At 37.9% G+C, this 144,179-nt stretch overlaps 5 protein-coding genes and 3 pseudogenes across 6 annotated transcripts; 3 read left to right on the plus strand and 5 right to left on the minus strand.

Annotated features, from left to right (window-relative positions):
* Positions 1-36,384: 36,384 nt before the first annotated feature.
* Positions 36,385-39,959, minus strand: LOC145073986 (embryogenesis-associated protein EMB8-like). The gene is made up of 14 exons (XM_079020434.1): positions 39,632-39,959; positions 39,403-39,492; positions 39,250-39,311; positions 38,842-38,942; positions 38,600-38,689; positions 38,368-38,490; positions 38,106-38,183; positions 37,945-38,030; positions 37,730-37,778; positions 37,570-37,626; positions 37,348-37,478; positions 37,159-37,242; positions 36,876-36,945; positions 36,385-36,789 (listed from the first exon to the last, which is right to left on the minus strand). Exons 1-14 carry the CDS (start codon positions 39,880-39,882, stop codon positions 36,550-36,552), a joined length of 1,512 nt encoding a protein of 503 aa, XP_078876560.1. The 5' UTR covers positions 39,883-39,959; the 3' UTR covers positions 36,385-36,549.
* A 25,753-nt stretch (positions 39,960-65,712) lies between these two features.
* Positions 65,713-69,462, minus strand: LOC145073088 (embryogenesis-associated protein EMB8-like). The gene is made up of 14 exons (XM_079019639.1): positions 69,069-69,462; positions 68,893-68,982; positions 68,748-68,809; positions 68,525-68,622; positions 68,188-68,277; positions 67,950-68,072; positions 67,796-67,873; positions 67,537-67,622; positions 67,384-67,432; positions 67,075-67,131; positions 66,813-66,943; positions 66,622-66,705; positions 66,433-66,499; positions 65,713-66,028 (listed from the first exon to the last, which is right to left on the minus strand). Exons 1-14 carry the CDS (start codon positions 69,341-69,343, stop codon positions 65,969-65,971), a joined length of 1,350 nt encoding a protein of 449 aa, XP_078875765.1. The 5' UTR covers positions 69,344-69,462; the 3' UTR covers positions 65,713-65,968.
* Positions 69,463-71,307: 1,845 nt separating this feature from the next.
* LOC145074804 (embryogenesis-associated protein EMB8-like) lies at positions 71,308-75,425 on the minus strand. Of its 2 annotated transcripts, XM_079021128.1 has the most exons (14): positions 75,091-75,424; positions 74,634-74,723; positions 74,358-74,419; positions 74,139-74,236; positions 73,968-74,057; positions 73,698-73,820; positions 73,403-73,480; positions 73,186-73,271; positions 73,027-73,075; positions 72,755-72,811; positions 72,536-72,666; positions 72,161-72,244; positions 71,961-72,027; positions 71,308-71,620 (listed from the first exon to the last, which is right to left on the minus strand). In XM_079021128.1, the coding sequence occupies exons 1-13, from the start codon at positions 75,339-75,341 to the stop codon at positions 71,961-71,963; spliced, it is 1,266 nt and encodes a 421-aa protein (XP_078877254.1). In that variant the 5' UTR covers positions 75,342-75,424; the 3' UTR covers positions 71,308-71,620. The 2 variants fall into 2 exon arrangements, with proteins under 2 accessions (XP_078877254.1, XP_078877255.1); XM_079021129.1 differs by lacking the exon at positions 71,308-71,620 and having other exon boundaries at positions 71,629-72,027; positions 75,091-75,425.
* Positions 75,426-75,688: 263 nt separating this feature from the next.
* Positions 75,689-78,828, minus strand: LOC145075187 (putative sodium/metabolite cotransporter BASS1, chloroplastic). Its single transcript, XM_079021489.1, has 7 exons — positions 78,310-78,828; positions 77,566-77,706; positions 77,322-77,477; positions 77,083-77,204; positions 76,826-76,987; positions 76,540-76,600; positions 75,689-76,176 (listed from the first exon to the last, which is right to left on the minus strand). The coding sequence occupies exons 1-7, from the start codon at positions 78,751-78,753 to the stop codon at positions 75,991-75,993; spliced, it is 1,272 nt and encodes a 423-aa protein (XP_078877615.1). The 5' UTR covers positions 78,754-78,828; the 3' UTR covers positions 75,689-75,990.
* Positions 78,829-81,749: 2,921 nt separating this feature from the next.
* LOC145073755 (zinc finger CCCH domain-containing protein 40-like) lies at positions 81,750-84,923 on the plus strand. Its single transcript, XM_079020253.1, has 5 exons — positions 81,750-81,888; positions 82,415-82,524; positions 82,611-82,880; positions 83,585-83,808; positions 83,992-84,923. The coding sequence occupies exons 2-5, from the start codon at positions 82,420-82,422 to the stop codon at positions 84,812-84,814; spliced, it is 1,422 nt and encodes a 473-aa protein (XP_078876379.1). The 5' UTR covers positions 81,750-81,888; positions 82,415-82,419; the 3' UTR covers positions 84,815-84,923.
* Positions 84,924-85,065: 142 nt separating this feature from the next.
* On the plus strand, positions 85,066-86,436 carry LOC145076546 (uncharacterized; annotated as a pseudogene).
* A 10,651-nt stretch (positions 86,437-97,087) lies between these two features.
* On the plus strand, positions 97,088-98,029 carry LOC145076957 (protein DMP5 pseudogene; annotated as a pseudogene).
* Positions 98,030-102,040: 4,011 nt separating this feature from the next.
* Positions 102,041-103,125, minus strand: LOC145073666 (protein DMP5 pseudogene; annotated as a pseudogene).
* Positions 103,126-144,179: the final 41,054 nt, after the last annotated feature.

Here is a 144,179-nt window from a genome sequence, read left to right on the forward strand (position 1 = left end):
TCTGACTTCGTATAAGGAAGTTATGATTTTTCGAAGTTTCAGCGTAGCAGTAGACAGCTAAAAACTCAAATTTTAGATCGAGCGATTTTTAGCCGACACAACCTAAACGAGAATTGAAGGTCACATCATTAGGTGCACAACGGTAAAAAGTCTGACAAAAACGGACGTCGGATGAAGAAGTTATGAATTTTTAACGGATTTCCTGTCCCGGTCTGTTAAAAATAATAATATAAAATTTAAATTCAAAATTAGCCGACGAAGTCTAAACGGAAGTTGTAGATCGTAATTTTAGCTACACGTGCATATAAAGAACGTCAAAAACGGAGCTCGTATGCGAAATTTATGGATTTTAGAAGTTTTGGCGCGAAAACCGAGAAATTTCGCATAGTCACAATTGCCACGTCACCCTCGCTTAGAAAGTGACACGTGTCCTGATGAGTCACCTGGCTGTTGAGTCATTAGGCTGCTGAGTCACCGAGGCTGCTGAGTCATGCGAGCCACGTGTCCTCTTCTGATTCGACCGAGGAGGAGGCCCAATCCGAAGCAGCCAGCTCCCCAGCCGAAGCTTCGCCCAGCTGCCGCGTGTGTCCGAGCCTCGCAGGTGTGCCAGCAAGCCGTGGTCCACTTAGAAGCCGCCAGCGAGCCCTCGCAGGTGCGAGCCATGTGCGAGACACCCCTGCGAGCCGTCGGATCTCCGAAGCGTGCCATCTTCTCAGCCGTTGGATCAACTTCGGACCCTATAAATAGAAGGGTACCTGCGAGGGTTTCCGGTTACTTTTGGAATTTAGCCATTTTTAGCCCCTCTCTCCATATTTTCTTCATCTTAACATCCCGCAAAGCCCCGATATCAATTGTAAAGCCCGGAATACCCCACGAAGTGCCCGAGAAGCCCGAAAAATTGATCTTTTCGGTTTCGAAGCCCGACCTTTCGCAGAGCCCGGTTTCTCAATAAAACTCCCGGTTTTATTAGAAACGATCGTTTTAGGAAACGAATTGTTGCCCGATTTTCACCAAAATATGTGAGTGTGTAGTTACTTTCAATTTACACATAGATATGAAGTATTTACCTTGAAATACGTGTTATGTGTAAATATGCTAATTATTTATTCGAGGTGACTGTTAAATTGATGTTTTATACAAGTTTTAAACTGTATATGCTTTTTATCTACTAAATATGTTGGGTAGAACACGGGTAGATGAAATATTTGATGTGTGTTAAAATGGTGAGAGGCCTCGATGTCGATGTTGTTGTTGTTGTTGTTGTTGTAGTCATCTAGCGAAGTATAGATGACGAGCACGGACTTTCTAGATAGTCCAGTGGAACACTAGCAGGTTCGCAACTTGTAGGTGTTGATGAATTAAATGTTCATTGGCGTACTTCATCCCCCTCATGGTTGCCTTAAGGACATGTATGGCTGAGGAAACCCCTTAGCAGTAGTGTCCATCCCGATGATATTCCTTAGGCTAGGTCCCTTGTGATAGGTGTTTAGGGACGTAAAGTGAGGACAACGGGAATGGGTAATCAGGGTTATTGTTGATTGGTGAACTTAATAAGTATATTATTATTGTGGGTTGAAAACCCTATATGCTCACCAGGCTCCCAAGCCTGACCCACTCAGTTTTATGATTACAGGTAGTGGACCCCGAGCATAGTCGGAGGATGACAAGAGATTTTTGGATTATAGGCCAGTAGTTGTAAATAACTGTTGAAAGGCTTATAATGTCTTGTTTATGCTTTTGATCTGTATCGGAACATGACATCCTGAGGTTTTGATATATATATGGAAAATATATACCTTTTTAATGAAGGATTTTGATAAACTTTTATCATATATTGTTTGGGGACCAATTCCGCAATATCTTATAAAAAGATTTTTCTGATTTTATTTTAAAAAGCATAAATTAAATCGGTCTTTTCTGGCCGAGAAATATGGGGATGTCACACTCTAAGTCCACCTGTGTTGCCCAACAATCGTAATTCTTTTGTACTGTCCTAGTGACACTGATTTTAGTATGAATGCAGGCACGTATACTTAATTAAATATTTCATTTTTTAAAGTACACACTCTTGGTCAGAGTATTTTAATCCCATTGTATTTATATTATGTATATCTTTTATGGGTTGATATACTTAATTCACTATAAACAATGCTTTGATACCAATCTGTCACACCCCAAAACCATGAACGGCGGAAACGTTTTGGGGCGGAGGACGTTATGTACAGTATCACAACAATGAAAAGTAGTAAACAAGCAACAACATCGTCCATTGCATTTATAATATAATTTTAATACAAGTGTGTTCTGTCAAATTATAATAATGAGTTTATGGTCATAAACTCATGAGTTTGCGGCCGTAAGCTCATACTTACTTGGTCATTTGATGTTTTGAGGCTTTACAAGACCCTAAGAAGCATTTCTACTTAATGGCCAAGTCTTTGGAAGAGTTTAGGGCATCCTATAACTCCTTTGAGGAGTTCACAGCCCTAGGACCAAACCCCTTGGAGATTACGGCCGTAATCTCCCATGGAAAGGGTGTTTTTGGTGTTTTTAAGCTCCTAACTTAACTAGGAATGAATCTAGGCTAGTGTCCAAGGCTTAAGGAGAGTTTAAGCACACTTTGGCCCTATTGTTTGGAGTTCACAGTCCAAGAACTCCTTGGGCCGTGAAAACCTTACTATTGGTGGTCTAGGGGTGTTTTCTAGTCCTAAATACCTTAGGATAGGAGTCTAAGCTAGTTTCACTGCAAGAGGAAGGGACTAGGGCACTTTTTGTCCCTTAAAGAAGGGTTTACAGTCCAAGAACTTCTTGGGCCGTAAACTCTTTAATCTAGATGTTTCCTTGTGATTTCTTGATGCTAAGACACATAACAATCCCTATAACACTCTTAGATAGAAGGACTTACAATTTGGAATGAAAAGCTAAAGATCCTTGAGAGAGAAATTGGCTTTTCTCTAGTTGGAAATGTAACAAATGAATAATTATGGCTCAGAATCATATATATATATATATATATATATATATATATATATATATATATATATATATATACTCCTGGGGTTTTTGGCAGAAAATATTTTATTCAGACATTGAATTCTGATATCAACGAGTTTTGGAATAACAGAGTTGCACAATACCCTAGTGCATCCTCTTTCCTGATATCTCTTCAAGTGTAAATCCTGAAATACTCAAACTTATACCAAAAGTCTAGAAATTTACTGCAACTGTTCTAACTTCTATTGACTTGATATGTTATACAGAATAGAAATTTCGGGTTGTCACATGGTCGCCATGTCACTCCTGAACGCCCTAAGGCGATCCTCCATCAGCTCAACAATCTCTTCCTTAATCGACCCAAAGATGACTGGGGTCGCATCAAGGATGCCTCTAGTGATCTCAAACGCGATGAACTCGTGTAGCCCCTCATCCACTGGTTCGGAGCCTGAACCCGAACCCGATCCCTCTTCGAACGACCAACTGCTGGCCTAGAACGTAGTACCACCATTCTGTAATACATCATGACAACCATTAGTGATACTAGTACATCTAGAGGGATCACACCTATCACAAGTTCCTTGGTCTTGCCTCAGCCTTCCTTAATTCCAGTATGGATCCTCTGCTTTTAGTACTACGTGTTGGATTAGTGTCTAAGTCCATAACTATTTTGGTATGTACTTGACCCGATGGTGCATGGTCCTTTTGGGTTGCCTTCACCAAAGCAACTTGATAGGATGAATTATGGAGAGAAATGATTAAATATGATTTATTAATATATTATGGGAATAATATATTAAAGGAGAAATCATATTGTTTAATTAATATTAGTCAATAATTAATTGGTAATTAGTTTTGTGACTAAAAGAGATTAATTAAACTTAAGGGACTGGAATTGTAATTATAGGATAATTGCAATTTGGGCCATGGATTGCCTTGAATCAAGAGGTGGACGATTTCTATGGGGAAACCCATAAGGAAATCGTCCATGGGCTTGATTAAAGGAGTCTATGGGTTGCTTAGGGCTTAAGCAACCAAATTAGGGTTTCCTTGTTAGATAACCTTAATAGCCTTACTATATATAAGACCCTTATGACTAAAAAACGTGGGGAACTTCTTTTCTAGGGTTAGAACACGTTTTGGGCAGCCTCCATCCTCTCTCCTCTTCATCCTCTTGCTTATGGTGTTTGTGAACCATTAGAGGAGTGACACTTGTGACTCTAAGCCTTCCAAAGTCAACTCAAGGAGGAATTGGGATTGTTATTGCTACATAACAATCAAGGTAACATTATAAACTTATTCTAATATCTAATATGATTACTTGTATGCTAGAATTAGGGTTTATAGTCTTGGATTCAAAGCATGTACAATAGAGAAACCTAGATCCAAGCATTAGGGTTTGTATGAGCACATAGGATGTCTTATGACCAAAACCCATCAGTGGTATCAGAGCCTTGATTGGTTTCTATTGTATTGATGCATATTTGATCGAAATAAGCACTGAAAATCGATTTTTTGAGTTTCTGAATGTTTGACTCGCCGAGTCACTTGGTGAACTCGCCGAGTCAGCTGTACTCGACGAGTCCAGGTCCAGACTCGACGAGTCAAAGGGTCTGACAGCTCAGATTCGCGATTTTCTTCCTGTTTTGCCTTTGGATAATTACCATAAACATGTTTTTGTGATAAATTCCGAATTTTTTCATTATTATGTGATTATCCTTACCTAAATAGAAGATAATTGTTAAAATTTAGATAATCACTTGTTTTATTAGATAAAGTTTGATTATTTATAATTTAGATTTGAATTATCTTGTGAAATAGTTTCAATTTTTCCCTTTAGGTTTTATAGTTTAAATTTGAACCCAAAAGTTTTGTTGTTTTGAAATTTAAATAGTTAAAACCCTAATCTTTTGAAAAAGGTTTAAAAACTTGCCCTCAAGTTTTGGAATTTAAATTTTGATTAAAAAGTTTAATTTTGATGTATATTTAAATTCTAAACCCTAATGTGTTGAAATGTTTCATAACTTGCCCTCAAGTTTTAGAATTTAAAAGTTGATTAAAAGTTTAATTAGGAATGTTAAATTCTAAAACTAGTATAGTTTTGAAAAAGTTCAAATCACACCCTTATGTTTTATTAATTAATTAAGATGTATAATTAAAAGAGGTTTAATAAATCCATAAAAGTTTAGGTTTACAATTTAATTGAATTAAAAGTATAATTGTTAAATTAGACCACCTAATATTTTAAAAGTATAAAATACACCCTATACTCTATATATAACATTAAAAGTCTAACATTATATATATGTATAACTAAAAGTCAGTCTTACCGTTAGTAGGCCTCATTCACAAAGCTGGTCTATAAGGGGTGTTTAAGAAAATTGCCTATAAAATGGCGATTGAATGGGTATCCACTCTTACCCACCGCACTCTTGACTAGTGGAGGGTCGTTAGCCGAACGGGTACGATAGGACGAAACCTTCCATTATAAGTATAATGAAGTACAAAAGTAACTAAATGTTTTTCAAATTCCCAATCTTAGTTACTTAGGCAAATTGAGTTGATGCAATTCCATGAAATTACACTTTGTGCCCTTGCGAAGACGTTAGTGGAGCGTGTGTGGTTAACCGGCACACTAAATGGGTCTAAGCAAATGTAACGTCCCAAAATTCAAGACCAAAAATTTCTTTTCAAATAAACATTACTTTAAACAAATCATTATTCCAAAACATAATCTGAGTAATAGTTTTCAAAACACATGTTTATTATCAGAGTAAACATTCCCAGGCTGACTACTCTATGGTGTGTGCCATGCGATCACCCCGAGCTCCTCCCTCTGCTACTGGAAGTACCTGAAAGCAAAACCAAAAACCGTAAGCACAAAGCTTAGTGAGTTCCCCACCTTACCACATACCATGCAAAATCACATACTGCACATACGGGGCCACGCCCGCTATCCTGGGCCTCGCCCTCTACTTCGGGCCTCGCCCGCTATAACGACCCCGCCGCTCCAGGCCCCGCCTGGCTTCGAGCCCCGCTCGGATACAGATCTGTTTCACTTAGGCCTCGCCTGTCACAGGGCCTCGCCTGTCACAGGGCCTCGCCCACTAACATATAATAGCACATAAACATATCACATAACATTACATAAGCTAAACATATACTAACAACTCTTGCTCTAACGCCTCGCCTATCTCTGGGCCCCGCCCGAATCCTGCTACTGATGAGTCATGGAACCCCGTCCATACTCCTGCTGATAATGAGGTACGGGCCCAGCCCACCCTCACTCCTTTCCTAACTTGGGCCTCGCCCCTGCTCTGCTGCTACTGAGATGTGGAACACCATCCACACTCTGCTATTGGTGAGATACGGGACCTCTCCCTCACTCACCTCCCTACCAGGCACATACAAGTATCACACAGACAACAAGTATAAACTATCACAAAAACTGCTCCTTGGGCACCCGCCCTCTGTTATTGGACCTCGTCCAAATATCATACTAGCATACTGTGCCTAGGGCTAACCCCCAGGTCTTCTACTCATAACTACATGGGCCGGCATTGTGGCCGTAGACCCATTCATACAAAGGGAAACTCACCTGATACTGCTGAACTGCTGCTGCTAACCCCTTTGACCGCTACCTGACCACTGACTCTGAACTGCTGCTCCGCTAGCTCCCTGAGCTTCCAATAACAACCTAACACTTAGTCTAACTGGCCTCCAAAGGTCAACCAAGTCAACTCTGGTCAAGGTCAATGTCCTGGTCAAAGTCAACCTTCCAGGTCAACCCTACTCGCCGAGTCACCCTACTGACTCGCCGAGTTCATAAGTCCAGAGTCCTTCCACTCGCGACTCTACTCGCCGAGTCAGCCCCTGACTCGCCGAGTCTACTGATTCCCGACTCCTATCATGTCTAACTCACCGAGTCCTGGCTCGACTCGCTAACTCGAGTCTTAACTCGAAGGGTTTGGGACCACTCTACCTGACTCGCCGATTCTAAGAACAGACTCACCAAGCACACGGCAAACTTCATCCAACTCGCTGAGTTGTTCATCCAACTCGCCGAGTTGTTCATCCAACTCGCCGAGTTCATGCCTATCTTCATCCGACTCGACGAGCTGTTCATCCCACTCGTCGAGTTCTTCCTCATCTTCATGGTACTCGCCGAGTCCACTCAAAGGACTCGCCGAGTCCATTCAGATCTCCCAACATGCAGAGGGCTTTTGAGTATAACTAAAGAGATCTAGGCTCAAAACACATTAGGGTTTGGTTTAAGGACACAAGGGCTTCACCAACTACTCATCTCCTGATGCTTTATGACATAATAGACCATCCCAACAATAGATCTGAAGTGGCAACAACATATCTAAGCCCTTAACCCGATTTGGGTCTCAAACAACCATAAAACCCCCAAATCTTATGACAAAATAGATCTAGATGCAAAGAAGGGAAAATGACAGCTTAATACCTTCAAAATGAACACAACTGAGGTAGATCTCGAGCACACACTTCTCCCTTGAAGCAACCTTCTTGATCTTTAAGTTTCTCTCCAAAGTTTCCTTCCTCCCCAAAGCTATTCTCTCAATAATGGAAGCTCACACTGATTATAAGGTTTACAGGTCTTCTGGAGTGATACGGGGGCTGAGGGAGGGACATAACACCCTTTATATATGATACAACTCCCGGAATTAGGGTTTTCCTCGCACAGACCAGACTCGCCGAGTCACCTTGGCCGACTCGCCGAGTCGGTCACTTACTCCCCGACCCGGATCCCGTTCCGACTCGCCAAGTCCTTCCTTGGACTCGCCGAGTCCCTCCTAAATTTAGGGTTTCCATTACGTTCTTGGCTTTCAAAATATCGGGTGTTACAACTCTCCCCCACTTAAACTGAACTTCGTCCTCGAAGTTTACCATGGCCCATCAACTGCAAACTGCCTCCATTACCCAACACCAGCCGCCTACCTGCGTTGGACTTCCGTCTGGTCATTCTGACTATCATCAACCTCGCGAGTAAACCTCGGGTCAAACCTGACCCTGAACAACTTAGAAACAGAATTTACTCCACCGATAATCCTTCTGGTACTCACCGAGTACTGGACTGAACCTGCAGAGATTCTCCACTACTTTCCTTGCGCAATTTCCTTGCCTTCCCAAGGCAAAGCCTCATAATCAACCCTTCCTCTGACACTGTGAAGGTCCTATCCTTCACTAACTCCATCACCTCCCTGCTATTCCCAGAACGCGTCATCACCGTCAGCACTCACTGACACTCCTTCCTGCCAACACTTGGTGTCGAGCACCCCTCGACTCAACTAACTGAATTCCACCATACGCTGCATACTCGCACTGCCACCAACTGGCAATTCAGCTATTCCTCGACTAACTTCCTGATAAACTGGGACCGCCCTGGTCCCTACCAACCTATCAATGACTGGATTACCGGTTCCCACCGGTAGCTAGTCCCAACACCATCACTGGTCGCTCTCAGCGACTTCCAAAGAAACCTCGACCACCTATAACTGCTCAAACAATCCTGCCATCCAGGCACCACAAACCTGGGATCCCTGATCCCCTATCTTGACACTAGAGTCCCTACCAGGTCCCACCTGCGCTGCTAGAACTCACAGGCCTCGCCCTCGGGTCTCACCCAACCATACTACTGAGCAACCCTGCTCTCAGGTCTCATCTACACTGCTAATCTCATACGGGCCTCGCCCACGGGTCTCACCCAACTATATCCTGGAGTGGCCTCTCTCAAAGTCTCACTTCTCTAGAGCTATATAGGCAACTCCCTATCATTCTCATCCACTTACCCAATCTTGATCCCTACCAGGTCACTAGGAGATAAGGGCCTCGCCCCGACTCCGCTAACGAAACTACTAAGGAATGCTACGGCTTACCCGTAGTCTTACATCACCAACCATTACCATCCCACGCGCTAGCCGATATGGAGTTTCTCAAACTCCCAACCCTGAAATCCTCAATCCATCAAACGTTGAACTACTTCTCTTCCCTCTCGAAGGTCACGTACTCGTTCTAGGTCTGCGTGCTCCTCTCTGGGCACACCCGGAGGATTCTCCCCCACTTCGATCCTGCTTACCCCTTGCTGCCCAATACTCAAAGGGATCCCGATCTCTGCTACCATACCATAACCCATCTACTGAGGAACCCAAGCCCGCCATAGCTAGGGTTTTAGCCAATCCATCACAATCACTGTACCACTCCGAACTAGCGAAACGTACCAAATCCCTCCCAAGCATGCTACAGTTACTGCATCCTTCGAAACCTTCTTCAATAGAGCACATCCCCTAACTACCATACAAATATCCAAGGTATGCAGATGGCATATAACTCGATCACAATCAACCAATCAAAATAAAATACTCATACCGATAATGATGCAGAACCATAACAATGAAATCATGCACGAAATAAAAGAACTGAGAATGGAAATTGCATACCTGCAACGTCCGGCGATGCTCGCGTCTCCAAGGTCGTCATCTGAAAAGCCCTGCTCCCTGCTGCAGGTGCCTCTACCCGGCCCTGACGGCCATCCGCAATCCTCAAGGTTGCAGGGGCGGGTGCCACCACCCGTCCTGCCGAAGACAAACTGGGGCACTGAGCCTTCTTGTGACCCCGCTGGTTGCAATGAAAACATATCATGTCAAATCCCTGCGCGGCGGTAACAGTACAATCCCTGCTAAAATGACCAGTCCGACCGCACTTGAAGCAGCCAGACTCACCACCGCTACCACTCCTGCACGCACCCCCGTGCACCCTGCCACACTTTCCACACTGACTGCGGTTCTGATGATCCCTCGATCTCGAATCCGATCCCTTGGGCCTTTTGCCCGAACCCGCTGATACCTGAACCTCATCCGGCTTCCTCTTCCGGATCTGCTCCAAATCAATTTCCCTTTCCCCAGCCCGAGAAATCATATCTTCCAGCGTCTTACAGCTGGACCTGCTCACGAACTCCCTGATATCATCCCTCAACATCTCATGGTACCGAGCCTTCTTTATCTCCTCATCCGCTACATACTGCGGTACAAGAAGAGCCCTCTCCCTGAACTTGGCGCTGATCTCCGCCACAGTCTCAGTAGTCTGCGTCAAATCCTGAAACTCTCATGCCAGCTGCTGCACCTCAATAATCGGTGAAAACTCCGCCCTGAACCTGGCCGAGAAATCGACCCAAGTCATCGCGTCCAACGCGGCATCATCCCCCAAAGCATGACCAATCTCCTCCCACCAATCCCTCGCTCTGTCCTTCAGAAGACAGGAGGCGAGTCTAACCTTGTCCCCCTCGGGACACTTGCTCGTACGAAAAGCGATGGCAACATCAGCCAACCATCTGCTGCTAGCAATGGGGTCCCTAGCTCCATGATAATCTGGTGCCCCGCAGGCTCTAAACTCTTGAAACGTCAAGGTACGCGCTCCCATCAATGTCATCATCTCAGTACGGAAGGCTCCCAGCCTCTCCTCCAAGATCTCCAGTATGCCCTCCTTGACCGTGCCAAAGATCACAGGAGTCTGAGCTAGAATACTGCGCGTAACTGTTGGGTTTTGAGCATTCTAACACTCCTAAGTGTACATGCAACCCTAAATACCTTGGATCTATGTTTTCTCTATTATACATGCAAATAAGAACTTCCAAGGTATTATCCTAATCTAGCATACAAAACAATAACTATAGCAAGATAGAATACATACCTCTTTGATGTAGAAAGTCTTCATGAAGCTTGAGTGCCTAGTGCCCCAAGTGTGACACCTCAAATGGAATCACAATCATCAAAACACTTGGAATGACTTGAGAGAATTCTACACTCAACAAAATCGGCTAGCCCTTTCATATCACACACTAGTGGCCGATTTTGGTCAAGAATAAGATGCTTATATAGTTAGGGTTACACCATGTAAACCCTAATTGACATGGCCTTTCATTTCCATGATCCATGGGTACAAATACACCATGGAGCATCCATGGACCATCCTATGGGTTTTAGCCCAACTTGATTATCCATGGAGCATTAGCCCACTATACAAGTATGGATGATTTACACAATCAACCCATATATTTAATTAGTCTTCTTTTGATCACTTAATTAATCCTAGATTAATTCTTGATCAATACTAATTAAATAATCTTATTATTCTTATTATTAATATACTAGAACTTATAATATATTAATAACCATAAGTGTCTTATTTCTCTCATTATAGTCTATCCAAGTGCATGATGGTATGCAACCCAAATGGACCATGCCGGGTCGGGTCAAGTCTTACCAATTATAGTTATGGACTTAGACATTAATCCAACAGTCTCCCACTTGGATAAGTCTAAAACTATTATTGCGTATGACTTCAGGAACCAACTGGCAATCGTAGCTCTCAAAAGCTTCTGTCGAACTCTGACCTTGTAGATGAACTCTCACCTTTGTCAATGACTTGTCCATTAGATAAGGGATCATATATTCCTCCATTCTAGATATCATATGGACTGAGACATGGATTATAATCATTCTCTCTGTCCATTTGTTGTTTCCCGATTTCCGATTTATGACGACTGACTAATTGAACAAATCAAATCAGTCCTGGCCCGACCGAGCACTTCCATTTGTCATCATCAAATCATCGAGGGGCCCACAGATATCGCTTCTATCCCGAAGGTAAAAGGAACGGATAAACTTCGACTCATATGGCTTGTTCTACTACTTGTTGAATCATACACAAAGGCACGTTTTATAGCACCGAGTTACCAAATGCATTTTCGTGCAATCAATGTACAACCAATTCATAGTAACAACTCATATCTCTAGGTTTGAAGAATATAAGATATTATCGTCTCATGATCACTCGTGATAAAATCCATGAAGTGATTCCAATGAGCGCGGGTTGAATCCAATACTCAGAACTTATGAGCACTCATGATTGTTGTAGCCCTTTGTCTAACACCTTAGACCTCTACAAGCCAACCCATGACAGTCTTAATTCATATCTACTTCCAACATATGACCGACTGTGGATGGTTTGAATAACTTAGTCATTCCGGAAGAATAACCCAGTTTATTCGGGAAGTCAAAACATGCAAAATGAAACACAATAATAATTGAATCCAATATGGTATCAACCCTTTGAACATAAATAAAACACCTTTTATTTATCACCATATGATTACACATTATTCATTGTATATTGTTTCAGCTATCAACTTTATTCTTGAATTTAAAACAATAGTTGTCCCATGCTCCAAGCATGTACACTATGTTTTCTAAACACTAGTCATGCCATACACCAAGTATGCATACTATGTTTGTCTATGACCTTTACTTTGTGAACTAGATCAATTGAACATAACTTCAATGATTCTCTTTTCACACTCCCAAATCCTTACTGCAAATGCAAGAATTCCAAATTCATGCCATTTACTGAAATTTGTTAGATTCTAAACTTATATGCATTGATCCTCTTGTAATGATTATGCACAAACTCACAAAGACTTGGCAACAATCATTACAGAGTATTCCAAAGGAGATCAACTCCTTGGAAATATCCTTCTTGCATTAAGTTTCCTTAATCTTACACAGATTGAAAATTCTAACTTTGAAACATTTCCAGATTCCATTTTGACTATCACTTCTGAACAAGAGTTGCCTCCTTACAAATTATGTCAATATGGTCCTTCCAGAATTATCACTATACTTCCAATTGTCCTTGAGTAACCAATCTTTGGTAAACCTTAGATTGTCCTCGACAATTGTTTAATCCTTTTAGTCATATCCAGTTCTAAACCTTTTCCCTTCTTAATGCCCCAGGCATTTGGAAAATTTTAGAACGGATGATTATAGCACATATAATCGATCCTATATCCGAAGCATATGGGACACGATTCATGATGTCTCACATAAAGACTAAACCAGTCTTTTGCTATAATATGTCCATTTCAATTTGCCAAGTTCTCATAATTCAGATTATGAAAAGGGATGCCGTAATCATAATCGAATTTTAGAATGCAAATAATGGACCCATATACAGAATTTCCTTATGTTGAACCATTCCAACATGAAATTCATATATATATCCATGACTAAATGATTAAAACCTCACGATCTAAGCTTATAGATTTGAGATGAAGTATAATTTCCTCTCCCTTAATTATAGCAAAACAACTCTTTCCCAATTGAAACTTTTGTTTTCTATAATTAACATTGCTAACTTGCAATACTTATCATAATTATCATGCTCCCACTAACATGATGATTATTAGCATATCACTTATGCTCCCACTAGCTTTGACATGTACTCAGAAATCAGCTGGACTTCTAGAAATCAATACTTCATTGACTTTCTTACCAAAGTTCAGATTTCTGATGCTAGATTGTTTTGATAAAACTTTATCAAAATCATACACCTTCCCTTAGATAGCACACTTGTGTGTCTAAACAATTATGAAGAGGTATGCCGTAATCATAATGGTTAAACCTTTTTGTCATTTCTCACAAGTCCAGGTTAGTGTGCCGGTAAACCACACACGCTCCACTAATGACTTTGAGAATGCAAATATCACAATTGCTATCTAGCTAAAATCTACTTAGTGAAAGTGTTTCCTCACCATCATTTTCATGAATCGGAGAGAAACCTTAGGACACTTAGATTTAATGGTGTATGTGTTCTTATCCATGTGAATTGTCAAAACCATAGTCACAAGACAAGGATAATGACAAATCCAAACTCATATGGATTGAACTCAATCTTAACTTCTCGCCACCTGGCAGCTCAAGGGCCTGCCATTGCTTCCAAGTTGTTATGCAACACATTGAGAACTCTAAGAACTCATATGCAAAGCCACCTTTAACTGGAATGGGCACAGAATATGTCAACACGATAGGTTATAAACCTTAAGTCGTGTGCTAGTGAAGAACTTCAGGTTTATTCTTGATTAGTTCTTGAGACTTTCAAGACCTTTAAGACTCCCACTGTCCTCTTGATCTATAAGACTCCCTTGTCAAACATCCAAGAGATAGTGCGGATTCTAATCAAGACAAACACTTCACACAATTGGCCTAAGTTGGTCTTTGTTTTATCCAAAACATCACAACTTACCAATTTCAAATGTACAAGAGTACAAAACTTTTACTCTTACATTTGAAAAGTGTTTTAAACCTTCTTTAAGACATGTCACTCAAATTACAATCTTGGAGTATGACTCTAAGACTTGTATTGGAACGAAGTATGACTCATCTTCTTGATTTAACCATTTCAACAATTCAAGATCCCTCTTCTTAGTCATAAGAATGCACTAAGATTTCCTTAGAGAACTAATTGTGATATGGTTTCTTAATCATTAAGATGATCACAAAACTGATACTAAAGTACTCTCCCATCTTTTCAGATTTGAGAGACTTTTATCCTTCTGCCTAATTTGATTCTTCTTATTCGCTCTGCCTTACATTGGAACCTTTTTTCCAATGTCTCAGAGTTACACTTAAGCATGTAAGTATAATCATATTTACTGAGCTTTAGTAAACTATGACGAATAGTCTTATCAAACTTTTGTGGTGGACTTAATCAGTGCACAAGAATGTGTACTCGATCCCTTAGTCCTTTACTTGACTCACACATCCATGTGAACAAGTAATTAGTCTTAATTTTCCAAAACTTGAAAGTTCTCATTCATCATGCTATACAACTTGCATGATTCCAAGTTCCGGTCCACTTGAAACTTAGGTGATGAGAATCTTTCCTTATTTGGTAAATTTAGACATTACCACAAATGAAAGAATCAATTTTATATTTCCACTCTTGCTCTTAATGGAATCATATAAGCAACAATTTTCCTCAAATGCCATTGTAAGGATATTTTAAAATAAATAAAATCAAAATTTTTTCTTTTATTTTAAAACTTTGCGGAAAAACTTATCCTTACAATCCATATGAAAACTTTTTGTTATCTATTCCTAAGCAATATCTCATAGCTCCTGAGAAGTAGCTTCAAGAATCCGATCTTAAAACTATGCGATAGAAATCCATCTATGCGATCAGATTCAGCATATTCTTTCATTAAGTTTCTTCACTTTTCTTTGATTCTTAAAACATTACCATGTGACCCAGTCACACATGTATCAAGAATCTCATAATAGAAACTTAACAGAGTTAGATAGTGGACTTTACCTGAAGTAGAGTCAAACTTATTGACTTTAACATCCTTAGGTAAATTTGGCAGCTTCGCAACCAATGCCCCTTCCTTTGGCAATATAAACATATGGACCCTTTGATAATGGTACACGAGACTATCATAGACTTAGCTTTTCTCTTTACCATTTGGTCAACCGAGTTGACTATGGTCGATCCCTTTCCATTGGGAAGAGAATGCTTTCCGGGATTTCCTGTGTCACTATTGTCAATGTCCATCAAGTTTTAAGGAAGTTGATCTTAACAAATAGATAAGATCATTAAGGGTCTTGTCATAGCCTGTTTCATAGGTGTCCCAAAGGAACTCACTATGTGACTTAGAAAGTGGTTGAACCACCAACTTTCTCAAGACTTTGACACCCACCTCTCCCGGCTTGTCAACATGTGAGTACATCTCCAAGATGTGACCACACCTAGACCTTGCCTTGCCAATAGGGCTTGAGTGACCTTAAACTTTTCAAGAACTTGTGGGTTAGGGAGAATAATTGGAGGAGGAGAAAGAAGTATGATATCCATGGGACATCATCTTCATTAGGAAAGCTTGTTTCAAGAGATTTGGGAAGATCATAGGTGTCTAAACCAGACATCTTTTGGGAGATATTCAAGATAGTTGATTTTAAATCCTTAATATGACACCCAATATGAAATATTAAGGCTAGGACCCAACAAACTATTTTATAACTTAGAAGAGGTATGCCGTAATCCAAGCTATAAAATATTTGAAGGTAGGTGAATGACGATTCACCAATTTCCACCATGAAAAACGAAATGTATTTTTAGGTTTTAATTGGTTTTGAAACTCCTAGATCTTTGAGATTCATTGAACTGTTCAAAGGCATGTTTCAATCTCGAGTGTGCCCTTCAGGTTTTGTGACTGGGATGCCGAGGATCACAAAACAAGGTGTGAAGTAACCATGCAAATCACTTGGTACCCTTAATAAATTACCCCTCAATCGATGTGCCGGTTAACCACACACGCTCCATCGATACTATGATAAATATTAAGTCACCCTTTACTTACCTTGTTAAGTCCAAGTTAGTGTGCCGGTTAACCACACACGCTCCACTAACGACTTAGACAAAGTGTAAAGTGTAATTTCATGGGTTAGCACCTTATTCACACTTTTCCTAAGTAACTAAGATTGGGTATTATTAAGAGTTTAGTTACTTAGTATTTATCATTAATACTTTTAATGAAGGGAGAATTCTAGTCCTGTCAAACCCGTTCGGCTAACGACCCTCCACCAGTCAAGCAAGCGGTGGGTGAGAGTGGACACCCATTAAGTTGCCATTTTATAGGCAACAACCCTATACCCACCTTATAGACCGGCTTCGTGAATGAGGCGTACTAGCGGTAAGACTGACTTTACTCTTATACATATATATATATTATTAACTTATAATATTATAAAGTATAAGGGTTGAATTTTAACTTTTAAAATTCTAAGGGCTAACTTGGAATTAAAGTATTCATAAGGAAAACTTTTCAAATTCCAAAACTTGAGGGCAAGTTTTGAAACTATTCAAAACTAATTAATTCCATAACTTATGTGTTTAAAGTAGTTTTAATCCAAAAACTCTTCAAGTTCCATAACTTGAGGACAAGTTATGGAAGACTTTAAACTAATAAAAGAACTAACTTTTCTTTATTTTATAACTTATGGATTTAATTATGGTTACATATTTTTCTTTAATGAAGTGACTCTTGAACTTCCATAACTTGAGGACAAGTTATGGAGTCATAATAAATTATTCAATGACACAAGACTCTTCATTTTGTAACCATTGCCAACTTTTATGAGTTTTATGAGTCTTTAATGTGACTCTTCATGTAACTTGAGGACAAGTTACACAAACACATTTTATACTCAACTCTTAGATTAAAATGGATTGAAAACAACTATTTCAATTAACTTTTCTATTAATCTAAGCAACTCATAAGTACAAGATAATTCAAATCAACCTTTTTCATGTAATTAGTCTAAACCTTAAACTAATACAAAACATGAATCTATTGACAATTATCTTTGAAAATGGATTAGCATGAACATTACCACATCAAAAAAAACAAGTTTATAAGTTCAAAAACAACTTAGGGTAATGTTCCTAGTCCATTTCTAGCCAAAAAACTCGAAAATATGTTGTCTGGGGGTCCAACTCGTCGAGTGCATGAACCAACTCGGCGAGTTGGATCGAATTGATCACATTTTAGGCATGGACTCGCCGAGTCTCCTGATGGACTCGCCGATTCTGATGATCAGACAGCACCAAATTCGTTTTTTCAGCTTCTATTGCAGGTATAACAAGAAAACAAGCCTAGGCTCTGATACCACTGTTGGGTTTTGAGCATTCTAACACTCCTAAGTGTACATGCAACCCTAAATACCTTGGATCTATGTTTTCTCTATTATACATGCAAATAAGAACTTCCAAGGTATTATCCTAATCTAGCATACAAAACAATAACTATAACAAGATAGAATACATACCTCTTTGATGTAGAAAGTCTTCATGAAGCTTGAGTGCCTAGTGCCCCAAGTGTGACACCTCAAATGGAATCACAATCATCAAAACACTTGGAATGACTTGAGAGAATTCTACACTCAACAAAATCGGCTAGCCCTTTCATATCACACACTAGTGGCCGATTTTGGTCAAGAATAAGATGCTTATATAGTTAGGGTTACACCATGTAAACCCTAATTGACATGGCCTTTCATTTCCATGATCCATGGGTACAAATACACCATGGAGCATCCATGGACCATCCTATGGGTTTTAGCCCAACTTGATTATCCATGGAGCATTAGCCCACTATACAAGTATGGATGATTTACACAATCAACCCATATATTTAATTAGTCTTCTTTTGATCACTTAATTAATCCTAGATTAATTCTTGATCAATACTAATTAAATAATCTTATTATTCTTATTATTAATATACTAGAACTTATAATATATTAATAACCATAAGTGTCTTATTTCTCTCATTATAGTCTATCCAAGTGCATGATGGTATGCAACCCAAATGGACCATGTCGGGTCGGGTCAAGTCTTACCAATTATAGTTATGGACTTAGACATTAATCCAACAGTAACCTCAGCTGATATCAACTCTCTCATCTGCTCCTCGAGCTGCTCGGTCCCTAAACCCGAGCCTGATCCCTCTCTGGCGCCTGATCCGCCCGCTGGTCTCTCTCGCAATGTCACCATGCTGAAAATATACCACAACCACTATCAGAATACTCATCACTGATACGAGACCAAACATGCCCTACCAGGTTCCCGGTCTTGTCTCTGCCCTTCCCGAATCGAGTGCGGATCCTCTGCTTTCAGTAGTACGGGCCCATACTACCTTCCACATTTATCCGTACTTTCCTCAGGAATTGCTTTGACTCCACCAGGTCCCTCATCCACTAATACTGCTCCCAGCACTATCTCATCCTAGGCTTACCCTAGGGAAACCTCTGACACTACTCAAACCAGTCCTCAGCTGCTGAAGGCTTCCTCGCGATGCCAATTAGCCACCACCTGGATACCATCACATGTGACGAGGCTCGGATAATCCTTCAAGTATAAGACTCGTTCCTACAACGGTTGGACTCAAACAAGAGCTGCGCAATAGGACCAAATCCAACACTCTGAGATTATTCAACCCTGATCACATGTGGCGTGTCGTATCCACCTAATGGCTAACTCCCATCACTCAGAATCCCACAATGCACAAAGCAAGCAACATTCGGTCAAGGGAAAATCTAACCATAACATACTCAAGCAATCATATCCACATAGCAAGAACCTGAACTAGCATGCAACACAAACTCATAAACTCAGGCATAACCTAAACAGGCTATCCTACTACTGTCTAATCAGCACTATCATGCAGCTCAAAAGCACAAATAACAGGCACATAATGCAGCTCAAAAACCATAACATACTCAAGCAATCATATCCACATAGCAAGAACCTGAACTAGCATGCAACACAAACTCATAAACTCAGGCATAACCTAAACAGGCTATCCTACTACTGTCTAATCAGCACTATCATGCAGCTCAAAAGCACAAATAACAGGCACATAAGGCATAAGCACAAACTGGGACTGCCCTGGTCCCTACCAACCTATCAATGACTGGATTACCGGTTCCCACCGGTAGCTAGTCCCAACACCATCACTGGTCGCTCTCAGCGACTTCCAAAGAAACCTCGACCACCTATAACTGCTCAAACAATCCTGCCATCCAGGCACCACAAACCTGGGATCCCTGATCCCCTATCTTGACACTAGAGTCCCTACCAGGTCCCACCTGCGCTGCTAGAACTCACAGGCCTCGCCCTCGGGTCTCACCCAACCATACTACTGAGCAACCCTGCTCTCAGGTCTCATCTACACTGCTAATCTCATACGGGCCTCGCCCACGGGTCTCACCCAACTATATCCTGGAGTGGCCTCTCTCAAAGTCTCACTTCTCTAGAGCTATATAGGCAACTCCCTATCATTCTCATCCACTTACCCAATCTTGATCCCTACCAGGTCACTAGGAGATAAGGGCCTCGCCTCGACTCCGCTAACGAAACTACTAAGGAATGCTACGGCTTACCCGTAGTCTTACATCACCAACCATTACCATCCCACGCGCTAGCCGATATGGAGTTTCTCAAACTCCCAACCCTGAAATCCTCAATCCATCAAACGTTGAACTACTTCTCTTCCCTCTCGAAGGTCACGTACTCGTTCTGGGTCTGCGTGCTCCTCTCTGGGCACACCCGGAGGATTCTCCCCTACTTCGATCCTGCTTACCCCTTGCTGCCCAATACTCAAAGGGATCCCGATCTCTGCTACCATACCATAACCCATCTACTGAGGAACCCAAGCCCGCCATAGCTAGGGTTTTAGCCAATCCATCACAATCACTGTACCACTCCGAACTAGCGAAACGTACCAAATCCCTCCCAAGCATGCTACAGTTACTGCATCCTTCGAAACCTTCTTCAATAGAGCACATCCCCTAACTACCATACAAATATCCAAGGTATGCAGATGGCATATAACTCGATCACAATCAACCAATCAAAATAAAATACTCATACCGATAATGATGCAGAACCATAACAATGAAATCATGCACGAAATAAAAGAACTGAGAATGGAAATTGCATACCTGCAACGTCCGGCGATGCTCGCGTCTCCAAGGTCGTCATCTGAAAAGCCCTGCTCCCTGCTGCAGGTGCCTCTACCCGGCCCTGACGGCCATCCGCGATCCTCAAGGTTGCAGGGGCGGGTGCCACCACCCGTCCTGCCGAAGACAAACTGGGGCACTGAGCCTTCTTGTGACCCCGCTGGTTGCAATGAAAACATATCATGTCAAATCCCTACGCGGCGGTAACAGTACAATCCCTGCTAAAATGACCAGTCCGACCGCACTTGAAGCAGCCAGACTCACCACCGCTACCACTCCTGCACGCACCCCCGTGCACCCTGCCACACTTTCCGCACTGACTGCGGTTCTGATGATCCCTCGATCTCGAATCCGATCCCTTGGGCCTTTTTCCCGAACCCGCTGATACCTAAACCTCATCCGGCTTCCTCTTCCGGATCTGCTCCAAATCAATTTCCCTTTCCCTAGCCCGAGAAATCATATCTTCCAGCATCTTACAGCTGGACCTGCTCACGAACTCCCTGATATCATCCCTCAACATCTCATGGTACCGAGCCTTCTTCATCTCCTCATCCGCTACATACTGCGGTACAAGAAGAGCCCTCTCCCTGAAATTGGCGGTGATCTCCGCCACAGTCTCAGTAGTCTGCGTCAAATCCTGAAACTCTCATGCCAGCTGCTGCACCTCAATAATCGGCGAAAACTCCACCCTGAACCTGGCCGAGAAATCGCCCCAAGTCATCGCGTCCAACGCAGCATCATCCCCCAAAGCATGACCAATCTCCTCCCACCAATCCCTCGCTCTGTCCTTCAGAAGACAGGAGGCGAGTCTAACCTTGTCCCCCTCGGGACACTTGCTCGTACGAAAAGCGATGGCAACATCAGCCAACCATCTGCTGCTAGCAATGGGGTCCCTAGCTCCATGATAATCTGGTGCCCCGCAGGCTCTAAACTCTCGAAACGTCAAGGTATGCGCTCCCATCAATGCCATCATCTCAGTACGGAAGGCTCCCAGCCTCTCCTCCAAGATCTCCAGTATGCCCTCCTTGACCGTGCCAAAGATCACAGGAGTCTGAGCTAGAATACTGCGCGTAACCTCAGCTGATATCAACTCTCTCATCCGCTTCTCGAGCTGCTCGGTCCCTGAACCCGAGCCTGATCCCTCTCCGGCGCCTGATCCTCCCGCTGGTCTCTCTCGCAATGTCACCATGCTGAAAATATACCACAACCACTATCAGAATACCCATCACTGATACGAGACCAAACATGCCCTACCAGGTTCTCGGTCTTGTCTCTACCCTTCCCGAATCAAGTACGGATCCTCTGCTTTCAGTAGTACGGGCCCATACTACCTTCCACATCTATCCGTACTTTCCTCAGGAATTGCTTTGACTCCACCAGGTCCCTCATCCACTAATACTGCTCCCAGCACTATCTCATCCTAGGCTTACCCTGGGGAAACCTCTGACACTACTCAAACCAGTCCTCAGCTGCTGAAGGCTTCCTCGCGATGCCAATTAGCCACCACCTGGATACCATCACATGTGACGAGGCTCGGATAATCCTTCAAGTATAAGACTCGTTCCTACAACGGTTGGACTCAAACAAGAGCTGCGCAATAGGACCAAATCCAACACTCTGAGATTATTCAACCCTGATCACATGTGGCGTGTCGTATCCACCTAATGGCTAACTCCCATCACTCATAATCCCACAATGCACAAAGCAAGCAACATTCGGTCAAGGGAAAATCTAACCATAACATACTCAAGCAATCATATCCACATAGCAAGAACCTGAACTAGCATGCAACACAAACTCATAAACTCAGGCATAACCTAAACAGGCTATCCTACTACTGTCTAATCAGCACTATCATGCAGCTCAAAAGCACAAATAACAGGCACATAAGGCATCATCCCTAGATCCTTAGTCCTATTCTAGCATGCTGTTCTACCAACTGATAATCATAACATAAACTTGTATGGGTATTTTGGGGTACTTACTTGAGCTCGGTTGATTGCATGCACCACACCTCTTTTCTCTTTTCAAAGTTCTTTTCTTTCTGAATTCTTTTTGCTTTTCTAAAACTGTTTTTCGTTCTCAAAATTCTTTTTACAAAACTGTCTTTTCACTTTTGAAAACTTTTTATCCGACCCCTCAGTTTGAGTTCAGGCACACCCGAGAGAATGCCCGAATCCCTCAAACCAAGGCTCTGATACCAACTTGTAACATCCCAAAATTCAAGACAAAAAATTTCTTTTCAAATAAACATTACTTTAAACAAATCATTATTCCAAAACATAATCTGAGTAATAGTTTTCAAAACACATGTTTATTATCAGAGTAAACATTCCCAGGCTGACTACTCTATGGTGTGTGCCATGCGATCACCCCGAGCTCCTCCCTCCGCTACCGGAAGTACCTGAAAGCAAAACCGAAAACCGTAAGCACAAAGCTTAGTGAGTTCCCCACCTTACCACATACCATGCAAAATCACATACTGCACATACGGGGCCACGCCCGCTATCCTGGGCCTCGCCCTCTACTTCGGGCCTCGCCCGCTATAACGACCCCGCCGCTCCAGGCCCCGCCTGGCTTCGAGCCCCGCTCGGATACAGATATGTTTCACTTAGGCCTCGCCTGTCACAGGGCCTCGCCCACTAACATATAATAGCACATAAACATATCACATAACATTACATAAGCTAAACATATACTAACAACTCTTGCTCTAAGGCCTCGCCTATCTCTGGGCCTCGCCCGAATCCTGCTACTGATGAGTCATGGAACCTCGTCCATACTCCTGTTGATAATGAGGTACAGGACCAGCCCACCCTCACTCCTTTCCTAACTTGGGCCTCGCCCCTGCTCTGCTGCTACTGAAATGTGGAACACCATCCACACTCTGCTATTGGTGAGATACGGGACCTCGCCCTCACTCACCTCCCTACCAGGCACATACAAGTATCACACAGACAACAAGTATAAACTATCACATAAACTGCTCCTTGGGCACCCGCCCTCTGTTATTGGAACTCGTCCAAATATCATACTAGCATACTGTGCCTAGGGCTAACCCCCGGGTCTTCTACTCATAACTACATGGGCCGGCATTGTGGCCGTAGACCCATTCATACAAAGGGAAACTCACCTGATACTGCTGAACTGCTGCTGCTAACCCCTTTGACCGCTACCTGACCACTGACTCTGAACTGCTGCTCCGCTAGCTCCCTGAGCTTCCAATAACAACCTAACACTTAGTCTAACTGGCCTCCAAAGGTCAACCAAGTCAACTCTGGTCAAGGTCAATGTCCTGGTCAAAGTCAACCTTCCAGGTCAACCCTACTCGCCGAGTCACCTTACTGACTCGCCGAGTTCATAAGTCCAGAGTCCTTCCACTCGCAACTCTACTCGCCGAGTCAGCCCCTGACTCGCCGAGTCTACTGATTCCCGACTCCTATCCTGTCTAACTCACTGAGTCCTGGCTCGACTCGCTGACTCGAGTCTTAACTCGAAGGGTTTGGGACCACTCTACCTGACTCGCCGATTCTAAGAACAGACTCGCCGAGCACACGGCAAACTTCATCCAACTCGCCGAGTTCATGTTTATCTTCATCCGACTCGACGAGCTGTTCATCCCACTCGTCGAGTTCTTCCTCATCTTCATGGTACTCGCCGAGTCCACTCAAAGGACTCGCCGAGTCCATTCAGATCTCCCAACATGCAGAGGGCTTTTGAGTCATGCAGGGACTCCAATCCATAGATCCATACTTCCAAAGCTCAATCCCTACATAAAGCTGCAAACTTTACGTATAACTAAAGAGATCTAGGCTCAAAACACATTAGGGTTTGGTTTAAGGACACAAGGGCTTCACCAACTACTCATCTCCTGATGCTTTATGACATAATAGACCATCCCAACAATAGATCTGAAGTGGCAACAACATATCTAAGCCCTTAACCCGATTTGGGTCTCAAACAACCATAAAACCCCCAAATCTTATGACAAAATAGATCTAGATGCAAAAAAGGGAAAATGACAGCTTAATACCTTCAAAATGAACACAACTGAGGTAGATCTCGAGCACACACTTCTCCCTTGAAGCAACCTTCTTGATCTTCAAGTTTCTCTCCAAAGTTTCCTTCCTCCCCAAAGCTATTCTCTCAATAATGGAAGCTCACACGGATTATAAGGTTTACAGGTCTTCTGGAGTGATATGGGGGCTGAGGGAGGGACATAACACCCTTTATATATGATACAACTCCCGGAATTAGGGTTTTCCTCGCACAGACCAGACTCGCCGAGTCACCTTGGCCGACTCGCCGAGTCGGTCACTTACTCCCCGACCCGGATCCCGTTCCGACTCGCCGAGTCCTTCCTTGGACTCGTCGAGTCCCTCCTAAATTTAGGGTTTCCATTACGTTCTTGGCTTTCAAAATCTCGGGTGTTACAAAGCAAAGGGTGACTCAATGTTTGTCATAGTTCGGTGGAGCGTGTGTGGTTTACCGGCACATCGAATAGACGACCGTAACATGTGAGGGCACCATGTAAGTTTGCATGGTTATTCACACCCGCTTTGTGATCCTCTGCATCCCAGTCACAAACAAGAGGGGCATATCGAGATTTAAACATTCCATTGAAAGTTCAATGAATCTCAAAGGATCTAGGAGTTTTCATAGATTTAAAACTTAAATTTCTTTTTTCGTTTTTCATGGTGGAAATTAGTGAATCGTCATTCACTTACCTTCAAATATTCTGCAACTAGATTACGGCATCCCTTTTCTAGGTTGTAGCGTATTGTGTTGGGTCCTAGCCTTAGTATCTCATTTGGGTGATTTACTAAGGACTCAATCGATCAATTAACTTGAATTCATTTTCTCCCGTTTTGCAGATGTCAAAGTTTGACAACTATGGTCTTCTCAAATCCCGTGGAACAACCATTCCACATGAAGATGATATTCCACGATTCGATCAAGGAACAAGAGATCATACTTCACTTCCTCCTCCTCCTCCAATTATTCTCCCTAACCCACAAGTTCAAAGGCTTGAAAAGTTCAAGATCACTCAAGCCCTTTTGGCAAGTAAGCATAAAGAAGGAAAGTCGGTGTGTGCACACGTCCTAGGGATGTAATCACACATTGATAAGTTAAGAATGTTAGGATCTGTTGTCTGTGAGGAAATGGCTGTTGATTGGGTTCTTCAGTCACTTCACAACTCATATAGTGAGTTCGTAAGAGAGTACTATATGATGAACTACGACGTGACCCTTATAGATCTCACCTATATGCTTATTGCTGCTGAATCAGCAATGATTTGGCGCAATAGGAAAGCAAAGTTGATTGGTGAATCTGCCTTCGAGACCTCTATGGATATAGACAATGGCAACGAAAGACATGCTATGATCGAAAAGTTTGATCACAAGAGAAAGACAATGTCTGAAGTAGTTCCATGTCATGTTCCAAAAGAGTCAATTTGCTTTTATTGCCAAGAGAAAGGGCATTGGAGACGAAGCTGCCCCATTTACCTAAGAGATCTAAGAGATGGGAGAGTCGAAACGTATGGCTCTAATTTAGGTAAAATCCATTGACTAACTCTTTTAAGCTCCTATTCTAGATTCTCAATACATAATGTGATAAGATTACAATTGATGTTTTGTAGGATCGAAGAAAAGAAAGGAAGCTTAAGGGAAGAAGTGAGCAGAATCTAACCGTGAAGGAATGGATTTCGATCGCAATTCTCGAAGATAAGATTCTTGAGCTACTACTTAGAGTTAGAATTAGATTGCTAAGAAAGATGTATTAGCATAAGTTTTTCAATGAGTTGCATTGTAAGGACAAATTTTTCCGCAATAAAATAAATTTTGACTTTAAATTTTATTTATTTATCCTTGCAATGGCGAGTATGAAAAATTGATGTTAAAATGTTTCTATTATTAGCAATAATGGATTTGGTTCTTATTATGTTATGGAAAGTCGAGAATTTACCAAATAGGGAGAGTTTCTCATCGCCCAAGTTTCAATTGGACATAAACTTGGAATCATGCAACGTGGATGCACGATGAATGAGAAATTTCATATTTGGAAATTAGACTAATTCATTGACAAAGTGTCAAGTGAAGGACTAGGAGATCGAGTACACAAAGTTGTGTGTTGATCAAAGTCCACCATAAGAGTAACGAGATATTCGTCATGATTTACTAAAGGTTTAGTAAATATGATTATACTTATAAGATTAAGTGTAATTCTGAATTGATTGAAAAAGGTTTAAATCAATAGTAGAACGAATAACAAGAATCAAGTAGGCAGAGAGATAAAAGTTTCTCCATTATAAGAAGAAGGGAGAGTACCTTTTATGCTTTATGATAGGTCTTAATGATTAAGAACCATATCTCAATTGATCCTCTAAGTGAGTCTTGGTACAATTGTATGTCCAAGAAGAGGAATCAAAGATTGAAGAAATGGTCAAATCAAGAAGTCAATCATAATTCGTTCCAAAACAAGTCTTAGAGTTAAGATTGTGACAATGAGTGAAAAGTATTAAGGTTTAAAACATTCATTAAATGTGGTAAGTTGTGATGTCTTAGTTAAGACAAAGATCAACTAGGACCAATTTATGAGGAGTTTTGATAAAAGCTACACTAACTCTTGAATATTTGTTTATCAAGAAATGGTTATTGACAAGAGAACCTTATATGTCAAGGAGTCAGTGGGAGTCTTAATGGTCTTGAAAAGTCTCAAGAACAAATCAAATAAACCTTATCGATCATCACTAGCACACGAGTTGAGGTTTACAACCTATCGTGATGACATTATTTTGTTTCTGTGCCAATCCAATCAAGTTAATTATGCATGTGAGTTCTATGAGTTCTCATTTTGAACACATAAAAGGCAAAGCACCTTAATCAATGAAAGGTATATTGATAGGAAAGGGTGAGCTTCTTAACTACTTGGAAGACATGGTGGGCAGTTGTGCTACCATAAGGCAAGAAATCAAGATTAAGAAAGTTCGGTCCATATGAGTTTGAATTTGTCGTAAACTTTGGTTTTAACAAATTCACATGGATAGGAACACATACACCGTTTAAATCTAAGTGTCATAAGATTTCCTCCTTCATGAAAATGATTGTGAGGAAATGCTTTCACTAAGAAAGATTTTAAGAAGATAGTGATTGTAAAATTGCATTCTCGAATTCAATTATGGTTACGGTATCCCTTTCCATGATTTGAATTGTAAGGTTTGGCAATTAGTCTTAATCGTTTAGACACACATATGAACTATCTAAGGCAAAGGTGTATAAGTTCAAAAAGCATTGATAAAAGATTATCAAAGCACTAAGTATTAGAAACATGAACTTAAGAAATTCAATAAGTATTGTTTTTCCTAGAAGTTAAGATATTTTGAATACAAGTCGAAGCTAGTGGGAGCATAAAAGTTATGTTTTATAATAATCATCAAGATAGTGGGAGCATAAAAGTTATGATTGTATGATTATTAAGGAAAGTATTGCAAGGTTAGCAATATTAATTATAGAAAACAAGAGTCATACTTTGCAAAGTCGCAATAGTTGAAGAATTGTTTTGCTATAATTAAGGGAGAGAATATTATGCTTCATTTCAAATCTAAAGGCTTAGGTTGTGGAATGTTAATAAAATTTAGTCAAAGGTACATAGTGTGTTCTTAAAATTTCGATTATGATTACGGCATCCCTCTTCACAATTCGAATTTTGAGAACATAGAAAATAAAACATTATGCGTCGTGTCCCATACGCTTCGGGTATAGGATCGATTGCAAATGCTTTAATGTTTGACCATTCTAAAATTTTCCAAATGTCGAGCGCATTTAGAGGGAAAAGGGACTAGAATTGGTTTTGACTAAAATAATTAAACAACTATCAAAGGACAATCCAAAGTTCGACGAGGATTGGTCGCTTGTGAGTAGTTGGAAGTATAGTATTGGAAAATATGGAAATGTTTCCATATTGGATGGACCATATCGACATCATTACGAATAGATAAGATACTATTAAGAATGAGTTGTCACATGGAAAATATGGAAGTGTGTCCATATTGGGAATTGAATATTGAAAATCTATGACTAGATTAGAAACTTCTATGCAAAAGGATGTTCGAAGAATGTACTTTGAGTGAGAGACATCACGTCTATGGAATTGTCTTGTAACAATAGAGGACTTTGTAATATCATCGGCAATGGTCTTTGTGACTTTGGTGCAGTGACATTACGAAAGGATAGTTGCATAGAATGTTAGAATCTAGCATATTCTATAAGTAGCAAGAATTTGATATTCTTTGACTTATGAAAAACAGATTTGGAGTTGTGAAATGAGAAGGATTGGAAATGTATTCAATGAGATCTATTTCACAAAGTAAGAACCATAGGTAAACATTGTGTGCATGCTAGGAGCATGGGACAAGTGTTGGAATTCAAGTAAGAAGTTGATTACCCGAAACGACAAATAATGAGTAATCAATATGGTGATAAATAAAAGGCGTTTTATTTATACTCAAAGGTTTGAGGCCATATGGGATTAGTATTATTCTTGTGTTTCACATTTGCATGTTTTGACTTCCAGAATAATTGAGTTTATTAAGAATAATCGAATTATTCAAACGGGCCACAGTCGTTCATATGTTGGAAGTAGATATGAATGAAGACTGTCGTGAATTGGTGTGTGGATTGTCTAAAGAGCATTAGACATAAGCAAATGTTTGCTGAAACGTTCATGAGTGCTTATGAATATGATTTGAGCATTAGATTAAACCCACGCTCACTTGGATCACTCCATGAATTGTATCACGAGTGATTGGTGAGATGATAACATCTTATATTCTTGAAACCGAGATGTGTGAGTTGTATCTTGCAAATCGGTTGCACATTGATAATATGTAAACGCACCATTAACTTGGTGTTATAAAACATATTGTTGTGTGTGATTCGGTGCGTGAGTACAAGCGAGCATTGTATCAAAGTTTATCCATTCCCTTTATTCAAAGTAGGATAAAAGCGATATCTTTGGGCCCCTCGATGGTTTAGTGATGACAAACGTAAATGCTCGGCCGGGCTAGGGCTAATTTGATTTGTTCAATTAGTCTGTCGTCATAAATCAGAAATCGAGAAGTAGTACAAAGAAAATGATTTGAAATCATATCTCATATGATATCTAGAATGGAGGAATATATGATCCCTTATCTAAGGACATGCGTATCTGATAGGATCAGAGTTGACAGCGGCTTTGGAAAGCTACGATTGCAGATCAGGATCTGAAGTCATACGCAGAATAGTTATTAGACGTATCCAAGTGGGAGACTGTTGGATTAGTGTCTAAGTCCATAACTATTTTGGTATGTACTTGACCCGATGGTGCATGGTCCTTTTGGGTTGCCTTCACCAAAGCAACTTGATATGATGAATTATGGAGAGAAAGGATTAAATATGATTTATTAATATATTATGGGAATAATATATTAAAAGGGAAATCATATTGTTTAATTAATATTAGTCAATAATTAATTGGTAATTATTTTTGTGACTAAAAGAGATTAATTAAACTTAAGGGACTGGAATTGTAATTATAGGATAATTGCAATTTGGGCCATGGATTGCCTTGAATCAAGAGGTGGACGATTTCTATGGGGAAACCCATAAGGAAATCGTCCATGGGCTTGATTAAAGGAGTCTATGGGTTGCTTAGGGCTTAAGCAACCAAATTAGGGTTTCCTTGTTAGATAACCTTAATAGCCTTACTATATATAAGACCCTTATGACTCAAAAACGTGGGGAACTTCTTTTCTAGGGTTAGAACACGTTTTGGGCAGCCTCCATCCTCTCTCTCCTCTTCATCCTCTTGCTTATGGTGTTTGTGAACCATTAGAGGAGTGACACTTGTGACTCTAAGCCTTCCAAAGTCAATTCAAGGAGGAATTGGGATTGTTATTGCTACATAACAATCAAGGTAACATTATAAACTTATTCTAATATCTAATATGATTACTTGTATGCTAGAATTAGGGTTTATAGTCTTGGATTCAAAGCATGTACAATAGAGAAACCTAGATCCAAGCATTAGGGTTTGTATGAGCACATAGGATGTCTTATGACCAAAACCCATCAGTACGGGCCCATACTACCTTCCACATCTATCTTTACTTTCCTCAAGGACTACCTTGACTCCTCCAAGTCCCTTTTTCCCTGCTGATCTCTGATATTCTCATCCTAGGCTTACCCTAGGGAAATCTCTGACTCCATCCAAACCTGTCCTCAGCTGCTGAAGGCCTCCTAGTAATGCTAATTAGCCATTACCTGAATACCATCACATGTAATGAGGCTTGGATAATCCTTTGAGTAAAAGACTCGTCCCCACAACAGTTACACTCAAGCGAGAGCTGCGTAATAGGGCCAAATCCAACACTCTGAGATTATTCAATCCTAATCACATATGACGCGATGTACTCACCTAATGGCTAACTCCCATCATTCAGAGCCCTACAAAGCACGAAGAAAGCAGCATTTGGACACAGGTAACTACTCTAGCAACTCTATTCTCCTAACGAGAAACTGTACCAGCATACAATGTTGTGCTCATACTACCAGGCATAACCTAAACATGTTATCCTATTACTGTCTACTCAATACTAGCATGCAATTCTCATAAGCTGAAGCACATAAATTAGGAAGATAAGGCATCATTCCTAGATCCTTAGTCCTATTCTAGCATGTTGTTCTACTAAAACTGACAAACATAATACAAACTTGTATGGGTACTTTGGGGAATACTTACTTGAGCTCGGCCGATTGCGCACATCACACACTTTGATCTTTCTTAAAACTCTTTTACTCAAAGTCATTTTCCTTGTAAAAAAATCTTTTAATCCCTTCGGTTGAGTCCAGACACCCCCGAAGGTGTGTCCGAATCCCTCAAACCACAGCTCTGATACCAACTTGTAACTACCCAATTTTCAAGTCCAAAAATTTCATTTTTAAGTAATTGACTTGTAAAAAAAAATATAAAAAAACACCATCTAATCATAACTTTTCATAAAACCTCAACTCATTTCTGAAAAACCATTCACCAAAAATAAGAATAATGTCAGAGTACAATCCCAAGAAACTCTAATGTAGAAAACCAACATATGTGTGTATGATGTGCTGCTACCGCGCCAGCTCCTTCCCCTTTGCTGAAGAGGTACCTGAAACCAAAACTGTAAACTATAAGCACGAAGCTTAGTGAGTTCCCCCATCGTACCACATACCATACAATCACATAGCATACATACTGCCAGGCAATTCTAGGGTGCCCGACCTACCCGGTACAGCTATTCTGGGGCGCCGAACTACCCGTACGACCATTCTAGGGTGCCGACCTACCCATGCGGCCATTCTGAGGTGCCATCCTACCTGTGTCAATCCATTCTGGGGTGCTGACCTACCCATGTCAAGCCATTCTGGGGTGCTGACCTACCCGTCGGTCCTAACAACCGAACTTGCGGACTATTCCCCTCCTACTACCACTATCACATATAACATATCATGCCAGCATATAAACATATCATCACATACTGTCAAACATATCTGGGGTGTCTGACCTACCCTTCGGTCCTAACAAGTGAACTCTACTACTATCATATATAACATATCATGCCAGCATATAACATATCAGATAGTAGCAAACCTAGATGATATCACAAAGACAATCATCTAACATACAACTCCTACTGGTGGGCCCGCATTATGGTCGTAGACCCACCGCTACTGGAAGGTAACTCACCTCGAACAAGTAGCTGTTGATAATCTGTGTGGGAAACCTCTGCCTACTGCTGCTCCGGAAGTCCTCCGGCTATAATCCCCTACAAAACAGTCAGTCAGAAACTGATATCTACTCTTGGGGTAAAATGACTATTTTACCCCCAACCAAGTCCAAGTCAAAGTCAACTTCCAGTTGACCCGGACTCGCCAAGTTGGACCGTCAACTCGTCGAGTCCTCTTCCTTTACTCTTCCTTATTCACAACTCAACTCATCGAGTTTGGCAACGACTTGACGAGTTCCCTTCTTTATGAACATCAACGAACCTTCATCCGACTCGGCGAGTCGGATGAACACTCGTCGAGTTCACCTTCAACTGATGAACAAGTCCTGATCCCGACTCGCCGAGTTGTATGAACAACTCATCGAGTTAATCTTCATCCATAAGAAGATTGCCTTGGACTCACCGAGTCTGTTCTAGCACTCATCGAGTCCCATGAACTCCAGGTCTAAAACTAAGTCCGATGTGTTGGGTCACTCTTTCGGTCCTGCTACAACCCTTCTAACACCCAACTGAGTCCTTCTGACCCTCAACAGGTATGGGACTCAAAGCCTTGGACTTGTCGAGTCCCAAGAATGGACTCGCCGAGTCGATAACATCCAAGCTCTATTTCCTCGATTTCTAATGTACAACTTTTGACCAAAAGATAGATCTAAGCCCCTAAGCTCAATCTAGCACGTAAAGTTTCGAACTTTACGTGCATGCATCGAACTTTTGAGCCAAAAAGGCTCTAAAATGACTCTTGTGGTGCATGGGACCTTCCTTGGGTGCAGAAGCAACCCAAATTTGCTTTGTGGCTCCTTCCAAGACTTTGACCCGAAGTCTTGACCCCCAACCATATTTGCAGTCATGGTTGGACACCTCATTTGGCTTAAAAAGCCCTAAATATTCCCCAAAAAGGGATCTAACGAATGAACAAGCAAGGTACAAACTTAATACCTTTCAAGGACTGGAAGTGATGCACCAAACTCGAATCCTTCAGTCTCCTCTTGATCCTTCTATGCTCTTCATTCTTCCTTGATGTCAAAACCCACAAAAATCACTCAAAAGCCTTAGATCTTGCACCAAAACACTTAGGGTTTACTAGGGAGAGTTTCTGGGAGCATTAGGGACAAGTGGTGGTTGATAGAGATGATTAAATAGGGTGCAAACCCTCAGATTAGGGTTTTGTCCAGTCAGGCCCAACTCGTTGAGTCCGGGACCCGACTCAACGAGCCCATAACTTAAATCGCGCGTCCCATCCCGCTTCTACTCGGCGAGTTGGTCCTTCAACTCGCCGAGTCCAAGGCTAAAAATGCTAGATACCTAAATAAATTACATACCCAGAACCAGGTGCAATATTTGTGGTGCAAGGTTACGAATCAACAAAATTTGGGTGGTCTTGGTGTTGGTATATCCTTTTTTTGCTTTTAATTGGGCACTTTTATTTAAATAGGTGTGGTGTTTTCGTACAAAACCTTGGAAAATAACTTATAAGTGCAACACATTTTTCAAACCGTTCAAAAACCTCAATCATGTTTTGTCTGTTCAAGAAAACCCAACGAATTTAACCTTTTGTCTAAAAAAGCCCTACGAAGTTTTCAAATCGTTCAAAAAACCTCAATCATGTTTTGTCTCTTCAAAAGGTTAAGTTCATTGGTTTTTTTAACAATAAAAACATGATTGAGGTTGTTTGACCGGTTTGGATACTTTGTTGGTCTAACAAGTCATTTTCCCGATATGATAATAAGTCGTGTGATTTATTTCTCTTCTTTGACTTCCATGGAATTGAACAAAAGTGTAACTTAGTTTGGCTGTTTTAGATAAAACGTTAAGTTCGTTTGGTTTTCTTGAACAGATAAAATATGATTGGGGTATTTTGGACGGTTCGGAAACTTCTTTGGGCTCGTAAGTTCTGTTGGAATAGTATCTAAGGCTGCAACTATATTAGGCAAGTATTTGACCCGATTGTGCATGGTCCTTTTGGGTTGCCTTCGCCATAGCAACTTGACAGGATGATTTATTATGAGAGAATAAATATTATTAATATATTATGAGAATAACATAAGGAATAATAATATTGTTATTTGATTAATATGAGTCATAAATTAATTGGAATTAATTTGGTGACTTAAAGAGATTAATTAAATAAGAGGGTATAAACTGTCAATTGTTTGATAGTTACACTTTGGGCTGTAAATCTTTCTTGGATAGGATTGGACGATTTCAAGGGCTTGGGATAAGCCACAAATCATCCAAGGGATTATCATGGAAAGGATTTGGATTGCTTTGAGTAAAGATTATCCAACTAGGGTTTAAGGGTGAAAACCTAGGAGCCTTACAAGTATAAATAGACCCCTAGGGCAAGGGAAATCGGCACCTCTGCTAAAGCAAAGAAACCCTGGCCGATTTCTTCCCTCTCCTCTCTCTCAAATCATCCTCTTGCTAGTTGGTGTTTGTAAGCCATTAGAGGAGTGACATTTGTGACTCTAGAGCTCCAAGAACAAGAAGATCAAACAAGTGTTTCAAGGTAAGCTTCTAACTCTTATTTTGTATTGTTCTTATACTCTATTAGCCATTAGAAGTCTTCAATGCATGTTTAATTAGAGAAACCTAGATCCAAGCATTAGGATTTGCATGTGCACATAGGAATGTTCATATGGCCAAAACCCATCAAGTTCCCTACAAAACCTCAATCATTATTGAAGAGAAAGTTGTACGGTTTTTGATTTGGATGTTTATGTTTATTTATATTCACTAGGTGAATGCCCGCGCTTTGCGCAGAAACACCTATATAGTTGAAGTCTTTACAAATATTTTTTTTTAAATATAATAATAATGTTGTTGTTAAATTTGATATAATAATTTGTATATTAAATTGGTATAATATATTGATTATTTTGAATTATATGATAATATATACATTTATTATAACTGCATAATTTCAATCGTTTGAATGACTTCTACCCGCGAGTTATACATGAATAAAATTAAATATAATATATTATTTAATTTCATTTATAGTTTTTTTTATTTTTACTTAAATTTTTTAAATTTATTTGCTTAATGTTTTAATTTCTATCATTATAATTATTTAAAACGTTAAACATTGTTTTTTTATTTTAAATGTAACAATATAATCATTTATATAGAGTTATTTTTAACTATTGTTGTTGTAAGTTATTTTAAGCTACTTATTTGAAAAAATTTAACGATTATAAAAATATCTTTAGGAAATATTTTAGTTAAATTGAGATTACAATTTAGTTTTTGCATTTATCACTACAATTTTTAACTTTTAACTATTTACAAAATATTCTTTGGTTTTTTAAGTAGAACAGAAATTTATATTTAAATTTCATTTTAATGTTATATTTAAATTAACAATTTAAGTATTTTGTCCAAACTGTTCAAAAGTTATAGCTTTAAACTGATAATGGTTTATATACAACAACATTTTAAATCTAACAAGTTAAGTATAATTTGTTAAAAGTTAAAAACATAATTTTACAAGTAGAAGTAAATATATTATTTTTAAATTGAAATTTAGTTTATTTATGATTACACTTTTGGTTTGATATTTATTTAGTTTTATTAACTAACTTATAGTCATTATTAGAAAGACACTACATTTTGTCATTTTTAACTACTTACAAAATATTATATGATTTTTTAAGTTAAACTAAAATTTATATTTAAGTTGACCATGTAATGTTATATTCTAATTAATAATTTAAGTATTTTATACATATTGTTCCAAAATTGTATCTTTAAAATGATAATGATTTACATCCAACAATATATTAAAACTAATAAATTAAATATAATATGTTAAAAGTTAAAAAACATAACTTTATAAGTGAATCAAAGATATCATTTTAATATTGAAATTTAGTTTATATATGATTACATTTTAGTTTTGATATTTTTTTTACCTTATTAACCAACTTATAATTATTATCATTAGAAAAAAAAATTAAAAAGTCATGAGAGTTTCAAATGAATGTGGTGAAAACAAAATAATGCATTTGAGTTTCAAATAAACGAAAGGAAAATGTTTCATTTAATTATAATATAGTATGATGATTATGTTTATTTATGTTAATATATGTTTTCTTATGCTTGTTCATTCATTACTGTTTATATTCATTTAGCATTTTAAGGAACATATAAACAAACACAAACTATGTAATTTTTAGTGAGGGATCATTTTGTTGTAGTGGGAGACACCATTAATTACGTACCAATCTGGACAGATCTTTGATTCTTATCGACTAATTTATTGTTTTTACAAATACATGCAATTCATATGATTTGATCATGTATTTATAAACTCCACCGAAAGAAATTCCTTTGACCTTCGTCTTTTCTGAAAATCTTTCTTAACAGAGAACAATCCTGTTAAAACTGATCCGTGAATCTTTTTAGAATGAATATGAAACTGTCAATACTTGAGGAATTAGCCTCAAACCCTTTTGCAGCATCTGATGAGACTATTTTCCTCTCCATAAAGATCTTGTTCGTTTGCAGTAATTTGTTGTCTACATGATGTATCTTATTCTCAGTTTTCTTGACCAAATGAATATACGGATCTTTGTCTGTTAGAGACTTTTGAGGACCAACAAGGAGAGAATCTGGCATCTGGAAAAGAAAAACAATACCTAATTAACAGCCATGCATATGCATGCGTGAGATGGAATGTACTTTTAGTTTATATATATTCTTACCATATTTTGTTTGTGGATTATGGTGCTAGAGCTTAGAACAGTGAGAAATTCATCAACAGCTCTTACCCACCTGAAGATTTTAAAAAAATGTGTAGACTGATGAGATACTATCTTGAGAAAGATATTGGGGTTGTTTTTCTCTTTGTAGCGATGGTTTTGGTTCTAACTTCTAACGTTGTTTCATGTTTGATATAATTTTCAAAGTTTCGATCATTATCATCAACTCATCATATGTTCTTCTATACATGCTTAAATTAGAATCGATGAAAAATGTTTTAATTACCAGACGCCCTTAGCATCCATCCCATCAAAGTATCCTAGATGTCCTCCGTGTTGTGTAGTAGCCAAAATAACATTCTTGTTCGCTCTATATATATATGTTAAAAGCACGATTATAAAACCATATCAGAAAACGATGGATGTGTTAGAATGAATGTGATATTCGTACAAACTAAAAGAACAACTAACATACCTGCATTCATCCCATATGACGGCCTCTTTTGTGCAAACGGGATCATCTAATGCACTGATGCAAAGTAAGGGCACCTTTATGCGTTCGACATAACCCACACAACTAGATTCCCTATAATATATATCAGCCGTCTGAGAAATAGTAACTAGATCATCAATTAATTAACAATGGATATTAAATAAAACAAAAAACAAACGATGAAAATGATTATATAAGTCTTACATCGAACTTTCCAATACGACAAGTACCACTTGTGTCAAACTCACGAACACGTCGCGCCTGCAAGATATGAGTATTACACATTCAAAGCCTTAATTTTCTTATATGAGAGTGTCTGAAACCAAATTATTGTTCGTAAAACCCCAAACATATCAATATTTACCTTTTCAATGCCATCCCAATCTGAAAGACGAGTGAAGAACTGCTGATGCCTGTGAAAAGAGACAAATTTTGATCTTAAAAAAGCACATTAACAAATGAGGAAATCGTGTGGACATACATTTAATTACTTTGGTAATTAAGATCAAGCCTCAAGTATTATAATTATAATCTAATAATGTTAGAAAGTGTTAGTTTTTTAGGATGATGCATTCGTACTTCTTTGCATAACGTTTTAAACCAGCACCCAAGGCTTTGTCGTAGAACCTTTGCACTGCATTTCGCCCGATAAACCTGTCACAGAGCTGCCATTGAAGGGATATATCAGAGTGAGTTATCAAATTTTTATAATGAAATTTTTATGTTTATGAAATACCAACCAGGAGATCCCAAGGACAACAAACTGCTGCAGCCCCATCTATAAGAATGTCATCACCATCTTCACCTAGATATTTTACCTGAAATTAGGATCGATTATAATGGGACTCAACTATTTAATATGTTCATGGATTGGTTAATTAATCTCATATATATGAACTGAGTGAATTGCGTGGGTTTGATAGTTACTAATGTAAACTACTCATTACAATCTCTATAGTACACAAATTCAATACAGTTTGGGAGATCTTAGAGATTAATTACCATCATATTTGCTCCAAGACTTGTTCCAACAACGAACAAAGGAACATCCATGGATTTGGAGCGAATATGTTTGACTACTTTGCGTAAATCTGCCGTCCATCCACCATTATAAAAGAAATCAGTCTGCTTAGACATATTGCAAAAAGAAGACAATCATGTTAATAATATATATTACATATAAGTTAATTATATCAAGCATGAACACAGAAATTAATTAAACACGTGTACATACGGTCAATGGTACTCCCCCGAGGCCTCGATGATTACTCACGACTACATTCCAGCCTCGCTTTGCCATGTAGAAAGTCAGATGTTTAATGTACTGTCATGTACGTACATTATACAAGTCAGAGGTGCGGTTTACCCTTTTTTTACATAACAGTCAAAGTTGAAAAGAAAATTTTACATTTCAATTTCGATAATGATTTGTTAATATAGTTTATTTCAGTTACAACTAGAGGATAGAAAACTCACAACAGAATCAGAATCACTTGTGAGTCCGGGGATCACAACCACAATGGGCATGTTAGAATCTTGATGAGCTTCACCATTTGCTATATTTTCCTTTTCCATGACTGTAAAAGAAATGAAATTGAAAATTATTTTACACATATGCCTTCGATTTTACCACAAATGGGTTTCTGCACCCTAGATTGGCCCACACCAATCCGTCTCAAAAGCAATATGTGAAATGTAAATGATGTACATAATGTTGTGCCAAGTGGATGACATAATAAAGATTGAAACTCATAGACTATGAACCCTCCCCTGTTTTGCAAAGATAGCATCCCAGAACCATACGTGCTATGCCAAGGGCCCACAACTGGTTGTTTGGTTGTAAAGATAATCTTACACTTAACGAGTTTAAAGAATGATCATTACCATCAAAACGTGTCAACCAATCCAGAGCTACTATTCCACCATCATCCAAGCTAAATACCTCCCTAAGGAAAATAAATAAATAAACGAAATATAAGCAGAAAAAAGCAGTAAGAGATATTAGTATGAGAAGAAAGGAATGGAAAGAAAACAGACCTTCTGTAGTCGAAAACAGGAGGCCTGCCAAAGAATCTCAAGAAAGTCGTTTGAAGATGAGGACTTGAAAGCCACGGAGTAGACATATACCTGCAAAAATCAAAACAACATCCAATTAATGATCCTTCATTCAATAACATAATTTCAGTTTTGTGTTTCGGAGATGCCATAAAACTAGATCATTTAACAACGTAGTGAAGATAACGAGTGGTTAAAGAAAATCTGGAACCTTCCATGAAGAAGTGTGCACTTGGAGACGACTTCATGGTAGAGTTGAGAACAAGAATTGAAGGTCAAATCCACTCGTTGTCCTCTAAACCCGCTAAACAGATCCTGAAAAATATGAAACTCAAGGAAATTGTACAACAATACCCACAAAACCAACACGAATCCGATTACATAGTGAGTGATGGGTATGAGAGTTAAAGCTTTCAATAATAGCTCGTATGGTGAATCACCAAACGAGCTAACAATTTCCATTGATATATGAGGCAGGGAGAAAGCGAGAGAGTTGAGTGATCGAGGAAGTTTGAATGAAAATGTTATTATTTGCCTTGAAATCATGAGTATTATATATATATGGACTTGGACCGGAGACTTGTTTCCATTTATCATGTATTCTATTACAATTGTTAAATTACAGTAACTAGTTGTGAGACCCGTATGTTATACGGGTCGGATAAAACAAAAAAAATTAAATATAAAGAATTAAACAAAAATTTATTTAAATCTAAAATTTAAAATTTGAATTTAAAAGGAAACATATTCAATCGTATATAAGTTGTAATATTGTAATTTAATGGTTATTTTCAATTAAGGCAACTATTAATTGAGGTGTAAATATGATTTGTTAATTAACAAAAGATAAACATTGAGAAAATGACAAATGGAAAAAACATTTATTCAAAATTACCAAAAAATAACATGTGTTCAAGTTAATGAGAGAGTTACATGTGGCAGAATTCTTTTCATTTATTAAGGAGGATATATATATAATATAATAATAATTATTAACACGAAACAAAAATATTATTATTAAGTGAAAGTTATAATGTATTGTTATATGATGTAAAATTGTTTAAAATTTACCTTAAATGAACAAAAATTTAGAAAATTATATGTATTTGACTTTTTTCAAAATAACAACACGTTTTTGTGACTTATGAAAACATATATTTTCCATTTTATATGCGAACAAGTGGGCTGCCTTTGTTATAAAAGTTAAATATTATAAAAAGCCATGATTATAACGAACTTTGTCGTATTAAATAGGTTCTAAATTTAATCAAATGTCATGCCAAACACAAAACCAGTAGGCTTATTCTAATTTATCATACCTAACAAATGGAACCATACGATTGAACCCATCATTTTTTTACTTAAAAAAGGATGAAATTATAAGAATGGTCTTGTGATAGACAACATTTAGTTACATATGCAATTCTTTCTATGGCATGTTATTGAACTTTTGGTATATGATCAATTTTAGATCTAATATGATTTTTTTCACATATGAGAGCCCACCACCTTCAGCTCTAGCATATGAGGGCTCACTACCTCCCGTCTTAAGGGTCTTGTAATGTCTCCTCCACCAACATTCTATTGATTCTTTCAAAAAAAAAAGCCATGCACTTCTTGTACTGCAAACTCAAACCAGCCCTACAATTACACTGTCACCACAATTATCAAAAATTTTGTCGTTGTCTACTTATGACAAACCATCAAGAGTAAATTTTTGTGGGCATTTAGTGTTATCTTTGCATATAAACACTTGAATTTTGATTTTATGTTTAAAATAAAAAAATTTAAGATCATACTTTAAACTTTTTGTTTTCTAGTTTTTTTCTTGAAAAACTAAGAAGTAACAAAAACTCTTAAAAGCTCGTTTTCAATATCTAGATTGTTGATATGAACAATGATTTAGGGTTCTTAAATTATGTTTTGTTTATTCGAAATTCTTATGTGAGCCTAGCTTGTTCCAATTGAGAAAATGGTTTGATGTCAAATCCCAAAGGATCCGGGTTTGTTGTTCTTTTATTATTATTTAAAGTTAACACAATCAAAAAAAGTTATCATTTTTTAAGATGGGGGTGTATTGCCTGGTAGGCTTGAGCGAGTATATATGATGGGGGACATGGGGTCATTCTCATTTAATATTTATATATGAATTATAAACAAACAAAAGGAACGAATAGATAAATTTAAAAAGACAAAAAAATGTTAGTTTAGATGGACTTACTACAATAAAATGAAAAAAATGTGAAAAGTGGCGAATATTTGTAATTTCCGGCATCCCTCTATCATTGGAACATTTTTGCAATTTATCTCAGCCATTTAAAATACGAAAGCTCTTCAAACCTCATGTTTGTCAGTTGTATTATTTGCCATTAAAATTATTTGCCATTAAACTCTAAAGTAACACTCTCAAGTCCCAATACGTTGGATACACAAAATAAAATAAAATATTAATAATAATAATAATAAACCACCTTGAAAGACACATGGGATTCAATGAGTCAATAATGGGGGGTAGATTATAGCATCTACATCGGCCACCCATTCTTCTTTCCAATCCTTTCAAATGATATGGCCATGTCATCAAAACTTTTATGTGTTTTTTGCAAGCAAAATGCATGGGAAGTAATTCGTACACAATAATTTTTTGTTATACACAACAATTTATGCATTATAAAGTTGTATATTATAACATTTTAAAGCACTAATTGTTATGTATGGAAAAAAATTATTGTGTACAAATCACATCCCAAAATGCAATCCCAACCCATCAATTTTGTCCTCCATATATATTAATTTATATTATTTATATTATAACATTAAGTTATTTTTCACTAAATATATTTATATGTATATCAAAAGTAGTTAAATAATTAAATAATTCATAGTTAATACAAAAATTACCAACTATAAATTCGATAATATATCTGGTGAACTTAAATAATCAAACCATAATTTAATATGTACTAGAAAAAAAAATTTTAAAAAATCGTTTTCGACAAAAATAGTCACTTAATTCAGAATGTATATTCTGAACTGAAAAAAAAAAACACTTTATATGATAAAAAAATACATGTCGGACCGATATTCTGGAATTATGGACCAACATTCAGGATTCTGGACATAAATTTTGGAGTTTGAAAAAACAAACTCTAAAATTTCAAAAATAAGTTTGAAATTCGATCAAAGCTCCTGAATTTAAAGAAAAAAAATTGTTTTTAATTAAATTTAACAGAAAGTTAAACAAATATAATAAAAGTAAACTATATACAATATTTTAAAATAAAATCAAATATTTGATTGAAAAATTGTGACATTAGAGACTTCAAAATGGACATTTCGGACATAAATAGATATATTTCATTGAGATTTTTTTTGTTTTTTGAAAAATAAACCAAAAATGAACTCCAAAATTTGAAAATCAAATTTAGAATGAAGCATTTAGGAGTAAATAGTCATTTCCAAAAACTAAAAAATGCTTACTTAAAAAAACCCTGTAGCATCTGGTTCTTGATACATATTCTTTTGTTAAATACTTTGCATTTTGGCCTTGGACTCGGCAAATTGAAGGTCCAACTCACCGAGTAGAAGCGAGAAGGGACACAGGACTTAAGTGGTGGACTCGGCGAGTCGGGTCCCAGACTCGGCGAGTAGACCCTATTTGGACAAAAACCATAATCCGAGGGTTTGCACCCTATTTAAACACCTTAACTTGGCCTCCTTAGTCTCATTTGCTCCCAGAAGACCCTCATAGCAAACCTTAGTCGTTATTGAAGCAATCTAAGGCATTTGGAGTGATTTGGTGCTTTTGTGATCCAAGGAAGGAAGGAAAAGCTTGAAGGATCAAGAGGAGGCTAGAAGGATTCGGTTTTGAGTAGGGGTGCAAACGAGCCAAGCTACTCACGAGCTACTCGAGATCTGATCGTTAAAAGCTCGAATCGAAACCAATTTTAAACGAGCCCGAGCCGAGCTCGAGCTTAATATTAAGCTTGTTTATTAAACGAGCTCGAGCTCAAGCCTATGTCACTAAGCTCGATTAGGCTAGCGAGCCTAAACGAGCCTTTATATAATATAATTTATTATTATTTATATATATTAAAATAAAAACATATTGCGGGAATTATGAATTTAGGGTAATAGTAAACGAGCTTTTTAACGAGCTCGAGCCGGGCTTAAGCTTATTTAGGCACGTCAGATAAAAAAGAGTCGAGCTCGAGCCCGAGCCGAGCTTGTATAATTCTTTACGAGCTCGAGCCGAGCTCAGTAAAAGAAAACTCGAATCGAGCCGAGCTCGAGCTCGAGCTCGAGCCTCATATAACTTAAACAAGCCCGAGCCGAGCCTAGCCAGGCTCGGGCTCGGCTCGACTCGTTTGCACCCCTAGTTTTGAGCATCATTTGCAGTCTTCAGAAGGTATAAAGTCTATACCTTGCTTGCTCTTTTGATAGATCCCATTTTGTGGAGTTTTAGGGCTTTTCTAAGCCATTTTGGTCACCAACCATGATTGCAAGCATGGTTTGAGGTGGATGTTTCGGATCTAGGTCCTTAGAGGGGTTACAAGGCAGAAAGGAGTGGCTTTTGCACTCAAGGAAGACCCCATGCATTGTGAGAGCTTGTTTTAGGACCTTTTAAGCTTAAAGTCCCATGCAAGCACGTAAAGGTTGTAACTTTACGTGCTAGATCGATTGTAGAAGCATAGATCTACCTTTTGATCAAGGTTTGTACATCAGTAATCGAAGATTCAGTGAGTGAATGTGACCGACTCGACGAGTCCGTTCTTGGACTCGGCGAGTCCAAGGTTCTGTCCTATATCAGTTGAGGGTCTTAAGGACCCAGTTGAGTGTGGAAAGGTTTCAGGAAGGTCCCGGGGAGTGACCCAACGTTCTGGACTAAGCCATTGTTCTGGAAGTTCATGGAACTCGGCGAGTGCATGAACGGACTCGGAGAGTCCAAGGCAATCTTCTTAGAACTCGACAAGTTGTTCATCAACTCGGCGAGTCGAGGACAGAACTTGTTCATTAGATGAAGGTGGAATCGACGAGTTGTTCATCAACTCGGCGAGTCGGATGAGTTTTCATGTGTCATTCATATGAAAGAAGAACTCGTCGAGTTGACGGCCCAACTCGACGAGTAGAAGCGGGTTTAAGGACAATTGGAAGGATAGGGACTCGGCGAGTTGGCAAGCCAACTCGGTGAGTCAGGTCAACTGGAAGTTGACTTTGTCTTTGACTTGACTTGATCAGGGGTAAAATGGTCATTTTACCCAAAGAGTAGATATCAGACTCTGATGGTGTGTTTTGTGGGATTTATAGCCAGAGGATTTCCGGAGCAGCAGCAGCAGCAGATAGAGAGTTACCGCACAGATCAACAGCTACTATGAGGTGGGTTACCTTTTAGTAGCGGTGGGTCTACGGCCACAATGTCGGCCCATCAGTAGGAGTTGTATGATTAAATGATTGTCTCTGTGATATTCATCTAGGTTTGCTACTACCTGATATGTTTATGTGCTAGTATGATATGATGCTATGTGCTAGTGACAGTAGGGGAGATAGTCCTCAAATCGTCGGTCGATAGGGCCGAAGGGTAGTCATGCCCAGCCATGTTAGATAGATGATGTGATATGTGTTATCTGGTAGTAGTAGGGAGTGAAATAGTCCTCAGTAGCTGGTCGAAAGGACTGAAGGGGAGGCCAGCACCCAGATATGTTAGGCAGTAGCCGGTTGAAAGGACCGAAAGGGAGGCCAGCACCCAGATATGCTAGGCAGTAGCCGGTCGAAAGGACCGAAGGGGAGGCCAGCACCCAGATATGTTAGGCATTTGATGATAAATAATAGTTGGTTGTTTATTTATGAGTAAAGTGTTACTATCTTTTGTCAATCGTTTACTATAATTTCTTTTGCATGTTTTGACTTCCAGAATATTATGTTGTGGTTCTACATATTATTCAAATCTTCACAGTCAGTCATATGTTGGAAGTAGATATGAATTAAGACTGTCATGAAGTTGGTTGTAGGTGTCAAGGTTAAGGACAACACTTCATGAGTACTCATAAGTTCTGAGTATTGGAATCAACCCACACTCACTGGAATCACTTCATGGAATTTATCTCGAGTGATCGTGAGACAGTAATATCATATAAGTCTTCAAACCTAGAGATATGATTTGTTATTTATGAGTTGGTTATGCATTGATTGTACGTAAACGCATTGGTAACTCGATGTTATAAAACGTGCTTTTGTGTATAATTCAATGAGTAGTAGAACAAACATATGAGTCGAAGTTTATCTGTTCCTTCTTGGATTAGAAGCTAATATCTGGTCCCCTCGATGATTTTGTTTTGACCTATGTATCGGGCCCGGTCAGAATAAATTGATGTGTTCAATTATGTTCTTTGTCAAACAAATCGGAAATCGGGAAACAAACTATTAGACAATAAGTAAGACATTGTTCCATGTATTTGTCCGGCTGATATCTAGAACAGAGGATTATGTGATCACTTATCTTAAATAGTGTATCAATATTTTCTAAGTTCCGAGAAACCTTGAAAGAGCTACGATTACTGATCGGTTCCTGAAGTATTGCAGTTATAGTTATTAGACTTATCCAACTGGGAGACTGTTGGATAAGGTGTCTAAGTCCATAACTATTTCTGGTATGTACTTGACCCGACCCGGCATGGTCCATTTGGGTTGCATGGCATCATGCAATTGAATAAACTAAATGAGAGAAATAACACTTATGGTTTATTAATATATTATAAGTTCTAATATATTAATAATATTATTTAATTAGTTTTGATCAAGAATTAATTAAGTGATCAAAAGATAACTAATTAAATATATGGGTAGATTATGTAAATCTTCCATATCTTATATAGTGGGCTAAGAGGCTCCATGGATTATCAAGTTGGGTTCCACCCATAGGATGGTCCATGGATGCTCTATGGAGTTAACCCATGGATCAAGAAATGAATAGTCATGTTACATTAGGGTTTACCTAATGCAACACACTATATAAGCAATGTGTTTCTCCCCAAAATCGGCTACACTAAAAAAGGAAGAGGGCTTGGCCGATTTTGCAAGTGTTAGAGTTTTCTCTCAAGTTTGTTCATTGCATTTGGTGTTGTGTGAAGCATTTGAGGCATCACACTTGAGGTTCTAGGCTCACAAGGTTTTAAGGAACACTTTCAACAACAAGGTGTGTAGTTCTATCTTTCATTCAAAGAAAAATTGTTCCCCATGTATGCTAGATAGGAACATTGATGGGTTTTAGCCATAAGAACTTTCCTATGTGCGCATGCAAAACCCTAATGCTTGGATCTAGGCTTTCTAATTAAACATGCTTTGAATCCAAGACTACTAATGACTATTTAGGAATAAGAACAATATTGAAACAAATCTAGAATCATACCTTTGAGTTCCTTGTTGATCTTGTTGTCTTGGAGCTTCTAGAGTCACAATTGTCACTCCTCTAATGGCTTACAAACACCAAATAGCAAGGAGGATGATTTGGGAGAGAGGAGAGGGGAGGAATTTGGCCAGGGCTTCTCTACTTTTGGTGAAGTACCGATTTCCTTATGCCATAGGGTCTATTTATACTTGTAGACTCCTTAAGGGTTACAACCTAAACCCTAACTGGATAATCTTCTCTTAAAGCTATCCAAATCCATTCCTTAGATAACTCTTGGACGATTTGAAGCAATCCTTAGCTTCTAGAATCCGTCCAATACATATCAATATGGATTTACAGTCTAAAGTCTAACTATCAAACAATTGACAATTTATACCCTTTTATTTAATTAATCTCTTTAAGTCACCAAATTAATTCCAATTAATTCTATGACTTATATTAATCAAATAACAATATATTATTCTTTATATTATTCTCATAATATACTAATAATATTTACTCTCTCTTAATAAATCATCTTATCAAGTTGCTATGGTGAAGGCAACCCAAAAGGACCATGCACAACCGGGTCAAATACTTGCCTAATATAGTTGCAGCCTTAGACACTATTCCAACAGTCTCCCACTTGGATAAGTCTAGTAACTATATGCACAAGTAAAATTCGGTTTGCAATCGTAGCTCTCAAAGACGCTATCAAACTCTGATCTAATCAATCTTGTCCTTTAGATAAGGGATCGTACAGTCCTCTGTTAGATATCATGCTGACAATCCTATGGAATGGTTAGTCAAGCATTTAGGTTTCTCGATCTCCGATTTATTTGACATAGAACTTAATCGAACACATCAATTAAGTTCTGACCGGACCCGGCACATAAGTCAAATCAAATCATCGAGCGGCCGAGATATCGCTTTTACCTTCTTAGATAAAAGTTACAGATAAACTTCGACTTATATGCATTTACTTATTCGTTAACCAACTATACACAACAATGCGTTTTATAACATCGAGTTACTGATGCGTTTTCGCATTATCAATGTACAATCAATTAACAAATAACAAACCATATATCTAGGTTTTAATACTATATGATATTATCGTCTTGCGATCACCCTTTTATATCATATTCCATAAGGTGATTCCAGCAAGCGCGGGTTAGTTCCAATGCTCAAAACTAGTTCATAAGCACTCATGAACGTTGCAGCAACCCTTTGCTATGTCTAACACCATTTAGACAATCTACACACCAATTCATGACAATCTTCATTCATATCTACTTCCAACATATGAACGATTGTGGACAATTCGAATAATTCTATTATTCCTAATAAACTCAATTATTCTGGAAGTCAAAACATGCAAAGTGAAACAATAGTTAAACAATTAACATAAGATAGTAACATTACTCATAAATAAAACTCCTTTATTTAATCATCAAATGTTAATTACATTTATCTATTACACGTTTCTAATACTATCTAATCTATGCTAATATCATCCTTCAGCCCAATACTCCTAGCATGCTGCAAGTGCTTAACCCTACTCAGTCCCTTCGTAAGCGGATCTGCTGGGTTATCTTCTGATGATATCCTCTTTACTACGAGTTGTCCTTCTTCTACACGATGTCTAATGAAGTGGTATTTTCTGTCGATATGTCTTGATCTACCATGATCCCTCGGTTCCTTGGTCAAGGCAACCGCTCCTTCGTTATCACAGAAAATCTCCATGGGCTCCTTTATGGCAGGTACAAATCCAAGATCACCGATGAAGTTCTTCAGCCATATTGCCTCCTTCGACGCTTAGCTCGCTGCAATGTACTCTGATTCGCACGTTGAATCAGCTACGGTTTCCTGCTTGGAACTCTTCCATGTCACTGCTCCTCCATTTAGGGTAAAGACCCAGCCCGACTGCGAACGGTAGTTGTCCCTGTCGGTCTGAAAGCTGGCGTCACTATACCCTCGCACCTTCAATTCATCACTCCCTCCAAGGACTAAGAACCATTCCTTCGTCCTCCGAAGGTACTTAAGGATATTCTTCACTGCAATCCAATGTGCTCTGCCAGGATTCCCTTGATATCTGCTAACCATGCTCAAAGCGAAGGCTACATCAGGGCGAGTACAAGTCATAGCGTACATGATTGAGCCAACTGCGGAAGCGTATGGTACTCGGCTCATTTCTGCTATTTCAGCTTCGGTACTCGGACTTTGAGTCTTACTCAACTTGGCATTACTTTGTATCGGTAATTCTCCCTTCTTCGAGTTTTCCATACTAAAACGTTTTAGTACCTTCTCCAAGTAAGTGTTCTGACTAAGTCCAGTTAGTCTCTTACTTCTTTCTCTTACTATCCTTATTCCCAAAATGTAAGAAGCCTCTCCGAGGTCCTTCATAGCAAAGCACTTCCCGAGCCAGGACTTAACCTCCTGCAGAGTCGGGATGTCGTTTCCTATGAGTAATATGTCATCGACATATAGAACGAGGAAGCTAACTATACTCCCACTGGCTTTAACATATACACATGATTCATCTTCGCTTCGTACAAATCCAAACTCTTTGACTTTCTCATCGAAGCAAAGATTCCATCTGCGAGACGCTTGCTTAAGTCCATAAATGGACTTCTCAAGCTTACACACTCTATTCGGATGCTTCGGATCCACAAACCCCTCTGGCTGAGCCATGTAAACATCCTCAGCCAACTTTCCGTTAAGGAAAGCGGTCTTGACATCCATTTGCCAAATCTCATAATCATGAAATGCGGCAATAACTAGCATCACTCTAATAGATTTAATCTTCGAAACTGGTGAGAAGGTCTCATCATAGTCAACTCCGGGAGTTTGAGTAAAGCCCTTCGCAACCAATCGCGCTTTATATGTGTGTACGTTTTCATCCACGTCGGTCTTCTTCTTGAAGATCCATTTGCACCCAACGGTCTTACGTCCGGGCACATAATCAACCAAATTCCAAACTTGGTTATCATACATGGATTGGATCTCGCTATCCATTGCCTCTTTCCATTTCGCAGACTTCAGGCCTGCCATGGCTTCCTTATAGCTATTAGGTTCATCAAGATTTATTAGTGTACCATCACTAATATACGTGTCCCCTTCGGTAGTAATATGAAAACCATAAAACTGGGGATGAACTCTAATTCTATCGGAATGTCTAAGAGGTAAGGATTCGTCAATCGGTTCAACCGGAGTTTCCTCCTCGGGTTGAGAGCCAGCGGTAGAGGTTCCTGTTGGGTTTTGAGCATTCTAACACTTCCTAAGTGTACATGCAACCCTAAATACCTTGGATCTATGTTTTCTCTATTATACATGCAAATAAGAACATCCAAGGTATTATCCTAATCTAGCATACAAAAACTATGAATGTAACAAGATAGAATACATACCTCTTGATGTAGCTTGATGTCTTCAAGCTTTAAGAGCTTAGCCCCAATAGTGTGGAAGCCTCAAGTGGAATCACAAATCACCAAGACACCTTGGAATACTTTAGAGAATATGATTACTTGGTTCTCTCTAGTGAAATTGGCTAGCCCTTCTTTAGTGTATCCACACTAGTGCCAATTTCGCCAACCAAAGACATCTTTATATAGTATGGAGGATTAGGGTTAAACCCTAATACCCATGACCTTTCATTTCCTAGGATCCATGGGTTAAACACTCCATGGACTATCCATGAAAGCTTAGCCCAACCTAAATGAACTTGGCCCATTCCATATATATAAGAGTCCATATTTAATTAGTTCCTTTTGATCACTTAATTAATTATGAATTAATTCTTGATCAATACTAATTAAATAATATGATTCCATATTAATATATTAGAACTTATAACATATTAATATTAATCATAAACATACTATTCTCAAAATATTATCCATATAAATTGTGTCGGTGAAGTGCAGCCCAAATGGACCATGTCGGGTCGGGTCAAGTACATACCAAATATAGTTATGGACTTAGACATTAATCCAACAGTCTCCCACTTGGATAAGTCTAAAACTATTATTGCGTATGACTTCAAATCTAACTGGCAATCGTAGCTCTTAAAGCTGCTGTCGAACTCTGATCTTGTCAACGAACTTGTCCATTAGATAAGGGATCATATATTCCTCCATTCTAGATATCATATGGACTGAGACATGGATTATAATCATTCTCTCTGTCCATTTGTTGTTTCCCGATTTCCGATTTATGACGACTGACTAATTGAACAAATCAAATCAGTCCTGGCCCGGCCGAGCACTTCCATTTGTCATCATCAAATCATCGAGGGGCCCACAGATATCGCTTTTATCCCGAAGGTAAAAGGAATGGATAAACTTCGACTCATATGGCTTGTTCTACTACTTGTTGAATCATACACAAAGGCACGTTTTATAGCACCGAGTTACTAAATGCGTTTTCGTGCAATCAATGTACAACCAACTCATAGTAACAACTCATATCTCTAGGTTTGAAGAATATAAGATATTATCGTCTCATGATCACTCGTGATAAAATCCATGAAGTGATTCCAATGAGCGCGGGTTGAATCCAATACTCAGAACTTATGAGCACTCATGAGTGTTGTAGCCCTTTGTCCAACACCTTAGACCTCTACAAGCCAACCCATAACAATCTTAATTCATATCTATTTCCAACATATGACCGACTGTGGATGGTTTAAATAACTTAGTCATTCCGGAAGAATAACCTATTTTATTCGGGAAGTCAAAACATGCAAAGTGAAACACAATAATAATTGAATCCAATATGGTATCAAATCTTTGAACATAAATAAAACACCTTTTATTTATCACCATATGATTACACATTATTCATTGTATACTGTTTCAGCTATTAACTTTATTCTTGAATTTAAAACAATAGTTGTCCCATGCTCCAAGCATGTACACTATGTTTTCTTAAACACTAGTCATGCCACACACCAAGTATGCATACTATGTTTGTCTATGATCCTTACTTTGTGAACTAGATCAATTGAACATAACTTCAATGATTCTCTTTTCACACTCCCAAATCCTTACCGCAAATGCAAGAATTCCAAATTCATGCCATTTACTGAAATCTGTTAGATTCTAAACTTATATGCATTGATCCTCTCGTAATGATTATGCACAAAGTCATAAAGACTTGGCAACAATCATTACAGAGTATTCCAAAGGAGATCAACTCCTTGGAAATATCCTTCTTGCATTAAGTTTCCTTAATCTTACACAGATTGAAAATTCTAACTTTGAAACATTTCCAGATTCCATTTTGACTATCACTTCTGAACAAGAGTTGCCTCCTTACAGATTATGTCAATATGGTCCTTCCAGAATTATCACTATACTTCCAATTGTCCTTGAGTAACCAATCTTTGGTAAACCTTAGATTGTCCTCGACAATTGTTTAATCCTTTTAGTCATATCCAGTTCTAAACCTTTTCCCTTCTTAATGCCCCAGGCATTTGGAAAATTTTAGAACGGATGAATATAGCACATGTAATCGATCCTATATCCGAAGCATATGGGACACGATTCATGATGTCTTACATAAAGACTAAACCAGTCTTTTGCTATAATATTTCCATTTCAATTTGCCAAGTTCTCATAATTCAGATTATGAAAAGGGATGCCGTAATCATAATCGAATTTTAGAACGCAAATAATGGACCCATATACAGAATTTCCTTATGTTGAGCCATTCCAACATGAAATTCATATATATCCTTGACTAAATGATTAAAACCTCACGATCTAAGCTTATAGATTTGAGATGAAGCATAATTTCCTCTCCCTTAATTATAGCAAAACAACTTTTTCCCAATTGAAACTTTTGTTTTCTATAATTAACATTGCTGACTTGCAATACTTATCATAATTATCATGCTCCCACTAACATGATAATTATTAGCATAACACTTATGCTCCCACTAGCTTTGACATGTACTCAGAAATCAGTTGGACAGTCTGAAATTTAGATTCATACACCCTTTCCGTAGATAGCTCACATGTGTGTCTAAGCAGTTTCAAGAACCATGAAAAGGGATACCGTAATCATGGTCTCAATTGCTTAGGCATTTGCCATTTCTCACAAGTCCATGTTAGTGTGCCGGTTAACCACACGCGCTCCACTAACGACTTTTGAAAATGCAAATAACACAATTGATATCTTCGTAAAATCTACTTAGTGAAAGCGTTTCCTCACCATCATTTTCATGAATCGGAGAGAAACCTTATGACACTTAGATTTATATGGTGTATGAGTTCCTACCCATATGAATTTGTCAAACCATAATCACAAGACAAAGATAATGACAAATCCAAAACCATATGGATTGAACTCAATCTTAACTTCTTGCCACCTGGCAGCTCAAGGGCCTGCCATTGCTTCCAAGTTGTTATGCAACAAACTGAGAACTCTAAGAACTCATATGCAAAGCCAACTTTAACTGGAATGGGCACAGATATGTCAACACGATAGGTTATAAACCTCAAGTCGTGTGCTAGTGAAGAACTTCAGGTGTTATTCTTGATTATTTCTTGAGACTTTCAAGACCTTTAAGACTCCCACTGTCCTCTTGACATATAAGACTCCCTTGTCAAACATCCAAGAGATAGTGCGGATTCTAATCAAGAAAAACACTTTACCCAATTGGCCTAAGTTGGTCTTTGTTTTATCCAAAACATCACAACTTACCAATTTCAAATGTACAAGAGTAGAAAACTTTTACTCTTACATTTGACAAGTGTTTTAAACCTTCTTTAAGACATGTCACTCAAATGACAATCTTGGAGTATGACTCTAAGACTTGTATTGGAACGAAGTATGACTCATCTTCTTGATTTAACCATTTCAACAATTCAAGTTCCTCTTCTTAGTCATAAGAATGCACTAAGATTTCCTTAGAGAACTAATTTTGATATGGTTTCTTAATCATTAAGATGATCACAAAACTGATACTAAAGTACTCTCCCATCTTTTCAGATATGAGAAACTTTTATCCTTCTGCCTAATTTGATTCTTCTTATTCGCCCTGCCATACATTGGAACCTTTTCCAATGTCTCAGAGTTACACTTAAGCTTGTAAGTATAATCATATTTACTGAGCTTTAGTAAACTATGACGAATAGTCTTATCAATCTTTTGTGGTGGACTTAATCAGTGCACAAGAATGTGTACTCGATCCCTTAGTCCTTTACTTGACTCACACATCCATGTGGCCGAGTAATTAGTCTTAATTTTCCAAAACTTGAAAGTTCTCATTCATCATGCTATACAACTTGCATGATTCCAAGTTCCGGTCCAATTGAAACTTGGGTGATGAGAATCTTTCCTTATTTGGTAAATCTAGACATTACCACAAATGAAAGAATCAATTTCATATTTCCACTCTTGCTTTTAATGGAATCATATAAGCAACAATTTTTCCTCAAAAGCCATTGTAAGGATATTTTAAAATAAATAAAATCAAAAAAAATTTCTTTTATTTTAAAACTTTGCGGAAAAACTTATCCTTACAATCCATATGAAAACTTGTTGTTATCTATTCCTAAGCAATATCTCATAACTCCTAAGAAGTTGCTCAAGAATCCGATCTTCAAACTATGCGATACAAATCCATCTAAGCCATCAGATTCAGCATATTCTTTCTTTAAGTTTCTTCACTTTTCTTTGATTCTTAAAACATCACCATGTGACCCAGTCACATCATGTATCAGGAATCTCAGAATAGAAACTTAACAGAGTTAGATAGTGGTCTTTACCTGAAGTAGAGTCAAACTTATTGACTTTAACATCCTTAGGTAAATTTGGCAGCTTCGCAATCAATGCCCCTTCCCTTGGCAATATAAACATATGGACCCTTTGATAATGGTACACGAGACTATCACAGACTTAGCTTTTCTCTTTACCATTTGGTCAACCGAGTTGACTATGGCCGATCCCTTTCCATTGGGAAGAGAATGCTTTACTGGATATCCAATGTCATCATTGTCAATGTCCATAAAGTTTTAGGAAGTTGATCTTAGCAAATAGATAAGATCGTTAAGGGTCTTGTCATAGTCTGTTTCATAGGTGTCCCAAAGGAACTCACTATGTGACTTAGAAAGTGATTGAACCACCAACTTTCTCAAGACTTTGACACCCAACTCTCCCGGCTTGTCAATATGTGACCACATCTCCAAGATGTGCTCACACCTAGACCTTGCCTTGCCAATAGGGCTTGAGTGACCTTAAACTTTTCAAGAACTTGTGGGTTGGGGAGAATAATTGGAGGAGGTGAAAGAAGTATGATTTCCAAAGGACATCATCTTCATTTAGGAAACCTTGTTTCACTAGATTTGGGAAGATCATAGGTGTCTATTACAGACATCTTTTGGGAGATATTCAAGATAGTTGATTTAAAGTCCTTAATATGACACCCAATATGAAATATTAAGGCTAGGACCCAACAAACTATTTTATAACTTAGAAGAGGTATGCCGTAATCCAAGCTATAAAATATTTGAAGGTAGGTGAATGACGATTCACCAATTTCCACCAAGATAAACGAAATGAATTATTAGGTTTTAATTGGTTTTGAAACTCCTAGATCTTTGAGATTCATTGAACTTTTCAAAGGCATGTTTCAATCTCGAGTGTGCCCTTCAGGTTTTGTGACTGGGATGCCGAGGATCACAAAACAAGGTGTGAAGTAACCATGCAAATTACTTGGTACCCTTAAGTGTTTACCCCTCAATCGATGTGCCGGTTAACCACACACGCTCCACCGATACTATGATAAACATTAAGTTACCCTTTGCCTACCTTGTTAAATACGAGTTAGTGTGCCGGTTAACCACACACGCTCCACTAACCGACTTAAACAAAGTGCAAAGTGTAATTTCATGGATTAGCACCTTATTCAGATTTTTCTAAGTAACTAAGATTGGGTATTATTAAGAGTTTAGTTACTTAGTATTTATCATTAATACTTTTAATGAAGGGTTAATTATAGTCTTGTCAAACCCGTTCGGCTAACGACCCTCCACCGGTCAAACAAGCGGTGGGTGAGAGTGGACACCCATTAAGTTGCCATTTTATAGGCAACAACCTTATACCCACCTTATAGACCGGCTTCGTGAATGAGGCGTACTAGCGGTAAGACTGACTTTACTCTTATACATACATATATATATATATATATATATATATATATATATATATATTATTAACTTATAATATTATAAAGTATAAGGGTTGAATTTTAACTTTTAAAATTCTAAGGGCTAACTTGGAATTAAAGTATTCATAAGATAAAACTTTACAAATTCCAAAACTTGAGGGCAAGTTTTGAAACTATTCAAAACTAATTAATTCCATAACTTATGTGTTTAAAGTAGTTTTAATCCAAAAACTCTTCAAGTTCCATAACTTGAGAACAAGTTATGGAAGACTTTAAACTAATAAAAGAATTAACTTTTTCTTTATTTTATAACTTATGGAATTAATTAAGGTTACACTTTTTTTTAATTTATTATTTAATGAAGAGACTTTTGGTCTTCCATAACTTGAGGACAAATTATGGAGTCATAACACCTTTTAATTAGAACTAGACTCTTCATTTTTGTAACCTTTGCCAACTTTTATGAGTTTTAAGATTCATAAATGTGACTTATAAGTTACATAAACACATTTTATGAACTTCTTTTAGATTAATTTGGATTAAAACCAACTATCACATAATTTTATTCATTAATCTAAATTCACTCATAAAACAAGGTAACACAAAAAACTTTTGGTGATCCATAACTTATTCTTAAGTTATGGAATCCTTTAAAACATTAACACCAAATTTTGTAACTCCATAAAAACCTTGAATCAATTTTTTTTAAAAACCTTTTCATATCCATAACTTATGGAGGTTTCAAAAAATAAAACTCTTTAGATCAAACTTTTAAAACTAATAAAATAATCATATCATTTTATCTTTTATTAAATTTGACCTAATTCAACTCATAAAGCAAATTATTCAAATTTTACAAATAATTAGTTTTTCACAAGAACAAGTAATTATCTTAAAATTTGACAAACTTCATGGTTTTTTCCTTTTTTTTCAACTTGGAAAATAAAATATTTGCATCAATATAACAGAAAACAACCCGTGGCTCTGATACCACTGTTGGGTTTTGAGCATTCTAACACTTCCTAAGTGTACATGCAACCCTAAATACCTTGGATCTATGTTTTCTCTATTATACATGCAAATAAGAACATCCAAGGTATTATCCTAATCTAGCATACAAAAACTATGAATGTAACAAGATAGAATACATACCTCTTGATGTAGCTTGATGTCTTCAAGCTTTAAGAGCTTAGCCCCAATAGTGTGGAAGCCTCAAGTGGAATCACAAATCACCAAGACACCTTGGAATACTTTAGAGAATATGATTACTTGGTTCTCTCTAGTGAAATTGGCTAGCCCTTCTTTAGTGTATCCACACTAGTGCCAATTTCACCAACCAAAGACATCTTTATATAGTATGGAGGATTAGGATTAAACCCTAATACCCATGACCTTTCATTTCCTAGGATCCATGGGTTAAACACTCCATGGACTATCCATGAAAGCTTAGCCCAACCTAAATGAACTTGGCCCATTCCATATATATAAGAGTCCATATTTAATTAGTTCCTTTTGATCACTTAATTAATTATGAATTAATTCTTGATCAATACTAATTAAATAATATGATTCCATATTAATATATTAGAACTTATAACATATTAATATTAATCATAAACATACTATTCTCAAAAGATTATCCATATAAATTGTGTCGGTGAAGTGCAACCCAAATGGACCATGCCGGGTCGGGTCAAGTACATACCAAATATAGTTATGGACTTAGACATTAATCCAACAGTTCCTTCATCTATCAACTCTTGAATCTCTTCAAGTTCGATTTGCCTCCCACTGTCTCCTTGGCCTATGAGTTCTCGCTCTCGAAAAACTCCTCTCCTCGCGACGAAGACAACATTCTCCTTCAGTCTATAGAAGAGATATCCAAAAGATGTCTGCGGGTAGCCGATGAAAATACATCGCTCACTTCGAGGTTCGAGCTTGTCGTGAGTATCTCGTCTTATGAAAGCCTCGCAACCCCAAACCTTGATATGTGCCAATGAGGGAGCTTTCCCTGTCCACATCTCGTGAGGTGTTTTGGCAACCTTCTTAGTAGGGACTCGGTTAAGGATATGGGCGGCAGTCTCTAAGGCATACCCCCAAAAAGAGATAGGTAGTGAAGCACGACTCATCATAGAGCGAACCATATCCAATAAGGTTCGATTACGCCTTTCTGCCACACCATTCAACTGTGGTGTCCTAGGAGGCGTCAATTGCGAAACTATTCCACACTCCTTGAGATAATCGTGGAATTCAAGACTTAGGTACTCTCCTCCTCGATTGGATCGAAGCATCTTGATTTTCCTGTCCAATTGATTCTCCACTTCATTCTTGAACTCTTTGAACTTTTCAAAGGTTTCTGACTTTTGCTTGATTAAATAGATATACCCATATCTACTATAATCGTCGGTAAAGGTCACGTAGAAGCGGTTCCCATCCTTTGTGGTTGATCTAAACGGTCCACATACATCGGTATGTATTAGGTCCAATAGACCCTCACCCCTTTCACACGTACTTGTGAATGGTGACTTAGTCATCTTTCCAAGTAAACAAGACTTGCACGTGTCATCTTCCCTAAGGTCGAATGACTCCAACACTCCATCCTTTTGGAGTTGGTCTATGCGTTTCTTGTTGACATGTCCAAGATGAAAATGCCACAAGGATGCTTTATCCATACTAGTGGAAGAATCTATGTTTAAAACATCATTTCCTAAGTTATCAACAATCATAACAGTTTCATAAATTCCATTACATGGTATAGCTTCAAAGTAAAAGACATCATTTAGATAAGCCAAAATAGAACCATTCTCATTATTAAAAGAAAATCTAAAACCTTGTCTATATAAACCATGAAATGAAATGATGTTTCTAGCCATTTCTGGCGAATAGCAACAATTGTTCAAATCTAAACATAAATTATTCCTAAGCACTAAAGAATAGACTCCAATCTTGGTCACAGGCGACGATCTTCTGTTCCCCATGATTAGATTGATCCTTCCTTGCTCCACATCCCTACTTCTTCTTAGTCCCTGCATATTAGAACAAATGTGGTAACCACAACCGGTATCAAGAACCCAAGAAATAGCATGATTAGAATCGTTAGATTTAATTGTGTATATACCTGCGAAAGATGGCTTGATCTTTCCTTCCTTGATGGCTTGCAGGTACTCTGGGCAGCTTCTCTTCCAATGACATATCTTGTGGCAGTGGTGGCACTCTGCCTCCTTAGGGTTAGGGCAGGGCTTAGCGGGATCAACTTTGGTCCCAATAGAAATGGCACCATCTCGGGCTTTAACCTTGCGATAGTTCTTAGACGAATCCTTCCTCTTCTTTCCCTTTCCTTGACCAATAGCCAAGACAGGAGCAGCAGGTGGATTGGGAGTTGGTGCAACAGACTTGTCTTTGAAGTTGCTCTCAGCGACCCTCAAGAGACCTTGGAGTTTGCTTAGGGTGACCTCCTATTTGTTCATGTGGTAGGTCATCCTAAATTGATTGTACAACGGAGGCAAAGAGTGAAGCACCATGTCGATCGCCAAGTCTTCTCCAAATTCAACATTTAACTTGCGAAGGCGGTCGACATACCTTTGCATCTTTTGCAGGTGCACGGTAAGAGATTCTCCATGACCCATCTTAGCGGAAATGATGTTAGTGAAAATCTCATAACGCTCTTGTCTCGCGTTCTGATGGTATCTCTCCAATAAGTCTTGATGCATCTCGTACGGGTACATGTCCTCATAGGACTTTTGGAATTCGGAGTTCATGGTGGCTATCATGATGCAATGTACCTTCGTTGCATCGCGCTCATGAGTTTCAAAAGCGGTAATTTCAGCCGGAGTGGCGATTTCAGGGTTGATCTTCTCGAGCTTCTCATCGAGGACATACTCCTTATCCTCATAGCGAGCAATAGTGCGAATGTATCTTATCCATTCGCTAAAGTTCGTTCCATCGAAGGTGACCTTTTGGCAAAGGCTCATCAACGTGAAAGAACTAGCAACAGCGTTGTTTGCGTTCGACATCTACAAAAAGAAAAGGACAAAGATAGATTAGAATAAGAATCCCTAATTATCACCCAATAAGAAAGATTAGGGCTAGGATCCAACAATAACATTTACATATTAGAAAAGGGATGTCGTAATCTAACATGCAAATAAATTGAAGGTAAGTGAATGACGATTCACTAATTCTCCACCATAAAAACTAACTATAAGTCCTAAATGTATTGAGAATTCCTAGGTTCGGATGAGATTCATTGAAACTATTCAATGGCATGTTTAAATCTCGATATGCCCCTCTTGTTTGTGACTGGGATACCGAGGATCACAAAGCGGGTGTGAATTACCATGCAAATTCACATGGTGCCTTTATTGTAACGATCACCTATTTGATGTGCCGGTAAACCACACACGCTCCATCGAACTATGATAAACAATGAATCACCCTTTGCCACCTTTGCTTAGAACCAATTAGTGTGCCGGTAAACCACACACGCTCCACTAACTTCTTAGCAAGGGTGCAAAGTGTAATTTCATGGGATTGCATCAATTCACTTTTCCTAAAGTAACTAAGATTGGGAAATTTTTTAAAATGTGTAGTTACTTTGTATTACTTATTATACTTTTAATGAGAGTGTACACCCATTAAGCGCCATTTTATAGGCCGCAACCTTATACCCACCTTATAGATCGGCTTCGTGAATGAGGCCTACTAACGGTAAGACTAGCATTTTAGTTATACATATATATATATATATATATATATATATATATATATATATATTATTCTTGTAATATTATATTAGTATAGGGTTGTATTTTAAACCTTTTAAAATCTAGGGTTTGAAATTTAAGTTGTCTAAATTAAAACTTTTAATCACAAAATATAAATTTCAAAACTTGAGGACAAGTTTTAAACATTTAAAACATAGAGGATCAAATAACAAATAATTTCAATTAACAATTAATTTCCTAATTATCTATATTTGATTTATTCAAGATTTCTTTCAAGATAATTACCAAAATAATCAAAATAATTAATTAATTATCATATAAGGAAATTAAATATTTTATTAGTTGATAAATATCTTTAATTAGATCAAGATTATAGTCATATATATCAAAAAATCGGATTAGGGTTGATCTAATATGATTAAGGTAAGTTTCCATAAGATAATCATGAAGAAATCCCGAATCTGGCCATTCCTGATGCTTGGACTCGCCGAGTGCACCAATGGACTCGCCGAGTCAGGCCAACTCACCGAGTCCACTATGGGACTCGCCGAGTCCATGACTCATAAACACAAAAATCGAATTTTGCAGTTTAGTTTCAGACAATTAAGCAACAATTTAATGAAAACCAAGCTAGTCTCCGATACCACTGATGGGTTTTAGCCATAAGAACTTTCCTATGTACGCATGCAAAACCATAATGCTTGGATCTAGGCTTTCTAATTAAACATGATTTGAATCCAAGACTTCTAATGACTATTTAGGAATAAGAACAATATTGAAGCAGATCTAGAATCATACCTTTGAGTTCCTTGTTGATCTTGTTGTCTTGGAGCTTCTAGAGTCACAATTGTCACTCCTCTAATGGCTTACAAACACCAAATAGCAAGGAGGATGATTTGGGAGAGAGGAGAGGGGAGGAATTCGGCCAGGGCTTCTCTACTTTTGGTGAAGTACCGATTTCCTTATGCCATAGGGTCTATTTATACTTGTAGACTCCTTAAGGGTTACAACCTAAACCCTAATTGGATAATCTTCTCTTAAAGCTATCCAAATCCATTCCTTAGATAACTCTTGGACGATTTGAAGCAATCCTTAGCTTCTAGAATCCGTCCAATACATATCAATATGGATTTACAGTCTAAATTTTAACTATCAAACAATTGACAGTTTATACTCTTTTATTTAATTAATCTCTTTAAGTCACCAAATTAATTCCAATTAATTCTATGACTTATATTAATCAAATAACAATATATTATTCTTTATATTATTCTCATAATATACTAATAATATTTACTCTCTCTTAATAAATCATCCTATCAAGTTGCTATGGTGAAGGCAACCCAAAAGGACCATGCACAACCGGGTCAAATACTTGCCTAATATAGTTGCAGCCTTAGACACTATTCCAACAAACATAACCTTGGAAATCAACTTTGCATGATAATTAGACAAACATAGATCCAAGGTTATTAGGGTTGCATGTACACTTAGGATGTGTTAGAATGCTCAAAACCCATCATAAACAAGCATTGCATCACATACAACAGAAATCAATCAAGGCTCTAATACCACTAATGGGTTTTATACAAAAGAACATCCTATGTGCTCATGCAAACCCTAATGCTTGGATCTAGGTTTCTCTATTGTACATGCAATTCATCCAAGACTCAAGAAACCTAATCTAGCATATGCATTTCGAAATTATCACATAAGAGCAGATTTAGATTATTACCTCTTCTTCAATGGCTTGAATCTTCTTGTCTTTGGAGCTTAGAGTCAAAAGTGTCACTCCTCTAATGGCTTACAAACACCACAAGCAAGAGAATGACTTATGAGAATGAGGAGGAGCACCAAAAACGACCTAGGGTTCTTCCAAGAGAGTTCACCATGTTTTTGGGGCCGTAAGGGTCTTTATATAGTGAGGTTGTTAGGGTTTTCAACTAGCAAACCCTAATTTGACTGCTTAGGCCCTAAGCAGCACCTGGAATCCCTTTAGAACACCCCTTGGACGAATTCCTTATGGGCTTCCCATAGAATTCATCCAACCTATGTTCTAAGGTGATCCATAGCTCAATTGTAATTATCTTATAATTATAATTCCAGTCCCCTAAGTTTAATCAATGTCTTTTAGTCACAAAACTAACTATCAATTAATTCTTGACTAATATTAACTAAACAATATGATTTCTCCTTTAATATATTATTCATATAATATATTAATAAATCATAATTAATCCTCATTCTCTATAAATCATCCTATCAAGTTGCTTTGGTGAAGGCAACCCAAAAGGACCATGCACAACTGGGTCAAGTACATACCAAATATAGTTACGGGCTTAGACGCTAATCCAACAACCACTTGCCAACCTATTAATTATTAATTTCAAATTTTAAATTTTAAATTTCCCATTTTAATTACATTAAATTACGAAGTGATTCTCAATTTTAAATTTCAAATTTTAAATTTTTTACTATGATTTTGTTTAATTAATAAAATTAGATTAAAAAATAAAATAAAATTAATACATATTATAAGGTGATATAACTTAACGTATTTGTTTAAATCAATGATTATAATTTATATAACTAAAAAAGTATCTCTTAAATAATAACTTATTTAAAATAACTGCAATAATTTGATTTTCTAATATGAAAGTTTAATTAATTTTATAACCGTGGTTCTTATATATATATATATATATATATATATATATATATATATATATATATATATATATATATATATATAGGTTTAGGTTATTCTATTCAAAGTAATTATTGTGTTATTGTATGCATAAATGTGGGCCAATCAAATTTACTTATTTTAAGAAAGTGATTAATATATATTATTGAATTAAATATAATTGAAAAATATCATTTTAATTAATTACAATGGTAATTTAGTCAATTAATATAGATTTAATAAAGGAAAATTGCATTTTTAAGGGATCATAATTAATTTTAAAAATCCGATTTTACGAATTATAATTCTTTTAATTCATACATTCTGATATAATATGTTTATGAGTATATTCAAAAAATAAAAATATTCTTGAACCATAAATAATAAAAATATTCTTGAACCTATTTCTTGATCATGAATTTAAAATTTTCTTGTGGAATAACAAATTCTTGAACAATCAATTGAAGTATAAAAACAAAAAATACATTATTTCTTATAGAATACGGGTAACAATTGTTAAGAATTACATTTATTGTTAAAGAATAAAACTAAAAAAACTTTCAAAACGCGAAAGAAAACATCAAAATCTAACAATGACTAATACATTCTAAAAGAATAATGTGGTTCGTTTCAATTTTGTGGTTCGTTCTTTAAGCATCAAATTATGTGATTCCAACAGAATTGGTCTCCCGTTTTGCATTCCAACAGAATTGGAATTCATGATTCCATTCCAATAGAATTTGAATCTCACCAATATCAACCATTGAATCATCTACAAAAACAAACTTGATACCTTTTCAGAATTCAACCTTGTCATGATCCTGCACTGTCCACATAAATGAAGTGTTAAATCAGAAAGAATGAATACCTTCTAATTTGCTCTGGATTGACCAGCACGAGAAGAAATAATGATGCCAACAGTGAGACCATATAAGGCAAGAGCTTCAGCAAAAATGAGGATGAGGATCATCCCAACAAATAGTTTTGGTTGTTGTGCATTGGCTCTGGAGAAACAAATTCAAGTTACCAAGAGTTCAAGAAACTAGAGATGAATGAAGGGTTGTAGTCTTGTTGCAGTTGCAATGTATGAAGACAAGAACTTGAACAAAAATCAAAATCTTGGAACTTCAACTGTATGTATGGTAAAGCTTTCAACTTATAAGAAATTGAATTAACCTTAATGGATTCGTGATAAAACGTTCATGTTATCTTACAGATTATCATGTGGATACTGATCTGAAATGTGGAAAATATAAGTTTGAAGTAATTAAAATAAAACAGTAACAGAGATGTATAGAATGAGATATTGAAGGAAATTACCTAACACCAGCATCACCGACGATTCTGATAGCTATACCAGCAGAAAGACCAGCAAGGCCACAAGCAAGACCGGAGGAAAGATGAGCATATCCATCGAAAAGGTAATAGGATTTAACCTTAGGGTTAATTCCAGTACTGATAATCACAACGATAATCAAACCATAAATACCCAACACTCCAACCATAACAATAGCCTACCCAGAAGACAGGGTGAGAGAAATTTCGTCATTTGCCCATTGCTGCCACATTGCAGGAGTTAGCGGGAAAAGCCCACTCATAGCCTCCCTTGCTAGCCGCAGTATGTAAATAAACAAAATCAGAGTCGCTGATTTGTAACCTAATTTTACACCGTACATGGGTTCTTAGGTGGGGCTGTTTGTGATCGGAATGGGTGTAGCCGAGATCGACATGGTGCAGGGGCTTCTTAGGCTTGCTTTTTTGTCAAGATAGGAGGGTCGGTGAGGCTTGATCGGAGGCAGCAACAGGTCGGCACTCGGCACTCGGCAGACAGAGACGAGGAAGACGACCGGAGATGGTGAAGACGACCAAAGACGGTGATTCGGTGAAGACGGACAGGCAATCGAGTATCGACGGACGACAAATGTCACGAAGCTGATGAGTGATGTGTTGATGTCGAGAAATCAGGATTTTGATCTTGGCTCTGGGTAGAAGTTAATTGGAAAATTGACACCATGAAATTATCATCTATAAATATACGTGATTAATATCAAGTTACCATAATTATAGGATATTATTTGTGGAAACTAATTATCAAATTACCTATTTACCCTTATTTATTAATTTAATTATTTATTTTTATTTTAAATTTTGATTGGTCCACATTTATGCATACAATAACACAATAATTACTTTAAATACCTGAACCTAGCTCTCTCTCTCTCTCTCTCTCTCTCTCTCTCTATATATATATATATATATATATATATATATATATATATATATATATATATATAGAGAGAGAGAGAGAGAGAGAGAGAGAGAATTTAGGAAACTTAGGTAAATTCCATATTGGAGATTATTCTCCTTCACTTCAAATGAAAGAGTACATGCGTATTTATAATATGGGCCATGAGCCAACCCTACACTACATACAAAAAATAATACATGGGCTAAGACAGATACAAATACATACAATACACATGCACATTAACAAATCGAATTTGTTGCGTACAGTGGAGCTGAATCACAATAAGCAGAACTCAGTGGAAGCTAAAATGATTACTTGTTCTCTAATTGTCTTAAGAAAGCGATTCGTGAAACTGTGGAGTCTCTAATGATGTCTCTGCAAACTGTTGCGCCTGTTACAACATAATAAATGAATCATGTATTGCAGTGGCTTAAATGTGATCGAGACATTTGTAAACATCTCTTGTGCGTTTACTTTGACACATTTTATCATGGTCCAAAAAGGTGGCGTTTGACTTGTCAAAGTGTTTAATGAAAATGTTTGACTATTGGTCCGATGTCTAATAAGGATAGAGTGAAGAAAACATGTGGACCAAAATAAAAGTTACACATGTCATTTACCAGTGGCTAATTGACAAAAAAGAACATGTTGCATTTTTGGACATTCAGTAATTAAAATGTTCTCTTTCTCTACCTATTTAGATGGATATGTAACATGTTTCTACCTATTTAGATGGATATGTAACATGTGGCATTTTCATTTTTTTTTTAATTTACTTTTTTAGTTTTATCGTACCTGCTTTTTGCTCATTAGCATGCTTGAGTGCAGATTAGAGAGGTATTCTTCAACAACTCTTATCCACCTGTCAATGAGAATGGAATTATTAGTGATTGTTGATAACATTATAAACTTATAGTATTTAACTATTTATGTATCAATGTTGATTTAATGTATAGATGTAATTGAAAGAATTAAAGTTTTTACCACAAGCTTTTTCCTGACATTCCTTCAAAAAATGCAATGTGCCCTCCATGATGTGTGGTAGCAAGAACAATATTTTTATTCTTCCTGTTAACAAACCAGACAAACATATAGACGAAAAAAGAATATATACATAAATTAATCTTTTCTTTGATCAAATTATCAGTCCAAAAAAAAAGTGTGCTTGTTCATACCGACACTCATCCCAAGGAATGGCTTCATCAGTGCAGACGGGATCATCTATCGCATTGAGGCATAGAAGCGGCACTGATACATTGCTAACCAAACGAGCACTGCTAGCCCATCTATGAAATGAATCAACTGCCTGCAACAATTAATCACACACTATCATTGGTAAATATATAGAGATACATAGATATATAGATATATAGATATAGATATAGATATAGATATAGATACAGATATAGACGAAGAAGGGGAGGGGAGTGACATTACATCAAATTTTCCAGCAATTCGAGCAGAGTAATTATTGAATTCTCGAATAGAACGTGCCTGCCAAGAGACATGAGTCATGAACTATTATGAGGTAGATTTTTCAAAGTACAATGTTGTAGTAGGAAGAAATAAAAGTAGAATGTTAGAAAATAACAAATAAATGGAAGTATATTTTTATTTCTTTCATTTAACCCTATTATGTTTTTATGATTGTTACATTAACTCATCTGTTGGAAATGCCTCATCTTTCTGTAATTTTTACCTTGTTTTGCCGATTATTTACTGTGCAAAAATGGAGACATGGATTACCTTTTCGATTCCTTCCCAATCGGAAAGGCGAGCATAGACTTCCTGATGCCTACAACAAATTCAAAAATTACTATATCCAGTTAAAAAAATAAATAAATAATAAATCATATGCATGAAAGTTTAAAGTTGAGGTTATGAAAAGAGAACACATACAACTTGGCAGCTCCTTTCAAGTTATTCCCCATAACTCTATTGTAAAACCTCTGCATAATCCCCCGAGTGAAGAATCTATCACCAATCTGCCAAAAAAATAATGGATTCAACTTGTTGAAATACTGATGGCAAAAAGTATTACAGACTTATGAATTATGATATGCAAGAACAAATTTTTATATTGTCATGTGTATGTAGAAATGCGAATTGTTTCCTCTACTTTCTTTGAAACATTAATTCATCAAAAAAAAACACTAACCAAAAGGTCCCAAGGATTACTGATGGATGCAGCCCCTGCAAGAGGTACATTATCCCCTTCTTCACCAAGATATTTTACCTGCAAGATCAATCATTCTTACTCCAGATTAATTAATTAACAACATTTTTTTGTACTAAAAGCTGAAAAGTTGTACCAAAATATTGGCACCAAGGCTAGTTCCAACAGCATATATGGGAGTATCAGGTTGTTTGTGATATAGATATTTCACTACTTCGCCTAAATCATCCGACTTTCCTGCAGTGTAGAAACAGTCAGACTGCACATGCAAACAACAAAATTGTTAGTTGTATGGACAATTGAAACATAAATTATTTGCATAAACACGGCCTATGACATTAGCTTTAGAATTATTTGATGTGGTAAAAACTTACAGTTAGTGGAACGCCTCCTAGGCCTCGATGGTTGCATACAACAATATTCCATCCATGTTTTGCCATCTTGTATGCAATCTCCTTCATATACTATCATAAAAAGTTGTGCCTTAGTCATGAAGTTTCACTAGATAATTGGTGAAACTAAAACTTTATATGGAAACAAGATACAAAAATCAAGCCTTTCTATAACAAGAGAAGAATACACTTATACACTTTTCAATTACAGCAATCATTATTGAATATACTTAGTTAGGGTTGCTATAATAATCATTCTATGTTCCAATTTGGTGAAGGAAATCATTGAAGAATTTCTTCATAAGATCAAGAAACTCACAGGGGAAGCAGAATCACTTGTTAAGCCAGGAATCAAGATCACAAGAGGAATATCAGCAACTGTATTGGTTCCATTGACTTGAGCGCTTGTCTCTATAACTATGAAGTCAAACAGAAAATATTCTTGTGAATTCTTTTGAAACATCGCATAGCATACAACGGTTAGTGGAATGATCGTAATAATATAAGTTTAATACATCAGCATCATAATATGATTATTTTACCATCAGAATTCATCAACCAATCCAATGCTACTGTTCCACCATCAGAAGTACGAAATATCTCTCTGGAAATAGAAAACCATTTAGTAATAAGTAAAACTATGAATACTAAATTTCAAAGTACAAGAAGATGAATGTAAGATGTTACCTTTTGTAGCTGAATTTAGGAGTCTTAATTAAAACATTGAGCAAAATAGTCTGAAGATGCGGACTAGAAAGCCATGGAGTGGAAAAATATCTACACCAGTGAACAATCAAGGATGGAAATGTTAAGAATCAAATAAGTCGGGCGGTTTATAATTAAGAAGAAGAGAAGGAATTAACCTTCCATGAAGCAGATGACACTTGGATACGACTTCTCTGTACAAATCAGATGAAGAATGGAACGTAAGAGATACAGAATCACCTCCAAACCCACCGAAAAAGTCCTGAACGATATGAATCTCGAGTAGATTGTATACAAAAACAACGAAAACGAAAAACACTAATAGGAGGTAGTGAGAGATAGGTATGAGCGTTAGGGCTCTGAACAACAGCTTGTAAGGTGAAGTGGAGTCTCCGGCGATGGACTCCATTTTCCGATCGTCTGTAGGAATCATTGATAGACTGAATAAGTAAGATGGAGGGAAGGCGAAAAGCAAGTCAACTGGTCAAGAAAGGTAAGCTTGACTTACAACCTCTCTCCCAATCACGTTTTTTTGTAGATTCCATATAATAAGACATACAAATGTTTGTTGAAAAAAATAATATTATTAAAGAAAGGAATTTCCAGCTTGATAGCGTTTTTATAATCTAATGATATAAAAACTAATAAAAGTTGATAATGAATAATAATCTTTTATAAAATATTGGGTTGAACTGAATCAATAAATTAAGAAAAATGAAGTGTTCGGTTTGCATTTTACAACAAAAGTATTATTGAACTTGTTTAGATGATGGTTAAATTAAATATAGTCCAATATCAATTTAAAAAAAAATTGCAAATATTAACTATAGAGTAAATTACATGAAGGGTTATTGTTAGCCCAACAATATTTAATATATTGGTTTAAAAGGCTCATTGTTACCTTTTTTTGCCTCATAGGGGTACGAACTTTTGTTTTACCGTTTTAAAAGGTACATTTACCTACTTTAGAAGGCAACCATGTCTTGTCATTTGCCAACGAAATTGGTGAGTTAACACAGACTCGCTACCGACTCGACGCCACATGTGCAATGATTAATGACCTTCATTTATTTCCACCAACACCCACAAACAACATGTTCCATCACCATGATATCACTGCTTTTTATGATCAAATCAAGAATAAATTGAAGTTGGATTTCAATAAGAATCAATTGGTTGAGAAGCTACGGAGATTGAAGAAGAAGTACCAGAATGTTCTTAATAAGATCAATTCCGACAAAGAATATGTCTTCAAGAGCGCCCATGATCAGAATCACGTTTGAGATATCATGCAAGATATGGAGCTCCGAAGTTGCTCTTATATCTACCCCTGCAACTGCAGATGTTGCTAGATTCAAAGACAAATAACCCAATAACCTTAACCCTTACCCAAAACCCAACCTAAACCTTACTCTTAACATGAACGAGCAAAATGGTAACACCGTTGCACATCCACATCCACATCCCAACAGTTTAGAGAAGAAAATTCCTCGATCAAGAAAGCGATCAACGTCTAGTGGAGTCAAAATCAAGGAAAAAATCATTAAGATTTGTTGTTTGAGGTATCATGATCATTTGAGGTTGTTATTTCTGGAAGTGATGTCCAATGCTTATGATCTTCCAATATGAATGCTTAACTTCATAAGTAATCATGTTTTTATGATATTAAATGGGGCTTAAGTATGTCATAATCATATTATATGCGATATAAAACATTTGGTATGTTTAATGAAGTGTTGGGAACAAAAGCACTAAAGTACAAGACCTTTAGTGGGTAAAATCCATGTTTTTGGTTATTTGTACATTTACACGATCATGTAATTTGCAAGGCAATACTACATAGTTCGTTTAGCGGTATGTGCCAAAATTGAAAATGACATAACTTTTGCATATGGACTCCAAATCAGGTATGCTGTTTGCCATGTTCTTTTAATGATGTGAGGAATATTTCCAGAGGATATACTAAAAATTTCAATAATTAAATTTTATTAAGTACTCAATTTAGTAGTTAAGTGATGAATATAACATATTGTATGTTTTATGTACAAGTTGTCTGTTTCTCTCCACTTTCATTTGGCAAACCCTACTAAGATTACACGAACAATCTAATATTTGTATGATCCTATAAGGTAACATCAGGTTGTCCGTTTGTCACCACTTTCATTTGTTTGTCAAACTTCTAAATGTCGTGGCCTACTTTATGTCATTGTCACCACTTTCATTTGTTTGTCAAACTTCTAAATGTCGTGGCCTACTTTATATCATTGTTGATATGTGTGTGTTGCTAACATGTATAGCTTTCAATTTATAGTAGTCGTCACCATTAATTTAGAATTGATTTTCTCATGAACCCATATTAAACAAATTTATATCAAGAATTAACGATACACTTGATGGTGGAAATCAATATGGGTCATAGTTGCAATACGAAATACGAACTTTAGCACAAACAAGTGGGTGAATTACAACACAAGGATGTTTTAGTTGCTAGTGTAATTTGGGTGGTTCAATACAGATTTTATAGGGTTACTTTCTATACAAATTTAGCTTCCCGAATCCCGTCTATGTGGGACAACTCATTCCCCCCACTTTTAAGTTCCAACTTCTTTTCCAAATACATCGCTTTGAGAGTTGATATCTTATTCACATTAGCTCGGATTTTGACATATAATATATCATACGAAGCTCACATTAAGAAGAAAGTATTTCCCTGTAAAATTTCATAAGTTGACCACAAATATTTATATTTACACGTGTCGTGTCCAAAGTCAGTGAAAAATCATAATATTCTAAGGAAAAACATCATCTTTTTCCAATAGATTTCACTCATGTAACCAACAATGGAAGCCCGAAATTAGGCATATTGAATTTCTTGAACTAAATCCCAAAATTATTGATCAGTTGCAAACCAAAGGTAGCAAAAACAATCTGAACTTTATGAAACTAACCCATGCATCAAATGAAGTATTTAATCAAAACAAGCATTTTACTTTACTTTTGTTATGATTGTTTGAAAATTAAGAGAGGTTATTAAGAGGTATCATATGTACCTAGTGTTTGCTCATTGAGGAGGTTGCATGCAGATGAGAGAGGTATTCTTCAACAACCCTTATCCACCTGTAAAAGAAATGACCATCATCATAGCTCATAAGTGATTGTAGATAACATTTTTGTATCAATGTGAATGATTCATAAACGTATCCGCATACAAACCATTTTCAAAAAAAAAAAATGAGGAGAAAACTTTTACCACAAGCTTTTTCCCGGCATTCCTTCAAAAAATGCAATATGTCCTCCATGTTGTGTGGTAGCAAGAACAATATTTTTATTTCTCCTGATAAGAATAGACATCAATGACAAAAGCACCCAGTCCCATCCAGTTCAGTCCTGTCCCCATGTAGGACTATCTAATGAGGATGAGAAGGGCATTTATGTCTTTTTCATATACGGTAGATCAAGAGCAAGTCCTTTTCCCACCTTTTTGGGTACAACAAAAAACTGTAATTTTCTCTCATTGACATCAGTCCCAGTTGATGATAATGAAGGCTTTCATTTTATTTTTAAGTGTGAATATTTTGGATGTTGTAATTTTTTAGAATAAGAAAAAAAAATTATGTGTTCATACCGACACTCGTCCCAAGGAATGGCTTCATGACTACAGACAGGATCATCTATGGAATTGACACATAGAAGTGGAACCGATACTTTGCTAATCAAACGTGCACTGCTAGCCCATCTATAAAATTCATCAACAGCCTGAAAGAATTAATCACACATTATCATTGATTAATGAATGAGTGCAAAAAAAAAAAAGGTGCGGAATTTTATATTTATAAAATATCACCTCAAAATTCCCCGCAATTCGAGAAGAGTAATTACTGAACTCTCGAATTGAACGTGACTGCAAGAGAAGTCAGCAATTAATAGAATTTTTTCAAAGTACAATGTTGTATAGGAAGAAATGAAAGTAGAATGCTATAATAAACAAATAAATGGAAATTCATTGCTCAATTTAAACCTAAATATTTCATCTTTCTCTTACTTTTGTGTAGTTCCTCAATTTACTTTTTTTTTTTTTCACAAAATACAGTGTAAAGATATCAACAAACAGATTACCTTTTCAATTCCTTCCCAATCTGAAAGGCGAGCATAAACTTCTTGGTGTCTACAACAAACTCAAAATTACTTAATCAAGGAAGAAAGAAAATAGATGATCAAGACAAGAATTACATAGTCAAAGTTTAGGTTATGAAAAGAATCAAAGAGAACACATACAATTTGGCAGTGCTTTTCAAGGAATTTCCTAAAACTCTATTGTAGAACCTCTGCATAAATGCACGATTGAAGAATCTATCACCAATCTGCCAAAAAAAAAGGGAATTATACTTGTACGAAATAGTGATATCAAATGTGAATTTTTTTCCTCCAATACATACAACTGAAGTTGGATATTTCTTTAAAATGATATTCATCAAAAGTACAAAACACTAACCAAAAGATCCCAAGGATTACTGATAGATGCTGCCCCAGCAAGAGGTACATTAACCCCTTGTTCACCAAGATATTTTACCTACAAGATCAATCATTATTAATCAAAACCTTAAAGTGGTCATATGAAAAATTTAGAAAGCGTCTTTACATATTGAAAGCTTACAAAAAGATGTATAACATGGAGAAGAAATGTTTAACAGTTTGATACTTTAGGGAACTTGGCAATAATTTGTTCATTATACTTATTGACAAATCAAATTATGGATTATCTTTCTTATTCTAGATTAAAGTTGTACCAAAATATTGGCACCCATGCTAGTTCCAACAGCATATAGGAGAGTTTCAGGTTGTTTGGAATGAAGATGATTCACTACTTCGCCTAAATCATCTGACCTTCCTGCATGATGGAAGCATTCAGACTGCAGAAGTGAACAATTAACAAACTTGTTAGTTGTATGGACACTCATAAATCCCAAAACAATAAAAATAATACTGCTTATACATTGAGGACAAAAAACATGCTCTAGGACATGAAATTTAGATTACTTGATATAGTAAAAACTTACAGTGAGTGGAACACCTCCTAGCCCTCGATAGTTGCTTACAACAACATTCCATCCATATTTTGCCATGTTGTATGCAATCTCCTTAATATACTGAAATACAAGTTACAACATATTGACATGAAAAGATATAAAAAGCATTGAAGAACTTCTTCATAAGATCAAAAAGCTCACAGGAGAAGCAGAATCACTTGTTAAGCCAGGAATCACTATCACAAGAGGAATGACAGCATCTGTATTGGTTCCATGAACTTGAAGGCTCGTTTCTGAAACTATAGAGTCAAACAGAAATATAGATTCTTGTAAACTTTTTTGAACCATTGCATCCAACAATTAGCACCATGATCACTCAAAAAAGTTTATTACATCATCATCATAATCATATTATTTTACCATCAGAGTTCATCAACCAATCCAATGCTATTGTTCCACCATCAGAAGTGCGAAATATCTCTCTGGAAATGGAAAAACATTTATTAGGTTTAATAAGAGGAAATTGGTTGACCATATTTGCCACACAATATATCACTACCTAATTAAACTATTAGTGCTGTAAGGGGATGGTTTGTTATCATTGATATGTGTGGATTGAGAGCCATAGTACTAATTTCATGAATCATTTACTCCAATTGATCATCAAAGTATAAGAAGGTGAATAACGATTTCTACCTTTTGTAGCTGAAACTAGGAGTCTTGACCAAAACATTCAGCAAAATAGTCTGAAGATGCGGACTAGAAAGCCATGGAGTGGAAAAGTATCTGCACCAGCGAACAATCAATGGTGGAAGGTTAAGAATCAGTCATAAACGTGCATTTTACTTAGTCAGAGCACTGCCACTGTGTGATTAGCTACTGGTAAAAACTTTTCCCCTATTATCAAATTTTCCTTTCGTCTGAAAAAACCTCCGTTTTCCAAAATCAGAAACAATGGTAGGCTCTGTCAATCGAAATCAGTTAAATTCATAATCTATTGCTGAGTTCTGCTTTTTTCACGAGATGAATCAATCAGAAAAACATTGTATCATTCAGAAGCTTCTTTTTTGTAAACAAAAAAACACAAGTTAGTCAGAAAACTCTCAGGTCGAACTCGAACAGTTTATAATTAAAAAGAAGAGAAGGAATTAACCTTCCATGAAGCAGGTGACACTTAGATACGACTTCTCTGTACAACTCGGATGAAGAATGGAAGGTCAGAGATAAAGAATCACCTCCAAACCCTCCAATAATGTCCTGTACGATATGAATCTCGAGTAGATTGTATACCAAAACAACCAAAACAAAAAACGCTATTAAGAGGTAGTGAGAGATAGGTATGAGCGCTAGGCTTCTGAGCAACAGAGTGTAAGGTGATACGGAGTCTCCGGCGATTGTCTCCATTTCCGGTCGACCGTATGAACGTTGGTTGACCGGGAAATGGGAGGGAACTGGGAAGGTGGAAGCAAGTCAGTTAGGTGGTGTTTGGTTTCCTAACAAAGTTTATATAGTTATTGATTATTTTATTTTTAAAAAAAATAAATGAATAAAATATATTAAAGTTCATAAATGTTTGTATTTTTGTACTATATGTGATCAATATTTATATATCTTTTAAATTATTTATAATCTTAAAAAAAAATAGTTTGTTATGTTGTGAAAAGAAATTTAAATTTTCTTATAAAAGTTGTCATGTTTTGAAAAGAAATTGAAATATTTTCTTTAATAATATTAAATATAACAAAAGTTGATTATAAATAATAAACTTTATACCCATAACCTATCATCCTAGTTATAAAATTATATATTTTGACTTTGATTTATGAATAAAACATTATTCCATATTTCATAAATAATATGCGATCCTCCAAACAACTTGACCCCACCCCATGACTTCATCCCAATACATTCAAGCTCTGTACAAGCTCAACAAAACAAGAATGGAAGTCTTCGTACACAGTCTTTTACTTGCATTTCCAAAAAGAACTGTAATAATGACCCTTTTGATCACAAATGACTAACCCTACAAATTGCTAATAAGCATTCAAAAAAATCACAAGAACACATCTTTGGAGCTAGATTCTGAATCAGAAGGATCAACAAATCTCCAAAAGAAACCCAAGCTGCTACCCATTATATTCATTACCACAGCAGAAACTGCTGGTGGTAATGCAACCATAGGCGAGCTGAAATGTGATGCTGCTAACACCACACCCAATGATGAATTCTGCATTCCAACCTGCAACAAAAAAGTTGGCAAAAACAACATTATTTAGCGACTCATGGCACAAGGGTAGAATAGTCTTTTCACTTTCGCCTCTCTAGTCTCAACACATGTAATTCTTAAGGGTAGTTTCGGGAGATCACAGAAGGTTACATATCATATCATCACGGGAAAGAACAATATCCTAGATAGGCTAAAGGGCACATTTGAATGTCCGTTTTGCAAAGTAACTATAGCAACATGATGAATTAGAAGAAGATAAATTAAAGGATCGTTATGTAATTTTACATTTATTTTAATAATTAGTATTTTCCTAAAGTAATTTTACATGTATTTAGCATAACAAATATTTGACCTATTAAAACCTTCAAAAATTACCTCAATGGATACAGCACGTCTTTCTCTCTCTTTAAATCCCACTAGGGTTGCTGCTATATACCTACAAATAGACACATCCACAATTACCAAAACTACAAGCCAATTTCATACCAAAACAAAAAAAACAAAAAAAACAAAAAAAAAAAGAGTTAATAGAGAAAGTCAGGTAAGTCCAAACTTTTTACAAAATTTTCCTCATTTATATTCCCTTTCATTTTCTCAAATACTTTTTGCACATATCATATATTCAAACAAAAGTGATGGAAAAAGTGCAAGTCTTACTTACCCTACAAAGAAGCCTGCAAAATGAAGTAAGAGCACCGAAAGAACAACCATTCCCATTTCACTTGACAAAAAGGAACGAGCATAAAGAAGGGGAGAGGTTTCAGATGATAATGATGTCAGAACCATTGATGATTTCAGACGACCGATGTTTTCAGATAATACACTATGAGTGTGAAAAGAAAACAAAATATAATCATTACATTTATTAAATGTACGCATGTTGTAAGCAAAATAAAATAAATAAATAAATAAAGATACCTGCAAGCCAGTAGTGATGAGGTCAATACAGCTAGTAGTGGTGCAAAAGGCAGTGCAGTTTTCACTGCCTTTGGAAAGGTACTCTGCAAATAAGACCCCACAAGAACAGGTGCAACTACAACCTATAGAGTAAATCATGGAGATTGTTTTACTAAAATGGTGAAAGTACAAGTGTTTCTCTGTATTTCACCCTATAAATTTTGAGATCAACATGAATATACGAAGAATTGTAAGCTAACCTGCATTGTGCTGATTGAAAGTTTGACAGCATCAACATGAACATAAGTTCCAGCCAAAAACATTGTCAAAAGAGGAGTAAGAAACACTGCTCCAAGAGTGCTACATACTGTCATTACTATAGACAATGGTACGTCTCCTTGAGCAATCAAGGTCACCTGTAACACTATTACACATGAAGATAAATGAACGTGTTTTTTTATAAACAAAAATAATAATTGTAAAACTATTAATCCAAACATTTACCACATTAGAGGCAGTGCCTCCTGGACAACAAGAAAGCAATATTAGACCAACTGAAAGAGATGGTGAGAGCCCCAACAATCTGCTTATTATGAATCCAAAAGCTGGCATAATTGTGTACTGACAAGCACATCCAAAGAGTATCTACAAATTACCAAACTACCCATGTCACTTAATTGCTAGAACAAAGGATTAAAATGTTGTATAATATCATAAAAATCGACAAAACCGTGCAATTATGTATTGTAATCGTCCACATGGATTGAATCTTGAGACAAGTCTGAGCACCTTTTATATTTTTCAAGATAAACTTAAAAGTCTAAAAAGATGGCATACCCAATTACATAAATTGCCTTATAATCCGTTCATTCCATAAAAAGAAATGAACTTTGACTATTTAAGTTTATCCTCAAATGTTTCAAATCTAAAAATTGATACAAATGTGTCATGTATATATTCCAAATAACCTTACAGATTTCTAAGTCCAACTCAAAATGTGCAAAAAAAGCATGCGCAGCTATATAAATTCCAATATAATTCTTCCAATCCACAAAAGAGACGAACTTTGACTGTTAAATGTCATCATGTTGACTTTCCGATTCAAAACTTGTTATGAACTTTATTGCAAAATTAGCATCAATAGTCTCCTCGAATTACTAGAAGAACCCACATTAATTTTGAAATTAGAAAATAGTCAAAATGATCCAAGAAGCCTAATAAACATTTCAAGATTCCAAGAGAACTTACAGAAAGAGGCCTTTCCTTGAACAGATTGACCAAATCTTTGAACTCCAAAGTGAGACCCATAGCAAGCATAATAAACCCAAGTGAAAAGCTATAAGAATTTGGAGCTCTTTCTACAAACCATGAAAAAGTTGAAGGCTTTAAACACGCAACTACACCTCCTACCGTCACATATACAGGATACAAGCTTGCTAAATTCGACAACACAGTTTCCCATCTGTCGTTTGCTGGAGAAAGAGTCACAGGAGATGATTCTCCGGGATTTGTTTGACATGATCGGATCCTACGGATTCTTGATCTTGAAAGATGTTGTTTAGGGTTTTGAGAGATGGGAATTGTAGACTTAATTGCAATGTTGGACCTGAAAAGAGGGATTTTGATTCTAGAATGATGAAGTTGTTGGGTATGGAGTGTGAGAGGAGAGAAGCAAAGAGAAAGTGGCATCATTGTGTCTTTTCTTGGTGTAGATTTGTGACTTGTGATAGTAGAGGCCGTGGTGTTTGACTATGACTTGAATGCTCCAAAAACTTGTTGGTTGATAATAAGCTCCCACTTAAGCTAATTTATAACCATTTCACCGTTAAAGCCGATTTACGAGGGTTTGGGTCACTTTTAAAATTACTTTTGTTTTGTTTTGTTTTTTTTTTTAAATCAAAAAGTTTAATAAAATGTTTAGGAATTATATAAGTATTTTTAAGAAGAAAACATATCATTTTTAAAAGTCATAAAATATTGTTTTTTTTTTTATGACTTTTGGGTTTTTAAAAAAGTAAAAAGCTAAAAACTATTCCAAAAATATTTTAAAAACTTTTTTTTGGCAAAAATAATAAATCAACAAGGTCTTTTATGAAAAATACATTTGAAGTAAAAAGCTCACTTAAACACACCCTAATAGAGAATTAAATTGAAATAGAAAATTAAAGAACCTTTTTCTTATGTATTTTTTCAACAAGAACACATAGATGCTACACATATGGGTGTAACTCGACATGAAAAATAAATAGGTTTGGGTTGTGATTTTTTATCTGTCAACCAAATTATTTTATGGGCCGTGTTGGTTTATGTGCTTGGGTTTGTGGGTCAATTTGTCAACCCATGAATATATATTATATTTTAAAAAAATAATAATATTTATTTATGAATAATAACTTACGGATACGGCGTACCCTATTCAATCAAAAACTCAATTATTCACTCCTTGTTACTCAAAAAGACCACATACTAATCATCGTCTTTACCTTACTACCTCACCCACCAGTACCACCTCATGTCGTTCTTGTTCACGTTGGTGTCGAGTTTGTCCATACATGTTTCTAAATATAAAGTCTTCATTTTTTATCATCTAATTAGTTTTTAGCATTGATCATGTGTTATGCGATTATTATTTTAATTGTGCACCTATTTAATTTAAGGGTTGAAAATTTGATCCTACTATCTTAAAAAAGTTATTGATCTTAATAGAAATTTAATATATATATATATATATATATATATATATATATATATATTAATAATTTATTGAATTTGAATTAAGTCAACTAAACACGTATTGATTTGTATAATATCATCGAGATAGAATCGTTTATTAAATTATGTTCTCAATTTCAAGAGTTCGTCAATAGTCGCTTTCTTCGATGGTCAGTATATTAAATCATCACTTCTCGTTTAGAGATTTATTCAACTTTATGATTGATATAAACATAAATTAATTATGGTTTCTAGTTTTGAAAGCTTATTGAACTTGAATTTTTTTTTTTTACATACGTTGAATTTGTTATGATAATAGATCCGGAAAGAAACCCAAAATATAAAAAGGAGAGAACGCATCTATTGGAGATTACGATGGAAAGCAACTTAGGCACGAATGGGACGGTGAACCCCATTTTCATCCATATTCATAATCATTTTCTGACAAATTTGCAAAAATGGTCTCTGTGGTATGCATTTTTTTAGGGTTTTGGTTCAAACCACGAGTTTTTTTGATTGGTGGTCCTTTTGAGCTAGTTTGCTTGTAATTTTGGTCCCTCGGAAAACTGAAAAGACTAAAAATGCCCTTTCTGATATATTTTTTATATTTTTTCTATTTAATTTAAAGAAAAAAGAAAATAAATAACTAACTTGGGCCCACTTATCTCTCTCTCTCTCTCTCTCTCTCTCTCTCTCTCTCTCTCTCTCTCTCTCTCTCTCTCCCCCCCCCTTGATTCCCTCACCCAAACACCCCATTTTGCTGTTGTTGCTTCCCCTATATGGGTGTGCCACCGGAACAGAAAGAAGAACCACGAGGGAGTTGCTGGAGCAACCTCCCTTACCACATCAGACGACGAGATCACCTCCTCTTCCACTCTGTTGCAAATCGCCACCATAAGACAAACCGCCACCACCTCTGCAACTCCCTTCCTCCCTCATTTTCTTTCCTGTTGATTAATCACCCCCAAACACCCTACGATCACTTCGAGCACTACCCCACATCCATAGCTAACAAAAAAAGAGGAATGTATCAGAGAAGAGCACCGGAGCAGCCTTATTTCCACCATAATCTTCAGCCCCTCACCACCACCGTTGTCAGCCATCACCTTCGATTGTTCAACTAACCCACGAAGGTGAAGAACCCCCCTCCTTCATCGCTTGTGTTACAAGACAAAAACAACCCCTCTCACCATTAATGACGGCGAAAGCGATCGCCGTTTCTGCTATTCCTCTTCCCTGCATATGAAGTCGCCAGTGATGAGTTGAATGAGACTAAGAAGATCACCGACCTTGAAAGTTCTTCCTTAAACAACTGCCTAGTTACCTCACTGAAACTGCTTTGCTCCTTTGATCTGTGGCTGCCGATTGGAGATTAAACCATAGGGGTGGCCGGAGATCGGCTTCCCTCCTAGCGATCTGTAAAGCCTTTAGCGAACCACCCGCTCCCACCTTGGTCGCTGCCATTGTGAGGACTCCAACCATCGCCAGCCACTGATTTCGATCACCACCAACTCCTCCTTCTTCCCCTATGTCATTCCTGTCGAGTGTAAGTCGAAAACGCAGCAGCAAAAAGGGTCGGTATTTTAAGAGATGAGTATAAAGGTAGAGAGAGGGGGAGAGAGAGAGAGAGAGAGAGAGAGAGAGAAGTGGGCCCACTTTTATATTTATTGATAATAACAATTTTAAAAAGTAAAAGAGAAATGAAAACTAAATTCATTAAGGGTATAACAGTCATTTTAGTTTGGACAGGGACTAAAACTACAAACAAACTAGTTCAAAAGGACCACCAATAAAAAACAACTCATGGTTTGAACCAAAACCCAAAAAAAAAAAATACATACTACTATTTTTGCAATTTTGTCTCATTTTCTCTTTACAATTTTGTCTCATTTTCTCTTTAATTTACTGAATATATATAATATTTTTATTTAAATCCAAAATTAACTACTTTGTCGTGGTAACTGTGTCATAGCTATATAAGAAGTCCTGCACTCCTGCTACTTTGTGCATACGAAAAATCTTTAAACGATCTCCGCGGATACGGATTCGAGGGAGAAACCCGTAATCCTATTGCATCCGTAGTTTCTTCATCAACATCGCCCCAACTAGAATCAGGTAATAACTCCTCATATATACCTTCATTTGTATAATTTCTATTTTTTTTTATGTAAATGACTGAGGACGTCGAGTGAAGGGCGAAATATTTCTTGGATTTGGCTTTATACAATTGTTAGATTAAATTTTGGGCAGGTCTCGGTTGATTTTTTTTGGTTCTGTTCTCGTGAATCTATAATCTTACTCGTCTCTTTGGTATGATTTCGTGGTTTAGATAAAATATACAACAGTTTTTTAGAAACCCTAATATTTCTTATTGGTTTCCTTTTCGTTTTTGCGTTTAAAATTCGACATTTTTGTTGGTTTAGTTGTGGTTAAGCAGTTTAAGCCCTGTTTCTTCTGTAAGTCTTAGTCCTTTCATTATCGTTCACTCTATAGAGTAATTTTACTTGTAGGTTCGGTGTTAGTGGATCATTATATCTTTACTAAAGTTAAAAACAGCCAGTGAAATATGCAAAGAGAGTGATTTTAGCTTATTTTCAACTGTGAACATTTATTAACAAGATTATTTTTTTGCATTATACAGAACAAATGGCACATAGAATATTAAGAGATGTTGAAGCTGATGGCTGGGAACGCTCTGACTTCCCAATCATATGTGAATCATGCCTAGGTGACAATCCTTACATTCGAATGGTAATCTCCTAACACTTGTTCTATCTTCTAATTTTGATGCATACATTTCTCAATTTCTTCATTAAATAACATTACAATACATGCAGACAAAAGCAAATTATGATAAAGAATGCAAAATCTGCACAAGACCCTTCACAGTCTTCAGATGGAGACCTGGTAGGGATGCAAGATACAAGAAAAGTGAGATTTGTCAAACTTGTAGCAAATTAAAAAATGTTTGTCAAGTGTGTCTATTAGATCTTGAATACGGTTTGCCAGTTCAAGTTCGCGATACTGCACTAAGTATCAACTCAAATGATTCGATTCCAAAGAGTGATGTGAATAGGGAATACTTTGCAGAAGAACATGATCGTAGGGTACGTAACTTTCCAATTTATATACTCTATTTGCCCCTAAATAATGCATACTTTCCATTTATATCAAGTCCCATGAAAGATGCAATGCAACATTTTCTTTTTAGGTTAAATGCATGAAATAGCAATGTACTTGCATTGATTTGTTTATTATATCATCATGCTTTCATTTTTTTCTTATTACCACATTGCCCTCTGAAATCTCTACCCAATTATAGCAATGTTATTTAAATACAAAGCAATTTCCACTGCTCTATATCGGTAATTTTTTAAGTATAATGTTTTAATTAAGAAAAAAACTGACTAGAACATTGCTATAATTTGGTAGTTTCTTCAAAGTATAATGTTCTAAACCTTTTCCAATAAGAAAAAAACTGAAAGTACAATGTGCTAATAAGAAAAGATATTGAAAGTACAACGATGTAATAGATAGAAAAAAAAAAGTGTGTTTGATATATAGTACACAAATGAATGAAAGTACATTGCTATTTCTTGTATTTTGAGCTTTGCCTTCCTTTTTTCACTAAGCTTTAAATCTTTTTTTTTTGTTTGCTAGTAATTGTTTAATTTTGGTCCAATCTTCTTTATTTTGTTTTCATGAAGGAGCTTTAGGCCTTGTTTCGTTTATTTACTCATTAAGTACCCTTTCTTCTTTTTTTGTTTTATTAAAAAGGTAAATTTGTTTTATTCTGAACTAATTAAAACAGGCTAGAGCGGGTTTGGATTATGAGTCTTCGTATGGGAAAGAAAGGCCAAGTGATACTATTTTGAAACTGCAAAGGACAACACCATATTATAAGAGAAACCGAGCACATATTTGCAGTTTCTTTATTCGAGGTGAATGTACAAGAGGTGCTGAATGCCCTTACAGACATGAGATGCCTGAAACTGGCGAGTTATCTCAGCAGAATATCAAAGATCGTTACTATGGGTATGTCACTATTTTATTTTTCCAATTTTTTATAACTTAATTTCCTATTATAATCTTATTCGACATTGTAGTTTTTATCCCACTGATATATATATCAGACTATCCATGCCAGACGCAGTACAACCTGTTGTTATGTCCTGTCCTGTTTGTCATATAACATTTTTTTTTTAATTATGATTACAGAGTTAACGATCCGGTTGCATTAAAACTACTAAACAAAGCGGGTGAAATGCCGTCGCTCGAACCCCCAGAAGACGAAAGCATTCGAACACTATACATTGGCGGCCTCGATGCAAGAGTCACCGAACAAGACCTCCGGGACAGTTTCTACACACACGGTGAAATCGAATCTGTCAAAATTGTCTCGCAACGTGCATGCGCGTTTATCACGTACACCACACGCGAAGGAGCTGAAAACGCGGCTAATGAACTTTCAAACAAACTTGTCATCAAAGGCCTCCGGTTAAAACTCATGTGGGGCCGACCACAAGCACCGAAACTAGACAGTGGTGAAGCGGTCCCCAATGAAGCCCGACATGTGGATCATGCCGGGCTGGTACCCCGTGCGGTTGTATCGCAGATACAACCGCCCGGTCAGGACCACCAAATGCCACCTCCGCCGATGCATTATTTTAACATCCCGCCGCCATCGGACCACCATGGACGGGCGTTTTACCCTTCCATGGATCCTCAGAGGATGGGGGCGGTGATTCGGAGTCAAGATGGGAGTGGGGGTAGTGGGTCGGGTGAAAATATAAATCGTGCTTCAAGTGGTGGTGGTCCACAGTATGCTGCATATCCGCCACCACCGCCTCCTCCTCAAGGTGGTGGTGGTGGACGATATTATCAGCAGTATTATCCACCGCCACCGTATGGTTATGGACCACCACCACCAGTTCCGGGACCGTATCAACAATACCCTCCACAGTCTCATCCGTCCGCAATGCCACCACCAGGACAAGGTGGTGTTCCGGCGGCTGCAGGAGGGCCGCCTCCACAACAATGAAGGCAAAAACTTTTGGTCTTAGCTGTCTCATGAACATGAAGGGATTATACACATCTTTGTAATGTTTGTACCTCAGACTGTTGGATATAGAAGAGATGTTTGTTTTTTATTTTCTTTTTTAAGTTTTTTAAAGTTCTTTAAATTTTTTACTGCATGCTGCTTTTGAATATTCTCGAAACGAACATCTTTTTTATTTTTTCTTTTCAGAACAGTTGACCATCAACCTCTTGACTCACATTCCATTCAACCTAATGCTGGTTGGTTATAAGCCTTTTGGTGTTAACTGTATTATTTAAGGGTTGGTTTATGTGTATATAAAGGTATAACTATGTTATACTTTAACTGATACTTAAAGGTGTGACACTGGCATCTATGGGGGTTGAAAAAAAAAACCAAGATAGTAACGCAAAATGACTCTTTGTGACTTGTTAAATACGAATGGTTTTGAATTGTCAGGAGCTGGTGGTTGAGATGCTATATTCTATACAAGAAGTTCAAACACACTTCAAATATTGAGTAAATTACACAAATGGTCCTTTAGTTTTATAGTTTTTTCCTGAAATAGTCCTTATGAATTTTTTTTTCCTTGAGATGGTCTCTACAAAGCAAACTTTGCACACAAATGGTCCTTACCGTTAATGTCCATTAAATTAATCCATTAAGTTGAAAGAATTTTGGATCAGAACTATTTATGCTATTTTGTAAAACTTGTTTAAGGATCATTTGTGAAATTTTACACAATAACCATTTGAAATATTATAATTTAAAGGTAAAAGACATAAATTGGTAAAAAAAATCCATTTAGGTAAAGGAGGATCCGTTTACAAAATAATAAAGGGTAAAAGACATTCAATTGACTTTATATCTTTTACCCTCTACCAATTTACCGTTTACTATTTATGAAATTTTACACAATAACCATTTAAAATATTACACAATGACCAAAAGTAAGTGGTGATCTAGTCGAATCAGATCGCATAGTACTGAATTGGTAACAGAGTTAAAGCAAGAATCAAGTTTACCATATCCCATTTTCAACAAGTGTGTCAAGAACCTCCAATCCTCTAGTCTAATAAAAGAAGTTGCTCATGTCCAATTGAAGGGCAGAAAACAATATATTGCAGGTGAGTTTGAGCCATCAAAAGAGATCACAGGTGGTTCATGGTATGCGAATGGGGAACTTGATCAAGTCTTCATTAATGATCTTAAAAGCCTTTCCCTAAAGATCATTCGTAGGCTAAAGGTTGCAAGTGCTGATGGAGTATATGAGTTTTTTTTTTGTTAAAAATAGGTTGGATAAAACTGATTGCACGCGTCAGCAAATAAGTGAGATATTGAAGTCTATGGTTTTGGATAATATGATTATAGATGTGAATAGTACTGGATTGGGGGAATACCATTCGATTCCAATTGGGAATTTATGTTACAGATGTCCATCAGGGGGAGATTTGGATCAGGGTTTGAGGAGAACAGAGGCAATGGTGTCAATTCCTTATGGTGTTTGTCCAAGGATTAGAGAGTGTACGCCTGATGGACTTATATCTCCAACTACTTGTGTTTACTATACCACTAGGTTTAAACCCGTGGAAACAACGGATAAAATGGAAATACAATATTCATAATTCGATGTCGACTAATTAAATATTTGCAAAACATTTGTTGATTTTCAATGATAAAAGTTTTTCTTTTATTTGATATTAAAAGTAAATAGCATGTATAATAAATAGTTGTGGAAGTTATTTATATGATTATGAGTTCTATTATGAAATTGTTGTACTTTATTATTAGTTACATACATGTTCTGCTAGCAGCTTTTTTAATTGTGCATACATTTGACTGATTTTTTTTAAATACATCAATTTTAATAAGATTTTACCACATCTACAATCTTGTATTCTATAACTTTTCTGTTTCTTATAGAAACACATGCAGGAAACTGGATACATAATCATATTTTCATTTCTTCTCACCATAAAAACAACTTTCATGATGTAACATCTGCTCCAAATCGTTTCCTACAAGAAAAAGACCCTTTAACGACGCGCAAACCACGACACTCATTGATTTATGTTACGCAAAAGAGAGTGACATTAAAAAAGAGTCATCTCTTCAAAAAATTTACGGATTTAGGTCACGCATTATTGTGTGCCCTTAAATTAGTGTCTAATGTAAAAAAATTAAAAACACGGAGGGCACTTTATCTAAAAATGCGCGCCGCTATAAGTGTCGCTTTATAATTTTATAATTTTAAAGAAAAGCGTGTTTAGTAGATACGGGGGAAACGAAATCCCCAAAACCCTCCTTCTTCTTTCATCTCCGGCTCTCCGCAATCGATTCTCCCCTCTCCCTCCTTCTCCATCTTCTCCGATCCGCTTCACCATCTTCAGTAAGTCAACCATGGAGGCCTAGATATACATCGATTTGGGTCCAAACCCTCCCAAAACCCTCTCCTCGACTCAAAGTGAAGAGACGAAAAACCACCATCACCTGCGTCTGCAACAACCAGAAACAACTACTCCGTCTACAGGCAAGTAGGTATGTATGCTTTCGGTCTCTCATTGATTTCAACTCCTTCATCAGTCTTCTCCCTTATAAACCCTAGTGTAACAGTGTCGGTGAATGAGAAGAAATTCATCGAGTCTGCATTACGATCTGACCTTAGAGTTGACGGTAGGCGTCCTTTCGATTATAGAAAACTATCTATCATCTTCAGAAGGTAAGAAATCCCATACTCATCACTTGATTTCGTATTCCCTTGGCTAAAAATAAACAGTTTGTTGACGAACGATGAGCTTTTCATATTGTAGAGAAGATGGTTCATCAGAGATCCAGCTTGGACAGACTCGAGTTATGGGATTTGTCACAGGACAACTAGTACAACCTTATCGAGACAAACCTAATGAAGGGACACTTGCAATCTACACTGACTTCTCACCTATGGCGGATCCTTCGTTCGATTCAAGTCGTCCTGGAGAATCTGCTATTGAGTTGGGGCGTATTGTAGATCGTGGTTTAAGGTATGATAGTTTATTTACTTGCTTAAGCTTCTATTTTTCAAACTTCTGGTCTTCTGGACTTCATCTTATTTTTTTTTCAAAGCTGTGATTTACATGATTACATCCATATATGGTCAGCATAAAGACATGGAACACCCATATATAGCAGATTATCCCCCTCCTGCTGTATATATGGGCAATATGCATGGCATAGACCGTTTAAGTTTAGCAGCAAAAATACCATTAATGCCCTTGCCTCTCTTCTCCTTTCCTTCAACCACAAGACTCGATTCAAGAAGGCCACAATCCTCTTCTGATCAAAATGGTGGTCCAGTGGCAGTGAATGAGTCGATAGCAAACAAAGGAGTAGGAGTAGGACAGCCTGTCCCTATGCTTGGTCGAATACAGTCTCAACTGTCTGCATCACTTACTGCCACAACTGCTGCTGAGTTGCCTTGCACTGTAAAGCTAAGAATTTGGTATCATGATTCAAACAATCCATGTGCCTCTCTCAATCCTGAATGATGTTGCTTAACAATACCCCATGTTGCCCTTTGCAGGTATCCTTTTTATTTATTTATTTTTAAATTAAAAAAGAAAAATAAGGAGCTTGGTGGGGGTTGATGTTTGTATTATTGTATGTTGTTGCAGTGAAATGGGTGCTCATTTTTCAACATGTAGGAGATATCATGTCAAGAGCCACTTGCAGAAATATAGGCTGGCAAAGTACCTTCCTGATTCCTCTTATGAAGGTATTCTGTATTTTAATCTTTATTATGTAATTCAAAATACTGAAATCTAAATTTGAAGATATATATATATATATATATATATATATATATATATATATATATATATATAAGTAGGGTGCCATTTGTTTATTGCATTTAGCCCAAAAAAAGAAATGTTGTGACTGCTGATTGATTATTTTGGTGAAATTGGTAATGCAAGGAAAAGTTTTTGACCAGAAAGAAGCGAGTGACATGTTTTCCATCTTGGATGGATCATCGTAAGTCTTGTTTGTTTTGTATTGTCTGATGGAACGAAATTATTGAGAATTCTTGAAGGATTGTTGATATACATTTCTTATAACCCATTTTTTTATAATGATAAAATTATATATATTTACATGATTTAATAAAATTAGAAATTTATTTTGTGAAATATGTTTGTGCATTGGAATGTAGATTATAGAAGCACTGAAGCTGCAAATGGAGGTGCAAAAGCGACTGCATGATGAAAGTAGCTTACATATATGATGAAAGTGTATAGGTCCAAAGACAGCTTCAATTACGAATAGAAGCCCAAGGGAAGTACCTAAAGAAGATCATTAAAGAGCAACAGAAGCTGAGTGAAGTCCTATCAGACGACAACTGTCAAGAATCCAAAAACCAAACTGACCCTATCACTCCACCTCCTCCATCCATCATCAAAAACTCTGCCCCAACCCCAGCCCCTGCCACGATGAACATGAGCCCTTAAACCCAGACTCTGACCGTGGTTCACCTGTTATGAAGAAGCAACGAGTGAGCCTCAGCCAAGGGGTTGGCTTAACTCACCAAGTACTCGACTCCAACTTAAGGCAACATCCGATTGTGTATGGAATGTCGGTTAACAATCAAGATTAAAAATTAGGCTGAGCCAATTGAAATTGGAATTTGTCCCAGGGAAATTGTTTTCTACTTTGTGCAGTTTCTTTATAGAAATATATATAATATAATTTATGTTTCATTAGGTGGAAAGGGTTTGGGTGTGGTAATACTCTTAAAACTTGTAATTCATGTTATGATGCCAAGACATATTGGAAGACAAAGCACAAAACTCCATCAAACTGTAACAGCCCGGAATTCCAGGTATTGTTATATTTATGATTTTGGGTGTTTTAAGAGGGGACTCGGCGAGTTGGAGCTCAGACTCGCCGAGTAGGATCGCGGATCTAGTCGCGGGTTCGCGACTGGACTCGGCGAGTCCGGATATGGACTCGGCGAGTCCGCGCTGTTTAGCAAAACCCAAACTTCCCAGGTTTGGGACATATATAAGGGGCCTTATGGCCGTCATTGTTCACCCTAGTCCTTTGAGTGAAACCCTAATTCGATTGTGAGCATCTGGAGCAAGGTAGAAGACCATTATTGATCTTAGAAGTGTTATTTCGCAAGGAGGAGGAGGCTTGGTTAAGGGAACAACAGGAGAAGCCATATTCTGAGGGTTGGGGACACAGAGCAACGTTATTCAGGTAATATTTTCGAATTGTTCCCTTCTATGTTGATGTGTATATGGATTTAGGGTTTATTGAACCCTTTTGTGGCTAGATCAAGTGTTTCCTTAGTCCCCCTAACGATTGGAACCCTATATGGGGACCCTTGGAAGTCCAGAGTGTCTCATGTCTGAGTTTTTCGGGAATCAATGGAGGTTTTGGATTGGAATCCTTATGCCTTAGGTCAAAACGTCAATTATGAGTCATGGGGTGTATTATGAGCACCGAAATAAGGACTTTACGTGATGAACCAGTCTAGGAAGGCCAGACCTATGAATTGTCGGAGCAGATCTGACCTTAGAAAGCAGTTTGAGCGGTTGCATGGCATGGACTCGCCGAGTCTGATGAACAGACTCGGCGAGTAGCTTGAAGATTGCCTTAGAATGGTCCTGTCCGGGTTATGGGTTGGATCGGTGAGTCAAGGCGAGTTAGAGAGGGTTAACAGGTGGTCTAAGTCGAACTTGGACTCGCCGAGTTGTTCTTCAGACTCGGCGAGTTGAGTCGGGGTGGCCCCGTGATTCTTCCAGGAGGAGCTCGTCGAGTCAGGGGAGACACTCGATGTGTAGAAAGGGAATCTTAGAGAATTGGGGAGGACGTCTAGACTCGCCGAGTCGCCCTAGCGCTCGCCGAGTCCGGTCAAAGTTGACCGTTGACCGTTGACCAGAGTGGACCTGTGTTGACTTCTTAGGGATAGTCAACATTAGAGATATAAAGTGTTAAATAGGGACATATAATGTTATAGGAGGATTAGAGCTCGGAGAATCGGGCACGAGGGATTCCCAGGGTTGTGAGATATCGAGACACGCGAGGTGAGTCTTCTCACTATACTTTACCTTGGGTAGGTAACCAGAGTTATATGATAGAGTATTTGTATGCTATGTATGTTATGTGTTGCACTGCATTCTTCTATGTGATTTATGCTATGCTTGTTTACAGAGTTAGAACCTGAGGGTTCACAGAGTATGGGTGCACGGACCCACAGAGTTGTAGCCTCGAGTGGCTAATATGCTTGATGTGGTATTTTGGAGAACTCACTAAGCTTCGTGCTTACAGTGTTTTGTGTTATGTTGTTTTCAGGTTTCTTTCAGTATCACGGGACGGCACCGGCTTGATTGTACACACCAGAGAAAGAGTCATATTTTGGAGGATCCTGGTTTTCTATGCAAGTGAAATGAAGCTATGTTTTGTAATTCAATTATGAATGAGATTTTAAACAAGTGTTCTAAGATTAAAATGATTATTTTAAAAGAAAATTTTGTCTTGAAATTTACGATGTTACACAAACGTGTGAAGTAAAATTCTTATCTTAATTCATAAAACAATAGTCTTTTTATTTATGTTCTTTTCTTTCTTCTATGCTCTCATTGGCCAAAATCTGTGAGATGCTAATTCTTTTATTCATTTATTTGTAAATCCCATATCACCTTTTAGTTTTTGTGTTTTTGTTGTTGTTGGCAACTTCAAAAATAGTCGACACCAGAAGACATTGATGATTTGGATGATATTGATGCAGTTATAAGCTACATGCCACAAGATTTCAGAGAAACATTAATCAGACAACAATGAGAAAGGTCTGAAAGAAATAAGCAATCAGAAGTTGATGCTTTGGTAAATTCAGGTGGTACCATACGTGATAGATATGCCCTTCTTTGGAATCAACAAATGGAAAGGTAATAAAATAATAAATAATAATATTCTTTTTTCATAATCCATGTTTTTTATGCCTTGATTGGTTCTGCAACAAGTGTCTACAAGAATCTTGTGAAATATCTAGTGGGAGTGCGACAGGTGTATCAATATTTATATGTTTTTTTCATTATATATTTCCTAGCTCTTAGGAATCATGTCTTATTTTTCTTGGATGCTGTAGAATGTAAGCACCAGTCTTTTTCTCTTCCTGAATAAAACATCTTGTTAAATATGGCCGTGCATAATTAAAAGTCAATGATAAAGGAGATCATTTAGGTTGTAAGTTTTCAACAAATAATGTTTCTTCAAAAACATTCTTCTATCAATTCATAAATTACTTATTTATATTGTTTCTTATAGCACCAAGGATTGCTCCAGCTGCTTCTAAGGAGGTTTCCTACACTCATTTCCTCTTCAGATTTGATTTCAAAGATTGGAAGGTAACTCTATAAGAATATTAGTTAACCCTTTACCTTTATATGTATCTGTACCTGTTATTTTATTGATGGTTGTGTGTTGGATTGACAGTTAATGTTGGATACGGTTGAGGCTGGAGAAGAACTGATGCCACATAGGATTTCAGTTGACACATCACCTAATTAGCAACTGCACATGAAGAAGTCGGGAATTCTACAGTGGGAATTGGGACAAGTACTGATTTATCCCCTTCTACAAGTGAGTTTACTTTCTTACCCTTTTACCATTTTACCTATGAATTTACATTATTGTTCTTTTTTTTTTACAACTTATTTTATCTTCCTACCCTTTACGGTTATCCAGGCGCTGGATGCTTTTCCCAAATTGGTATGGCATTTTAGATCCCATCATCTTAATCTTAACTTGGTTGATTTTGTTTATCAGTTTGTAACTTGGCATTTTAGATCCCAAATTGGTATGGCATTTTAGATCCCATCATCTTAATCTTAACTTGGTTGACTTTGTTTATCAATTTGTCACTTTGTTTATCAATTTGTCACTTGGCATTTTAGATCCCAAATTGGTATGTCGGTCCGTTTAGATGATAGTAGTTCCGGACTTCGGTCCGATGCCGGACGGGGCCCGATGCAGTAGTATGTATGCTTGATGTCTTCATGACTCATGCATGTTGTGATATCTACATTATGATCCGGACTTCGGTCCGATGTCGGGCAAGCCCGATACAGTATGTGATTATGCTATATGTTCATGTTATGTTATGTTCAGTTTATTTCGGACTTCGGTCCGATGCTGGGCGGGGCCCGATGCAGTAGGCGGGGCCCAGATCATGCCGGACTTCGGTCTGATGCCGGGCGGGGCCCAGTATGTGTTATTTGTGTTATTGTATGGTATGTGGTAGTTTGGGGGAGCTCACTAAGCTTTGTGCTTACAATTTTTAGTTTTGGTTACAGGTATTCCCACTAGCAAAGGGAAAGGCTTGGGTTGATCGCATGACACACACCACAGTCGCAACCTGGGAGTTCACTCTGATTATTTGATATGAGATTTTGATTTGTGACATATACTATGATGTTTTATGGTACATGAATATGATTTTACTTATGATTTTGGATGGTTGATGGTTTTATTAATGTTTTAAAAATGAAATTTTTGGTTTGTATTTTTGGGGTGTTTCATACATTCTCATATTTTGAGTAAAAACACAATATTTGAATTAGGGGAAAGTAGTAGAAGGGAGGAGAGATATTTAAGGTTATTGCCTGGAAAATTATAGAATAAAGATAGTAGGATTTTCAGCAAGAGATATGAAGTTGTGTATTCGACGGTTGTCAACCAAAACATTAATAGTCGTGGTTGCCGAAAACGACAGAGGCACAAAGTACTTACCTTTTTTCTCAATCAATGGTTGTGGCCAGCAACAAAGAAAGCTTAACAATTAAAACCTTTTAGCATGAAGGAGGTTGTAGAGAAGAGGAAATGAGATAATGTAACACCGTAAATTTTAGAACAATTTTTCACATTTTATAAAAACATAATTCATTTAATATTCATAAAAACATCAATGTCTGAAACTCAATCCATGACATATAAAAATCCCAAGATCTCGTAACATAAAAATCCTGTGTGTGTACTGATCAAGCCGACGCCTTCCCACGGTCATCACTAGTACCTAAAACAAATAACACCAAACACTATAAGCACAAAGCTTAGTGAGTTCCCCAAAATACCACACATAGCACATATTAGCCACTCGAGGCTATAACTCTGTGGGTCCGTGGACCCTACTCTGTGAACCCTCTGGCTCTAACTCTGTGAACCTTCTGGTTCCAACTCTATAAGCATGCACAACATAAATCACATATAAATAATGCAGTACAACACATAACATACATATAGCATACAAATACTCTGTCACATAACTTTGATTACCTACTCAAGGTAAGTATAGTGAGAAGACTCACCTCGCGTATCTCGATAACTCGCAAATCCCTGAAATCACTAGCGCTCGATCTCCCGAGCTATAGTCCTCCTATAACACAATATATCTCTAATTAACACTTTCACAACTAAGGTTGACTAACCCTATCAAGTCAACACTGGTCAACTCTGGTCAATGGTCAACGGTCAACTTTGACCGGACTCGGCGAGTCTATACGTGTTCACTGACTCCCTCGGATCCTCTCTTGACACGTCGAGTACTTCCCTAACTCGACGAGTTCCACCTGGCATGAATCGCGAGTCCAGCACGACTCAACTCGCCGAGTCTCAAGAACAACTCGGCGAGTTCCGGCTTGACTCAACCCCCTTTGACTCTCCCTGACTCACTGGGTTATCCCCTAACCCGGCGAGTCTACTCACTGAACAATTTACGTGAAACCCAAACCCTACTCGCCGAATCTCAAGAACAACTCGGCGAGTTCATGCCATGCACAAACCCTATTGACCTCCTGAGGTCAGATCTGTTTCCCCAAACCACAGATCTGGCCTTCCCAAGCATGAATGTCACGTAAAGTTCGAAACTTGATGCTTGTATAACCACAACAAGGCATCAAAAGGAGATTTGGTCCCAAAAATGACAACCTAAGTCCAATAACTCCATACTAACCCAAAAAGCTCCAAGGGTTAAGGTCTCTGGACCTCTTTGAGTCCAGATCCAAGGCACAAACTCGAGGAGGGACCATTTGCTTCACATAATCACTCTCCAAAAGGGTTAGAAAACCTTAACTCTAAAGATCAACCCTAAAACTAAAGGAGGTTCGAACTATTACCTCAAAATGAAGCCTCTGGACTCTGGATCTGCTTGAATCTCACCTCCTCCTTGCTCTTGTCACCCTCTTCTTGCTAAACAAAGGATACAAAGATCCAAAAGTGGCTTCTTTTCTCTCAAAGCGATTTAGCTCTCTTAGGGTTCTCTCAAGGGACTGGTAGCCGCAATGGGAGGCTATAAGTGCCCTTAAATAGGCTCCAAACCCGGGGAATTAGGGTTTCATTAAACAGCGTGGACTCGTCGAGTCCACTTTTGGACTCGTCGAGTCCACTTTTGGACTCGCTGAGTCCAGACGCGAACCCGCACCCACACCCGCGATCATACTCGGCGAGTTTGGGCTCCAACTCGCCGAGTCTCCTCACAAATCACCAAAAATACAATAATAAATAATACCTGAGAATTCGGGATGTTACAGATATACAGGAAGAGAACCGATAAAGGGGCCAAAAAGTTTGGGATTTCAAATTTGAATCTCACAGATACCTTATGCATCGGATATAAAAGGGAATTGTGATTGACTCAATCAAGGGGAAATATTGGGTAAAGAGATATTATGCATCAGATAATTGTATTTTATTTTAAACAATTAGATTTTTAAGATTATATTATTATTTTATTAATGATTAGTTGTACTTTGAGCTTAGAAACTTGAACGTCTTAAAAATACAATTATATATATATATATATATATATATATATATATATATATATATATGTGTGTGTGTGTGTGTGTGTGTGTGTCCTTCTTAAATATCAAAATATCATATATATATATATATATATATATATATATATATATATATATATATATATATATACATACATACCATTCTTAAACATCAAAATGTCATGATAATATCTAAAATATCATCCATCTACAATCTGACAATAATCAACAATAACAAAACTTAGCAATCAATGCATACATTCCATGGAGATGGTTGAAGATGAAGCGTTTTGTTTGTCAAGAGAGCAATATTCTAACAATTTAAAAATAGAAATTTCATTATCAGACCAACTATAGCCAAGGTTCTAAATAACGTAAGACGTGACTTGGCGGCAATGTCAAGCCTCAAGTTTCTTCGAGCCTTGGCGAGTCACGATGTTTGTAAGGCGTGATTTAAGGCGACAATTTTCTATATAATTAATATTTTTATATGTATTTTCAACTATTATTCATTTTTATACACATATATGAGTTACGGCTACGTTTTGGAAAAGCTTGGCGGCATGTGCAATCCTTGGAGTCGTGGCGCGCCATGGCGAGCTTTTTAGAATCTTGTATAGCCAACCAATAAAACACTATTATAAATGACATTAAAATTGTATTATCATTCCAATCAACCTTTAAAAAACATTATTTTAGTGTTTGAGAAAGCTTCAACCACCAAATATGAAGGCCAAATTACATCATCTCAAAAAACACAATTTTAGAGTTTGGTTGGAATACAAACTCCATTTTAGTGTTAAGCAGTAACCAATTTAATGTTTTATGGTTGGAGTTACTCTCATAGACATAGGGATAATACAATTAATTTTTTTAACTATTATGCTAATTCTGTGATATAAAAATGATTATAAACTATTAAAAACATTTTAAAAAAGATTTGGACAAATATGATATTTTAGAGGTTTATAAAGGACGAATATGATATTAAAAAATTAAGTTGGAAAAATATGATATTTTAAAGTTGAAACAATAGAATTTGTATATGAAATGATAAATAAAACAATTAATGTGTAAATTAAAGAAATGAAATATATTTTCAATAAAATTTCAGTTATTTTATTTTAAATTAAAATATTAATTAAATTGTTGATGAATCACATCCTAATACTGTTGGGTTTTTAATCTACATCTATATACTTTTCTAAAATTAGGAGAAACAATCACAATTTACTTAATTGTACATACAATGAAGATCTAGATTTTATTAACTACAGCAACCTAAATCGTAAAGTCCCATTTGCAATTTTGTCTTTTTGAGAAGTATCATTGAAAAGAATATTAGTCAATAATATAAACATAAAAGAAATAGTTTTTCTGCATGTGGAAAGAACGAGTTTAGTTGGAGTATTCAACTATAGAAACAAACCTTGAAGTCTTCAAAGATGTGGTTCTACGAAACACCGTACCTAACCACCTTCTCCAATCTCCATCTCTATCTGTAAGTCTTCTTTTATCTTCTTCTATAAATACACCAACTCCACGTACCCAGTCCTTCCCACCAATATCGCTTGAAAAAACCTCTTTACATATATCTTACGTACTATGTCTCTGAGAGCTAAGCCAATAACAGCCCTATCCTCGTCGGATGAGGAGGAGGAGAATGACATCCCAGACAGCCCTAAACCACCACCACCACCACCCACTATGTCACAATGGGCTATATCACAGACACTAGCTAGCACAGCCCAACTAGCCAACCTCCTACCTACAGGCACCCTCTTAGCCCTCCAAACCGTAACACCCATCTTCACCAACCATGGTTCCTGCGACGCCGTCACACGACCACTCACCGCAATCCTCCTCATCTTCCTCACCGCTGCTTGCTTCCTGGCAAGCTTCACCGACAGCTTCAAGTCCTCAGACGGCCAGGTCTTCTATGGGTTTGCAACGTTCAAAGGCATGTGGCTCTTTGATTACCAAACAGCAGCATCATCAACCTCCGGTTTACCGGATCTAAGAAAGTATAAGTTGACTGCGGTTGACTGGATTCATGCTTTCGTGTCGGCATTCGTGCTGATTACATTGGCTTTGAGAGACAGAAGCGTGGTGAGCTGCTTTTATCCACGACCAAGTCATGAGGCTCAAGAGGTTCTGGACATCGTTCCGTTGGGACTTAGTCTCGGTTGCAGTTTGGTGTTTGTGATCTTCCCTTCCAAGAGACATGGCATTGGCTACCCTGTATCCCATTGATATATCTTCACCTTTTCTTTGAAACAACCCAATTCTACCTTCTTACAAGAAAACCGAATCTATGTGTATATAGCTCGTTTTAGTTATGTAAGTGTTTCATTTGATTTTGCATACATTGTTACAGAAATAATAACAATTACTTATTTTACCATTTGTCTATGATCTATATATTTTACGTTCCTATTTCTGTACTTGTTCTTGCATATAAATATAACATGATGTTAGTTGCATGCGTACCAAAATGTTAAATGATTTAATCGAATAGATCTGAAATGGTTAAATGTTTACGACTAAAGTTTTAAAGGAATAAAATAATGGATTAGGTTTCAAATTAAAAAGTGAATATAAAATTCATGGTCAATATATAATATGATCAAGTGGACAATGGCAGAATGGCTTCGCTGTAAGTGGCGGCTTAAAGAAATGTTACTGGAGTAGGTATAATGAACAAAATCCCACGTAATTACGTAATTTAAAATTGAAGGCACATAATTTTCTTTATTAATTTTGAAAATCACAGACTTTGTTAGAGCATCAAAAAAGAGGATTTTATAAACCTTTAAAAAATTTAGGGATTAAGGTTTACGTATTGTTGATACTTTTTTTTTTGGGAACGACGTATTGTTGATACTTGATACACATGATATAACTCTACGTAACTTTCTACGTAACTTTCAAATGAAGTTCGTCACTATAAATGTTCTGATGTCAATATTATGTACAAGTAATTCAAAACAGAAAAGAAAAAATATATATATGAGAGTTGGTCAATTACTAGCTAGGCGTGCCAAATTGGGCAACCGTGTGTGTTTTAGTCTGACCACGACACGACATGACGTCATGTTTTTTTAAGTAACTCGAAAACAAACCAATTGAAAAACAAAAAACACGACACGACACGATAAAATAACATCAAATAACAATTAAATATTTTATTTAATTAATGTTTAATCATACATAACACAACAAACACGAAAAAAACAGCAAGCGAATGTTAAATTGGGTCAATTTCGTGTCGGATTTTCAACACGACATCGTGTTTTTAAATTTTACACGAACTTGGAACAAGGACAAATTCAAATTTCAGTTTCATCCCAATGTCGTTTAGTGTCGTGTATTTTTATTGTGTCGTATCATCAATTGTCACCCCTATTAATTAGTGATTTTTTTTGTGGTTTAGAATTTATATTGATACGTAACCATTGATTGTTAATATAAACCGACACTACAAGTATAGTTACCTTAAGAATTGCTTTAATAATATATCTTCAAATAGAAAAGATACAATTTCAAAATTATAAATTTTATCACTCCATACGTAACAACATTTGTCTTAATAATTGAGAGTTAACATGCAATATTTGATGGTGTCTTATGTGGAAATACTATTATTTGTGTTTAACATTGGATAAAAGAAGTCATTGTTAATTAATGCAATAACAACGATAACATTTTGTTAGTAAATTTTGCAATCCCAATCGATGACAAATACATTTGCTAGTTAATGCTTGATAATATCAACATAATTAATTATTCCATCACTAATTTACTAAACAAGGTGTTCAACAAGATTTTTATTTCTCCCACTAGGAATAATGTCATTTCTTATCATACATTAGAGGTGAGCATGGTGCGGTTTTAAGGCCAAACCGAACCGCAAACCGCAAGATGCAGTTTTTGTATTCTTAAAACCGTTGGGTGCATGCGCTTTTCCAATGGTTCGGTTTTGCAGTTTCGGTTTGTATTGGTGCGGTTTCGGTTTTAAACCGATTCTAAAATTTGGTGTGGTCTTTGATGTTTTTTGAAGTATTTAAAAAAAAAAAAAACACGATAACTATGTGCATGTAAGCTTATCTAGTGAATTTTTTTTCACTTTTTCAAATCGTTTATTTTCAGTACAAAATAAATTATATAAATCAAAAGTTCTAAATGACTTTATATACAATGGTTGACTAAGAAAAAAAATTGAATTTTGGTTTATTTGTTATAACCTTATAACATATAGTTAATTAGTGACCTACTATGTTGTAGTTTTAACTACAAAAATAAAAACAAAATAGAAAATAAGTTTTGAAAATGATTTGGAATCACGATTAAATGGCCAAAACCAACTATCAAAGTCTAAAGTTCAAATATAATATGTATTAGTATTTCTTAGTATTTTAAAAAATATGTATATATTATAGAATATAAATATAAATTAGTGATTTATTATTTTATAAATCTTTGGTGCGGTTCAGTTGATGGACTGGTTTCTTGGTAAAAACCGCACCAACTCGCAGACCTTCGGTTTTTGCAAAAATGAAATCCGCACCAATGGTTTTTGTTTGGGTTTCGGTTTGTTGGTTGCGGTTTATTACGGTTTTGTCGATATATTTTTAGTCGGTTCGGTTTTTGCTCACCCCTATCATACATATCGAAAACATTTGAACCTAACTCTCTCTCTCTCTCTCTCTCTCTCTATATATATATATATATATATATATATATATATATATATATATATATATATATATATATATATATATATATATCGTCATTTGCAAAAATACCAAGATTCAATATAATTATGAAATCTAACAATGATAAAAAGAAATTTGTTGTTACTTTTGCGGTGCCTAAGACATTGTGTTGCTAATATCCCTTTAACATTTACCTTACTAGTAATAATTACTCTTTGTTTCTAATTGTTGATTGCATTTTGATCATTGGTGTTTGCTACTAATCTATCCAGGGAAAATAACCTATAAGGGTAACATAGTTATCATTTTGTACATATTTAGTTCTTATTGTTTTTTTCTTATAAAATAAGCCTTTTAATTTATTGTTTTTGTACACATTAAATCTGTATGATTGACTACTTCAGGTTAAGTTCTGATCAATTTGTACATATTTAGTACTTGATGTTTTTTTGTATAATAGGTCCTTGTTGTTTTTGTATATGTTCAGTCCTGATGAGCTTCTTCAGGTTCTGCTCACGTGGCATCATACGTTGGACAATAATTAATGAGGTGTTCTCATATGTGGCTTGTTTGAACATTGGAATCATGTGTTACTTGTCCTGATTTTGGTAATAACATTGTACTATTAATATTAGTAACTATGATAATACAATACCAACTATATTTAATACCAATACAAATTTCATTCAACAACAATACTAACTACATTACATGAGGTGAAGAGAAAATACATTAGTCATAATGATTTCAATTGTTGGAAATAATGTCCACATTCATAATAGTTGTGTATACTGTTAATAATAATAACATAGTTCTTTTGGGTTACACGCAAAGACGTAAAATATCCTCTTTAACAGTTGCAACCCTACCTTCAAAATTCGGGGTCAATTTGAAAAGAATAAAAAAAAAAAAAAAACCATTTGCAGAAAAATTGTCAAAATCAACATAACAAGGAATTAAGGAAGACTCTAAACTTTTTTTAGGGTGTTATTTTATTTTAGAAGTCCCAATATGAGTCGGAAGAAAGCAATCACAAAGAATCTCATCGTCTGCTATTGAAATAGATGAAATTGAAGTCGAACGCATCTTCTTAGAGAAAATTATGGCACCACCATTATTTGACCGATTCGTGAATTAGATTATTTATATAAGTGAGGGAATAGTCATGTATGCGAACATCTCATTAATTATTGTCCTATGTAGGATGTTGCGTGAACAAAATCTAACAAAAACCGGTCATAAGGACTGAATGTGTACAAAAACAATAAAAACTTATTTTGCAACAAAAAACATTAATAACTAAATGTATGACAATTGAAAACTTAACCTAAAGTAGCCGATTAATTTGAAGTAATCGGTGAAAATGTAAATAAAACAACAAGTAAAATGGATTATTTTACAAGAAAAAACAATAGGGACTAACATAAACAAAACGAAAACCACATTATCCTCTACATTACCCTTTATTTCCCGCCTATCTAATCATAATGTTGTTTACGTTTGCATTTAAAAGAGATAATGTGGAGAACTTAATATAGTTAATTAACTTGTGTTTTAAGTTGCATATTGTACATTTCTTGGACGTCAAATCAAAAGTGGAGTACTATTCTTCTTATTCCTTATTTACGTCCTTATCTTTTTACGAAGAACATCCATCAATCATTAATCTCAAACATCACCTACAATCACGATCATGTTCCTTAACATAAAGATAGTTAAAATAACCAAAATGAATTACACCCAATTTAAGAAACAACACATTGTGCGATTATACTTGGCCAAGTAATACACATTTCATACCATAAACTAAAGTGTTATTGATCATTCAAATCTTACATACACTTTGATATAACTAAGAAGTAACTAAAACAAGATTAATTATAAACCAATAATAAATGAAGATTTTTCTTTTTATATATATGTACATGGAATTATGGAAAGAGAAGATCAATGAGTGACCGGGTAGCCAATGCCATGTCTCTTTGAAGGAAAGATGACAAACACCAAACTGCAAATAAGACCAAGCCCCAATGGAACGATGTCCAGAACCTCTTGAACCTCATGACTCGGTCGTGGATAAAAGCAACTCACCACGCTCCTATCTCTCATGGCCAGTGTCACCAATACGAATGCCGACACAAAAGCATGAATCCAGTCGACCACCGTCAACCTGTATTTTCTCAGGTCCGGTAAACCGGATGGTGATGCAGCTGCCGTTTGGTAATCGAAGAGCCACATGCCTTTGAACGTTGCAAACCCATAGAAGACCTGCCCGTCTGAGGATTTGAAGCTGTCGGTGAAGCTCGCCAGAAAGCAAGCGGCGGTGAGGAAGATGAGAAGGATGGCAGTGAGTGGACGTGTGGCGGCGTCACAGGAGCCGTGGTTGGTGAAGATGGGTGTTACAGTTTGAAGGGCTAGGAGGGTGCCAGTTGGGAGGAGATTGGATAGTTGGGCTGTGCTAGCTAGCGTCTGTGATATAGCTCGTTGCGAAAGAGATGGTGGTGGTGGTTTACGGCTGCCGGAATTAATTTCCTTCTCATCCTCCTCGTCGGATGAGGATGTGTTTACAACCGGCCGAGCTCTAAGAGACATAATATTTATATATCGCTTCTTTTCCCTGTTGAATGTGTGACTGATCAATCTTTGCTCTTCGTTTGGGAAATACTATTAATTTGCTTCGAGTTTCGAGGTGGTGGTGGTGTATTTATAAGAGAAGAGGAAGGAGAAAATTGAGGAGGTGGTCGGTTGCGTCCTGTCAGCACCACCGTTTTGAAGACGCTACGCTCTTTATCAGATTGATACTTTTTGCATCCAGAAAACATTTCATTAACAAAAAGAATACATAAACAAATAGCGACAATTCTTCTGATTAAAGTCAAGATACCTAATCCTATATTTTCTTTTGACTGCCCTCTTCACAAGACCAGGACAACTGCACGTCATTATTTAATTACATTCAGGTAAATTACACGAATCGTTCCTCATGCAGGTTGCGAAAAGCACGTTTAGTCCTTATTTTCAAAAATTAACTCGGACAGTCCCTCGTTTGGTTTAAAGTTGCATGTTTCATCCCTAAAAGATGATTTTGTTGCAGGTTTAGTCTATACCAGATTTAAAATGACAATAATGCCCCTGTGTATTTTTTTTCAATTAATCTAATATTATTTATCATTTAAAAAAGGAAATTGTCCCACTTTCACCCATCCTCTACATCTCCCCTTTCTATTTTCTTTCGGTATGGTAGAACATGCCGGCAAAATCACATGCTTCTGGCAAGCTTCAAGATACCCATGAAGTCGATATGCACCTCAAAAGCTACCATGAAACCAAAACCTAAATCAGACACCATAGTAGCAAGGTTACCTCCTCTATCTGATTTTGTGATGGGGGGAAGCCATCACCAGAAAGATATGAAGAACAGTCGATCTCTTTCCCTCTTCTCCGTTCTCAATGTAGAACTGTCACTCTTTCTTAATTCTTTATTCGAATCAGAGGCGAAGGCGTTATAATTAGAAGCGAAAGCGGACTTATCTCCGACGCCATGGTTATATAGGGTTGCAGATGGGTTAAAACCCGTTTTAGATCCGTTCAAATCGGTACCAAGTGCCTTTCAGATATGGTCGAATTGGAATGCTGGTCTCTCTCGTTTTTATTTTGTTTATAATTGTACTTGTTTATTAGAAAACAATCGTTGTATGGGAAATTTTACAATCAATGATTGTCAGATTTTAACCTAGATTGATTAATTGGATCTCTTTTACATCTGGATTTTTGGATGCACCATGTAAGGAAATCATACAAACCATAAGTCTGATTGAATGGAGAGCATACAAGGATAATTGATGAAGAAGACGGGTGCAAGGTTGAGATCGAGGAAGAAGTTGTCGGCATATGTTTAGATTGATCTCCTTCTTCACATATGTCCAGATCGATTTCTACCTAAGGTTTCAGATCAAAGAAGAAGCCAGGTGCAAGGTTTTCAGATTATGATTTGGTTGGAGGAGGACGTGGCAGTGATAGGTCATGGTGTCAGAGGTGCTAGTGGTGATAGGTGGTGTTGGGAAATCTGTGGTAAATCTTGATTTGGGGAAACTCAAATGGTTCCATTTCCAAATCTGAAACTGGAGAGACGCAAGTATGAGATCAGAATAAGGGAGACAGGAGAAGAGAGTAAAATAGAGACTGAACTTGGCCGGTGTCTTGGAGTCGATCTCCTCTGTATGAAATCGTAGATGTCTAGGACTTTCCGAAGGAGTTGCCGGAGCATTGAAGTCGGTCGTTGTGGGTGGTAACGGTAGATATAAGATGCATTGAAGAAGAAGAAGAAGAAGGGGAGGGGAGGGGGAGACGAGTGATTAAATGTACCGACCCATTTTTGTTTTTTAAATGCAATAATATTTATTTTGTATAATAAACAAATCAATAAGTAATTAATAAATAACAAGTAAATAGAAAATAAATCAAAAAATAAATAAATAAGGGTAAAATGGTCTTTTTATGTGCGGAGGGACTAAGCAAGCAAGAAAAACCAAAACAATGGACGGTCCGGGTTAATTTTTGAAAATAGGGACTAAACACGCTTTCTGGCATATGTACGAGGGACGATTGGTGTAATTTACCCATTACATTTCAATTTTTTAGGCTATTAGACTTTCATCATGATTTTATCACACTTAAAGTATTCTCTCATCATCCTAATCATATATTATAACTTATAATATCTTATGCGGAAATGTACAACATCTAATAGCATATCAATTTTTTATGTTTTTAATTTTTATTTTTCTATTTTGTTTTATTTTTTTAATTTATGTTATAATAATTTTTAAAAACATATAAATTAAATAAAACATAATTAAAATAAATACCTAATTGAAAATGACGTTACAAAAAAAAAAAAAAAACGACGCTACAATGAAAAAAAACATTGACCAGAAAAAAAAACATTAGAACGAAAAAAAACACTAATCTTCGTCTAAATATTTCCGCTCGATCTTCGCATTCTGTGACAACCCGAAATTTCTATCTTGTAAAGCCATTCAATTCAATCAAAAGTCAGACTTGTTTTTGCTATCTGTTAGGATTGTTAAGGGTCTGTTTGAGTGTTCTAAGCCTAGTACATTCAAGGATTGGGTGTTAGGAAGTATCTACTAAAGTTCATTGTGCAGCATTCAAGCCAGAAAACTCCATCACATGGAGTTTACAGCCGTAAACTAGAGCTTACGGCCGTAAGCTCTGGTCTAGCCATGAACTTCCTCCTTAAATATGATATTCCTTCATTTTTCTTCACTTCTCACACTTCCAAGTCAAGAACACTCATTTCTCTCTCAAGTATCATCAAGAACACTTCAATTTCTCGTCAAATTTGTAATTGATTCTTTCTATATTTGTTAATATCCTTCTTGATCTAGTAAAACTCCATGATTTCATCCGTGAATTCATCTCCTTTTGGGGTTAGATCTCCAAGAACACACACTAGTTCTTTGGGCCGAAATCACCCCTTTTAGCTTCCAAATCGTAAGTATTCTTTCCATATACTAGTTATCTATCAAAAGCTCTTGATTAGCATCCAAGAAACTACCATTTTAGCAAGAACATCAAGAGTTTACGGCCGTAAACCCTTATATGGTCGTAAACCCTTCTTGATTCATGTCATGGCCGCGAACCCTTTCAAATCTTGGGCGTTAACCCTAGCTATTTCATGTGTTGGCCGTAAACTCATTGGTCGTAAACACTTCTTGAGGCCGCAAACTCAAGTGTGTGGCCGTAAACACACTTATTGTGATCGTAAACTCCCTTTGATACAACCACATGTGATTGTAACACTTCATTTCGAGTGTTTCCTAGTCCCTAAGGTTGTTTCCTTGCATGTTAGTTGTTTTAAACACTAATTACATGCCTATATATATATATATATATATATATATATGCCATTATATGTCATTTAGGACTTGTTTGTGTCTCGGGAATTCATTCGTGGAACTTCTTGTTGGATTAGTGTCTAAGTCCATAACTATTTTGGTATGTACTTGGCCTGATTGTGATGGTCCTTTTGGGTTGCCTTCACCATAGCAATATGTAGGATGAATTAAGGAGAGAAAGGTTTAATTATGATTTATTAATATATTATAAGAATAATATATTAAAGGAGAAATCATATTGTTTAATTAATATTAGTCAAGAATTAATTTTGTGGCTAAAAGAGATTAATTAAACTTAGGGGACTGGATTTGTAATTATAAGATAATTACAATTAGGCTATGGATTACTTAATAATATATAGATTGGACGAATTCTATGGGGAAGCCCATTAGAAATCGTCCAAGGGATATGTTAAAGGAATCCATGGGCTGCTTAGGGCTTAAGCAGTCAGATTAGGGTTTCCTAGTTGAAAACCCTAATAGCCTACCTATATAAAGGAACCCTATTGCCCCAAAAACGTGGCTAAGACTCCCTGTAGGGTTTGTAGACGTTTTTGGCTGCCTCCTCTCTTCTCCTCTTCATCCAAGTTTCTCTTGGTGTTTGTGACTCCATTAGAGGTGCAACATTTGAGGCACTAAGCTTTCTGAAGCTAAGGATTGATTGTTATTGCTATATAACAATCAAAGGTAAGATCTAAACCCTATTTTATGTTAATATGATTAATTGTATGCTAGATCTAGGGTTTATAGCTTTGGGTATTCAATTGCATGTTCATTAGACAAACTAGATCTAAAAGCCATTAGGGTTTGTATGTACACCATAGGAATGATGTATTGCTCATAACCCAACACTTCTCATCCTTACATGAACCTATAATTGAATCACCCACATAAGGTGAGTTCATACCCCTATAATCAATCTTTTAAATGTTTTAAATGCTTTTAGGGGGGGAATACAAGTTGAACACAATGATATTGTGTTCATGTTTATCTGTGATAACCATCATTTCAAAGGATTTCTTATGCTTTATAAGTGATCAAATCATTTCAAAAACTCTTTTAAAGTTATGTTACTTTGTTTTTTATAAAACTCTGCTTTTAAAGTACAATCATAACTCATTAGATAATCGAGTCTTTTCTAAAAATCAGAAACAGTTCAAAACAAACATACTGGTAAAATTATAATAGGTATAGTTTAGGGGTTCAGAACATACAATAACAATAACAGAAAGGAACATACGATAACAAGAACAAAAAGGAACATACGATAACAAAAACAAGATAACATTTATGTGAGACTACTTCACGGCTTAGCAATATACTTGTTAGGTCGCGTTTTGTAACCAGAGTCTCCTGGAGGGAGAACAGACATTATGTGTATAGATCTATACGGGACTGACAAGCCTACATCCCGACTGTTCGCTAGAGTTTGGCCGGCAGGCCAAGGGGTGACAGATGTCACATCAGTTTCGATGCCAGTAGGTCGTCGTGTTAAACACTTGTCAATCAGTATGGTTATAACCTCATCACATTTTAACCTTAATTAACAAATTGGTTTTTAAGGTAGTTACTTTATATTGCACTACTGTACACTTTCATTTTTCCCATTACATTCATATAGTGATCTTCTCACATAAAAAGTAATGCAAACTATTTTCTAGTAAAGATAGTCTTAAACTTGGGAAAACTTACATCATTACAAAAGACAAACAAAACAGTCGAGTCTTGCTACATTCAGTTAGAAGGGGGCCTATAATGTTAACTTTATGATTCCTCGGTAGATACATCAGGGATATATATTAATCAGGTCCGGTAGACACTAGACAGTAGAATGTGTACTTTCCGCTTCATTTCCTATTCCTTGTTTGGTTGTGGGCTTAGAGCAGATTCACCCAGCCTGCTATCTATTCAATCTTAGCTATATATATTCTGTATACACCAAGTAACCATAAGGAGTACCAGGTATAGAAGGAACTATTGTGGTTCGATATTCGATATTAGATTATATATAGTTTGTATAAACTAAGTGGTTATAGAAGGAACTATTGTGGTTAATATTTTTACTAAAGGAAATATATGATTTTCTTAAAGAATGTTTTCATCAAATATAAAGAACTATTATAGTTAACTCCGTAAGTACCATATGAATACACCAAGGTTATATACAGTGAAGAGCTAACAAACAATAGGATGTGTGACTTCCGCCTCATTCCATGTTTATTGTTTGGTTTTGGGCTTAGGGTAGATTCACACAACCGATTGTCTGTTTACTCTAAATTGTATATAACTTGTATCCATTTAGTACTCACAGAAGGAATTGTAGAGTCATTTTTACTTTCAATCACCATATCAGAAAATATAGGATTTTCTGGAGGAACATGCGCACTTTTCTAAAGGAAATTACAACCTACTTTTCATCACTTAAATACTTGTGAACTCACCAACTTAAATGTTGATCTACTCTTTCAAAATAACATGTATTCTCATGAAACTAGTAGACAGGTACGCGTACTGGGATTCACAAGATGGAGTATAGTAGCTTCATGTCTTGTTTTGTTATTTACTTTTGGAGTCAATCTTTTGTAAACCACATGACATACTTTGTAAACACTTTCATATTAATGCAATGGTTCTTTGTTACTTTGATTACTATGATGCATGTGTTGTGATACTAAACATGTAACATCCGGATTCCCAGGTATAATATTTATTCCCTTTATTTTTGGAAGTTGAGAGGGGACTCGGCGAGTTGGTGTTTAGACTCGCCGAGTATGGTCGCGGATTCTTATCCGAGTTCACAGCTGGACTCGGCGAGTCCGCGCTGTTTAATGAAACCCTAATTTCCAGGGTTTGGGACCTATTTAAAGGCCATTAGGTCCGTCATTTGCGGCTACCAAACCCCCAGAGAGAAACCCTAAGAGATCTAGAGCATTTGTGAGGAAGGAGAGGCCATTTGTGATCATTTTGTTGGTGTATTTGCTAGAAGGAGGAAACCAAGGCAAGAGGAGGCTGAAGGAGGTGTGATTCTGGTGATTTCAGAGCTCATAGACTTCATCTTGAGGTATTTTTCGGACCTTCTTCAGTTTTGGTGTTGATTCCTAGAGTTAGGGTTTTCTAACCCCCTTTAGGGATGGATTTGTGGATCAATTGGTCCCTTCTCGAGTTCATGCTTTAGATATGGACTCAAAGAGGTCCACATACCTTAACCCTTGGGGCTTTTTGGAGTTATTTTGGGAGTCATGAACTTAGGATGCTATTTTGGGACTAAATCACCAAGTAAGACCATCTAGATGCCATTTGAGTGTCAAGGTCTGAACTTTACGTGATTATCATGCTTGAGAAGGTCAGGTCTATGGATTAATGGAACAGATCTGACCTCAGGAGGTCTGTGGAGTTTGTGCATGGCATGAACTCGCCGAGTCCATAGCTCAGACTCGGCGAGTAGGGTTAAGGTTTCCCGTAAACCACTCAGTGGGTAGACTTTCCGAGTTAGGGGAATAACTTAGTGAGTCAGAGGGGGGTTTGAGGTTCAAGGCGGAACTCGTCGAGTTGTTCTTGAGACTCGGCGAGTTGAGTCGGGGTGGCCCCACGATTCAGGCCAGGGGTGACTCGTCGAGCAAGGGGAGGAACTCGACGTGCCAAGCGGGACTAAAGAATTAGTGGACACGTGTAGACTCGTCGAGTCGCCCAAGTGCACTCGACGAGTCGGGTCCAAGTTTGACCGTTGACTTTTGGTTACTTTTAGGGTTTGGTCAACAATGAGGCCTTTAATATAGAATAGTTATATTTATGAGAGTATTTACTTTATGTGATTAGGTGGAGGCTAGATCATATTTCTACCGAGTCAGAGACTTACTGAGACACTCGAGGTAAGTCTTCTCATTGTACGTACCTAGAGCAGTATAATATGTTGACCAGAGGGTCTTATGTGTTATGTATGATATTATGTGCTATGTGTTATATGTATGTTGTATGATGATTATAGACCGGACCGAAGGGTCCAACGATACAGACCAGGCCGGAGGGCCCAACGAGTTACGGGACTGGAGGGTTCCGCTGAGACACATCGACCGGAGAGTCGTATTATAGCCTTGAGTGGCGTATGTGTTTTATGTGGTATTTTGGGGAACTCACTAAGCATTATTGCTTACAGTTGTTGTGTTATGTGTTTCAGGTACTAGCGAGGATCGTGGAAAGGCGTCGGCGTGACTCGTACACACTAGAGAGAGAGTTTGATTTTTATGATCTTGGGGATATGTTGTGTTTAAAAAATTACTGTTGGAAATATTTGAGAACATTTTTATATGAACTTGGTTGATAAAAAAATGAAAATCTTGTTTTAAAAATTTTGTTGTTACAAAACATTACGTCCTCTGCCCCCCGAACATTTCTGCCATTCCGGTTTGGGGGTGTGACACCTTCATTTTTCGGAGCACTCCAACCGACTCGGTGGCATATTCTTCTCGCTAGTTTGAAGAATTGTCAAATCCTTCGCAATGCGATCTTCCTTGGCTTCACGACAAATGAAATTCAAATGTTGTTGTTGCAACTCATATCCTTTACGTCCGATTTCGTTGTGATCGTCAAAATTTTGTTTCATTTCGGATCGCTCTCGACGTCTACTTTTGCCTTCCCCAACGTATCGTTTAGCACGTCTCGCTTTGTCACGACCTATCGGTCATCGAGGCGAGCAGATCTTATCAAGGTCGTTCAAGTCGTCTGGTATCTCATCCATGTCCGCATTGAGGTCGATGTCCGTGCGTGCATCCAAAACGTCGACCCATCCTTCTTTTTCATGAACATAATTGGTGCTCCCCACGGGGAACTGCTCGGACGAATAAATCCTCGGTCTAGCAGCTCTTGAAGCTGCATAGACAACTCCTGCATCTCAGGCGGAGCTAGACGATACGATGCCTTGGCTATCAGATCCGCACCAGGAACTAAGTCAATACAGAAATCCACTTGCTTCTCCAGAGGTACCCCTGACAACTCCTCATAAATACATTAGGAAACTCTCGCACAACCGGAACACTGCTCAAATCTGGCGTGGCCTCAACCCTTGTGTCTAAAACATAAGATAAGAACCTCGTACAACCCTGCTGAAGAAGCCTCCTGGCCCTCGTAGCTGAACAGAGAGTTGGCCCATGCGAGGCTCTCTCTCCATGAATAATAAGTTCTCCCCCACTTGGGGTTCGAACTCTCACCAACTGACGCTCACAGTCTATAATGGCCCCATTGGGCCCCAACCAATCCATCCCGATGATCACCTTCAATTCCACAAAGGAATCGGAACCAAATCGATAGGAAATCTCTTCCCGAACACATTCAGAACGCTCCTCCAATAAACCCCCGCATCACTCACAGTGAGGTCATCCGCAATCTCCACCTCAAGTGGGGAATCCAAGGTCCCCGGAGCATTGTGAAACTTCTTGCTGAGCGCAAGAGATACGAACAATCGGGTAGCCCCGAATCAAAAAGAACATGGGCCGAAAAACCATTGACCAGAAAGGTCCCTATACAAAATCATAACATCATAAGCATGACAATAAAATAAACAAGTCATAATAGATCACATACCAATCATGACGTCTGGAGCTGCTCGGGCCTCGTCAGTAGTCAATTGAAATGTGCATGCCTTCTCCACCATCTCATTTAGGGTCTTTCACCTCGAAAAACTCATAAACTCAATAATATCATCTCTCAGCATGGAATGATACCTAGTCTTCTTCATCTCCTCATCCGCAGCATACTGCGGAACCAAAAGTGACCTCTCTTGAAACTTGGCGGTGATCTCCACCACAGTCTCGCTAGTCTGTTGTAAATCCTGGAACTCTCTCACCAAACGTTTCACCTCAATGGGTGGTGCAAACTCCCGATAAAACCTCCTCACAAACTCCTCCCAAGTCATCTCAGCTACCCTGACTGATCCCACCTTATGGGTCACCTCCTCCCACCAGTCTCATGCCCGGTCCCTCAACATACAAGATGTGAACCCCACCTTAGCCGCATCGGGGCAAGAACTCGTGCATTGGGCATTCTCCATGTCTGCCACCCAGCATCGGCTAGTGATGGGATCCCGGACCCCGAAGAACTCAGGCGCTCCACACGCCTTGAACTCCCTGAACGAGGGATGTCGGGACCCAATATGGCCTGTATCAATCTCGGCTCAGAAGGACCTGAGCCTCTCCTCCATGATCTCCATGATGCCCTCCTTGATAGTATTGAAAATCACCAGGGGTAGCGTCAAGGATGCCACAAGTAACCTCGGTTGCGATAAGATCGTGATAGTTTCATTTTATTTACTTCTTTTTATAGTTTGTTTTAGCACATTTCATTCACATTTTAGTTAATTTTCATGCATATTTTCCCTTTTATTATTTTATGACCACTTTCGGGTACTTTCTAGTTTCGTTAGCTTAATTGCAGATTGTAAGGAGATTAGCAGAGCGGGATCTTTTGGAAGCAATTGTACTTAGAGGAAGACAAGAATTTCGGGCTTGGTGATAATGGAGTTGATGCTTAGAGTGCGCTTGCTCAGGGCAGGGCCAGCTGGGCCACTGCCCAGGGCATCAACGGACATAGGGGCATCAACTTTTGATTTATTCTTTTAGGTATACATTTCATGTAGGCCCAAGACATATTTCCTGACAAGGGCATAATTTGAGGTTTGAGAAGGTAGAAGCCAAACGGGAAAAAGACTAAAAAGAAAACACGCCTTAAATTTCTTGGTAAACGCGTCTCGCACCCTTAATTCCAAGAGTCAATAGAAGCGGAGAAGAGGAGGAACAGGGAGCAGTATAAAATATCAATAGTAACTCTGATTTCTTGTTTCAATTTTTTAGTACTTCTCCCTTAGTCCCTTTACAGTTTTACACTACCGAGAAAGCCGAGTTCTTCTTCTGATTTTGAGTTTAAATTTGAAGTTATTAGTTTTCTGGTTAAGTGAAAGGATAAAGCGCATGAAGTAGTATTAGACTGTAACAGTTGACTTCAATTGTTCTTATTAAATATTATTAATATTAGTTCTTTTTTTACAGTAGTATTGCTAACATAGGTTTGCACTGATTTTGATTAAGTATTGTTTATATTGGTTATGAATTGATTGTGATTTATGTTAATCTCCATAACTTCATTAGTTATGACTTCTGATTTTCGGAATTTTGTTAACATTGTTTGTTAATTCTGATTTCAAGATTTAATTTAATTTAATTTATTTATTTATTAATTTTTTGTGAATATCGGTTTTGATTTCTAGAACCCTTCTTGCGTTTAGGACACTTGCAATACACCATTTGTGCTTCTTGATTTAGTAGTTTAAGCGATACTTGTTTCTTTTTGTTGTTGTTTGTTGGATTAGTGTCTAAGTCCATAACTATTTTGGTATGTACTTGACCCGATTGTGAGCATGGTCCTTTTGGGTTGCCTTCACCATAGCAATATGTAGGATGAAGTAAGGAGAGAAAGGTTTAATTATGATTTATTAATATATTATGAGAATAATATATTAAAGGAGAAATCATATTGTTTAATTAATATTAGTCAAGAATTAATTGAGAATTAATTTTGTGGCTAAAAGAGATTAATTAAACTTAGGGGACTGATATTGAAATTATAAGATAGTTACAAAGTTGGGCTTAGGATTTATTAGATGGCAATAGACGAATTCTATATGGAGATCCATAAAGAAATCGTCCAAGGGCCTTCTGGAATGGTCCATTGGACTGCTTAAGGCCTAAGCAGTCAGATTAGGGTTTCCTAGTTGAAAACCCTAATAGCCTACATGTATATAAAGGCCCCCTATGCCCCAAAAACGTGGGGAACTAATCCTTTAGGGTTTCCAGACGTTTTTGGTGCCTCCTCTCTCCTCCCTCTTCATCCAAGTTGCTTAGTGGTGTTTGTGACTCCATTAGAGGTGCAACACTTGAGGCACTAAGCTTTCTAAAGCCAATGAATTGATTGTTATTGCTACATAACAATCAAGGTAAGATTTAAACCATGGTTTATATGTTAATTTGATTAATTGTATGCTAGATCTAGGGTTTATAAGTTTTGGATGTTTATTGCATGTTCAAAGTAGAAAAACTAGATACAAGCAATTAGGGTTGCATGAACACCATAGGATTGATGTTATGCTCAAAACCCATCACTGTTTTCCTAGTTTTTCTTGACATGAAACTACACAAGGATCTCATTTGTTAATATGCTTAATTAACGTTTCATTTTTTTCATATGTTTTGTTGAAAGTTATTGCTTTATTTCCTTTCCACGTAAATGCTTTCTGTTTTATTAAGTTAGAGAAATTTATTTTGATTTATTTAGTTTTGTTGTCATTTGTCATCAAAAATTTGTTGAAAGCGTTAAAATATTTATATATGTATATATAGTCTTTTTAAATATCATCTTGCTTTTTGGATTATAAATTAGGTAGATAATATACTAATGAAACAAATGAGACTTTTTAACTCTCATTAACGATTTCTAATTTCATGTTTTGGGTTATGTTGAACAATATGCAAGTTATATTATTATTATTAAAGGATAATTGATGTTTTTCTTCAAGATTTTTAATCCTCATTAATGATTTCTAACATTTAGTTTTGTACTTTTGTACTTTGTTCGAATAAGTTATCTATTAAAAAGTTCTTTTAAGAAGCTTCTTTAAAAAATTATGTTATAAAATTTGGGAATTGTAGTTATGTGGTATAAAAATAAGGCATTGTTCTCTCTGTTCGCCCGGGGCATGGAATTCCATAGGACCGGCACTGGGCTTGCTTATTAATTGAAGGCTTGGAAGAAATGAACTTTAAATTACAAGATGCGGGAGAATTTTCGAGCGTGTGTAGATTATTAATCGGGTGAGTTTCTGAGCTATGAGTCGTTTGGAGAAGCCAAATTGGGCTTAAAATGAAGTGAACTTAAAGAAAAATGGGCTAGAAGCTGTTTGGACTCGAACTGGGCCAAGTGGGCTAAGTTGTGGAGGCCTAATATTCAAAGAACCCATGATCTGATACCACCCGCGCAACCCACCTGCGCAAGGTTGCGCGGCCGCGCACGACTCAACAGGGGCAGTCTCGGAATTTCAGTGAGAAGGCTATATGGGGAAGGTTGGTGTGCATTTTTTGCACACTCTTGCACATCCGAAAATACAATAATCCTCTGGAGATTCTGGAGAATTTTGAAGGCCAATAACCCTCAAGAACTTCATCATTTTTGCTCTTAATCTTGTTGAATGTTTGGTACAATCTCTTCTAACTTTGTTTTCTAGTGTTTAGCCATGTTAGACTAAACCAAATTTGGTTGACTTTGGTGAAATCCTTTGACTAGTTGTTGAATGTTGAAGACTCCATAAACTTGTTCTTGAATTTTTATGGGAATGTTTTGTGTTTTAACATATTATCACTACTTATATGTTTATAATCATGAGTTTAAATGTGTTTGTAGTGATTAGTTGGCTAATTTTTTGATTAAGTAAAAGTTCCTCAAATTAGCAAGCAACAAATGATTTTTGTGTTAGTTTTGCTTCACACAATCATAAAAACATTTTCTCCAACATGGTAGTGAAAGCATTTGACTCCTCTTAGATTTGGTGACTTTTTGGTTCTTAATGCTAGTTTATTTTCACTAATTACATGCTTAATGGAAATTGTGACTTTGACTAAGGAAATTGTTATGAGCTACTCTACCCATTTTAATAACTAAGAAAAGTCTAAGTAATCTCAAGATTCTTGGATTATCATAGCCAAATTAAGGATTTAAAACAAGTATTTCACCATTGGATTCTAATGATACGTTCAACAAAAAGTCAAAGTAAGGAAACCTTTAGTCAACCATCTTTCCCTTATTGATTTTACATCAAACCCTTGTTTTTGTTGAAATTGTTTATTTAAATCTTAGTTTGGTTCTAGTTTATTTCAAGTATTTCAAAAGATCACCCCCCCCCCCCTTATTGATTTTACATCTTTCCCTTATTGATTTTACATCAAACCCTTGTAAAAATTTCCGTGGATACGATCCCTTTACCACGTAATCTGCCTTACAAGCATTTTTACAAAGAGATTCTCAAAGAGTTATAAAATTGAATCAATCTCCGTGGATACGATCCCTTTACCACTATACACTATTTTAGTGTGTAATGGTTAGGGTATTTATTTTGTTGGCCTCGACAACCACTAGATCGCGCAATCTCTCATCCATGGGCTTTGCACTGGAGCCCGAACCTGATCCTGATCCCGATCTTGATCCTGAACCTCGCGTGATCATCACCATCCTCAACTGAAAATATCACAAATAACTAATATAAGGAATTCGAAAAGGGATTCCTCCTCACAAGACTCCTAAGAACTACCAGGTTTGTCATTGCTTCGGGTACAAGTCATGTGCTTTCAGTAGTACGGGCTCACTACTACCTTTCACACCTACCTGTACCTTCCCCAAGGCCATACCTGATATCCCTAAATCACCCAATCACAAATCATAATTCATAAACACAACACTAACTCTGATCCTAGATTACCCTAGGATTCTCAACCCTCACCAAACCAGAAATCCAGTTTAATCATAACATGTTGCCCTATCCATGCAAGTTATACACAAAAAGAATCACATATACTATCAAATAAAGCTTCTACCCTAAATCACAACCAAACAAGGAAAATGAATAAGGCAGACACCCTCATTCTAGGACTATGCAATCTTAAGCATGTACAACTTTGAAAGCATACACTTAGCAAATAATCCATATAATCATATTTCCATATATATCATAGCATGACTAAAACATTAGGAATACTTACTTGAGCTCAGCCGATTACGTGCATGGCATTCTCCCCCTTTTTCTTACAAAATTGTTTTCAAGAAATTAAACTTTGGTTTCTTTTTGAAAAAAATTGTTACCATCCCCTCAGTTTGAGTTCTAACACACTAGAGAGAGAGTTTGATTTTTATGATCTTGGGGATATGTTGTGTTTAAAAAATTACTGTTGGAAATATTTGAGAACATTTTTATATGAACTTGGTTGATAAAAAAATGAAAATCTTGTTTTAAAAATTTTGTTGTTACAAAACATTACGTCCTCTGCCCCCCGAACATTTCTGCCATTCCGGTTTGGGGGTGTGACACCTTCATTTTTCGGAGCACTCCAACCGACTCGGTGGCATATTCTTCTCGCTAGTTTGAAGAATTGTCAAATCCTTCGCAATGCGATCTTCCTTGGCTTCACGACAAATGAAATTCAAATGTTGTTGTTGCAACTCATATCCTTTACGTCCGATTTCGTTGTGATCGTCAAATTTTTGTTTCATTTCGGATCGCTCTCGACGTCTACTTTTGCCTTCCCCAACGTATCGTTTAGCACGTCTCGCTTTGTCACGACCTATCGGTCATCGAGGCGAGCAGATCTTATCAAGGTCGTTCAAGTCGTCTGGTATCTCATCCATGTCCGCATTGAGGTCGATGTCCGTGCGTGCATCCAAAACGTCGACCCATCCTTCTTTTTCATGAACATAATTGGTGCTCCCCACGGGGAACTGCTCGGACGAATAAATCCTCGGTCTAGCAGCTCTTGAAGCTGCATAGACAACTCCTGCATCTCAGGCGGAGCTAGACGATACGATGCCTTGGCTATCAGATCCGCACCAGGAACTAAGTCAATACAGAAATCCACTTGCTTCTCCAGAGGTACCCCTGACAACTCCTCATAAATACATTAGGAAACTCTCGCACAACCGGAACACTGCTCAAATCTGGCGTGGCCTCAACCCTTGTGTCTAAAACATAAGATAAGAACCTCGTACAACCCTGCTGAAGAAGCCTCCTGGCCCTCGTAGCTGAACAGAGAGTTGGTCCATGCGAGGCTCTCTCTCCATGAATAATAAGTTCTCCCCCACTTGGGGTTCGAACTCTCACCAACTGACGCTCACAGTCTATAATGGCCCCATTGGGCCCCAACCAATCCATCCCGATGATCACCTTCAATTCCACAAAGGAATCGGAACCAAATCGATAGGAAATCTCTTCCCGAACACATTCAGAACGCTCCTCCAATAAACCCCCGCATCACTCACAGTGAGGTCATCCGCAATCTCCACCTCAAGTGGGGAATCCAAGGTCCCCGGAGCATTGTGAAACTTCTTGCTGAGCGCAAGAGATACGAACAATCGGGTAGCCCCGAATCAAAAAGAACATGGGCCGAAAAACCATTGACCAGAAAGGTCCCTATACAAAATCATAACATCATAAGCATGACAATAAAATAAACAAGTCATAATAGATCACATACCAATCATGACGTCTGGAGCTGCTCGGGCCTCGTCAGTAGTCAATTGAAATGTGCATGCCTTCTCCACCATCTCATTTAGGGTCTTTCACCTCGAAAAACTCATAAACTCAATAATATCATCTCTCAGCATGGAATGATACCTAGTCTTCTTCATCTCCTCATCCGCAGCATACTGCGGAACCAAAAGTGACCTCTCTTGAAACTTGGCGGTGATCTCCACCACAGTCTCGCTAGTCTGTTGTAAATCCTGGAACTCTCTCACCAAACGTTTCACCTCAATGGGTGGTGCAAACTCCCGATAAAACCTCCTCACAAACTCCTCCCAAGTCATCTCAGCTACCCTGACTGATCCCACCTTATGGGTCACCTCCTCCCACCAGTCTCATGCCCGGTCCCTCAACATACAAGATGTGAACCCCACCTTAGCCGCATCGGGGCAAGAACTCGTGCATTGGGCATTCTCCATGTCTGCCACCCAGCATCGGCTAGTGATGGGATCCCGGACCCCGAAGAACTCAGGCGCTCCACACGCCTTGAACTCCCTGAACGAGGGATGTCGGGACCCAATATGGCCTGTATCAATCTCGGCTCAGAAGGACCTGAGCCTCTCCTCCATGATCTCCATGATGCCCTCCTTGATAGTATTGAAAATCACCAGGGGTAGCGTCAAGGATGCCACAAGTAACCTCGGTTGCGATAAGATCGTGATAGTTTCATTTTATTTACTTCTTTTTATAGTTTGTTTTAGCACATTTCATTCACATTTTAGTTAATTTTCATGCATATTTTCCCTTTTATTATTTTATGACCACTTTCGGGTACTTTCTAGTTTCGTTAGCTTAATTGCAGATTGTAAGGAGATTAGCAGAGCGGGATCTTTTGGAAGCAATTGTACTTAGAGGAAGACAAGAATTTCGGGCTTGGTGATAATGGAGTTGATGCTTAGAGTGCGCTTGCTCAGGGCAGGGCCAGCTGGGCCACTGCCCAGGGCATCAACGGACATAGGGGCATCAACTTTTGATTTATTCTTTTAGGTATACATTTCATGTAGGCCCAAGACATATTTCCTGACAAGGGCATAATTTGAGGTTTGAGAAGGTAGAAGCCAAACGGGAAAAAGACTAAAAAGAAAACACGCCTTAAATTTCTTGGTAAACGCGTCTCGCACCCTTAATTCCAAGAGTCAATAGAAGCGGAGAAGAGGAGGAACAGGGAGCAGTATAAAATATCAATAGTAACTCTGATTTCTTGTTTCAATTTTTTAGTACTTCTCCCTTAGTCCCTTTACAGTTTTACACTACCGAGAAAGCCGAGTTCTTCTTCTGATTTTGAGTTTAAATTTGAAGTTATTAGTTTTCTGGTTAAGTGAAAGGATAAAGCGCATGAAGTAGTATTAGACTGTAACAGTTGACTTCAATTGTTCTTATTAAATATTATTAATATTAGTTCTTTTTTTACAGTAGTATTGCTAACATAGGTTTGCACTGATTTTGATTAAGTATTGTTTATATTGGTTATGAATTGATTGTGATTTATGTTAATCTCCATAACTTCATTAGTTATGACTTCTGATTTTCGGAATTTTGTTAACATTGTTTGTTAATTCTGATTTCAAGATTTAATTTAATTTAATTTATTTATTTATTAATTTTTTGTGAATATCGGTTTTGATTTCTAGAACCCTTCTTGCGTTTAGGACACTTGCAATACACCATTTGTGCTTCTTGATTTAGTAGTTTAAGCGATACTTGTTTCTTTTTGTTGTTGTTTGTTGGATTAGTGTCTAAGTCCATAACTATTTTGGTATGTACTTGACCCGATTGTGAGCATGGTCCTTTTGGGTTGCCTTCACCATAGCAATATGTAGGATGAAGTAAGGAGAGAAAGGTTTAATTATGATTTATTAATATATTATGAGAATAATATATTAAAGGAGAAATCATATTGTTTAATTAATATTAGTCAAGAATTAATTGAGAATTAATTTTGTGGCTAAAAGAGATTAATTAAACTTAGGGGACTGATATTGAAATTATAAGATAGTTACAAAGTTGGGCTTAGGATTTATTAGATGGCAATAGACGAATTCTATATGGAGATCCATAAAGAAATCGTCCAAGGGCCTTCTGGAATGGTCCATTGGACTGCTTAAGGCCTAAGCAGTCAGATTAGGGTTTCCTAGTTGAAAACCCTAATAGCCTACATGTATATAAAGGCCCCCTATGCCCCAAAAACGTGGGGAACTAATCCTTTAGGGTTTCCAGACGTTTTTGGTGCCTCCTCTCTCCTCCCTCTTCATCCAAGTTGCTTAGTGGTGTTTGTGACTCCATTAGAGGTGCAACACTTGAGGCACTAAGCTTTCTAAAGCCAATGAATTGATTGTTATTGCTACATAACAATCAAGGTAAGATTTAAACCATGGTTTATATGTTAATTTGATTAATTGTATGCTAGATCTAGGGTTTATAAGTTTTGGATGTTTATTGCATGTTCAAAGTAGAAAAACTAGATACAAGCAATTAGGGTTGCATGAACACCATAGGATTGATGTTATGCTCAAAACCCATCACTGTTTTCCTAGTTTTTCTTGACATGAAACTACACAAGGATCTCATTTGTTAATATGCTTAATTAACGTTTCATTTTTTTCATATGTTTTGTTGAAAGTTATTGCTTTATTTCCTTTCCACGTAAATGCTTTCTGTTTTATTAAGTTAGAGAAATTTATTTTGATTTATTTAGTTTTGTTGTCATTTGTCATCAAAAATTTGTTGAAAGCGTTAAAATATTTATATATGTATATATAGTCTTTTTAAATATCATCTTGCTTTTTGGATTATAAATTAGGTAGATAATATACTAATGAAACAAATGAGACTTTTTAACTCTCATTAACGATTTCTAATTTCATGTTTTGGGTTATGTTGAACAATATGCAAGTTATATTATTATTATTAAAGGATAATTGATGTTTTTCTTCAAGATTTTTAATCCTCATTAATGATTTCTAACATTTAGTTTTGTACTTTTGTACTTTGTTCGAATAAGTTATCTATTAAAAAGTTCTTTTAAGAAGCTTCTTTAAAAAATTATGTTATAAAATTTGGGAATTGTAGTTATGTGGTATAAAAATAAGGCATTGTTCTCTCTGTTCGCCCGGGGCATGGAATTCCATAGGACCGGCACTGGGCTTGCTTATTAATTGAAGGCTTGGAAGAAATGAACTTTAAATTACAAGATGCGGGAGAATTTTCGAGCGTGTGTAGATTATTAATCGGGTGAGTTTCTGAGCTATGAGTCGTTTGGAGAAGCCAAATTGGGCTTAAAATGAAGTGAACTTAAAGAAAAATGGGCTAGAAGCTGTTTGGACTCGAACTGGGCCAAGTGGGCTAAGTTGTGGAGGCCTAATATTCAAAGAACCCATGATCTGATACCACCCGCGCAACCCACCTGCGCAAGGTTGCGCGGCCGCGCACGACTCAACAGGGGCAGTCTCGGAATTTCAGTGAGAAGGCTATATGGGGAAGGTTGGTGTGCATTTTTTGCACACTCTTGCACATCCGAAAATACAATAATCCTCTGGAGATTCTGGAGAATTTTGAAGGCCAATAACCCTCAAGAACTTCATCATTTTTGCTCTTAATCTTGTTGAATGTTTGGTACAATCTCTTCTAACTTTGTTTTCTAGTGTTTAGCCATGTTAGACTAAACCAAATTTGGTTGACTTTGGTGAAATCCTTTGACTAGTTGTTGAATGTTGAAGACTCCATAAACTTGTTCTTGAATTTTTATGGGAATGTTTTGTGTTTTAACATATTATCACTACTTATATGTTTATAATCATGAGTTTAAATGTGTTTGTAGTGATTAGTTGGCTAATTTTTTGATTAAGTAAAAGTTCCTCAAATTAGCAAGCAACAAATGATTTTTGTGTTAGTTTTGCTTCACACAATCATAAAAACATTTTCTCCAACATGGTAGTGAAAGCATTTGACTCCTCTTAGATTTGGTGACTTTTTGGTTCTTAATGCTAGTTTATTTTCACTAATTACATGTTTAATGGAAATTGTGACTTTGACTAAGGAAATTGTTATGAGCTTCTCTACCCATTTTAATAACTAAGAAAAGTCTAAGTAATCTCAAGATTCTTGGATTATCATAGCCAAATTAAGGATTTAAAACAAGTATTTCACCATTGGATTCTAATGATACGTTCAACAAAAAGTCAAAGTAAGGAAACCTTTAGTCAACCATCTTTCCCTTATTGATTTTTACATCAAACCCTTGTTTTTGTTGAAATTGTTTATTTAAATCTTAGTTTGGTTCTAGTTTATTTCAAGTATTTCAAAAGATCACCCCCCCCCCTTATTGATTTTACATCTTTCCCTTATTGATTTTACATCAAACCCTTGTAAAAATTTCCGTGGATACGATCCCTTTACCACGTAATCTGCCTTACAAGCATTTTTACAAAGAGATTCTCAAAGAGTTATAAAATTGAATCAATCTCCGTGGATACGATCCCTTTACCACTATACACTATTTTAGTGTGTAATGGTTAGGGTATTTATTTTGTTGGCCTCGACAACCACTAGATCGCGCAATCTCTCATCCATGGGCTTTGCACTGGAGCCCGAACCTGATCCTGATCCCGATCTTGATCCTAAACCTCGCGTGATCATCACCATCCTCAACTGAAAATATCACAAATAACTAATATAAGGAATTCGAAAAGGGATTCCTCCTCACAAGACTCCTAAGAACTACCAGGTTTGTCATTGCTTCGGGTACAAGTCATGTGCTTTCAGTAGTACGGGCTCACTACTACCTTTCACACCTACCTGTACCTTCCCCAAGGCCATACCTGATATCCCTAAATCACCCAATCACAAATCATAATTCATAAACACAACACTAACTCTGATCCTAGATTACCCTAGGATTCTCAACCCTCACCAAACCAGAAATCCAGTTTAATCATAACATGTTGCCCTATCCATGCAAGTTATACACAAAAAGAATCACATATACTATCAAATAAAGCTTCTACCCTAAATCACAACCAAACAAGGAAAATGAATAAGGCAGACACCCTCATTCTAGGACTATGCAATCTTAAGCATGTACAACTTTGAAAGCATACACTTAGCAAATAATCCATATAATCATATTTCCATATATATCATAGCATGACTAAAACATTAGGAATACTTACTTGAGCTCAGCCGATTACGTGCATGGCATTCTCCCCCTTTTTCTTACAAAATTGTTTTCAAGAAATTAAACTTTGGTTTCTTTTTGAAAAAAATTGTTACCATCCCCTCAGTTTGAGTTCTAACACACCTAGGAGTGTGTCTGAATCTCTCAAACCAAGGCTCTGATACCAACGTGTAACAGCCCAATTGTAACAACCCAAAAATCAAGGGTAAAAATGCTATTTTTAATATAACTAACACATTGATACCATTTATTTCAAACACCTCAAATCATCATTAAGTAAAACATTTATCAGAGTTCATCCCAAAATCATTCATTGCAGAATTAATAGATGTGTGCATTACGATCAATCTGAGCCTTTCATTTCCGAATCGAAGATACCTGGAACCAAAACTTTAAACCGTAAGCACGAAGCTTAGTGAGTCCCCCAGAGCATACCCCACACACAATCCACATAACACATATCGTACTAGCTATAATAGCTATCTCTACCGTTATCATATATCAATCGGCTATAAAAGCTACTCTACCACGTATCACATATCAAATAACTATAAAAGCTCTCTCTACCATTAGCACATATCGATTAGCTATATAAGCTACTTCTACCACATATCACATATCAAATAACTATAAAAGTTATCTCTACCACTGGCACATATCAATTAGCTATAAAAGCTAGCTCTACCGTTAGCCTCAAAGGCTATCTCTACCATTAGCCACAAGGTTATCTCTACCGTCAGCCATAAAGGCTGTCTCTACCATTAGCCACAAGGCTATCTCTACCATCAGCCATAAAGGTTGTCTCTACCATTAGCCAGAAGGCTATCTCTACCGCATATCATGCATACATACATATCACACACCTCTACATAGCAAGTATACCAACTATCATAAAATGGGCCGACCTTGGTGCCTTAGACCCATTGGTATGGTGAGAAGACTCACCTCTCACAGGCTGAACTGGCAAACTGTAGTCAGATATATCACGCTGCTCCTCCCAGACTGCCTATAATCAATAAGTAAATAACTAAACATAATCCCATAAATACCCCTAGGTCAACCCTTGCCAAAGTCAAGGTCTATAGTCAAGGTCAATAGTCCATATTGACCCTGACTCGACGAGTACAATCAGTCACTCTTTGGGTTCCCTGCTTCACTCACCGACTCGTCGAGTCACCCGAGAGACTCGTCGAGTTCCTTGATGTCCACAGACGTAAACCACCAACCGTACACCCCTCCTTAGTAGTAAACCCTTGGCTGTGAACCCTCTCGACTCACCGAGTCGCCAGAAGGACTCGACGAGTTCTCACGTAATCGATTCTTTCCAGTGGGATTTAAGGTTTCAAACTTCAGATCCATACTCTCCTAATGAAGATATCACGTAAAGTTGCAAACTTTACATGCATGCATAGCCTCACATGGCCATAACAACAAAACTAACATTCAAAAAAGGTTCTTATGCATGGAGAGGGAATGAGCTCAATAAAAGATGCAACTTTATGATATTTGGGGCCTAAGAAGGTCCAGATCTGGAACCATATCCTTGTGATAGGTCTAGATCTAAGCTTGCTTCCATTTCCTCAAAGTTGGTCACAACTCTCAAATAGAATTTATGCTTAAGGTAACAGATTCATACCTCAAATCAATGCCCAAGTTGAACTAGATGCTAGATCTAGTGTTTTCCTTTTGATACTTCTTCTTCAAGCTTGGAATCCTCCCCAAAATCTCAAGGATAAACTCCCAGTTGATCTTGATTCACTCACAAGAGGGTTTCCAGCTATAAACGTTCTTCTATGGCGCTAAGGGAGGCTACTGGGGCGGATAATGACGTTTATATAGGGGGCAAACCCAAAATTTAGGGTTTTCTTTAAACAGCTTGGACTAGCCAAGTCAAACTTCGACTCGCCGAGTCGGTCCCGTTCCACGTTTCATGATCTCACGACCTTACTCGACGAGTTGACCTCCCAACTCGCCGAGTCCATGCATAAATCCTTTCCAATCCAAACCAGGTGTTACAAGTCTCCCCCACTTGAACTAGACTTCATCCTCGAATTCTGCTGACTCAAACAAATTGGGGTAATAATCTCGCATCTCCTCTTCCGGCTCCCAAGCCCATTCGGTGCTGCCATTGCACCTATACCAATCTTGTTTCCCCATTCTGAAGACCTTTGGTCTTCCTATCAAGAATCGCAACCTGCTTCTCGATATAGTTCCGACTCTCATCCATCCGAATTCCATCCAATGAAACGACTTCGGACTCGATCATGACACCCTTTCGAAGCTAAGATATGTGGAAGGTGTTGTGAGTCTAGCTAAGCTCCTCTGGCAGGTCCAAGCGATATGTCACATTGCCTATCCGGGCTGAGATCCTGAACGGCCTGAAGACCGAGGCCCCATCCTACCTCTCTTCCGAAACCTGATAATCCCTTTCTAAGGAGACACCTTCGGCAACGCGAAATCCAAGAATAAACGAATTACTTATAACCTGATCACATCTGCTTCATCTGAAATCTGAAGTTTCGAGATGGTCTGTCTCCCTGACAGACTGCCCACATCGACTCATCATCGAACTGGTTCCACGAGAAAACCAATCTAAACAGAATACTTCCATCTTGCAATACCTTGAGGCTTCCTAAAGAACAAAGTCACCGATTAACTGTGACTAACGAATACAAGCAATTCACACACAGACCCCAAATCAATGAATTCGTTCCTACTCCTCTTGCTGCCACATGGCTGTTTTCCTGAAGAACAATTGGGGACCTCATGGCCCCAACATGTCTACCAACTGTCCGGAACACCGTATACCTACCCGATTGTTAAGCCAAACCACACTCAGCAGTCCCATGCGACCTCCGAAGGATACCTCGTTTAACCATAACTGCTCTATCTCCTTCCATCCAATTTATCCATCCTGATCGAGATAGGTTGAAAACCTGTCGCCACTGAATTCGACGCAACAAGGTGATTACTACCAAAATAGTTGTAGTCTTATATCATACCCGGTCTCCTTCGACCTACCGTTTCCTGATTCCGACATGTCGTGGCTCCATAACAACTAGAGCCACCCGAGACACATCCCAATGACTTAAACCACCATCAAACCAACTCGTTCACCAACCTAGAATTCTGCTCTTGATGCCCTTGTCAAATAGATGCCCCACATCCCATCTCGCTGAAACGATATCCTGCACGAATTCCGATTTGGGTTCCTATCCAAATCCGAATTGTTGCTCCTATCCAGAGATCCTTGAATCAGCATTTGCATAATGCACCATAACCTCCCGCCGTCCTTTACTTGTGTCACAACTAGGAATTTTGATGCTTTGTAACAACAACAATGATAACATTTGTGAACCAAAAATATGAAAGCATGTATGATGCTTATTCAATGACAACAAAATTTTCATCAAACACTATGTGCAAGCACTCCAAATAGTCAACAAAGAATTGGAAACCCTAGAAACCCTGGGTTAAGTCCATTATGGACTAGGATTTTCTTGTTGGGCCTAATGGACCAATAAGCTTCCAATTTGACTTTCCGGGTTTAAAAAACTTATATGGGCTCTAATTGGACCTACTTTAATATATTTAAACATTTTGGGCCATAATGGGCCTAGAATGAAATAAAATGCCCTTATTGGGCCATAACAAACTTAATTAGCTCTAAAGGGCCATAAAACCCATCCCTTAATCTATTTTGGGCCGTAAGCCTTCTCTAAAGACCAAGTGGGCCAAAATCATCTAATTGGGCCATAATATGGGCTTGAGCACAAAAAGGCCCAAATTCTTTTCTTCCTTTTCTCTCTCTCGGCACAACCACAAAACAAAGGGAGGAAGAGTTGACTTTTTTACTTGCCACGTCACAATTATACATGGGATATCCATGAAACTATCCCATACTTCCAAGCATCTATCACTTCACACTCTCTCTTCTCCCCTCTCTTTTCTTCTTCGGCCAAGAACACATCACACACACCCACACTCTTCCAAATTCTCTCAAACACTCACAAGAACACTCTCACATTTTCCCTCAAAATTTCGAGAATCACAAGGGCTACAAGAAGATCTTTTCTTAATATCACAAATCTTTGGTAAGTTGTTGCTTGATCTGTAACGCCTGTGTTTCCGGGCTTGCCATTTTTAGCAATGTAATCGTCTAGGTTAACCTTTGTAACCCGTTTTGAAATAATAAGAGTGTATTATATGAGTATTATGTGTTTTGTGTTTAATTGCTTAATTATGTGGTTTGATTAATTAAGAATAAAAATAAGCGTCAAAATTTAAGTGGAAAATAAACTTGATATCTTTGGATAATGTTGTAGTAGTTGAAACGAGGTTTCTGAATATATATAGAACGCCCAAATCTGACTTCGTATGAGGAAGTTATGATTTATCGAAGTTTCGGCTTAGCGGTATTCAGCCTGAAATACTCGATTTGAGATTGAGCGGTTTTTAGCCGAAGCAATCTAAACGAGGATCGAAGGTCTCGTTGTTGGTATCGAAGCGATAAAAAGTTAGGCGAGAACGGACGTCAAACGAAGAAGTTATGAATTTATAACGAAGTTTTTCTGTCCCGGCCTATTAAAAATAAATAATAAAAATAAATTTAAAATTAGCCGACGGAGTCTAAACGAAAGTTGTAGAGCGTAGTCTCACCTTCGCGTGGATATAAAGAACGTTGAAAACAGAGTTCGTATGAAGAAGATATGAATTTCTGAAGTTTATTAAATAATTTGTATTTAAATTTAATTGGAAAATCCGGCATTATGCGAAGAGGAGTCATCGGACTCATCCGAAGTACGCCCCGCGTACACCGAGGAATGTCGACACTCGCACTCAAGCACTTCGAATACGTAAGCAGTGACGAATTCAGAGCAGTACGCCCCGCGTACTGCTGTACGCCCCGCGTACTCCAAGGCTCCAGCCTCCTATAAATAGGATGCGAGGGCAGTCGATTTATTTTGCTCTTTTCTCTCTTCTCTCTCCCATTTTACCTCGATTTGCGTGCCTGAAGTACCCCGAAGCCCCGGTATTATTCTCGAGCCCCGAAGCAAGTCCCGAAGATCCCGAGAAGTGCGATTCCCGAGCCGAAGCTCTGCCCGAGAGAAGTTCGATTTTTTTGAAGGTCTTCCAGATCTGCTGAGGATTACTACTTCTGCAAGTCGTAGTGCTGTCCGATCATCTTCTGATCAAGGGAGTGTATACTACCTTTCATAAACACGATAATAATACAAGTATGGTTTGAGTGTATTAAGTATATTGTTGTTTATAGGTGTGAGTGTGTGGTTACTTTCTTTTAACGCATAGTTATGAAGTGTTTTATACGGAATACGTATTATGTGTATAATTTTGTGGTTATGTGTGTGAATGTGTATTCACTTTCTTCTATCTTATAGATCTGATTATTTCTCTATGAAATACGTGTTATGTGTGTGTGCCTCATCTGTTATGTAGAATATGTATTGATCAAAGCATGCTATACAGGTTTTTAAACTATGTATAAAAATATATATTTTTATCTACTAATATATTGGGTAGAACATGGGTAGAGAGTTGGTGTGTAATAAACAGATGAGAGGCCTCGTTGTCGTTTGATTTAGTCATCTAGCGGAGTTTAGATGACGACCACGGACTTTTCTAGACAGTCTTGTGGAAACATTAGCAGGTTCGCCACCTGTAGGTGTTAATGAACTTGGGTGTTCATTCGCTGTACTCCATCCCCCTCATGGTTGCCTTATTTGACTTATATTGCTGAGGAACCCCCGAAGCATGTGTTGTCGCCCCGATGAAATATTCTTAGACTAGGTCCCTTATGTTAGTTGTCTTAGGGACATAAAGTGAGAATAACGAGAATGGGTAATTGGGTTATTGTTGGTTGGTGGAAATTAAATATAATTATTTATTGTGGGTTGAAAACCCTATATGCTCACCATGCTCCCAAGCCTGACCCACTCAGTTTTATTTGTATTACAGGAAGTGGCGCGAGGACATAAGATGGATGAACCACCAAGTTGTTTTGTTTACAAGTCTGTATATGTATATATTTGTTTAATGACTTGTAATGTTATCGTTTATGCTTATTGGTCTGTATCGGAACATGACACCCCGAGTTTTGATTATAATGAAAATAAATTTCTTTTATGAAATGCTTTGGTGAAAATTGTTTTATCATGTTTTGTTTTTTGGGAACAAATTTCGCAACTCTTTCAAATCAAAAGGATTTACTCTGAAATTATTTTAAAAGCATAAATGAAAATCGGTCTTTTCTGGCCGAGATTTTGGGGATGTCACATGATCCATACTCTAGCTTCTTGATTTCCTTAAAAATCTCTCCTTAACTCATACAAAATTCGTGATCTTGCCTCTTAGAACACATCTAAGCCAACGATCCTCCAAGAAGCTTACTACGCCGAGAATAGCATCAAACTTCTTCCATTTTTCTTCAAAACCATGATCAACTAGAAAAGGTGAGTTCATACCCCTCTCTTTTTGGTTTTTACAAGTTTTATGGGGTAGAATACAAGTAAAATATGTAGATCTATGGGTATGTGTATGCTATATATGATTTCATGTATGTATGTGTAAATTTATGTGCTTATGTGTTGAATATGTAAACAAAAGGGAAAGAAATCTCGAGATCTATGACATAATAAGGAAAACAAACATGATCTAAGGTATACTACACTAAACAAATCAAGAAAAATACCCTCTAAGATTAAAATCAACATATTGTAACATAAAACCAATTTTTGGGCTTAAATTGTCAAATAAACAAAAGTTTGGTTAAAAATGTCATTCACGGTTTTCTTAAGGATCAAAAGAGTCAAAACAGGTACAATGAATGTTTTTATGAATATTATGCTCTTCAAAGGACTTGAAATCTAAATTGTAGCTTAAAGGGCCAATTTTTGGGCTTTTCGGCCCACTAAGCCCAAAATTGCGAAAAACATGATTTTCAAGGGGATGAAATGATAAATTCCTCAAAACAGTGGGTAAAAAGTTAAACAAGACTATTTCAAGGGTCAAAATGCTTTTCTTTTCCAAAAAGGATCAAAAATGTAAAGTTTTGGATTTTGGGCAAAAATTGTAAAAGTTGCAAAAAGTTTGGGCTTTAACCGAAAAACACCTTTCTAGAAGGGCTGAAACTGCCAAAGAATAATTTTTGAGCCAAAAATATCAATTGAATAAGTCTATAGGTCAAATGTGTCAAGAAAATGATTTAAGGGCTAAAAAATGTCTTTTTTTATATAAAGGACTAAAATTATTATTTTTATTAAATAAGGGCTGAAAAGGGGTCAAACCAACATTTTGAACCAATTATTTTCAGGATATTTGAGTCAAAAATACCAAAAGTTACAACTCATGAAAATAGAGAGATGAATATACGTATAATCCAAATATCGTTATAACCAAATCGACCGGTCTCGTGTCGATACAAAAATAACAATCGTTCAATCAAACCTTCCAACAATTATACAATTCCTAAAACTAGTAGACATTCAACACTTTGGGCTTGAAAGTCCAATCATTCTTGTTGGGCCTTTGTGACCCATTAACATGATTTTTGTGGGCCCAAGGGATAATAATAAATGTTATTGGGCCTTCTATGACCCAATTTCATATTTAAGGGACCCTCAATGGCTTTTAAGTGTTATTGGGCCTTAGTGGCCCATTAGTATTGTTACTAATGTCCAAGTAAACAAATACAGGTCGATAATCAATTGTAATCAAAGTCAATTGAGATTTAGTGAGTAATAACGGGTGGCACCAACGTCTGTCGGTCGTAGTCTGTAGTTATAATCAAAGTCTCCTGGAGGGAGAGCGAGAGTTTGTGTATAGATCTATATGGGGGTGACTCCCCCACACCTCAACTATTCGCTACAGTTAGACTCGGCCAGTCTAGGGTGACAAAATCTTAAGATCAATTCCGACGTCCACCAGAGTGCCAAGACAGACGAACTAGTCATTATCATGCATGGTTATAACGACTCACATAAATAAATCCAATATAAATCAAGTAATCAAGGTAAGTCAAAATCATTCACGTGATGGGGTAACAATTCGAACCGTTAAAGGATATTTTTATTTTCGGAAAACATCGGGTTTTCCGGGGAAGTTCAACATTTTTCACTGGTACTTTTGATACAAAGCTTTTCAATTATACACGTTTTGAAATCATCATGCATATATTTACGGATATTCACACTTTTATATAAACAATGGTCTTTTCAGAAAATATCGGATTTTCTGGGTTGTTTTCTTTCAAACTACACAAAACATTTTCATATCAAACCTGCTTATGAACTCACCAACATTCCATATGTTGACCGTTTTCAAAATAACTTGTATTCTCAGGTAACAGGTAAGCTGAGGAGTAGTACCAAGTATGTCAGTGTGTTGTGCTTTTGAAAACTATCAAACATTTTATGTTATGGATTTGTAATGTTAAAACAATGTACTTGATGTGAACAACGCCAGTTGTAATATATTGATGCATGATGATGTTTATGTTATGATTCATGTATATTCATTGTGATGATATTCAATTTAAGTCACGCGAGCCCTCGTACGTTTCTGCCGTCTGGTTCGGGGGTGTGACAACTTGACCGGTTAATATATACTCTTAGCCGATTCCCTTAGACTTCCAGTCTTGCACTTGGTCCAACCACCAGGTTCCTATGAGATCCCAAAACAGGGCTACCCAACCGTAGCCCTACAGAAACATGCACCACTCGACCACAAGATCCTGCATCACAAGGTCCAATCCTTATCCCAACAGTCTCTACCGGTTCCAACCTGAACTCCCATACACGCCCAGGCTTGCCCCCAGATAACTGATCGTTCAACCACCTCGGGTCATGATCCTAAATAAGCTGTGACTCTCCCACAACCCTGCTAACTAGCCTACCCTAGTCCAAATCACCTAAAAGAATCCGTGAATGCTACGGCACCCCCACAGTCTTACAGCACTCTCTACCGCTAGTGAATGTTACAGCTCTCCCGTAGTCTTACAACACTCTCTACCGCTAGTGAATGCTACCACCCCCCGGTAGTCTTACAACACTATACCCTAACTGACCATTAGTGAATGCTACGACTCCCCCATAGTCTTACATCACTTTCACCCTAATCTGAACATTAGTGAATGCTACAGCTCCCCCGTAGTCTTACAACACCTTCACCCTAGCTTTTGACCCAGATACATGGGCGGTTCTCCCCCACTTATATTCAACTAAGTCCGTTCTGCACACGAAAATTGCAGGATTCCCAATCCTCATTACGTTCCAACGCTCACCTTGCTGACGATCGGTGCTTACCAAAGCTAGAACGCCATGAATAAATCTTCCCAAACTACACAACTCTAGAAAACTAGCTAACACTTCTTGAATCCCAACAATGCCAATGACTCTAGCTGTGCAAACTGATATCACAATCAGATCTCGAAAGTCCAAATGTCGGATGCTCTAATCAAAACTTCAGCATCAACTCTCTCTTCCTTTGACAACCCCGAAATCCTTTCCAAACATAATAGCTAAGGTTACTGGAACCTAGACATAATTCCCTCGTACCGACTCTTGAACCAAAACCGACCATTCCCAAAATTATAATCAAACACTGGATAATCCGCGATATACAAGAAGACGACCCCGTACTATTCCACCCAAAATCATGACATGCAGATGGAATTTAAGTCTTCTTGAAGGTAATATAACTCAACCACAACCAGAGATAACAATCAACGATACACCTACTCACGTTGGTTAGGAGGCAAAAGGGTATATACCTCGCACCCTTGCCTGTCGAAATTCCGATTTCTCCTGTCCGATCCTGCAAGTTGGGGCCCCTCTCTGATGGGCTTCGTCTCTACCCTCTCATCCATTGGTGATCCTCAAAATAGTCGGAGCGGATACACTCACCGCTCCTCTCTGATCGACAAGTAGTCGACCTCCTTGTCACTCATCTGCCCACAATGACAACATATGTTTGATGTTTACCTTAACTTGTTATGTAATAATAACAAGAACACCTTGTAGATCCTTGACTCTTGAAAACTTAGTGCCTCAAATGTGACACCTATAATGGCTTACAAACACCACTAGCAAGAGGATGAGAGGAGAGATGAGGAATAGCACCAAATTTCGGCTAGGGTTTTCCAATGCAGTCACTGGCTGAAAATCATAGGTGGTGGGGTTCTTTATATAGTTGTGGGCTGCTAGGGTTTTCTGGAGGAAACCCTAATTTCTTGCTTAAGGCTTAAGCAGCCCATTGACTCCTCATCTAGAGGCTTTGGACGAAACCTATAGGGCCTCCCTATATTTTTCATCCACTCCCATCTAAGAAGTCCAATAGCCTAGTTTCACAACTATCAATGATTTGCAAAACAACCCCTGTTCCTTTAATCCAAAATTAATTCCAAATTAATTTATGATTAAATACTAATTAAATAACATGAATTCTAATTAATATATTATTTTAATAATACATTAATAAATCAATTCATTATTACAAATAATAAATTCAACATCTCTCTCCAAAAGTCATCTTGTCAAGTTGCTAGAGTGAAGGCAACCCAAAAGGACCATGCTACTATCAATTCAAGTACATACCAATTATAGTTATGGGCTTTGACACTTAATCCAACAAAATCTTATACTTGAAGGATTATTTGAGACTTCTATCAAGTAAAAGTGTTCTGCAACAATAAGTTGTATGTGATCATGTTTTCTAGTGGGAACCTCAAGTTGCAAGAAGATGAGTAGTCAGTTGGGGGATAAGCGGAAGAGATTTAGCAATGGTTCGGTATGGGCGGTCTATGAGGGAGTCAGACCATCTTAAGACTCCAGATTTCAGGTTGAGTATACGTGGTTGTTTTGCAAGGGGTTATTTTAGGTTGAAAAGGATTCGTTCATCTTTGGGTTGGAGAGCCCTGCTACGGTTGGTTTCGGTTGCCTTGGGAAGGTTGTGGTGTGCTCGAGGTTGTGGCCGTGTTGCTCAGGTTGTCTGGCGTGTCGGGGATAGTAAGGATTGATTTCGAGGATAAAATCTAATTTAAGTGGGGGACAAAATCTAATCATTGGCCGAAAATCATAGGTGGTGGGGCTCTTTATATAGTTGTGGGTTGCTAGGGTTTTCTGGAGGAAACCCTAATTTCTTGCTTAAGGCTTAAGCAACCCATTGACTCCTCATCTAGAGGCCCTGGACGAAACCTATAGGGTCTCCCTATATTTTTCATCCACTCCCATCTAAGAAGTCCAATAGCCTAGTTTCACAACTATCAATGATTTTCAAAACAGCCCCTGTTTCTTTAATCAGTTCCTTTAATCCCAAAATTAATTCCAAATTAATTTCTGATTAAATACTAATTAAATAACATGAATTCTTGTTAATATATTATTTTCATAATACATTAATAAATCAATTCATTATTGCAAATAATAAATTCAACATCTCTCTCCAAAAGTCATCCTGTCAAGTTGCTAGAGTGAAGGCAACCCAAAAGGACCATGCTACTATCAATTCAAGTACATATCAATTATAGTTATGGGCTTAGACACTTAATCCAACAAAATCTTCTACTCAAAGGATTATTTGAGCCTTCTATCAAGTAAAAGTGTTCTGCAACAATAAGTTGTATGTGATCCTGTTTTCTAGTGGGAACCTCAAGTTGCAACAAGATGAGTAGTTAACCGGGGGATAACATAATGGATTTAGCAATGGTTCGGTATGGGCGGTCTATGAGGAAGTCAGAACATCGTAAGACTCCAGATTTTAGGTTGAGTAGACGTGGTTGTTTTGCAAGGGGTTATTTTAGGTTGAAAGGTGATTCGTTCATCTTCAGGTTGGAGAGCCCTTCTACGGCTGATTTCGGTTGCCTTGGGAAGGTTGTGGTGTGCTCGGGGTTGTGGTCGTGTTGCTCAGGTTGTCTAGCATGTCGGGGATGGTGAGGAATGACTTCTGTAATGATCGTCTTTCGAGGTATTAATTATTTAATTTTCTTAAATTATAATTGGGCAAGGTATGGATAGAAGGAGTATTGGATTGGACTTATGCACTTGGGCAAAGACTTGGGCCACCCAGAAGACTTACGTTGGGTGTAGCCTGGGCGTACGCGGTGCGTAATGGGCTGCGTTTAGAATCGGAGGCGCGCACACGTACGCACAGTGTACGTGAACAGATAAGGAAAACCCTAATATAAGGGTTTAAGAGCTATATAAACCCCATTATAGCCTCCCCTGGTTTCTTATCAGCCTCAACACCCACAGGGAAACCCTAACTCGTTCTTACTCCTTTTCATTGTGTGAAGTTGCTTTTGTGAGTGTTTTTAGTGGAAGAAAGTTGTGAAGAAGGAAAGGAAAGGTTGGAGAAGAAGCTTGAGCTCAAGGATCTGGACTAAGCTCACCCTTTTGTAACAAAAGAAGGTATAAAGCACTTAACTTTCTTCCTCATATTCTAGATATAGGATTATGGGAGTTTTGGACCTCTTTAGGTCCAAAGGTTGGACCTTGATCTTGTGAATCCGTTTTTGAGCTTGGGGTTGCCATCCTTGAGGCTCAAAACACTTTCTTAGAAATAAAGTTTCAATCTTTGAGGCTTTCATGAAGCCATGCATGAGATCTAGCCATTTCCATGGAAATAGATTATTGTTTTTAGAGTTTGAGCTTATGTGAGTCATGTAAGCCATCAAGTAAGCAACTTTATGGTTTAAGGCATGGAATAAGACTTGGATCTAAGTTTGTAGCTTCTGACTCGGAATATTAAGCACTTAATAGATAAAGGATTTAACAGGGCATTACGCTGAGAGTAAATGGGAGTACGCCCAGCGTACTCACCATCGAACAGTTACGCTAAGCGTACTTCGGAGTACGCCCCGCGTAACTCAGTCAATTTGGACCTTGGGTATTTGGGCCTCGGTGTGGGTTGTATTTGAACTTTGGGCCTTAGTGGGCCAGCAAGAGTCAGAGCATGGGCCAATGGCATTTTTGGGCTTAAGTAGGGCCATATGAGGTGTTAGGCCTAATTTAGAAAATCAGGCCATTAGTGGGCCTCTGGTGGGCCATTAGTGGACTAAGAAAGAAGTAAAGGGTTTGGGCCTTGGTTATGACCCACACCATAGCAGGGGTAAAATAGTCATTTCACCCATAAAAGGATCCTTATTTTGATTAAGTGTTTTACTGGTTATGATGGCTGGAGAGCAGCTAGGATAGCAGCCAGGGATCCTTCACTCGAATTTTCAGCGGTCAGTTCTTCGAGCTGAGTTTCCTTCCAGTAGGAACGGGTCTACGACCACAATGCTGACCTGTTTAGATAGCAGTAGTTCCGGACTGCGATCCGATGCTGGGGTGGTCCCAAGAAGTAGTTCAGTATGCTTGATGCCTTTGTGATTCAGGCATGTCTATGAGTTTTGTGTTCCGGACTGCGGTCCGATGCAGTATGCAATATATGTGTTATTGTTATATGTTATGATTATGTTATGCTATGTTCAGTCAGTTCCGGACTTCAGTCTGATGCAGAGGGCGAGGCTCTAGTCAGTTTTGGACTTCGGTCCGATGCAAAGGGCGAGGCCCTACTCAGTTCCGTACTTCGGTCCAATGCAAAGGGCGAGGACCTAGTCAGTTCCGGACTTCGGTCCAATGCAGAGGGCAAAGCCCTATTCAGTTCCAAACTTCAGTGCGATGTAGAGGGCGAGGCCCTAGTCAGTTCTGGGCTTCGGTCCGATGCAGTGGGCAAGGCCCAGTATGTGCTTTATATGTTATTGTATGGTATGTGGTAGTTTGGGGGAGCTCACTAAGCTTCATGCTTACAGTTTCAATTTTGGTTTCAGGTACTTCAGCTATCAAGGGAAAGGGCTCAGGATGATGACATGCCACCCACCACAGTTTTAGCCTGGGAGTTAGACTCTGATATTTGACATGATTTGACATCTGATGTGATATGAGACATATTTATAATATCTTGAGATACATGACTTATGGTTTTTCTATATGATGTTGAATATTATCGTTTTAGTAATATTTTCAAATGAAATTTTTGGCTTGTATTTTTGGGATGTTACAAGTTGGTATCAAAGCCTTGTTTTGAGGGATTTGGACACACTTTTGGGCATGTCTGAACTCAAACTAAGGAAATGGTATAAGGTTTTAAAAAGAAAAACATTTTCGAAAGGAAATTTTTCGAAAAAGAAACTTAAAAAAGAAAGAGTTTTAAAAGGAGAAAAGGGGTGTGGTGCATGCGATCAGCCGAGCTCAAGTAAGTACTCCTAAATTACCCATACAAGTTCATGTTATGATATGAGTATTAGCTTTATGAGAACTGCATGCTAGATTAGGACTAAGGATCTAGGAAGGATTCCTTATGTGCCTATTGTATGTGTATCAGCTTTATGAGAACTGCATGCTAGTATAGATTAGTCAGTATGATAGCCAGAGTAGTATAAGCTTGATTATGTGTACTCAATGCCCGAATGCTACTTGCTTTGTGCTTTTAGGAGTTCTAGTTGTCTTTCACTAACCAGTAAACGAATATGATAAGTTACATAATGCAAGGACTAAATAATTTCAGAAGGTTAGGTCTAGCTTTATTTCATAGCTCTTGTTTCAGTCCAACCGTTGTTGGGTAGGATCTCTCATTCGAAGAATTATCTAGTCTGAGTAATATGTAATAGTATTCGCTAGCTAGTTAGGTGAATAAAGCAGGCACTTCTTATGCAGTTGACGGTGGAGAGTGGGTTGGTGATTACCCTAGGGCAAGCCTAGGATGAGATTAGCAAGAGATCAGTAGTAGTAGTAGAAGGGACTTGGTGGAGTCGAGGCAGTTCTTGAGGAAAGTACGAATATATTGGAAGGTAGTAGGGGCCCATACTACTGAAATCAGAGGTTCCGTACTCGAATCAGGGAAGGCTGAGATGAGACCAGGGAACTTGTAGTAGATGTGATCTTTCTAGTTATATCAATGTTTCTGACATTGTTGCATTGTGTTTCAGAATGGTGGTTTTACGCCCTAGACCAACAGTCGGCAGTTCGGGTGTCGGAGAGGATCAGGTTCAGGCTCGGGGTCGAGCATTTGGATGAGCAGACTACGGAGTTCATCTCCTCAGAGATCACACGCAGCATACTAGACCAGACTCTTGTGATCTTTGGTACGGTCAAGGAGGGCATTCTAAAGATTCTTGATGAGAGGTTGAGCGCCTTCCGTACTAAGATGGCAGCCTTGATGGGGGCATGTACTTTGACCTTCAGGGAGTTCAGAGCTTGTGGAGCTCCAGACTATCAGGGGGCCGAGGGGGACAACGTCTGACTTGCATCCTGTCTTCTGAAGGGCAGGGCACGTGATTGGTGGGAGGAGGTCGGACATGGCATCGGGGATGACGCAGCCCTTGATGCGATGACCTGGGCTGATTTCACGACCAGGTTCAGAGCGGAGTTTGCACCGACCATCGAGGTGCAGCAGATAGCTAGGGAGTTCCAGGATCTCCAGCAGACGACGGAGACAGTGGCGGAGATTACCGCCAACTTCAGGGAGAGGTCTCTTCTCGTTCCTCAGTATGCAGCAGACGAGTAAATGAAGAAGGCCCGATACCATGAGATGTTGAGGAGTGATATCAGACAGTTTGTGAGTCGGTCCAACTTTAAAACACTGGACGACATGATTGCGAGGGCTCGTGAGAGGGGTATTGATTTAGAGATGGAGAGGAAGAGGAAGCCAGAGGTGGTATCTAGCACAAGGAGTTCGGGCAAAAAGCCCAAGGTATCGGATCACATATCTAGGGGACAATAGAGCCACAGTCGGTGTGGCAAGTGTGGGAGGTTGCACGATGGAGTGTGCAAGGCAGGGAGTTCCAGCTACTACAAGTGCGGTCGGACTCGGCACATGAGCAAGGATTATACAGCTACTACTACTATGACTCCCACCTCAGCATCTGATCTGATTCACTTTCAGTGCAATTAGAGGGGCCATAAGAGGTCCCAGTGTCCTAGCTTAGCAGCAGCAGGGAAGGTGGCGGCACCTGCCCTTGCAACATTGAGGATTACAGACGGCCGTCAGGGTCGGGCTTAGGCGCCAGTGGTGAAGAGTCGAGCATTTCAGATGACAGCAGAGGAGGTGCGAGCGACTCCTGACGTGGTGACAGGTATGAATTTTCCTCTTATCTTTGTTTCAGTATTGATTGTTTCTTATGGTTATGTGTTTGTGTATAGGGTCGTTCTTAGTGAACGGCATTTCAGCTACAATATTGTTTCACTCGGGGGCTACCCGATCATTTGTCTCGCTTACGCTTAGCAAGCGGTTTAGCAGAGCTCCATGGGAGCTGAATTGCCCACTTGAGGTTGAGATAGCAAATGACAGGACCGTCTAGGTCGCGAGAGTATATAGGGGGTGTTCGTTGCGTTTATTTGATGAGTAGTTCTCAGTGGATTTGGTCCATATTCCCTTACGAGGAAATAAAGTTATAGTGGGTATGGATTGGCTGAGCCCCAATGTGGTAGTGATTGATTGTGGGCTGCAGTTGGTAAGGGTCCGCACTCCTAGTGGGGGAGAGTTAGTGATTCAGGGCGAGAGGCCACAGCGCGGACCGATTATTTGTTCAGCAATAAAAGCGAGGAGCTACTTCCAGCAGGGATGTGCGGGGTACGTCACCTATGTTATGGATGCCCGAGAGAAGGGTAAGGAGACAGTCGATGATGTACCAGTGGTGCGAGAGTACCCAGAGGATTTTCCTAGTATACCTCCTGAGAGACAGGTTGAGTTCAGGATTGACCTGGTTCCTGGTGCGGCTCCGATAGCCAAGGCACCGTATCGGCTGGCTCCTACCGAGATGCAGGAGTTGTCTATGCAACTACAGGAGCTGCTAGACAAAGGATTTATCAGGCCGAGCAGTTCACCATGGGGAGCCCCGATCCTGTTCGTAAGGAAGAAGGACGGGTCGCACCGTATGTGTATGGATTACCGGGAGTTGAACAAGGTATCGGTGAAGAAACGTTACCTCCTTTCCGAGGATAGATGATCTTTTTGACCAGCTTCAGGGAGCATTTTGGTTTTCCAAGATTGATTTATGCTCCGAATATCACCAGATGCGGGTCAGGGATGAGGATGTGCAGAAGACCGCTTTCAGGACCCATTATGGTCATTATGAGTTTGTGGTGAGGCCGTTTGGGCTCACCAACGCTCAAGCCGCGTTCATGGACCTCATAAACCGCATGTGCAGGTCGATGCTAGATCGATCCGTGATAGTGTTCATTGATGATATCTTGGTGTATTCCAAGACTCAGAAGCAGCATGAGGAGCACTTGAGGGGGTTTCTTAAGACATTGAGGAGGGAGAGACTTTTCGCAAAGTTTTCCAAGTGCGAGTTCTGGTTGTGCAAGGTGCAGTTCGTAGGGCACCTTGTAAACCAGAAGGGTATATTGGTAGCTCCAACCAAGATTGAGGCTATGATGCAGTGGGAGGTCCCGGGGTCTCCATCTGAGATTCGGAGCTTCATGGGTTTGGCAGGGTATTACAGGAGATTTATCTAGGATTTCATGAAGATAGCAGTTCCGCTCACCCGACTAACCAAGAAGTCGGTGGTGTTTTGCTGGGGGCCTGAGCAGCAGGCAGTATTTGATACCCTCAGACGACGATTTTTGCGAGGCCCCGATTCCTACCCTTCCATAGGGAGTGGGTGACTTTGTAGTCTACCGTGACGCTTCGATCATAGGTTTGGGAGCAGTGTTGATGCAGTGAGGGCATGTGATAGCTTATGCCTCGAGACAGTTGAAGACTTACGAGGCTAACTATCCGACACACGATTTAGAGCTGGGGGCAGTGGTGTTCGCCCTTAAGATTTGGCGGCATTACCTCTATGGGGTCCATTGTACCATCTACACGGATCACAAGAGTTTGAGGTACCTCATGGATCAGTCGAATCTGAACATGCGACAGTGTCGGTGGTTAGACGTGGTAAAGGATTATGATTGTGAGATCCTTTACCATACGAGCAAGGCCAACGTAGTGGCAGATGCCCTGAGCCGCAAGGCGTTAGCGGCCCTCGATCAGGGATATATGCATGAGGATGACAGTGATTACTCCATTGTTGGAGCAGATTAGAGAGGCACGGGTCGAGGGCCTGAAGGAGGAGAGGCAGAAGTGTGAGAGGATCGTGGGTCGGGTAGCTTCCTTCAATTATGATAGTCGAGGATTATTGACCCTACATGGGAGGGTCTGGGTACCGTACTGGGGCGAAGTACGGCAAGTGTTGATGGATGAGGCCCACAAGTCTCGGTTCTCCATCCACCCAGGGGCGACGAAGATGTACAGAGATCTTCGACCCTATTATTGGTGGCCCTGCATGAAGCGGGACGTAGCTTGGTACGTGGAGAGGTGCCTGACCTGTAGGAAGGTCAAGGCAGAGCACCAGAGACCCCATGGCAAGATGTAGGCGTTAGATATTCCCGTGTGGAAATGGGAAGATATCACCATGGATTTCATTACTAAGCTTCCCATGACCGCACGAGGAGTTGATTCGATTTGGGTCATTATGGATTAGTTGACCAAGAGTACGCATTTTATACCGATCTAGGAGAGCATCTTGGCCGAGATTTATGTGCGAGAGGTAGTGGCACGTCATGGAGTGCCTGTTTTGGTGGTGTTAGACCGAGACGTCCAGTTCACTTCCAGGTTTTGGAAGCGGTTTCACGACGAGATGGGTACTCGTCTTCTTTTCAGCACCGCTTTCCACCCTCAAACGGACGAACAGAGCGAGAGGACGATTTAGACTCTTGAGGACATGCTTCGGGCATATGTCCTAGATTTTGGTGGCAGTTGGGATACGTATCTTCCATTAACGGAATTTTCGTATAACAACAGTTACCACATCAGTATTGATCGAACTCCCTTCGTGATGCTTTATGGGAGGAAGTGTAGGACCCCAATCTGTTGGGGTGAGGTCGGTTAAAGAGTCATGGGAAGTACGGAGGTAGTGCTCAAGACCACAGAGTTGATACAGCAGGTTCGTAGCAGGATCCAAACTGCTCAGAGTCGGCAGAAGAGTTATGCCGACCGGAGGCGTTCGGACTTGGAGTTCTAGGTGGGTGATATGGTCCTCCTGAAGGTGTCACCCTGGAAGGGTGTCATCAGATTCCGAAATCGGGGCAAGCTGGGCCCCAGATTCATAGGTCCGTTCAAGGTTTTGGCCCGGGTGGTCGGTTTGCTTACCGTTTGGACCTTCCAGCAGAGCTCAGTCAGATCCACAACACGTTCCATGTATCTCAGTTATGGAAGTGTTTGGTGGTCAAGTCAGCAACTGTACCATTGGAGGATATTCAGGTTGATAGCAGCCTGAATTACATCGAGATACCTGTTGCGATCTTGGATCGGAAGACGAAGACTTTGAGGAACAAGGTAGTTCAGCTGGTAAAGGTGCAGCGGCAGCACCGGAAGGGTTCAGAGTGGATGTGGGAGTCCGAGGAGGAGATGAGAGAGCATTATCCGGAGTTGTTTTCAGAATCAGTAGCAGCAGACTTCGAGGACGAAGTCTGATTCTAGTAGGGGTGATTTGTAACGATCGTCTTTCAAGGAATTAATTATTTAATTTTCTTAAATTATAATTGGGCCAAGTATGGATAATAGGAGTATTGGATTGGACTTATGCACTTGGACAAAGACTTGGGCCGCCCAGAAGACTTACATTGGGCGTAGCCTGGGCGTAATGGGCTGCGTTTAGAATCGGGGGCGCGCACACGTACGCGTAGCGTACCAAAGTGTACGCGCATCGTACGTGAATAGATAAGAAAAACCCTAATTTAAGGGTTTAAGAGCTATATAAACCCCATTATAGCCTCCCCCTGGTTTCTTATCAGCCTCCTCGCCCACAGGGAAACCCTAACTCGTTCTTACTCCTTTTCATTGTGTCAAGTTGCTTTTGTGAGTGTTTTTAGTGGAAGAAAGTTGTGAAGAAGGAAAGGACAGGTTGGAGAAGAATCTTGAGCTCAAGGATCTGGACTAAGCTCACCCTTTTGTCACAAAAGAAGGTATAAAGCACTTAACTTTCTTCCTCATATTCTAGATCTAGGGTTATGGGAGTTTTGGACCTCTTTAGGTCCAAAGGTTGGACCTTGATCTTGTGAATCCGTTTTTGAGCTTGGGGTTGCCATCCTTGAGGCTCAAAACACTTTCTTAGCAATAAAGTTTCAATCTTTAAGGCTTTCATGAAGCCATGCATGAGATCTAGCCATTTCCATGGAAATAGATTATTGTTTTTAGACTTTGAGCTTATGTGAGTCATGTAAGCCATCAAGTAAGCAACTTTATGGTTTAAGGCATGGAATAAGACTTGGATCTAAGTTTGTAGCTTCTGACTCGGAATATTAAGCACTTAATAGAGAAAGGATTTAACAGGGCATGCTACTAGAAAAACAGCCTTTAACGACGCGCAAACCACGACA

This window comes from Lactuca serriola, chromosome 9, assembly GCF_051521515.1.
Source record: "Lactuca serriola cultivar US96UC23 chromosome 9, Lser_US96UC23_V15, whole genome shotgun sequence".
In the NCBI taxonomy this organism is placed as follows: Eukaryota; Viridiplantae; Streptophyta; class Magnoliopsida; order Asterales; family Asteraceae; genus Lactuca; species Lactuca serriola.

Excerpts from the sequence above, each read along its gene's own strand:
- LOC145073986 (XM_079020434.1), bottom strand. The coding sequence starts at position 39,882 with ATGGAAATTGTTAGCTCGTTTGGTGATTCACCATACGAGCTATTATTG. Across the intron at positions 39,312-39,402 it reads CCTGTTTTCGACTACAGAAG|GGAGGTATTTAGCTTGGATG; the intron begins GTCTGTTTTCTT and ends TATTTTCCTTAG. Across the intron at positions 38,943-39,249 it reads TTGGTTGACACGTTTTGATG|TCATGGAAAAGGAAAATATA; the intron begins GTAATGATCATT and ends TTTCTTTTACAG.
- LOC145073088 (XM_079019639.1), bottom strand. The coding sequence starts at position 69,343 with ATGATTCCTACAGACGATCGGAAAATGGAGTCCATCGCCGGAGACTCC. Across the intron at positions 67,874-67,949 it reads GCCTTGGTGCCAATATTTTG|GTAAAATATCTTGGTGAAGA; the intron begins GTACAACTTTTC and ends TTGATCTTGCAG. Across the intron at positions 67,623-67,795 it reads GTAATCCTTGGGACCTTTTG|ATTGGTGATAGATTCTTCAC; the intron begins GTTAGTGTTTTT and ends TTTTTTTGGCAG.
- LOC145074804 (XM_079021128.1), bottom strand. The coding sequence starts at position 75,341 with ATGGAGACAATCGCCGGAGACTCCGTATCACCTTACACTCTGTTGCTC. Across the intron at positions 72,812-73,026 it reads ATTGGGAAGGAATTGAAAAG|TCACGTTCAATTCGAGAGTT; the intron begins GTAATCTGTTTG and ends CTTCTCTTGCAG. Across the intron at positions 72,667-72,754 it reads GAATTGCGGGGAATTTTGAG|GCTGTTGATGAATTTTATAG; the intron begins GTGATATTTTAT and ends TAATTCTTTCAG.
- LOC145075187 (XM_079021489.1), bottom strand. The coding sequence starts at position 78,753 with ATGATGCCACTTTCTCTTTGCTTCTCTCCTCTCACACTCCATACCCAA. Across the intron at positions 77,707-78,309 it reads TCAAGGAAAGGCCTCTTTCT|ATACTCTTTGGATGTGCTTG; the intron begins GTAAGTTCTCTT and ends GGTAATTTGTAG. Across the intron at positions 77,205-77,321 it reads TTTCAATCAGCACAATGCAG|GTTGTAGTTGCACCTGTTCT; the intron begins GTTAGCTTACAA and ends TTTACTCTATAG.
- LOC145073755 (XM_079020253.1), top strand. The coding sequence starts at position 82,420 with ATGGCACATAGAATATTAAGAGATGTTGAAGCTGATGGCTGGGAACGC. Across the intron at positions 82,881-83,584 it reads CAGAAGAACATGATCGTAGG|GCTAGAGCGGGTTTGGATTA; the intron begins GTACGTAACTTT and ends TAATTAAAACAG. Across the intron at positions 83,809-83,991 it reads ATCAAAGATCGTTACTATGG|AGTTAACGATCCGGTTGCAT; the intron begins GTATGTCACTAT and ends TTATGATTACAG.